We start from the raw sequence: 142,238 nt of genomic DNA on the forward strand, positions 1-142,238 counted from the left end.
CATAGCTTTGACTATGCAGACCTTTGTTGGCAAAGTGATGTCTCTGCTTTTTAATATGCTGTCTAGGTTTGTCATAGCTTTTCCTTCAAGGAGCAAGCATCTTTTAAATTGATGGCTGCAGTCACCGTCCACAGTGATTTTGTCCAAGAAAATAAAATCTGTCACTGTTTCCATTTTTTCCGCATCTATTTGCCATGAAGTAATGTAACTGGATGCTATGATCTTCATTTTATGAAAGTTGTGTTAAGCCAGCTTTTTCAGTCTCCTCTTTCACCTTCATCAAGAGGTTGTTTACTTCTTCTTCACTTTCTGCCATTAGAATGGTATTATCTGCATACCTGAGGTTGTTGATATTTCTCCCGGCAACCTTGATTTCAGCTTGTGATTCTTCCACCCTGGCATTTCACATAGTGTGCTCTGCATAAAACTTAAATAAGCAGGGTGACAATATACAGCCTTGATGTACTCTTTTCACAATTTTGAGCCAGTCCGTTGTTCCATGTCCAGCTCTGATTGCTTCTTCTTGACCTCCATTCAGATGTTTCAGGAGACAGGTAAAGTGGTCTGATATTCCCATCTCTTTAAGAATTCCCCAGTTTGTTGTGATAGACACAGAAAAAAGCTTTAGTGTAGTTAATGAAGTAGAAAGTAGATGTTTTTCTGGAATTATCTCTTTTTCTATGATCCAACGGATGTTGGCAATTTGATCTCTGATGTTTCTACCCTTTCTAAATCCAGCTTGTACACCTGCTGAAGTACTGATGTTTTACATAGGTGAGTTCATGTAATCCTTATAAAAATTATGTAGGAGTTGCTACTGTTTCTAAACACCAGTGCAGAGCCGGAGGCCAAAGGGATGAAGCAACTTGTCCATTTTCACATAACCAGTTAGGGTCTATCTGGGACTTGAACAGGTTTTGGGATGCCAGAGTTCCCCAGGTCTCTGCTGTATGCCATGAGACCTCCTGCAGCTTTATTAGTTTTCCATACTAAATAGACTGTGGACAAAACTGCACCCAGGGGAAAGACAGCTTGAAGGGAAAGTGAGCAGGGTGGAAAGAAAGATCTTCATTGGAACTGGAAGATACACCCAGAAAGTAGGAGGGGAGTGTATTTCACCTTTCCTTTGTTTCTGATGATAGCAAGAAAAGGGAGGCAAACTGCAAAGAAATAAGTTAAGGGCCATTTCAAGGATTCACACACACCAAAAAAGTAGTAACTCAAAAGCCATAAGACTAAACAGTAAGTGTATGTTTAGCATTTTAAGAAACTGCCAAGATGTCTTATTCATTTCTTTATTTTTTGGCCACACTCGGACTTCATTGCTGCTCTCGAGTTTTCTCTTGCTGTGGGCACGGCTCTAGGCTGTGGACCTCAGACTGGTGAGCTCGGCTTGGCGGTTGTGGCTCAGTTGCTCCTGAGCACGTGGACTCTTCCCGGACCAGGGATGGAACCCGCGCCCTCTGCATTGGCAGGCAGTCTTATCCACGGTGCCACCAGGAAAGTCCTAACAAAGACTTTTTAAGAAATTACAACATTTGGGTATCATTTGTATCAGGAAATGTGAGGCATTTTTGTACTAGGTGTGCTAATGGCATGGTAGATACATCATTATATGTTAGCATATCAAGTAGTAATAGGTAAATTTATGTACAATGTGGGATTTTCTTTAAAATAATAAATCAAATAATTGGGGGAGAGGGGGGGAAGTGTGGTTTGAAAAAGAGAGTAGTGCTTCTGTAGAACTCAGTCCAAAGAGAACCATCCTAAAGATAACAGTTTTTAAGCCATTTACATAAGGCATCATCTGGGGGGGGAAATGGACCTCCTGGGAACTCAGTCATAGAGAACAGGCACTCAGGCACTCATGGAAACTCAGTGGCATCAGACACTGCCACTCACCAAGCTGACTCCAACTTCATACCCCTCCTGCCACAGTAGTCACTTTATCTTGAATACTTAGAACTTATATATGCAGAGCATCACAGTATTCATTTTATGAAATATTTATGATTTGCATGGGAAACGATAACTAAATGCATGCTTGTGTCAGGAGGGATCACTTTGCTCATGTGAGCCGTAACCCCAGAACAGATATGCACCAGGTAAAATATCTCACTAGTGTTTAGACCTAATACCTGACTCTCTAAACCTGACTCTGGTAGGGTAGGGCAAACACTCTCTGAAATAACACTTTTCATTTTCCCCGGGTACACAGGAAGAGGACACATGATCCAATGGAGTGGGGAAATGGTAGCAGAGTAAGTGAATTTGTGTTTCTGGGGCTTGCTCAGTCCCCAGGCCTGAGCTTGGTCCTATTTCTCTTTTTATGTTTCCTGTACGTGACCACTCTGCTGGGCAACCTCCTCATCATGGTCACTGTGAGCTGCGAGTCCCGCCTGCAGACCCCCATGTACTTCCTGCTCCGCAACCTCTCCGTCCTGGACATCTGCTTCTCCTCCATCACCGCCCCCAAGGTCCTGGTGGACCTCCTTTCGGAGAGAAAGACCATCTCCTTCCGCGGCTGCCTCACGCAGATGTTTTTCTTCCACCTCCTCGGGGGCGCGGACATCTTCTCCCTCTCGGTGATGGCCTTTGACCGCTACGTGGCCATCTCCAGGCCCCTGCACTACGTGAGCGTCATGAGTCGGGGGCGCTGCGCCGCCCTCGTCGCGGCCTCCTGGGCGGGGGGCTTCGTCCACTCCATCGTGCAGATCTCCCTCCTGCTGCCGCTCCCCTTCTGCGGCCCCAACGTCGTGGACGGTTTCTACTGCGACGTCCCCCAGGTCCTCACACTCGCCTGCGCTGACACCGCTGTCCTTGAGCTCCTGATGATTTCCAACAACGGCCTGGTCACCACCGTGTGGTTCGTCCTGCTTCTTGCGTCCTACGCAGTCATCCTGACCATGCTGAGGTCGCGCTCCGGGGAGGGCCGGGGGAAGGCCGTCTCCACCTGCACCGCCCACATCACGGTGGTCACCCTCCACTTTGTGCCCTGCATCTACGTCTACGCCCGGCCCTTCTCCGCCCTCCCCGCCGATAAGGCCGTCTCTGTGACCTTCACTGTCATCTCCCCTCTGCTGAACCCCCTGATCTACACCCTGAGGAACCAGGAGATGAAGGCGGCCATGCGGAGGCTGAGGGCAAGACTCGGGCCTTCTGTAATGAAGTAGAGTAAGGCTTTCCAACTTCTTCATCAGCAAGGACCCCTCTCATTATTTTTCCCATAGAGTCATATTTATATACTCAAGTATATTGTCAATAAACCAACTGCACGTACTAGGCAACACTTTATTTTGCAATTTAAATTAATAGACTACGGGTAACCCAAGCCTCTGGTGAGCACAGAGCATCAGTGTTACAGGATTAAGTTTTCTGATGTGTTTTTACTCAAAGACTAAAGTGACCATGTGTCAATCATGAAAGCTACATGGCAGATGAAGAGACTGACTGAATCTAATCCCTTTTTCAAAAGTAAATAGAAGAATAAAGATAGAGTGATTTGCTCAAGCTCGTATCTCTAGTTAATTCCCAAGAGAAGTCTTCAGATACTCAGATACTCAGTCATTGCTCTCACCATATGAAGGCAATTTACTTCATTACTGGAGCTGTCCATACCAAACTGCAGTGCTTTTCTAGAAAGGTCTCATGATCAGTGCCCGTGAAATACACGTATATGAATACATATGACCTATCACAGATTAAGGAATTTGTTCTGCTGAGCTAAACTCCATCTGGGCTCCCAACCTAGTGAGCACCTCAAAGGTACACAACTGTTGTACCCCTAGATTCCTATCAGAATGAAGAAGCTTGGGAAGATTTCCCATCATGGCCTCAAGGCATTTACCTTATGCAGAACCAGACATGCCAGATTCACACTCTCATAAGTTTAGACAAAGGCAGGCAGAACCTCAAGGAGCCTACACAAAGAGTAACCCATTCTCCTTATTCAAGGGCTAGTTTTCAGTTGCAAACCTTTCCAGGGCCAAACTCAGATAGGATTTACGTTCTTCCCACTGGAAAGAGAGAGAAAGACAGATAAAACTCTAACCAGATTGTCCATTTTTCAATCTGTTAGTGTTTGTGAAGAGGCAGCATAGGTTAGCATTTTTGTCTGCAAATATGGACTACGTAAAAAGTAAAGCATTGTAGCTGAGAGCTCTAACTTCAGAGTTATACAAACCTGGTTCTAAATCCTACCTCCACCACCCACCAACTGTGTGATCTTGAGTTCGTTTAAGTTTTTTCTTTTTTAGTTACTTATTTTGGCTGCGCTGGGTCTTCACTGCTGTGAAGCAGGCTGTCCCAAGCTGCGGTGAGCAGGGACTACCCTCCAGTTAGTTTACCCTCCAGAGAAGCAGAGCAGGGGCTTCTCTTTTTACAGAGCAAGAGCTCCAGGGTGGTGGGCTTAGTAGTCGTGGCTCACAGGCTTGGTTAGTCGCTCCTCGGAATGTAGGATCTTCCCAGATCAGGGGTCAAGCCCCGTGTCCCCTGTTTTGACAGGCAGATTCTTAACCACTGGACCATCAGGGAAGTCCCTTGAGTTACTTTAACCCTTCACAGGTAACAGTTCACCTATCCAAATGTACTTATACGATCTCCTGGTGATGGCATATATGAAAGACAATCCCTGGCAGATAGTAAATGCGCAGTCAGAGGCAAACGGGTCCATTTTATTTATTTGTTTTTTATATTAGTGTTTGTGCTTCTCTCTTTTCCAAAATGAAAATAACTTTATTTTAAAATTACACTTATTAAAATAAAATAAAATTACACTTATTATATATTTATTACCTAAAATGCAGAAAGCTTAGAAAGCATAAAGCAGATAGTTAAAAATCTCCTACAGCTAACTGCTTTGCCCATATGCAGTAAAAACCACAAATGGGTCCATTTTGATATGATCCTTTTTGCTTTTCCTAACACACATTCTGTCCCCCATCAGCCTGTTACACTCTTCTCCTATATGGCCCATATTCATCATTATTAGGGGGGGGAAAATAGTGTGGAAAACATGGGAATGTACAATAAATTCAAAGCAGCTATCATCTTAAAATTTCTAGCTTTCTGAAACTTCCCTGGTAGTTAAGCCTCCCCAGTAGTTAAGCCTGCATACTCACAATGCAGGGGGCCTGGAGTTCCAGTACTGGTCAGGGAACCACAAGCCACTAAGAGTCTGCATGCCTGCAACTAAAAAACTATCTTGCATGCTGCAATGAAGAGCAAAGATCCTGCACTAAGGCCTAATGCAGCCAAATAAATTAATAATGTTTTTTTTTAATTCTAGCTTTATGTCACTTAAGCATGACAATCAGTCAGTTCAGTCACTCAGTCGTGTCCGACTTTTTGCGACCCCATGAATCGCAGCACGCCAGGCCTCCCTGTCCATCACCAACTCCTGGAGCTTACTCAAACCCATGTCCATCGAGTCAGTGATGCCATCCAGTCATCTCATCCTCTGTCGTCCCCTTCTCCTCCTGCCCCCAGCCCCTCCCAGGATCAGGGTCTTTTCCAATAAGTCAACTCTTCACATGAGGTGGTCTGCCAGGGTCCAGCCTCGGCAGGATCCAGGGGATACCCTCAGGATGAACGGCGTCAGCGAGAGAGAGAGAGAGAAGACACGTGAGACCAGCCTTGACAGGGCCAAGTCTGTGTTTTACTTTTTGACAACAGGTTTTATACCCTTTCTCAGAATGTTTTCAAGGTACAAGATGCTTACTCATGATTACACAGGATCAATATTACATCATTTTGTTTTTTAGGAAAAGCAGAATGTTTTTTTCTTTCTAATTCTATAGTAATTCTTAGCACATGATCTTCTGGCCTTGAGGCTATTAACATTTTATGCAGGTCAGGTGAATGTAAACCTATTTTCCATTTTTATGGTGATCTTAACTGAAAGGTAGCAGTCTCATAGGGCAATAGTACAGAGTAGAATTATATCTTTGTTAATACAAAAATTAATCCTTCTACAAAAGTTATCAGTTGTGTTTATCTAAGAAGTTTACCCCATGCTGACTCTGCGACTTTGGTGAGGCAGCTTCTGCCTAGCATGCCTGGCTGACAATTAACAACCATCTCATTGTTACCACACTAGAGCTAAGTTCTTATTTCTCTAGATCTTTAACTATATTAACAATGGTTTGTATAACACAACCTCAGCACATTAAAAGCAAAAACACAGCAAGCAGATCTCAACCCAATAACCACCTATAGAATAATTTTTCTTGTGTTTTCTAATAGGACTCCTTTACCCCTTAAGAAGGCTCTATGTCTATTAGGGCTTTTATATAATCAGGTTCTTTATGCTATTTTATGACTAGGATATTATAAGCAATCATGCATATTAGTACCAAGGGCATAAATGCATTTGGCTAACAAACTACCAGCAAAGGAGTTTAAATTAAAACACTCCTTTCACCCTGGATAATCTCATAAAATACCACCACCTGGGAAACTTATTGATTAAAGTTCTAAATTGATTCTTATTTGGGAAGAGATTGGGGAAGGCCTTCTGCCTGTGTCACAGAAATTAGGGAGTAGTCTATTGAGGCAGGCATCAGAAAGACAGATATCATCTTTAAGGTGAGCGCCGGGGGCAGCTTTTCGGAATCCCTGAAAACCTGACCCGCTTTGCCTGTCAGGTTTCCTCCCTCATGGCCTTGTCATGGGTGGGATCTCGTGTGTTGGCTCCCGGCAGTGGTCAAAGTATTGGAATTTCAGCTTCAGCATCAGTCCTTCCAATGAACACCCAGGATTGATATCCTTTAGGATGGACTGGTTGGATCTCCTTGCAGTCCAAGGGACTCTCAAGAGTCTTCTCCAAGACTATACTTTCAGGGATCATTTCTATAGTTTGTTACTAGAGAAATTTCTCTGATTGTGTAGAGCACCCGAAACCATGAGGAAGAGATGCAGTGTTCTCTCCTGAGCGTGAAGCCGGTCTTTGGTGTTGCTTTTGCAGCTGCTATTGGCCATTGATGATCGTTCTTCTCTTCCTTTGGAAGAGTAAGAGGGAGGGAACACCATATGAGTGGTAAAAAAAAAAAAAAAAAAGAGTCTTCTCCAACACCACAGTTCAAAAGCATCAATTCTTCAGTGCTCAGATTTCTTCACCGTCCAACTCTCACATCCATACATGACTACTGGAAAAACCGTAGCCTTGATGAGACAGACCTTTGTTGGCAAAGTAATGTCTCTGCTTTTTAATATGCTATCTAGGTTGGTCATGACTTTCCTTCCAAGGAGTAAGCATCTTTTAATTTCATGGCTGCAATCACCATCCGCAGTGATTTAGGAGCCCCAAAAAATAAAGTCTGACACTGCTTCCACTGTTTCCCCATCTATTTCCCATGAAGTGATGGGACCAGATGCCATGATCTTAGTTTTCTGAATGTTGAGCATGACATTCAATGGCACGACAATAGGACTTCCTATTTACATAGCTTGAAGCATTACCCTGAAGCTGATGCAGTATAGCACAAGAAAGCGAAAGAAAACAATGACTCAAAGATAAACTGGCTTTGAGAGTAGAGATAAGGGATCAGACCAAGAAGGCAGACCCTAGCTGATGAAAGAGAGCCCTGTGGGAGTTAGTTAGCCAAAGGATAGTGCGGATTGAGGGGGCCTCCCAGGGGGCTCAGTGCTGAAGAGTCCGCCTGCCAACTGGAGACTCGGGTTCAGTCCCCGGGTGGAGAAGGTCATGGAGCGGAGCGTGGCAACCTGCTGCACTACTCCTACCTGGAACACTCCATGGACAGTGAAGCCTGAGAGGCTGCGTCTGTGGGGCTGCCCAGTTGAGCACACACAGTGAGTCTTAAAGACAGACTTCCTTCACACCCCTCATTGGATCTGGGCTGACCTCATAAGGACCCATGAGCTAACCAGCTCACTTGGTCATTTCCTGCCACCTGATCAATCAGCTCTAACCTTTCACAGTACTAACCCAGCCTGCAAATTCTAAGAATAATCCATACTTGTCGTCACCATTCCTACGGTTCTGCTAACGTTGATCAGGTAGCCCTGGTCTCTAGACTCCTGAAGCTTTTCTTTATGAAACTGCTTATGAAAAATGCATACCACAAAGCACTTTATAGCCCATTTCATGCAAATACATCCTTCCCTTTCCTTCTTATGACTCACTCACATCAGAGTTTTATCACTGCATTGGCACTGGACCTATGGAGTGTGAGTCACTGTATCACAGAAGCATAGTCCCCAGGGGACAGGAACCCAGGAACCCCAGCCACACCACTGTCCCTGACACTTCCTCCAACTGTGTCTAAAACACGATATAACCTGATTCAATAATTCCGGAGAAGGGGAAAGCAATTGCATCTCATTATACCAAGATTTATTGTTTCTCTGGATGACATAGAAGTCACAGGCTGGGCTGCATTTTTCCCATTTAAACCAGTTGTTATTATTGCTTAAGCTCTATTGCTAAGAGCCATAGAAAATTTAACAGACTCTGGTCATATACATGGGCTTCCCTTGTGGCTCAGCTGGTAAAGAATCCGGCTGCAATGGGGGATCCCTGGGTTGGGAAGATCCCCTGGAGAAGGGACAGGCTACCCACTCCAGTATTCTGGCCTGGAGAATTCCATGGACTACAGTCCATGGGGTCGCAAAGAGTCAGACATGACTGAGTGACTTTCACCACCATAGGTCATATACATAGCTTTCAAACTACCCTTTCCTACCTCACTCCTTTTAATCAAGCATTTTAATGATAAACATCTCTGGGTACCCATGAACCCAATGCCATAAAATAATTCTGAAGTAACTAAACTGATGAATATCAAGAACTGTCGCCGTGCTACCTCCCTAGGCTCTAAGTGAGCCATGGACCTCAGAGATGTAGATTAAAACAATCACAGAGGGCTGACATTATGCCACATTAAACAGAAATTGCAGGGAATTCCCTGGTGGTCCAGCGGCTAAGACTGTGCTCCCATTGCAGGGGGGCCCAGGTTCCATCCCTGGTCAGGGAACTAGATCCCATATGCCGCAACTAAGATTTTACATGCTTGCAACTAAATATGCCATGTGCTGCAACCAAAGATCCCACATGCTATAGCTAAAAAAAAAAAAAAAATCCCGAATGCCACAACTATAAAAGATCCTGTGGGCCACAATGAAGACCAAACATCCTCAGTGCTGCAACTAAGATGTGGCGCAACCAAATTAATTAATTTTTGAGAAAAGAAACTGCATCTATAATCTATGCCATACAGTCTCTGAGAGACACCCTGACTGTGGCCACAGAGCTTTGGTTTTTCTATTGTTGCCCTTTTACTTAAGTTTCATTTCGCAGCTGACGGCAAGCAAACCAATTTTGTTGAGGAAGAAAGTTGCGTGATCCATGGTGTGATTTAACAGAACGTTTTCTTCCTAAGCCAAAGAGGGAAGACACTATCTCACATGCTTCCTCTAGAGAAAAGGATATGACCTGGATATTCACCAGTGTCTCTGCAGGAACCTGTGAGATGGGTCAGAGCGGGGATGAGGGAGACAGAGAGAGAGAAAGAGGGCTTGGTGACCCTTTAATGAGTCCCACAAGAACACCACTGAATTGGCCACTTAGCTTCTGCATTCATACCCAACAACGTTCCCACTGCGGATTCCTTGATTAGGCTGTGGCTGGGGAACTAATAGAGGTGGCCAAGGTGCTGCGTGGCAAGACGGAAGAGACAAGATGATGTGATTTCCCGAGGTTGCCATTTCCCACCTGAAGGAAAAACAGCAAAATCACTAGCCTTGAGGTAGGCTGTCCAGGAAACGTAGAATTTCCCCAGAACCAACTTCTAAGATGCAGCTGGAGCATCATAAGAAGATCGATTTTTCCCTTGGAGACTGAGTCAGGCAATTAGTGCTGGGAGATGTGAACTGAAACTGAAAAACTGCTGACTTTTCAGAAATGGTGTAAGTATGTAGAATATTCTTAGTGAAAGCAAACTCTTAATGAAGCCAAGAAAAGTGGTAGCTTTTCACTATTAGGAAAAAGGGAATTGGGGCTTGCAAAATAGAAGGTCAGGTGGCTCCAAGGACATGAAACATTTTTACTTGGTAAGATGTTGAGATTTGAATTGTTTTCAAGCTGGTTGAGAAGGTGCTGATACCCCCGCTCTCTGGAGGCGACAGCCTTGGAAAAACTGCTCTCCAAGACAGCAGTTCCTAATTCAGTATATGCACTCTGGCCAGCTTTGCTTCGCGGCTGGGAATGGAATTTGGAAAGCTTTGAGTAAGGTGTTTTAACAGCTAGCTAATCTGTACTCTTGTGTGCTACTGTATATGAATAATGTTCCTAAAATCTGGAGGGATTCAATCAAGACTAAATGCTTTTCAACACAGGAAAAGAGAAAATTGTGACGGGGGGGGGGTGCGTCTCTGAGATTCAACTCCATGTAGGGAGTGGGGAAGCATGCTTAGTAGGAAACTGAGCTGGCAGGTAACCTGAGTTTGCAGATGCTAAGGTGTCTGATAAGCTTATTTCCAAAGGATGCTCCCCTTGGGGGTGATTTCTAAGAAAACTTCATGATCCTTTTCACCTTTAATCCTTTCATCCTTTACACCTTTGTGTAAAAACACAAAAAATTATATTTCTTTTTTCTTTTTTTGATTGTAGTATAGTTGATTTACAATGTTGTGTTAGTTTCAGGTGTATAGCAAAGTGATTCATTTATATATATATGTATGTATATATATATATATATATATATTCTTTTTCAGATTATTTTCCCTTATAGATTGTTACAAAATATTTAGTTCCCAGTGCTATCCAGTAGCTCCTTGTTGGTTATCTAATTTATATATAGTAATGTGTGTATGTTAATCCCAAACCCTCCCCCCAATTGTATTTCTTTATCCACTACCCCGCTCCTGTGCCTGTGTTTCAATGCAATGTGATAATCTTACAATTTCAAAGCATCCTTCTCACTCTGAACAAAGACAGCATCCTTAGGGACCCACAAGAGTCATGATTTTCAGGAGGAGTTTGTGTTTGAGGTTATGCTACTGGGAACTCATTTCTGCGCCTTGCATTGGAACACTCTGTGACTGAGGGAGGTTCCTGGTGAAGGTACCTCTGAAAAATGCAAAGTCTGCTTATCAAACTCCGCATTTTTTTCCAAGTCACTATGACATCCTCTCATGTAAGTTACTTTCAGTCAAACTTTTCACTCACTGTGTGCCAGTTTCTACCTTCACCACCTTACACCCACTTTCTACTTTCACTTGTTTTGCAAAAGATTTTTTTTTCTCTGCAGGATTTTCTGAGAAGCGCTGATCAACACCAGGAAAAAGTATAGTTGCAGTAGTTAATAGCATCAGTCTTTGGATTAAGACAAATCTTGGTTGGAGACATGGATGGTAGACATGGATCTACCAGCAGTGAGATCTTGACCAAATTACTTAATCTTTCCATTCCTCAGTCTTCTCATCTATAAGACCAGGATAATGATATTTATTTCACATGGATATGACGGGTTTTAGAAGCAATAAAAAGAACATAAATATTCACAAAGAGCAAGAAAAAAATTAGCAAAGCAGAGCTCCATTATTCTGCTAACATTTCTATAATGCTGAAACCTTGAAAGCTGTCTGGACTCCCACCCCATCCCACCCCACCCCACCCCGAGGCCAAATATCCAGATGACTGGGTTTCAAAGTGAGGGTTATAGTTTATTTTCCTTTCTGTAAAGATTTTTTAATATAAATACCTATATTTATGACTGCATACAGAGATAAACTTACCTATGGTTATAAGCAGGTGTGGGATATAATACTCTGATTTTTTTTTAACATATGCCTTAGTTTAAATTGCTGTGTAAAAAAAAGAAAAACTTCACTAGAGGATAAATGGCATTTTACACTTATTCCAAAGTGCTGGGAAGAAAGCTTTGAATCACAGGGTTGGTGGCAAGATGACCTACTCTCGGTCAAGTCCCCGAAAGGGACCTGGCTTGCGGAAGGAAGCAGCATGCGCCTGAAGCTGGTGAGACGGGGTAGCGACTGGCAACTCAGGTTCCTCAACAGCTTATAGTTTGCAAAACAGACATGCAGTCTCACCTACCCCTTAGAAGAACCCTGCTTATGAGGTAGGTCTTAGTCGCCAAGTCGTATCCAACTCTTTGAGACCCCACGGACTGTAGCACGCCAGGCTTCCCAGTCGCTCACCATCTCCCAGAGTTTGCCTAAGTTCATGCCCAACTGTCACCATATTGTAAATCAATTCTAGTGATGTAGGCTGAGAACTGACTCTAATTCACATCCTATGAACCTCACATGTATTTCTCATGAGTTTGGTACTACTATTGAGTAACCTGCCCAAGGTCAAACCAGCTAGGAAGTGGTCAATCCCAAACTGCATAAATGCTCCAGATGATCCACAAAGGTTTATCCAAAATGGGAGTGTAGGATGTGATATTGTCCCAGCAGGCCTCTTGGACAAGGTTTGCAAATATTCTATGTCCAAGTGGGATGCTTTTTCATATATCTCCCTGTGATTTTGTACTGCCTCACTTTTCTTTCTGCTGATTCCACAAGCTGCAACACGCTTCTTGTCTTAACTGTAAATGCCTTCAGGAGAGGATCTTGTTAGAGTCACCATTTCCTCAATGTCATTATGATGACTACTTTTATGTGTCAACTGGACTGGCCGCAGGGATTCAGATTAAACCTGGTTGCTGGTTGTGTCTGAGAGGCTGTTTCAGATGAGATTAGCGTTTGGATTTGGGGACTCAGTAAATCAGATTAGTCACCCGTCCCCCAGTAGATGGATATCCCCCCACCTGTTGAAGACCCCAATAGAACAAAAGAGGTGGAGGAAGGAGAAATGTAACCCCCATTCTTGTTTTTTTTTTTTTTTTTAAGAAAAAAAGATAAAAAGAGAAAAGAAAAAAATTTTCCAGTTTCCATTTTATTATTTATTTTTGGCCACACAGTGCAGCATGTGGGATCTTAGTTCCCTGACCAGGGATCAAACCCATGCCCCTGGCAGTGGAAGTGTGGCGTCTCAGCCATTGGACGGACAGGGAAGTCCTTGGACCCCTTATTTTGGCCTCACAGCTCGAGTTCGGCCATCTCATCATTTTATACCATTGGCTCTTCTAGTCCTCAGGTTGATGAATTAGGACTGAATTCCACTATCAGCTTTCCTGGATCCCCAGCTTGCAGAAGGCAGACTGAGGGACTTCTCAGCCTCCATAGCAGCATGAGCCAATTTTGCATAATAATTCTCTCTTTCACTAAATGTGCATATGTGTATATATGTATGTACATATATACGTATATTCATATGATGGATACAAATATAAATACTGATCTTACTGGTTCTTTTTCTGGAGGACCCTAACACAGCCATGGAAATGGTATATAGAGGAAGGAAAAAAACAAAACAAAACCCAGGTCTCCCACACTGCAGGGGGGAGCCACGAGGGAAGCCCAAGAATACTGGAGTGGGGAGCCAAGCCCTTCTCCAGCGGATCTTCCTAACCCAGGAATCAAACCGGGGCCTCCTGCTTTGCAGGTGGATTCTTTACCAACTGAGCCACCAGGGAAGCCCCATATATGTGATGGATACAGATATAAATACAGATCTTATTGGTTCTGTATTGGGGTTCTAGAGAACCCTAGTACAGCCATGGAAATGGAATATAAAGGAAGGAAAGAAAATAGAAATAGGGAAGAAACACAGGAGCAAGAAGGAAGGGAGAACAGTTGACAGAGAAGCTCTTAATCTTGTCACAGTGGTTTCCTGAGCAGAAAATTTGAAAACCATTCACTTATCACTCCAATATTTGAAAGAAAGATTCTAGAATAAGATGCTGTCGTCAACTAAAATATTTCTATGTTCCAGATAAACCAAAGGCTTTGAGGATGATTTCTCCATTGGTTATGGTAGGTAGTTATTGTGGGGAATATTAGGATTCTTGAGAGCTGAAATTTTCTGTGATCATGATTCTGAACATTTATTCTTATCAATAACATTATTCTTATCACTCTATGTTGTTGACGTAAACAACAAGCACTAATGGCAATGAAATGAAAAAGGGGTTCTTATCTTATTTTTCTGTGTGAATAAAAGGAGAATGCTGCCTGGGGAACTGTGCTCTTTAAAGGATTTTTTTCCTAAGATTTGGAGAAGGAAATGGCAACCCACTCCAGTATTCTTGCCTAGAGAATCCCATGGACAGAGGAGCCTGGTGGGCTACAGCCCATGGATTTGCAAAGTGTCAGACATGACTGAGCAACTAATTTATAAGACTTTCTAAGATTAGAAAAGCAAAAGGGGTGGAGATGGGGGAATACAGGAATTAAAACCAGAATCAGAGAAAGAACTACAGCAGGGTAACTGCATAAGACAAGAATTTGGTAAGACCTAAAGTAGATGGTGGATGTTGGCAATTTGATCTCTGGTTCCTCTGCCTTTTCTAAAACCGGCATGAACATCTGGAAATTCGTGGTTCACGTATTGCTGATGGTTGGCTTGGAGAATTTTGAGCATTACTTTACTAGCGTGTGAGATGAGTGCAACTGTTCGGTAGTTGGAGCATTCTTTGGGATTGGAATGAAAACTGACCTTTTCTAGTCCTGTGGTCACTGCTGAGTTTTGCAAATTTGCTGGCAAATTGAGTGCAGCACTTTCACAGCATCATCTTTCAGGATTTGAAATAGCTCAACTGGAATTCCATCACCTCCACTAGCTTTGTTTGAAGTGATGCTTTCTAAGGCCCATCTGACTTCACATTCGAAGATGTCAGGCTCTAGGTGAGTGATCACACCATTGCGATTATCTGGGTCATGAAGATCTTTTTTGTACAGTTCTTCTGTGTATTCTTGCCACCTCTTCTTAATATCTTCTGCTTCTGTTAGGTCCATACCATCTCTGTCCTTTATCGAACCCATCTTTGCATGAAATGTTCCCTTGGTATCTCTAATTTTCTTGAAGAGATCTCTAGTCTTTCCCATTCTGTTGTTTTCCTCTATTTCTTTGCATTGATCACTGAGGAAGGCTTTCTTATTTCTCCTTGCTATTCTGTGGAACTCTGCATTCAAATGGGAATATCTTTCCTTTTCTCCTTTGCTTTTTGCTTCTCTTCTTTTCACAGCTATTTGTAAGGTCTCCTCAGACAACCATTTTGCCTTTTTGCATTTCTTTTCCATGGGGATGATCTTGATTACTGTCTCCTGTACAGTGTCACAAACCTCCATCCACAGTTCAACAGGCACTCTGTCTATCAGATCTAGTCCCTTAAATCTATTTCTCACTTCCACTGTATGGTCATAAGGGATTTTATTTAGGCCATATCTGAATGGTCTAGTGGTTTTCCCTACTTTCTTCAATTTAAGTCTGAATTTGGCAATAAGTAGTTCATGATCTGAGCCACAGTCAGTTCCCAGTCTTGTTTTTGCTGACTGTATAGAGCTTCTCCATCTTTGACTGCAAAGAATATAATCAATCTGATTTCAGTGTTGACCATCTGGTGATGTCCATGTGTAGAGTCTTCTCTTGTGTTGTTGGAAGAGGGTGTTTGCTATGACCAGTGTGTTCTCTTGGCAAAACTCTATTAGCCTTTGCTAAAACTCTATTAGCCTTTGCCCTGTTTCATTCCATACTCCAAGGCCAAATTTGCCTGTTGCTCCAGGTGTTTTTTGACTTCCTACTTTTGCATTCCTGTCCCCTATAATGTAAAGGACGTCTTTTTTGGGTGTTAGTTCTAAAAGGTCTTGTAGGTCTTCATGAAACCGTTCAACATCAGCTTCTTCAGCATTACTGGTTGGGGTATAGGCTTGGATTACCATGATATTGAATGGTTTGCCTTGGAAACGAACAGAGATCATTCTGTCATTTTTGAGATTGCATCCAAGTACTGCATTTTGGACTCTTTTGTTGAACATGATGGCTATTCCATTTCTTCTAAGGGATTCTACCCACAATAGTAGATATAATGGTCATTTGAGTTAAATTCACCGATTCCAGTCCATTTTAGTTCACTGATTACTAGAATATTGACATTCACTCTTGCCTTCTCCTATTTGACCGCTTCCAATTTGCCTTGATTCATGGACCTAACATTGCAGGTTCCTATGCAATATTGCTCTTTACAGCCTCAGACCTTACTTCTATCGCCAGCAAGTGATGACCCGCTGGATCATCAAAAAAGCAAGAGAGTTCCAGAAAAACATCTATTTCTGCTTTATTGACTATGCCAAAGTCCTTGACTGTGTGGATCACAATAAACTGGAAAATTCTGAAAGAGATGGGAATACCAGACCACCTGATCCACCTCTTGAGAAACCTGTATGCAGGTCAGGAAACAACAGTTAGAACTGGACATGGAACAACAGACTGGTCCCAAATAGGAAAAGGAGTACGTCAAGGCTGTATATTGTCACCCTGCTTATTTAACTTATATGCAGAGCACATCATGAGAAACACTGGGCTGGAAGAAGCACAAGCTGGAATCAAGATTGTCGGGGGAAATATCAATAACCTCAGACATGCAGATGATACCACTCTTATGGCAGAAAGTGAAGAGGAACTAAAAAGCCTCTTGATGAAAGTGAAAGAGGAGAGTGCAAAAGCAGGCTTAAAGCTCAACAATCAGGAAACTAAGATCATGGCATCTGGTCCCATCACTTCATGGGAAATAGATGGGGAGACAGTGGAAGCAGTGTCAGACTTTATTTTTTTGGGCTCCAAAATCACTGCAGATGGTGATTGCAGCCATGAAATTAAAAGCTCCTTACTCCTTGGAAGGAAAGTCATGACCAACCTAGACAGCATATTAAAAAGCAGAGACATTGCTTTGCCAACAAAAGTCCATCTAGTCAAGGCTATGGTTTTTCCAGTCGTCATGTATGGATGCAAGAGTTGGACTGTGAAGAAAGCTGAGCACCAGAAAATTGATGCTTTTGAACTGTGGTGTTGGAGAAGACTCTTGAGAGTCCCTTGGACTGCAAGGAGATCCAACCAGTCCATCCTAAAGGAGATCAGTCTTGGGTGTTCATTGGAAGGACTGATGCTGAAGCTGAAACTCCAATACTTTGGCCACCTCATGTGAAGAGTTGACTCATTGGAAAAGACCCTGATGCTGGGAGGGATTGGGGGCAGGAGGAGAAGGGGACGACAGAAGATGAGATGGCTGGATGGCATCACCGACTCGATGGAGATGAGTTTGAGTAAGCTCAGGGAGTTGGTGATGGACAGGGAGGCTTGGCGTGCTGCGATTCATGGGATCACAAAGAGTCGGACATGACTGAGCAACTTCACCTTCACTTTTACTTTTCAAAGTAGACAACTGAGAGAAAGATAAGATAATTTTCAGGTTCTATTTGATAAAGGCTATAAGTTTATTTGTTATAAGATAACAATTATGAAAATGTTGTTGTTTAGTCACTAAGGCATGTCTGACTCTTTTGAGACCCCATGGACTATATGTAGCTCTCCAGGTTCCTCTGTCCTTGGCATTTCCCAGGCAAAAATACTGGAGCAGGTTGCCATTTCCTTCTCCTGGGAATCATCCCGAGTAGTCAATTAAATTTTCCTTGAAATGAAATTCAGTCATTACACACGAGACTAAAATATTATAAAGTCATTACCATATGTTTATATTTTTTAACATTTTACTGAAGTAAACGTACATACATATAGAAAAAGGTACATAAGCCTGGAGTCTGATGAATTTCCACACAAGCTGAATATATCTTTGCAATAAGTACCCAGATCAAAGAAACAGAACGTTATCAGCACCTCAGAAGTCTGCTTCATGTTCCCTTTTGTACATCTCGGTTTTTTATATGAACAAACTGAGAGTGTGTGTATCTTTTGTGCCTGGATCATTTGGCTCAACATATTTGTGAGATTCGTCTATGTTGTTACATGCAGTGAGATCTTTCCCACTGCTACGTAGCAGTGTGTGAATTTAACAATTTATCTTTTCTACTGTTAGTGGGTATTTATGCCATTCTCCAGTTTGAGGCAATTATAAACAGTGCTATGAATATTCTACGATATGTGTTTCAGTAGACATGTGTCCAAATGTCGTAAGAACGGAATAGATTGTTCTTAAGATGGAGATAGGTAAATAGATGACAGAGAGATACATATAGATCTCTGTCTTAAAATAATAGCTAATAAAGATGTAGGGATCAGTATTAGCAGATATAATCAAACGGCAAAATGGTTATTGTACACCCCACCAGCAGGGTTCCAACTGTCCCATAGCTTCACCATCACTTGTTACTTTTCATGTTTTCTAACTTAGCCATTTTCTGTATGAACAGCAGTTTCTTGCTGTGATTTTAATTTGCATTTCCCTGGTAATTAATGAAGCTGACTCCACTTCTGGATACTCGGTTGTGAATTTTTTTCTAATAAATTTGCATTTATCATTTCAGCCGCGCTGGGCCTTCCTTGCTGCGCAGGCTTCTCTAGTTGCAGGGAGCAGGGGCTCCGCTCTAGCTGTGGCGTGAGGGCTCCTCCTGACGGCGGCTTCTCCTGCCATGGAGCACTGGGCTCTAGGGTGCTCGGGCTCAGTAGTTGCGGCTCCCGGGCTCTGGAGCACAGGCTCGATACTTGGGGCTCACGGGCTGAGCTGCTCTACGGCGAGCCGGCTCTTCCCCGACCGGAGAGAGCAAACCCATCTCTCCTGAACTGGCAGGCAGACTCCTCGCCACGGAGCCACCAGGAAAAGCCCTTCAGTGAAGTTTTGGTTCCTGTCTTTGGCCTTTTCTGCTTTGCTCATCTGTCTCCTTTTACTGATTTGTAGAAGTTGTTTACATACTCTGGATGTCAATCTTTTCTCAGCTATAAGTATTGTAGATGTCTTCTTCCATTTGAGGGTTCTTTTAATCCTCATAGTGATGTCTTTTGAGAACCCAAATTCTTCACGTGTCCTAAAATGTATGCTTACTCTTTATTATTGCAAGTGTCACGTGTTATAGTAAATGTAGAATTGAATAGGTTCACAGAGCTGTCACCTGTGTTTCAGTGGCCACAGTGATAGAACCGACCTGCTCAAACGACTGTCATCAGAAACGTGGGTCATCTTCTCCCTCACGATGGCATCCAGAATTGCAGGCACAGAGCCTGCACAGAAAATAAAGCACTTCCCAGGCCAACATCGAAACCCAAGTGACAGAAAAGACAAGGGTAGATCTCTTAATACATGCTTTAACTGTGCTGTTATTTCTTCCAGAGATATTCCTGAAAAAGAATCTATGAGCCCATGGATCAGGGAAATTACACCAGAGTGAAAGAATTTGTCTTCCTGGGAATCACCCAGTCTCGAGAGCTCAGCTGGGTCTTGTTTGCCTTTTTGTTTCTGGTGTACGTGACAACTCTGCTGGGAAACCTCCTCATCATGGTCACGGTGACCTGGGACTCTCGTCTCCACACCCCCATGTACTTCCTGCTCCGTAACCTGTCAGTTCTTGACATCTGCTTCTCCTCCATCACAGCTCCTAAGGTCCTGGTGGATCTGCTGTCAGAGAGGAAGACCATCTCCTTCAATGGCTGTATCTCTCAGATGTTCTTCTTTCACCTGCTCGGGGGAGCGGATGTCTTTTCCCTCTCTGTGATGGCATTTGACCGCTACGTGGCCATCTCAAGACCCCTCCACTATCTGACCATCATGAGTCGGGGGCGCTGCACCGCCCTCATCGCGGCCTCGTGGGTGGGGGGCTTCGTCCACTCCATCGTGCAGATCTCCCTCCTCCTGCCGCTCCCCTTCTGCGGACCCAACATCCTGGACACTTTCTACTGCGACGTCCCCCAGGTCCTCACACTCGCCTGCACTGACACTGCTGTCCTTGAGCTCCTGATGATTTCCAACAATGGCTTAGTCAGTTGGTTCATATTCTTCTTCCTCCTCATCTCCTACACAGTCATCCTGACGATGCTGAGGTCGCACGCCGGGGAGGGCCGGGGGAAAGCCGTCTCCACCTGCACCGCCCACATCACGGTGGTCACCCTCCACTTTGTGCCCTGCATCTACGTCTACGCCCGGCCCTTCTCCGCCCTCCCCACCGATAAGGCCGTCTCTGTGACCTTCACTGTCATCTCCCCTCTGCTGAACCCCCTGATCTACACCCTGAGGAACCAGGAGATGAAGGCGGCCATGCAGAGACTGAAGAAACAGCTAGGGCATTCAGAAAGGGTTTAGCGTCTGTGAGGACAAGACAATGCCAGAGCTCCAAGATAAACATTAGGGACTTCTCTGGCCGTCTAGTGGCTCAATCCCTGGTCGGGGAACGAAGGTCCTGAAAACTGCTTGGTGTGATCAAATATATATACATACACAGGAGAGGGGTCCATTTGAGCCAGTCCTGAAAACGGACTGTATTCTAGCCTTTAGCCCCGACTAACTGCAAGGGAGTCTGGGGAATGTAACCTAGCTCTGCGCCCAGAAGGAAGAGGAGAGAACAGAAAAATGGTGAGTGCTAGAAATCTCTTTGACATTTATGCCTCATTGCTAAGAAATCACGATCGGATCAGAGTACAAGGACTAGGACATTGTGCTCAGGATTCTCTTAATACATAGACATGTTTGCTGGAAGGAGTACTGGACACTTGGAATGCACAGAGAACCACAGTGAAGGGAAGGAGCCATGAGATAAAGAAACCTAACTTCCCCGACCCAGGGATTGAAGCAGCGTCTCTTGCGTCTCCTGCACTGGCCGGCAGATTCCCGGCCAGCAGCGCCACCTGGGGATGCCTGTTGACGCAAACATTTATTAATACAGAGGCTCCTAAAGAGATGAGCGTCTTTTTCTTATTGTCCTTTCCAATGTTCTGTTCTATTTCCTCCACTCAAGAATGTTCTGAATTATTTTCCAAGATTAGACATTCTTCCTCCGAGCATTAAAGTCCCAGTAAAGACATCTACTTGTCTTCAGTTGGATCCATCTGTAGAATAAACCCTCCTTTACGCCCTGGTTCCATCTTTACTCTGGTACCATTGTTCCCCACATCCTCTATACTTCTCACAAAGAGGTCTTTTTTTTTTTTTTTAAGAGCTATTATAACTATGTTTAATGACTTCAAATATACTCACATTGAGCAAACATGCAGGAATTCTCAACAAACACTTAAAATTTACAATAAGGAACCAAATGGAAATTCCATTACAAAGCTACAAAAGGATCCCCTCTTCCTGAGTTCGAGTGGGATGAGTGACTTGCTCTTAACTACTAGAATTTGATAAAGGGGATTGAATGTGCATGATTAAATACATGTGATTTTGTAACATACAGTTGTTAACATTCACCTTGCAAGACTGTCTGTTTCTTTTTTTTTTTAATTTTTTATTTTATTTTTTTAATTAGTTGGAGGCTAATTACTTCACAACATTTCAGTGGGTTTTGTCATACATTGGTATGAATCAGCCATAGATTTACACGTATTCCCCATCCCGATCCCCCCTCCCACCTCCCTCTCCACCCGATTCAAAGACGTCTTTTTTTCCCCCTACTTCTCTGCTGACTTTACCTTGAGCAAAACTGTTATAACTGGGCAAAATTTTAAATAATCAAAGATCTATACCATCAGAATTTGTGTTCCCAAGCGTGTGTGCATCGCTCAGCCCTGTCCAACTCTTTTCAACCCCATGGACTGCAGCCTGCCAGGCTCCTCTATCCATGGGGATTCTCCAGGCAAGAATACTAGAGTGGGTTGCCATGCCTTCCTCTAGGGGATCTTCCTCAGCCAGGAATCGAACTGGGGTCTCCTGCATTGCAAGCAGATTCTTTACCAGCTGAGCTACCAGGGAAGCCCATTCCCAAGTGTAGGACCCCACAAATGACTGTAACCTAGCTAAAGTTGTTCATGAAACTGACTTGGCCCATTTACAACATTCAAAACAACCTGATAAAACACAGTGAGGAAAAGCAGTTGAATTCAGAACACCATTAAATTTACTTATCTGTCACCATGATATCAAATAATTACTTGAATTAATATACATACATATTTTTTCTCCAAGTAGGGACATTTTCTTAGGGAACAATAGATATTGAACTGATTCTAGTTTATCCCACACACATTCCATATATTTGACCCCTATCATTTGTGATTTTTTTTTTCCTACCCCAGGATCATTGATTTTAAACTTCCACAATATTTTTCATAAGCAAATAAATGTATCTATATACACAAGTGGGCTGATTCGGGAGCGATCCTGTCATTCTGGATGTCTTTGAAAAATTCAAAGAAGTGTCAGGCTGTTTCAGCTTTGTTTCCAAGACGCCAGTGTAGTCAGCACCACAGAAACGATACTGAAGCAACCGTGAGCTTCCAGGCACAAAACCCTACCCTGGACAGGTCTGCAGAGTTCTGCTGTTGTTACTGTTACGTAACTTGTCTTTCGAGTCTGAAAGAGAGCCTTGTCCACATAGCTCTTACTAGGAAATAGACTATCAGTTCAGTACGATGTTAGTGAGTTATTGCTGCGTAACACATCATCTGAAAACTCAGTGACTTAAAACAACACCCATTTCTTCGTCTTTCTTTCTTTATGGCTGTGCTGGGTCTTGGTTTCGGCACATGTGCTTCCTCCAGCTGCAGTGCGCGGGCTGCCCCTCTCTGTGGCAGCTTCTCTTGTGGGGCTCGGACTCCAGAGCACACAGGCTTCAGTGGTTGTGGCAAGCAGGCAGTCGTCGGGGCTTGAGGGCTCCAGAGTGTGGAGCCAGGGGCCCAGCAGCTGTGGCCACAGGCTTGCTTGCTCTGCGGCACGCAGCATCCCCCCCGACCAGGGAGGGAACCCGAGTGCCCTGCATTGGCAGGTGGATTCCCACCCCCGGTACCCAGGGAAGTCCCACACACATTCATTAAGTCACAGTTCGTGTGAGTTGGGAATCCAGGCACAGCTTAGCTACATCTTCTGCATAGAATCTCTCAGTCACGGCATCAGCTGGGAGCTGCAGTCTTATCACAAGTTTCGACCGGGGAAGGTTGGGCTCCCAAGCTCGCTCATATCGTGAGCCATTGGCCTGGGGGCTGCAGTTCCTCCCTGGCTGTGTCTGGAGGTCATCTCCCGGTTCTGATCCTCTCGGGCCTCTCTCACACGGCACCTTCCTTCACCAGAGTGCACAGACAAGAAGAGGAGTGTGTCAGCAAGACAGAAGTCACCGGCTCTTAGAGCCTCATCTGGAAAGGGGCCGGCTATCGTTGTTGCCAACGTCCCTTCATTAGAAGCAAGTTGACTAAGTCCAGTCCACACACAAGGCAAGGGGATGGCACAAGAGCATGAATATTAGAGCAGGAACTGACAAGCTCTCCAAATAAACTAGGAAAAAATGATTGCAAGTGATGAAAGAAACCTAAAAGCAGTTGATTCAGGAAGGGTTGCAAAAGACCACCACCCCCCCCCCCAAAAAAGGGGGGAAAGGGAAGTGTCGGAGGTATTTCAGAAACACTGAGTCCTTGTGACAAGCAGAATAACAGTGCCAGGTACACCAAAAGAAGGATTTAGATTTCCTTTTTTTTTTGGCTGCCGGGGGCCTGCACTGCTGTTCTCGGCCTTTCCCTAGCTGCGGAAAGTCGGGACTACTCTCCAGCTGTGGCGCAAGGACTGCTCTCGGCTGTGGCTTCTGTCACAGAGCATGGACTCCGGGGCTTCAGTACTTGTGGCTCATGGGCGTGGCTCCCCACAGCCTGTGGAATCTTCCCAGACCGGGGATGGAACCCAGACCCCCTGCATTAGTAGCGGATTCTTAACCGCTGGACCACCAAGGAAGTCCTAGTTCTTTAAAAATATTTATTAATGTATTTGGCTGTCCTAGGCCTTGGTTGCAACACTCAGGATCTTTTGTTGTGGCGTGGGAAGAATTAGTTGCTGCATGTGGAATCTAATTCCCTGACCAAGGATTGAACCTGGGCCCCCTGCTTTGGGAGCACAGTCTTAGCCACTGGGCCATCAGGGAAGTGCCGGATGTATTAGTTCTTGACAGCAATGATCAGATCTATTTTAGATATGTTGAGTTGAAGGTGTGCCCTATATCCAAGTGAGACAATCCATGGATATATGTTGAGAGACAAGGTTTCAAAAATGATATTGAAAATAAGAGGAGGGAGAAAATGGAGTTTGGGGACTCATAGGGCCTGGAACAAGGGAGACACTCAGTAAATATTTAGAGATGAATTGTCCCAACCCATCTTTTGTCTGTTTATATGCCTTCTTTGTATGAGAAGTTTGGGGGGAACAAGAAGAAATGCATCTCCAAGTCTCTATGATGCATCTGATTATGTATACTATCAGGACAAGCAGACTACCTGCCTTAAAAAAAGAAAGAAAGAAATGAAAAGAAATAGGCTGACACACACCCTCCAGGGAGTTCTATTCATTTTCGCCGAGTTCCCACCTCTTAAGGAGACAGAATCCTCTGTCTGTCCCCGTGAGCCCTTCAGGTAAAGCTATTTGGGTCCTAATCAGAAGATCTAAGAGGAGTCACTGCCCCCCTGCCCTAGGAGAATTTCAAAACCAAAATGTGCACGTTTGCATACCTTTTCCCGTGCGTGTTCAATTTCTTAATCAGACTCAAGGGAAGGGCATCCCATTAGGAAAGTCTGGCTACGCAAGTTGAACAATCACATCTGGAAGCATGCCCTCCTTCACCGGGGGCTGAGGGACTCAGGGCAGCCGCACCATAGGGCTGGGTGGCAGGACCACGCGGAGGTGATTCTTGGAGCCTGCCCTTTGCCTTTGCAGCAGAAGAGATACTGTGCGGCCAACCCCCAGCGGCATGTCCATCTTAAAGGGGACTGTTCATGAGCATCGATGACTCCTAAGATCAGCGTATGCCACCGGATGGCCAGCACTACTTCTCAGGTAGGAGTTAGAGGTCAGGACCTTTCAGTGGCATTATTTTGGGGGTGCGGGCTTGTGTGTCTGATTGTACATCTGTGTCTGTGTGCCTGTGTGTGGAATCTAAGCACTACCAGCTTGGAAAATCTTCTTGTGGATTTCAGAAATACAATGAATGGTAATAATGCTCCTGAAAGGTAGAGGATGCTGGACATGAAGCTCAAAACTTCAGAGACGCAGTGCAATTAGCCCTTCAGTATTCAGAAGAGTTCTGGAGGAACAGAGAGAGGTCAGCTTGTCAAGAGGGCCCGGGTGACACACACTTGGTGGACAGTTGAGGAGGTGAGGAGTCCCGCAAGCTGGGGGCTCCATGACATTCATTAAGCCTGTTTTGGTTGGGGGATGTCGCTTTTTGGTTGCTACTGTTGTTTTGCATTTTGGCTGAGCCGTTCAGCTCGTGGGATCTTTGGTTCCTGACCAGGGTTCGAACCCAGGCCCCAGCAGTGAAAACACGGAGTCCTAACCACAGGATGGCCAGGGAATTCCCTAGCCTGTTTTACCAGAATGGGTTTCCCTGGCCCTTTTTCTTTTTTTTTTTTTTTTATTCTTTTTAAACTTTATTATTTAGATTAAAACATTCCCTTTAGAAGTTATCATTTTGCTTTTATGAGGGTTTCTTTTATGAGCAGTACATTTATTTTTTTAACTGAAATATAATTACAATGTTGTGTTAGGTGTCCACAGTGCCGCAGAGTGAATCAGCCATATGTATTCATACATCCCCTCCCCACGCCACCCCTCCAGGCGTCACAGAGCACCTAGCTGAGCCCCCTTGCTACCCAGCAGCACCCCCTGCAGCTGTCTGTCTTATGCAGAGTAGTGTACACGTCAATGTCACTCTCTCGATTGGTCCCTGGACCTGTTTCTAAAGCAGTGCTTGGGGTCTTGAACTCGTTCTTGCCAAAAGCAAAAACTAAAGGAAACTTATAAACAATAATTTTCACCTTTCTATTCTTCTTTCCTGTTGCAAACAGACACGCATACACAGAGATGCTCATCTATCTTCCCACCCTCCGGGTTTACTTTCTTAGCTGTGCAAATACCCTGTGGAAGGAGGAGCCGCACTTTCAGCATTTTCAGTTGGATTGGTGACGTGATCACTCTCACCACTCCCTTCTGCACAGAATCTTGGCATCTGGGTTTCAGAGCCCATTCTCCTCACCACTAGGACAAACTTGCCCCTGGCACTTCTTGCCACCACCAATCGGCCATCAGTTAACTATCAAGGCACACTTGAGAGTTATAGGTTAACTGAGATTCAAATGCTGGTAAGCAATAGACAGAATATAATCTTAGACTCATCACAAGATAATTGAGGGCAACACTATTTAAAACAATTGAGAATTAAAGCTCCAAATGTCTAGAGCAGGGGTAGGGGGTCAGGATAAATTGGGATTAACAAATGCACACTGTCATATATTAAAATAGATAAACAAGCATTTACTATATAGCACAGGAAACTATGTTTGATATCTTGCAATAAACTGTAAAGCTATAATGGAAACAAACTTTTTAAAGAATATAGCTATTTACAGATATATATATATATAACTGAATCATGTTGTTGTACACCTGAAACTAACACAATATTATAAGTCAATTATACTTAAACAAAAAAATTTTAATATATATTTATTTTTAAAAAGTTCCAGAGGACTTACCTGGCAGTCCAGTGGTTAAGACTATGCTTCCATGCAAGGGGCACAGACTCTGGAACTAAGCTCCCACATGTCTCATGGTGCAGTCAAAAATATTTTTAATTTTTAAAAAAATGAAAAGGATTTTTTTTTAAAAAGCTGCCAAAGTCTGGAAATCACCTGGATCAATGGATCCATTTAATATTGTGTAATATCAGGCAGACCTTGCCTACTTACAAAGGGACTTGAGGCAGTGTGTGCTCCCATTTCATTCATGAAAAGACTGAATATCCTGGAGTTTAGATGCCTTTAAAGATTCCACTGTTGTTTCATGAAGACCTCAGAGTTCACATCTCCCAAGCTGGTATCTTCTTTCTGAGCCACAATACTTCCCACTATAGTTCAAAATTTTTAAAAATAAATCCTCTGTGCATTGGAGAAGGCAATGGCACCCCACTCCAGTACTCTTGCCTGGAAAATCCCATGGACGGAGGAGCTTGGTGGGCTGCAGTCCATGGGGTCGCACAGAGTCAGACACGACTGAAGCGCCTTAGCAGCAGCAGCATTATCTAAAAAACTAAAAAGCTGCATATGCTCTGATCACTTTATTTTAAATTTTTTTTTAATATTTACTCTGAAAAAAAAAATAACTGGCCCTTTTAAAAACAGAAAACATAACATTTGAAGGGGAGGAAATCTTTGGGGAGTTATTAAGTCACTGGGAGTAAGCCAAGAAAATTAGCTTTGTGTGGCTTGGGCTTCAAAGAAAAGAGAATAGGAGGAAAGTTACCAACATGAAGTTCTGTTCTGATGAGAAAGTGAGACATAAAGTACAGTGGGATCCAGAGATCTGAGTCGTTAACTGAAGCTGAAGCTCCAATACTTTGGCCACCTGATGTGAAGAGTTGACTCATTGGGAAAGACTCTGATGTTGGGAAAGGTTGATGGCTGGAGGGGAATGTGGCAGAAGATGAGGTGGTTGGATGGCATCACTGACTCAATGGACATGAGTTTGAGGAAACTCCGGGAGTTGGTGATGGACAGGGAGGCCTGGCGTGCTGTGATTCATGGGGTCACAAAGAGTCGGACATGACTGAGCGACTGAAGAGCAACAACAGCAGAACAAAGGGATGGCTTCAATGCGGGCACGAAACAGGAAGGAGTAGAAAGAAGTGTCAGAGGTGAACACAGCCTGATGTTCCTGAGAACAGCTGGGCTCCGTGCCTATTTACCCAGAGTGATCAAAGGAGGCGCGAAGGAGGGGGAAAGCTAGGGCTCGGCAGAGTCAAAAAAGTGGGAAATTGCAGCGTTGGTGCAATCAGGCCACTTGTCTGCCAGCTAGCATTTATGTAAGTCACCCCCCTACGCAGACTGGGAGACAGAGGTTCCTTCCTTCATGATGATCACAGTCAAAGAAACGGCTCTTGGTCCTTGAAAGAGACGCTTGTAAGTTGCCAGAGATACACATCACAGTTGCCAGGACTGTGAGAGAGATCGGGGGCCACCTCTGATGTTGGCTGGAACAAACAGTGAATTTTCCAGGCAGCTTTGTGCTTTCCCAGGCAGGCATTTTAAATGAGGACCTGGGGTCATCCTAAGGACACTGTCTTGTGTGTCCAGAGGCCATGCTGCGGTCTGATCATCTCTTTTGCAGGTTTGGACAGAGTCCTTAGGTGCCAAAATTCTGTGGTTCTCGGGGGCACAAGTGAACTTTGGGATGAGGGAGATGTTCTTTATCCTAACTTGGTGATGGTTTCATGGGTGTATGTGTATATCAAAGCTCATCAAACCAAACCTTTAAATGTGTGCAGTTCATTGCAAGTAAGTTATACCTCAACAAAGCTGATTTTAGAAAAAGAAAAAAGGTGCAAAGGATAGTTTTGTTTTGTTGCTAAAATCACAATAGACTGATGCCTGTTAACACCCAAACTAGAATTTATTCTAAATATCTTCTTTAAAACAGGGTGGTAAACAGGAGAACAGCAACAAATTAGGATCAGCAAATGAAGCTCAGCCATAAGTGTTGTAAAAATTGTGTTCCTTGGCAATGTAGAAATGTTCTCAATTGTTTTATCCTTTGCTATATGTGTTGGGGCAGGAGGGTTCAGAGGAATAGATTTTATTTCTTGGAGCAATTTTAAGTTTACAGGAAAATTGGACAGAATGTACAAAGAGCTCCCATCAACTACCTCTCCCCACTACCACCCCAGTGGGCCTATTACTCCCACTGCACACAGCGGGCTCCACTGGGTAAAAACTGACAGACCAGTACGGATACATTATTATTAACTGAAGCCCATGGTTTGCATGAGGGCTCACTCTTTTTGTTAAGAAAACTAAAGGAAATTTTAAGTTTCCTTTCCACGCCATACATGATCATTTACTATGAGGAAAAGAAAGTTGTTTGCAATCACAGTTTTCCATATTCTAGATGTGTTTACAGTACTGATACTTTAGCATTACTTTTAAAAAGGGAGGAAAATAGACACTTATCACATTCTTATTCTTTCCGATAAAAAACAGTTCAAATAGTCCTAACAGCTTAATCATAAAAACAGGTTGTGGCTTTTATCCATAAAAGATAATGGATATTAACTTTTATCCATTAACTCAGTGCTGAGCATTTCAATTTTCCTGCCAATAATAACAGAATAATAAAACATATGTCATGAGTATAGTACTTGCATGATTTTAGTAATGTTTTTTTAAAAGTAGATCTACCCTTCAATGACCTAGTATTGAAGAACTGCAGTACTTCCTAAAAGCATGATTTAAAGGATTTTTAAGCATTTGCTGAAAATTCTTTTAAGTATCACTAACAATGATAGCATGACAATTAGAGTATTCCTAAAGCTCTTTAGAATAACAACTTATAATATTTTAAGCTAACCTGAATCATGAGTGCAAATTTGGCTTCAGTGTAGAACTTTCCCTGGCAGTAGCTGTTTCAAATATTTGACCCAAATCCTTCCACATACTGAAAAGCAAGAATGTTATTAAGTGTGCTTGTGCAAGGTGAAGGTGTTCCATGCACATGAAAAGTCCAGTCACGACCCACTGAAAGCTTGAGATCCTGATCTTAAACACCACTCTTAGTGTTGTACATTCTATGGGTTTACACGATGTCATGTACCCACAATCTGAGCAGCCTACAGAATAGCTCCAGTGCCCTAAAAGTCCCATGTGCGTGTGTGTTAGCCTCTCAGTCGTGTCCGACTCTTTGCGACCCCATGGACTGTACCCCACCAGGCTCCTCTGGCCATGGAATTCTCCAGGCAAGAATACTGGAGTGGGTTTCCATTTCCGTCTCCACAGAGTCTTCCTGACCCAGGGACTGACCCGGGTCTCCTGCGTTGGCCGGCAGATTCTTTACCCTCTGAGCCACCAAGGAAGCCTCAAAAATTCCCTGTGTCTCACCTATTTATCCCTCCCAGCCTCCACACCCAGCCCCCAGCAGCCATTAATATTTTATTATAATTTTGTTATAATCTTTCAATTATGATTTATCATATTGTCATTTCCAGGCTATCATATAGTGGGATCATACAGGAAGTACATTTTCAGATTGGCTTCTTTCACTTAGTACTATGAATAACGTTTCATCCCTGTCTTTTTCTGGCCTGGTACCTCATTTCCTGTGATCACTGAATAATATCCCATTGTAGAGAACATATCTGCTTTTGAGATGTTAGATTAGATAATAGTTGCAATTATTTCAAAGAACCATATTTTATAACAAAAGTATAGAAGTGCATTTTTGTCAGCATTTTCAGCATTTTCAAAACAAAAAAAAAATGTGTAAAAGACTGACCCTGCTAAATGTTAAGTGTATTATACATGGGGGAGATGTGGTCTGTGTCACCTCCGGTTGACTGTATTAAGCAAGTCTCCTCAAGGTCCACAGTCCTGTAACACAAACACGATGAGACTCATTTTTACTGATGATGAACTGAGGCTCAGGGTTACCTGCCAATTAAGTAGCAGCATCTACATTCAAATTCAGGTCTGCTGCATAGAGAGCAGACTTGTGGTTGCCAAGGATGAGGGTTGGGGAGGGGTGAATCGGGAGTTTGGGACTAGTGTATGCAAAACTATTATACACAGAGTGGATAAGCAACCAGGTCCTACTGTAGAGCACACGGAACTATATTCAACAGCCTGTGGTAAACCATGATGAAATGACTAAATATGTGTATTTACTAAATCTGAGTCACTTTGCTGAACAGCAGAAATGTACACACACTGTAAATCAGCCACACTTCAATAAAATAAATTTGAATACACACACACAAATTCAGGTCTACTGAAACTAGCATCTTTTTTTTTTCTTTTGAACTTTTTATTTTGTATCGGGGTATAGCTAATTAAAAACACTGTGATAGTTTCAGGTGAAGAGCAAAAGGACTCAGCCAGACATATGCATGTATCAAGATCCACTCTCCCCCAAAGCCCCTTCCATCCCGGCTGCCACAGAACATTGAGTAGAGTCCCCTGTTGTACAGGGGGTCCTTGTTGGTTACCCATTTTAAATACAGCAGTGTGTGATGCTAACATCTTTGCTCTTTGTGCAAAACTAAAACCTCTACAAATATCGAAGTGATGCACAAATGTAGGTGATGAAAGGGAGGGAGACTGAGGAAGGAAAACCATTGGTCCAGTGGCCAGGGTGGTGAAGTCTTTGCCAAGAGCACTATGAAAAGCAGAGACTGTAGTTGCCAAGTCCTGATCTTGGGCCACAGAAATCAGAAGAAAACAAGAGACCAAAGAGAAGGGAGACTGAAAAGGAAAAGAAGGAGGAGGAGGAGAAGGAAGGAAGGAAAGAAGAAAAAAAGATAGAGAGATGCACTCAATTAAATTGTCTTAGCTGCTGCAAAGCTGTTTGTCCTAAGGAGAAAGTAAAATGTAAACTGTCTTTCTGGCCTTAATTTAGTGCTGATCACTGGTATCATGAAGATTCAGCAAGACTACGCCAAGTAGATTGTCTCCGGTGGAAGAAAATGAAGGAGAAACTATGAGCTTCCATTAGAGCCACAGACTATGTATTATACTGTTCCCTAGTCTCTTCACTTCTCAGAGCATTCAGTGGTTTTTCAAGAATAAAATGACAAGGCCATAAAAATTTTAATAAGAATAATGCATTAATTAAGGTGTTTTAATTAATTTGTTGGTGTTCACTCATTAAGTCATGTCCTACTCTTCACAACCCCATGGACTGCAGCACGCCAGGCTCCCCTGTCCTTCACTGTCTCCTGGAGTTTGCTCAGATCTATGTCCATTGAGTCAGTGATGCTAACAAACTATTTCATGCTCTGATGCCCTCTTCTCTTCCCGCCTTCAATCTTTCCCAGCATCAGGGTCTTTTCCAATGAGCTGGCTCTTCGAATCAGGTGGCCAAACTATTGGCGCTTCAGCTTCAGCATCATTCCTTCCAATGAATATTCAGTGTTGATTCCCTTTGGTTTGATCGCCTTGCAGTTCAAGTGACTATCAAGAGTCTTCCCCAACACCACAGTTTGAAAGCATCAGTTCCTCCTGCTCAGCCTTCTTAATGGTCCAACTCTCACATCTGTACATGACTATTGGAAAAACCATAACTTTGACTATACAGACCTTTGTCGGCAAAGTGATGTCTCTGCTTTTTAATATGCTGTTTAGGTTTGTCATAGCTTTCCTTCCAAGGAGCAAGCGTCTTCTAATTTCATGGCTGCAGTCACTGTCTGCAGTGATTTTGGAGCCCAAGAAAATAAAATCTGTCACTGCTTCCACTTTTTCCCCTTCTATGTGCCATGACTGGAAGACCCCTGGAATGGCAAACCACTCCAGTATTTTTGCCTCAAGAACCCCATGAACAATATGAAAAGGTTTTAATTAATTACATCCTTCGAAAACCCACTCTTGGTTTTGCTCTGAGATAACTCAAAAAACACCATCTACAGGAGTTGGCGTCTTTCCCCAAAAGGAAAACAACTGCAAAAGTAACACCCAAGGCAGCCCAGTCATATAATTCACACTCCTTCGGTTTTTAATGATATCTTTTCTATATTCTATTTTCTGTCTTCTCTCCAGGAAGTTGAGAAAGAAGAAAAAACATGACCCAATGGAGCAGGGAAATCATACCAGGGTGAAAGAATTTATTTTTCAAGGACTGACCCAGTCCCGAGAACTGAGCCGGGTCTTATTTCTTTTCTTATCATTGGTGTACACAGCTACCGTGTTGGGCAACCTCCTCATCATGGTCACTGTGAGCTGCGAGTCCCGCCTGCAGACCCCCATGTACTTCCTGCTCCGCAACCTCTCCGTCCTGGACATCTGCTTCTCCTCCATCACCGCCCCCAAGGTCCTGGTGGACCTCCTTTCGGAGAGAAAGACCATCTCCTTCCGCGGCTGCCTCACGCAGATGTTTTTCTTCCACCTCCTCGGGGGCGCGGACATCTTCTCCCTCTCGGTGATGGCCTTTGACCGCTACGTGGCCATCTCCAGGCCCCTGCACTACGTGAGCGTCATGAGTCGGGGGCGCTGCGCCGCCCTCATCGCGGCCTCCTGGGCGGGGGGCTTCGTCCACTCCATCGTGCAGATCTCCCTCCTGCTGCCGCTCCCCTTCTGCGGCCCCAACGTCGTGGACGGTTTCTACTGCGACGTCCCCCAGGTCCTCACACTCGCCTGCACTGACACCTTTGCCCTTGAGGTCTTAATGATTTCCAACAACGGCTTGATCTCTACCCTGTGGTTCGTCTTCCTCCTTGTGTCCTACGGAGTCATCCTGACCATGCTGAGGTCGCGCTCCGGGGAGGGCCGGGGGAAAGCCGTCTCCACCTGCACCGCCCACATCACGGTGGTCACCCTCCACTTTGTGCCCTGCATCTACGTCTACGCCCGGCCCTTCTCCGCCCTCCCAATGGACAGAGCTGTCTCCATCACCTTCACTGTCATCATTCCTGTCCTGAACCCCCTGATCTACACCCTGAGGAACCAGGAGATGAAGGCAGCCATGAAGAGACTGAAGAGGAGACTTGGACCTTCTGAAAAGGAATAGATACCATGCAGTCTAGAATGGAAGAGTCAGAACTGAAAAGTATTTTCTCACACACAGTAGAAGACCCTTATCAATAGACCATCATGAGGCCAGATGAGGCCATCTTTACCCTATGGCAGAATCTTCTAATAAAGATGGTCTGAAATAATTGTTTCAATAAGGATTTGTCATGGCAAGATTGTCTGCAACTTAAGTCTCAGATCCAAAAGCCATTAGCTCATGATGTTGTTGTTGTTGTTCAGTTGCTAAGTTGTGTCCGGCTCTTTGTCGGACCCCATGGTCTACAGCACACCAGGCTCCCATGTGCTTCACTATCTCCCAGTATCTACTCAAATTCACGTCCATTGAATCAGTGATGTTATCAAGCCATCTCATCCTCTGTCACTACTTCTCCTTTTGCCTTCAATCTTTCCTAGCATCAGGGTCTTTTCCAATGAGTCAGCTCTCCATATCAGGTGCCCAAAGTATTGGAGTTTCAGCTTCAACATCAGTCCTTCCAATGAACACCCAGGACTGATCTCCTTTAGGATGGACTGGTTGGATCTCCTTGCAGTCCAAGGGACTCTCAAGAGTCTTCTCCAACACCACAGCTCAAAAGCATCAATTCTTTGGTGCTCAGCCTTCTTTATAGTCCAACTCTCACATCCTTACATGACTACTGGGAAAACCAAGGCTTTGACCATATGGACCTTTGTCAGCAAAGTGATATCTCTGCTTTTTAATATGCTGTTTAGGTTTGTCATAGCTTTCTTTCCAAGAAGCAAGCATTTTTTAATATCATGGCTGCAGTCACTGTCCGCAGTGATTTTGGAGCCCAAATAAATAAAATCTGTCACTATTTCCACTTTTTCCCCTTCTATTTGCCATGAAGCGATGGGACTTGATGCTGTAATCTTAAAGGAACTCCAAAGTTTATATCACTCAAACACCTCATTTCACAGGTGAGGAAATGAAATCTGAAAGAAAATTACCTCTTAGTTCTTGAGTTGTGGCTGTACCTTCTGCAAGCAACAATTAGTAAAATGATCTTCAGGGACCAGAGTCCTGGTCCTGTAAAATCCAGCCACTCCTCCCTTTGTGGAAAATTTCCATTGCCCATTTTGAGGATATCAGTTCTGTTTTTCTAAGGAAACCTCTGGGTTTCCCTTACAGAAGCTGAGATGGTTCATATTTTATCAAAGTTTTTGTCATTGATAAATAGCTGAGACAAGGCTAGATCTGAGATATCTGACCTCAGCTAAATGCATGTCTGACTACTCCTGTTGCCTCAGGCAGGATTTGATGGCATCTGAAACAAGCTCGTCTATTTATCCTCTATTGTAGTGTTGCGCTTCCCATGTAGCACAATGGTAAAGAATCCGCCTGTCAAGGTAGAAGCTGCAGGAGATGCAGGTTCAACCCCTGGGTCAGGAATATCCCCTGGAGGAGGGAAGCGGGCAGGCCACAACCTTTAAATGAATGACATAGCCCTTGAGGATATGACAAACTGGCTCGAACCGACTAGGTCCAAGATGGCAGATTTGACTTCCAGTGGACCTTGAGCCTCATTATACTCTCATTGTAAATCACTAGCATCTAAATGCCATACCCACAGTCACCATGACAATTCTGAGGCCAGCCATCAAAGACCAATGGTGCTGATCATGGTGCTCAGTTGTGTCTGTTTGCAACCAGTCAGACTGTAGCCCACCAGGCTCCCCTGTCCTTGGGATTATCCCGGCAAGAATACTGGAGTGGGTTGCCATTTCCTCCTCTAGGAGAATTGTCATGGTGCCTGTGGGTATGTCATTTAGATGCTAGTGTATTACAATCCATACATGACTACAGGAAAAACCATAGCTTTGACTAGATGGTGGAGAAGGAAATGGCAACCCACTCCAGTATGAGAATCCCAGGGACAGAGGAACCTGGTGGGCTGCCATCTATGGGCTCACACCAAGTAGGACACAACTGAAGGGACTTAGCATGCATGCATTGACTAGATGGACCTTGGTCCACAAAGTAATGTCTCTACTTTTTAATATGCTGTCTAGGTTGGTCATAGTTTTTCTTCCAAGGAGCAAGTGTCTTTTAATTTCATGGCTGCAGTCACCATCTCCAGTGATTTTGGAGCCCCCCAAAATAAAGTCTGTCACTGTTTCCATTGTTTCCCCATCTATTTGCCATGAAGTGATGGGACCAGATGCCATGATCTTAGTTTTCTGAATGTTGAGTGTTAAGCCAACTTTTTCACTCTCCTCTTTCACTTTCATCAACAGGCTCTTTAGTTCTTCTTTGCTTTCTGCCATAAGGGTAGTGTCATCGGCATATCTGAGGTTATTGCTATTTCTCCTGGCAATCTTGATTCCAGCTTATGCTTCATCCAGCCCAGCATTTCGCATGATGTAGTCTGGATACAAGTTAAATAAGCAGGGTGACAATATACAGCCTTGACGTACTCCTCTCCTGATTTGGAACCAGTTCCCCCCTGTTTCACCATCACTACAAAAGTTAGATACATCTCTGGAACGCCATGGTCATCTTCTGGTGGTTAAGATGCAGAAAGGGCATCTGCAAGCCCATTCTCAGTAGTGTCTCACTAGTGGTTAATTTCAGGTGGTCTACCGGCCCAATCAATGGCCCCAGGTGTCATCTCAGAATGGAAGAGATACAGGACAGAACAACTGCAATGGTTGCACATGCGGGAGATAAGTCCAAGCCCAGGTGTCAGAGGTAACCTGAGAGGCCCAGGTACAGACAAGTGAAACACTTCAGCAAGGTGATGGGGCGACACAAGACAGGAGTTATTGACAAAATTCACATACACTCATATCTGATCCTGGGCTTTTAAAACTCTACATTTCAAAAAAAAATCTACATTTGCTTCTTTGGGGTGACTGTTACTTCCTGACTATAATTAAAATCATTCACCATATTTCTGACTATAGCTTTGAATTTTGTACCTAGCTACCCACATGAAAAAACATCAAGAACAACAACAACAGAAAGTCAAGAACAATTCAAACTTCCTCTTGAACCAAAGAATACTGAATCATAGTCTCCCATAATAAGTATGTTCCTTTATCACCAATAGCTATTTGGTTCCTTGTAAATCAATTTTTATACCAAAAAAAATTCCCTTCCTCATACCTTTTCTCAGCATTTAATCTTTACTTTCTAGAGGCAAACAGTGAATTGAGGATTCCAAATACACACACACACACACACACACACACACACACACACACACACAAATACCCACACATTCACTTTTAAGAAACAACTGATTTTAAACAAAGTGAAAGTATTAGCCTCTCAGTCATCTCCAACTCTTTGCGACCCCATTGGCTGTAGCCCGCCAGGTTCCTGTCCACGGAATTCTCCAAGCAAGAACACTGGAGTGGATAGCCGTTCCCTTCTCCCGGGAATCTTCCCTACCCAAGGATTGAGCCCAGGCCTCCCGCATTGTAAGCAGATTTTTCACCATCTGAGTCACCAGAGAAGCCCAATTAATCGATTACTGGGTCCTAAAAGACGATGGTGCTTTGGAGACATAGTATACATTAAAATCTGTTTTCCCAAGGGAATTCCCTGGCAGGTCAGCAGTTAAGATTCTGTGCTTTCACTGTCAGGGGTGCAGGTTCGGTCCCTGGCTGGGGAACTAAGACCCCCAGCTTTCTATGCAGCCAAGTTCTTTTAAATAAGTAAATAAGTTTGTGCTTTTTAAATATATATATCTATATACTTTTCATGAAAATGTGTTTCTCCTTCAGTGTGATAAGAACATGTTGCTTGACAACAATCTTTTAACATATGAGTTCTAACACAGGGTATTTGTATTTTGACTAAACTGTTCAACATCTCCCACCCTGGGAAGCTGTATTTCTTTCTGTGTTTTGAAGTGGGTGGGGAGCTATATTTCTAAAGAACCTCTTCAATAGGAGCAGAGTCTACAGAGCAAAATGTTTTATAATGTCTTCTCACCACTAGAGGACGACATTCCTTTTCCATAATTCTCCCTTTAGCAAACTAAGAGTTGTTAACTGAGATTTTTATTTCCAGAAATGAGGCCTGAAAACCCATGTAGAAAGGGCGGGGGGGGGGGGGGGGGGGGGGGGGTACACACAACCTAAGAATCAAGAATTGTGTTTTATTCGGTGGACTTACTGAGGACTTAAACCTGGGTCCAGCCTCTCAGGTAGCTCTGAGGGGTTGTTCTGAAGAGGAAAGAGGACCAGGATGTATAGTTTTTTGAAAAGAAAAACAAAAAGTCAAACATCAAAAGATTACTGCTAATTAAAGAGACATCACAAGTTAATGAATTTTGCACCTTTTTTATGTAAGGGAAGATGCAAGAGTTGGGCTTAATGGAATCATTGCTTTGATGTGCACCTTAACTGTCTAGGGCAGTGTGTGACTTGGGCTATCACTTAACTTCTCTGTTCTTTCTCTTCCTCATTTGTAAAATAGGTTAGATAATAGTGACCATTCAAGATTTCTGCTATTATTACTCTACAGACTGATCCACTCCAACACCTACAAATAAGGAAACCCACTAGAGCATGGCCTGTAAGACTGAATACAATGTAATTGCTCATTAAAATGCACAGATTAAAGAATTGGGCTATACCCAAACCATGAAGTGAAAGGATAAGCGAAGGCTTAAGAAGGAACTAGAAAGACTTCTAGGACATTGCTGGGGCGGGGGAGCGGTCCTTATGGCATGCTACCTTTTGTACAATAACCATAAGTCTTTTATGAAGAGGGGCTTCCCAGGCGGTGCTAGTGGTTAAAAAAAAAAAAAAAAAAACACCCGCCTGATGCAGGAGACACAGGCGATGAGGGCAGATTCAGCTCCTGTCTGGAACAAACAGTAAAGGCAGAACGGGGCGGCAGCATTCAGCTTTCTCAGGCAGGCTCTGTAATTGAAAGTCGGGTCATTTTAGGGGTGCAACCTTGAATTCAGTCAGTTCAGTCGTGTCTGCCTCTTCGAGACCCCATAGACTGCAGCACACCAGGCCTCCCTGTCCATCACCAACTCCCGGGGTTTACTCAAACTCATGTCCATCACGTCGGTGATGCCATCCAATCATCTCATCTTCTGTCATCCCCTTTTCCTCCCGCCTTCAATCTTTCTCAGCATCAGGATCTTTTCCAATGAGTCGGTTCTTCACATCAGGTGGCCAAAGTATTGGAGTTTCAGCTTCAGCATCGGTCCTTCCAATGAATATTTAGGACTGATTTTCCTTAGGATTGACTGGTTGGATCTCCTTGCAGTCCAAGGGACTCTCAAGAGTCTTCTCCAACACCACAGTTCACTAAGAGCAATATTAGTGCTACTGTCTCTTCAAGCCGTATAAACCGGCTATTTAAGAGAAGGGCTCAGAGGGGCCGGCTACAATTTGGTCACAGAAATTCTTAGCGAGGGGGAAACAACACTGTCAAAACAGAGGGGCTGGTTTGGATTCTCCAGCACCAGCGTGTTACGGCTCAGTGCTCAGTCTCCGACTCTTTGCGACCCCAGGGGCTACAGCTCGCCGGGCCTCCCTGTCCCTCACTGTCTCCCAGGGTTGCCCAAGTCCACGACCATCAGCACACAATGTTTCAAAAAGTACTGTAAACATAAATAAATGAAGCAGCAGGTCAGCGGACGTGAAGTAATGAACAAACAAGGGAGGGGACCATAGGGATGTCCTTCGCGGCCAAGCAGGTGTGGACGGGGCAAGGCGGAAGACGCGGGTCCGCCCTCCTCAGCCGCCCGCGGACTCCCTCAGAGACCCGGAAACAGAGCCACTGGCGGGAGCGAGCGCGCAGGCGCAGCGGCGCGCGACGCCCGCGGCCCGCTCAAGGACCCGGGGGCCGAACCTCCGGCAGGCGCGACGCGCGCAGGCGCAGCGCCGCGCAACGCCCGCGGCCCCCTCAGGGACTCAGAGGCAGATCCACCGGCGGGCGCTAGCGCGCAGGCGCAGCGACACGCGACGCCCTGAGGCGGGCGGGGTCGCCCGCACGCTCCTAGAAACGCCAAGAAGGGGCAGCCTTGGCTGCCCGTGTGCGCGGGCATCCCGGCGGGAGACTGCGCTTGGGGCGCGGCGTCGAGCCCCGTTGGGAGTCGCAGTCAGCCACTTCCCGGCTTAAAACTCAAGTCGCGGCTGGCACCAAGAAATCTCAACTTAAAATGCCTCTAAAAGAGAGCGATCCCCGCCTCGTGGTTCCACTGGGGCTCGAACCCAGGACCTTCTGCGTGTAAAGCAGACGTGATAACCGCTACACTATGGAACCGCGCGCTGTGAGCCTTTCCCAGGATGGGATACAGAAACCTCGCACAGAGACTTTTCCCTCCGCACATTCAGCGAGATGGAGGGTGGAGGCCGGTGACGGCCCGCGCAGGGAAGCGTTCAGATGGCCCTCAGACCTCCCAGCACAACTCCCATCCACACTTGTCCTCGGCGACACGAGCTCCCCCACTTGTCCGGGACAGAAAGCGGGTCTGGACGCGCCCGCGGCTGCCCCCAGACGCCGCCGCTCCGCCTTGATGTCACTCGCGCGGAGGGGGTCCGAGCACCGGGCTCTGTGGCGCAATGGATAGCGCATTGGACTTCTAGACAGACGGAGACATTCAAAGGTTGTGGGTTCGAGTCCCACCAGAGTCGCTTCCCTTTTGATAAATGAGGAAAGAGCTCGGAGGGAGACAAACACATCACCTACCGCGTCCAGCGACCTTCGCCCACATTGGGAAGAGTCCCGTCCCACTTCGCTGTGATGGCCTCAGGCCTGAGTCCACTGGGAGTCCTGCTACCTGAGTCTTCCCCCATTGCTTTAATGTGGCTCCAGAGTCTCTGCTAACTCGACCTGCGGAGTTAGCGGGTCGTGGTGAAAGCTGCTGAGCGTCCCTTCACCACTCCCATTCCCTTGCTGTTCTTTTACACCAGGAATAAAATTTTTAATTTATTAAAAATTAACAAGGAATAAAATTTTTTATTGTTTTACAATTTAGCAGTAGCTTAATATGCCTCAATTTGCGTAAAAATAGAGCCCCCTTTGACGGGTACCAGAATGGCCGAGTGGTTAAGGCGTTGGACTTAAGATCCAATGGATTTATATCCTCGTGGGTTCGAACCCCACTTCTGGTACAGCGGGTCCTGCTTTTCCAGCCTGAGGCGCGATGACGTTTTAATCTGAGAGTTTGTAGCAGGCCTGGAAAGTGTAGCAATAACTTCAGAATTTACGGTTTGGAAAGTTAAAAAGTACACGTCCGCCTGAAGCTATACTAAGTATAGCGAGCAGGAGAGAAGATACATTGTGCAGTAAAAACGTTCGCTCTTTGAAACAGTCACCATTTAAGTTCATGCTATGTGCCAAATAGCGCTCTAAACGCCGAGGTTGTGGGAATGCGAAGATTAAAAAAATAAACAGAAAATAACATGAACAGCAACAAATATACAAGGTCCTTACCAGCAAGCTTCCAGAGTAGAGTAAGAGAGGGGAGAGATGGTTTATAAACCAGCAAATAAGTAGGAGAATTCCAGATGGTGGTAAGCGCTATGCACAATTAAGTGGGCTGGCACGATACAGTGCCACAGAACTTTTTCAGAACAAACTTGTTCCGTTTGACTGTGGAAATCACTCACCTTGACGTTCATGGTCTCTCCCCTCGCTCCAGCGAACAAAAGCTTCCAAGGACCGGTTCTGCCCCTCCCCCACTGAACGCCGTCCCTGACCTCCGGCCCTCGCGGAGCCACTGCACTCATTCATTCATTCCCCAGTGTTTGAGAGCTTGCGTGGTGCCAGCCACTCACCTAGGCCTTGGAGATGTGCAGAGTTCCTGAACCACAGCAGAAACATTCCGGGAGGAAAGACAGACCCATTCAACGGGGGCTGAAGGTGGTCCTGCCAGTGGTGGGCGCAGCAATGCCGACGGTCTAAGAGTCCTCAGGCCCGGACGCCCTCTGGAAGGCATCAAGCCGGGATCTCTGTGGCAAAGACAGGCAAGATCCCTGACTTTAAGGACTGGGGGGAACTTCCCAAACCAAAGAACTTAGAAAGTAGGAAGACAGTGGCATTTCAGGATGGAGGATGAAGAGATGGAGGGATCGTGCATAGGGGGGAAAAAAAACACTACAGTTTGTTAAATGAGATTGCACACAACTCCAGTTAACTCTCTCTGTGCTAAGCAACCCAGTTCCACACCATCAACACTTGATGTTTCGCCCTCAGAGACTTCGGTTCTCCGTGTTCGGTGCCTGTCCATCTAGTCTGCCTTCAGGAGAACAGCAAATAGATCTTCATGCTCCCCCGAGTTGCATTCAAAGCCGTACTCAGCTTTGAAGCCCGAGCTGTGCTAGAAGCTGAGGTTATGCCAAAACCTCACCAGCTCCTCAGAGGATTGACTTCATCAGACAGGGAACTCCTGCGATGGGGGTGCGGGGAGCTGCTTTTATTTTTCTTGGTTAACTCCATGTCATATGAGTCATAGGGATCCACACCTTCATTTGTGAAAGATGCTTCTAATTTCACTGGTGATTTTTCACTACCAGTGTAGGGCAGCAAATTCACCACCTCAAAATGTGTCTTTGGCATGCGGATTGTCTAAAGCTGAAAACAGTCAAAGTCCAAAAGACTCGGGAAGAAAGTGTGACTTTTGACCTTCTCCCTAACTGCCTGAAGACAGGGGATGGAGGACCTGTTTCAGGCAGAGAGCTACCACCACCATAGGCAGCTAGAGTACTAACAGGTTTGTAGACAGGGAAAAATCTAGCATAGGCTCTGCATTAAAAGTCCCCTCTGTCCCGCCCATGGCCTCTGCATGGCCCAGCCAACATTGGTTTATCAAACATTTGCTTTTCCATCCCCATGTCAGTTGCCTTCTCCCTCTTTGAGGTCCCAAATCACTATCCCTAGCATCCTCTTTTGGCTTGAGCTGAAAATACTTGTGGTGAGGGTTTCAGACGTTTTGGCAAGTTACTGATTTTTCTGGGTCACTTCCATATATACATGTTATTCAACTTTTGTTTGATTTTCTCCTGTTAATATGTCTCATCAATTTAATTCTTAGACCATCCAGAAAAACTAAGAAGGATACAGGGGAAAAGTCCTCCTGGACACCAGGAACCCCCCTCCAAAACCCTGAGGCTCAGAGGGAGACCCAGCCCCTACTGGGAGGGAAGTTTGCTTTTCACTTTTGTCTGCTGGGGTCTGTAGAAAACACAGGATCAGGGACGCTTTGATCTGAAGGACTGCCTATGTGATCTCTGAAGGATAGAATAATCTGATACCTTTTTTATTCTTCATTTATTATTTAAAACAATACATGCTTGTTTTTTTTAGCCAATAATACAGATGTACTTAGAGGAAACACACACTTCAAAGCTGTTCCTCAAAAGGTGGTCATTTTTATTAGATTGTTTTCTATCCTTAAACATCTCATGTATATGCAAAAAACAAATATATAAATATACATATTTAATACATGTATACATATGTTTAATACATATATATACAGATATATACATTTAAAGGATGTATATTTCTGTACACATCCTTTGACTCTTCGACACATATTATGTCATACATATTGTTTGGCACCTTCTGTCATTTTTTTTCAACGGAACATGAATATCTTTCCATACTGGATTACTTTTTAAACTTTGCTCATAGTTCCTGAGGTTACCAGCAGGAGCTGAACTCAGGTTCAGCTGCTCTCACTCAAAAGTCAATGTTCAAGAGACACAAGAACTGGTGGGAAAAGAAAGAAGCTTTATTCAGGAAGCCAGCAACCTAGGAAAATAGAAGGCTGGTGTCCCCCAAACCATCTCCAAGTTTTCAGTTGGAGAGAAAAAGATTTCATAGGAAAAACCAGGAAGTGTCCGGGGTGAGCAGGTGGGGCTTGTGTGCAGAACAGCACAGCCAGCTCTGACAATCATCTCAAAATGAGTAATGCTGTGGTCTGGCTGGACTCCTCTTGTTTTAATCACAGTTAATCTTCAACTCCAGGGTCAGTTGGGTTCCACTTTCTTGAGGCGAGTTTCTGGAAGTATGCAAGCCACAGATTCGGTACTGCTCAAGATGGAGTCATAGTCTGCTCACTGTGCAGTTAGCTTTTTCCTTCTGGTGGTGGTTTTAGCATCTGCAAACCACCTCAGGAATGTGCATCAGATACTATCTGTGTCCTTCAGGGAGGAACTAAAGATTCTGTGACTTACATGGCTGATCTGTTTCCATTGTTACCAGTTCTCTTGGCCCAGGAAGTGGGCGGCAGAGGATGAGATGGTCAGATAGCATCACCACTCAGTGGGCATGAATTTGCGCAAACTCTGGAACATAGTGAAGGACAGGGAAGCCTAGTGTGCTGCAGTCCATGGGGTTGCAAAGAGTTGGACACAACTTAGTGACTGAATAAAAACTGCTGGCCCAACTGCTAGCTTTTGTTACTGTATCTTTACATTTTTCCAATCCTTATGTCTAGAGCTAGCCTTTGGGAGGCCTGGGAGACTAAACCTTTCTACAAACAAGAGACAGGTAGAGCTTGTAGTGAGGAGGGAGGGGTGTATCCCAGGAAGGCCCCCTAGGATCCTGCTTGGTTACACTGATACATTTCTCCATAAAAGAACTGCAATTATTCTTCCCGGACAGAGGAAGTGTCTGAATTCCAGGGAAGGCTAAAACTTTTATGAGGCTCTACTCCCATAGGATTCCTTTCCCTTCCTTTCTCTTTCAAGGGATCTTATCCAACACCTCAATAAATAACATGGCCATGAAGGAGCAGGAGTAAGAAAATAAAAGGGGGTGGGCCTACTAGTGACAATTGCAAAACACGCACACACACAGAACCCACAACTTAAGAGCTATGTTTTATTCAAGGACCTTACTAAAGACTATAGCCAGAGAAGCAGACTCTCAGATAGCTCTGAGGAACTATTCCAAAGAAAGTAAGGCAGGGCCCAGGCTATATAGGAGTTTTTCCTGGAGGGGAAAAACAAACAAACAAACATGTAATTGAACATCAAAAGATTGCTGCTAAACACAGAAAAACAGACACCTCAAGTTAATTATTTTAGTGCTTTTCTAAGTATGGGATGATGCAAGGATTTGGGCTCATTGAAATTATTCCTCTGACATGCATCTTAACTATCGAGGGCCAATATCCTGTTTTTTCTCCATTTTGAATGCCCCTTAGAGCGAGCGCACCAACAGGGAAGCTGCAGTGACTGATGGCTTGATGGCTGCAACATGTCATGACAGGCATGACAGGCAACACGGGTTGCCTCCAGGGTAATAGGACTTCCTAAAAATATAAAATTCAACCTGATCAGAACTTTTCAATGAGAGCTTAGAGGAAAATGTTCAGATTCACTAGCAGAGGTCTTTTCCTTTCTGCCCTTCCCTCTGCTCAGAATTCTCTTCCTGAGCCTTCAGGCCCCCAGTTATCATTGGCAGCTCAGCTGGGCATCATCACCCGCTGGAAGACTAATTAGGATCCTTAACTTCTGGTGTTGACCGGCTTCCCACCACCCAAGCGCTTGACATCTATTTCGAGTCTTCCCGCCTCACTGAGGACGCGCACCGTATCTTGGTGCTGGATAGGTTCTGATGAATAAAGACAGGAAGCCTAATCAGTTATTCATAAGGTTCCACCCACAAGATGCTCTGGGGCTCTTCACGGACCAAGACTGGGTTTAGAAATCCCCAGCTCACCAGGAGACCCGCCCACAGATCCTAAATCAGGAGAATTCCTCCTGAGATGTTCCCTTTAGGATGCAAGGGGTGAGAGTCCTGCTTTGGTCGGAGCAGGGGTTGGCAGGTACTTACTAATATTTTCTTCATAGTCTGTGATGGGATCAGAAAAGACTTCCACCAAGCGCCTGCTGGAACTTGACTTTGCAGTTTCACCATTCACTAAATCAACAAAAAGACTCAGAATTTTAATCCAATAGGAACGGCAACGCGGTCTATTTTCTGTGGATAGACTAAGAGAAGAGGTATTTTTGAGAGCCCGGATAGCTCAGTCGGTAGAGCATCAGACTTTTAATCTGAGGGTCCAGGGTTCAAGTCCCTGTTCGGGCGGCGGTTATTTTAGAATCGTGAAACAAATTGGCATGTGTCCACACCACTCTCTGAGGTGAGGTTGTGCAAAACACACTTGATTCTGTACGGAGTTTACAACCCAAAAGGCAGGCGAGACGGGGGTGGGTTTTGCAGAAAAAGTGAAAGGGGAGGAAAGTGCCAGATAACTTCCTCTCCCAACCTCAGTCTTTTACAGCGTTTGTATGACAGATACTTGGCCTTTGGATATTTTTACCTTAAAACTAATATGTAGTATTAGTTTATATTCAAAACATCAATAAACACATAACCGAGACATTTGCATCCGTGTCGTCAGAGTCACGATGGCAATGCTCCTGCCAGGAAATATGCAAATATTCGCGCTGAGCAGTAACACTTCATGCACTGTTGATGAGAAAACTGAGGTTGCAAAAAATATTTTAGGTAGTGACACGTGCTTATAAATCACCTCTCCAGCAAGGAACCATCCCGACCATTCTTCTAACGCACTGGTGGGACCCTGATTTGCCAGTCCTGCTGTAGAGACAAACGTTTTTGAACACTGTCTTCATGTCTGCTTCCGATAAGGAAAACTTGCAAGCCCAACGCGATTATATTTGGCATCAAACCCAAGACCTTCCACCTGTAGACCTGAGCTGACACATTATAAATGAGAGTCAGGACACATGTTGTGACCCAGCATCCAACAGTGTTTAAGTGGAGTGACTGTGCTACTGGGTCCAGGTCATTCCATGATCTGTGGTTTCTTTAAAGACTTAAGCTCTTAGCATCTTCACCGTGTGTGGTGGCTTGCCTTTGGGAAGTCACTAAGGAAAGAAAAGGACTCCAGACCCACTCAAAAAGCCCTGCCGAAACCCGGGATTGAACCAGGGACCTTTAGATCTTCAGTCTAACGCTCTCCCAACTGAGCTATTTCGGCGAGGTTGGCTACACCTTCAACCCTGTTGAGGAAAATTTTAAAGAAAAATGTTAAAAAGATTCGACTCTCATCTCTGCTTTTTCAGTTGCCAACTTCACCTTCCAAAGTGCGCCGCTTTTAGCTTGGAGCTTTCCAGAGCAGCGAGAAAGAAACCGCATTCCTGTCGCCTGAGGAACATTCACGTCCTGCCGAGTCCCAGGCCGCCTTTTCTCGCCCCTGGGGCTTTCCCGGCCTCTCCCAGGACGCCAACGAGAGGACGAAGAGGCGCCCTCTAGGTGCCCGCCGGGCGCGCAGCGCGTGATTGACGCGGGTCCCTTCAGGCGCCGCCCCCGCCGTCAGGGTGGCAGAACACGGTATCTTTTAACTGAAGTCACTCATCTGCCCTCAAAGCATCCACAACAGAAGCAGGCCTGCCCCGCTCCAAAGCTCCGGGTGAGACCGGAGGGCGGCGGCCACTGCGGGAGCCCCGGCCTGCCCGAGGCGCCGTCCACCTCAGCAGCCGAGGCCGCGCCGCCCGCCGGCGGTTGCCCGGAAACCAGCGGCTTTAGAGCGTCTGCGACGCACCGCGCATCTCGCGGCGCCTCTGCAACCAGAGCGCGCGGGGTCTACCGGGCTGTTCCCCCGAAAGCGACTGGATTCGCAGCGTACACGCGCCACATTTCACTCCCTTTTCTAAAGGAAAGAGGCTAACAAATAGAGGCTCCTACAACTGGTTCTCACTTTTAAAAATCCCGGTTTTAAAAAAAAAAAAAACAGAAGCTGCGCCCGAACAGGGACTTGAACCCTGGACCCTCAGATTAAAAGTCTGATGCTCTACCGACTGAGCTATCCGGGCTCACAGCTGCAAGATGTGTTCTGGTGGGTGAAAGCCGTACCGACGCTGGCGCTGAGGATTGTGGGGGAGACGTTCCAGGCGTTCCCGCTTCCTCCTGCGAGCGTTCCAATTCCAGTCCGCAGATCCTGCGGCGGGGCGCGGGCCAAGTGGGGAGGACGGAAGGAAGGGGAATAGGTGGCTCTCTGGCAGCCGAAGGCAGGTTTCTCCAGTGAAATAGAAGAGGTGCGCCTTTCTGTAGCGATCCCCTGGCAAACGTGCCTCCTGAGACCTGCACAACCCTGAGGCGGGAGAAGCCAGCCCTCAGGGCCCCCACCCCGCGCGGCGCCCTCACCCCGAAGTGCGCGGGGGCGGCGGCCTCGTTCAGCGCGCGAGGCGGGGTGCGGCCGATTCCTCGTCCGAGAAGCGCCACGCGGCACTTTCCCGTCCCCGTTCTGGGCCCACGAGACGGATTAGCTGAGGGCGACGCTCTGGGCTCCGGCCTGAAGCCGTGGAGCGCCCCCGCCCAGGGCTCCGGGAGCCGCGCGACCCCGCGTCCCTCCGAACACGCCCTGTTTCGGCGCCACAGACCCCTTCGTGCCCTTTCGGTCCTGTGGGCCTCGTCACGCCGCGCCCTGGGGAGGCACTGGGTGACCCGAATGCTTGGTGCTCCCTGCCCTGCGTTGTGGCTCCACTATAGAGCTGGGAGCAGACCTTTCAGTTCAGTTCAGTTCAGTCGCTCAGTCGTGTCTGACTCTCTGCGACCGCATGGACTGCAGCACGCCAGGCCTCCCTGTCCCAAACTCCTGTCCATCGAGTAGATGATGCCATCCGACCATCTCATCCTCTGTTGTCCCTTTCTCCTCCCACCTTCAATCTTTCCCAGCATCAGGTCTTTTCCAATGAGTCAGTTCTTCGCATCAGGTGGCCAAAGTTTTGGACTTTCAGCTTCAGCATCAGTCCTTCCAATGAGTATTCAGGACTGATTTCCTTTAGGATGGACTGGTTGGATCTCCCTGCAATCCTCAAGAGTCTTCTCCAACACCACAGTTCAAAAGCATCAATTCTTCAGTGCTCAGCTTTCTTTATAGTTCACCTCTCACATCCATGCATGGGTACTGGAAAAACCATAGCTTTGATTGGAGGGACCTTTGTTGGCAAAGGAATGTCTCTGCTTTCTAATATGCTGTCTAGGGACCTTTGGGGCGGTGTAATTAATGCTTTAATACAGGAAGATGGAAGTGCTCAGATAACACAGAGTAATGCATAGAAGGCAAGGAGAGAAGGACCTGCCAGCGGGGGTGTGGGGAGAATTAGAACTGTACCTTGAAAGGCGAGTAGAAGTGTGCCAGGCTTTCAAGCTTGGTGATGCAAGCAAGTGACACCTGTCTTCCCTGGGCCTCTTGCTTCTATCTAAATACTTTTGGAAGAGATTCTTCAGACTAGAAACTGGGAAGAGTTTGCCTTTTTAAGGCAAAGGCCCAACATTTCCTAGGAATATAATGCCCACCCTCATGGTCCTGAGGTGGTTGACGTTGTTCAGAGCACTTTTTCCTCAGGAGCGATAATAACTATCTCACCCTTCCATCTTACCTGTGTGTAACACTTTAAAGCCTGCCATCCTGGTGGATAGATCGAGACTTATTATTTTATCGGGGCTTCCCTGGTGGCTCAGATGGTAAAGAATCTGCCTGCAATGCAGGAGACCCAGATTCAATCCCTGGGTTGAGAATTTCCCCTGGAGAAAGGAATGGCAACCCACTCCAGTATTCTTGCCTGGAAAATCCATGGACAGAGGAGCCTGGCAGGTTACAGTCCATGGGGTCACAAAGAGTCACACAGGACTGAGAGACTATTATTTCATTGGCTCAGGGGATTGTGGGGGCTGGCAAGTTTAAAATCTACTGGGTTGGCCAACAAGCTGGAAATTCAGGTAAGAGTTGATTTTGCAGTCTCTAGGCCAACTTCAGCAGGGCAACCAATGGTAGGCTTGGGCAAGTTTTCAATGTTAGTCTTGAGGAGAGTTCTTTCTCCATTAGGAAACCCCAATCTTTGTTCTTAAACCTTCAGATAATTGGATGAGGCATACCCACTTTATGGAGGGTAATCCACTGCTTTATTCAGAGTCTACTGACTTAAATATTAATTACATCTAAAGAATACCTTCAAAAAAAAAAAAAAAAGAATACCTTCACAGCACCATCTTACCAGATGTATTTATGCATTTATGTACCAGAGCTAGCTATATTGACACATCAAGTCCACCATCACACATGCTGACATAAATCATGCAAAGCTTGGTCTGCCTGACATTTATCCACTGTTTTTTCCCTTTCTTTTGATCATCATTGACTTTTTCAGAGGCCCTTATCAAAATGCATCCTTCCACCAAAAGCACAAAGATTTGGGGGATGAAGCTCCTCCTCAGCGGCTCTCTGGGCACAGGTTAACAGAAAGGGGAGAGCAAATCATAGGTCCTCCATGCTGACTTTCATCACATCTTGAGTTTTTAGAATGTGAGATATAGGCCTTCTGCCTCTCTCCCTGTGTCCCAGCCTGGGAGCTGGCAAAAAAACGGAGCCTTGCCTGAGAGTGGATGGTCCATGGGGCTTCCCAGGTGCCTTAGTGGCAGAGAACCTCCAGCCAGTGAATGAGAAGTAAGAGACCCCCTTTCGATCCCTGGGTCAGGAAGATTCCCCTGGAGGAGGGCATGGCTACCCAGTGTTCTTGCCTGGAGAATCGCATGGATAGAGGAGCCTGGTGGGCTACAGTCTGTAGGGTTGCAAAGAGTCGCACATGACTGAAGCGACTAACACTTTTACTTGTGTGTGCCACTGCACTGCCTTGAATGAAGTGGCTCATTATCTCAACAAATTTTTCGATGTTTTCTGTTTGTTTTCAAGATTCACTCCAGAGCTTTCAAATCTCCCTTTCCTTGACGCCCCCATCCCAGACCAATGTCGGCAGCACTAGAAACCTGGAACCAGGTAAGATGGCTGATTCCTGGGGTGTTCCGTGGTGATCCCCCCCTGAGGTCTTGTCTGGTGGTGACGAGAACAAATCAGCTGATGTCTTTTGAAATCTGCAAGTTGTTAAGAACAAGAAACTACCAGTCTCTTCTGAAATCCAGTTCCTCCTGATGAGAGTTTCTGAGTGCCTTTACCGGGCGTTCGGGGTGGGGGTGGCGGTGAGGGTGGGAGGGCGCATCCAATTCAGAGCGGTGTGGGTATGTGATGGACAACAGTGGTTTGCGATTAGCAAATAAAAATATAGTTATGTTTGAATTTCAGGAAAATAACAAGTATGTAATTATTATGTCCAGTGCAATCTTTAGGACATGATTATACTAAAAATAGTCATTGTTTCTCTGAAATTTAAATTCAGTTGGGCGCCCTGTATTTGATTTGGTAACCCTAGTAATGGCAACCCACTCCAGTTCTCTTGCCTAGAAAATTCCATGGATAGAGAAGCCTGGTGGGCTACAGTCCATGGGGTTGCAGAGTTGGACACGACTGAGGGACTTCACTTTCACTTTAGTGTAGACATAAACCAAAAAGGAATTCCAACCTCTCACCCCACTTCACCCGGCCTCTGCCACCATCACCGAAAACTGTCCTTGTGTAGTCAAACTAAGCTGCAGTTGAGGATCTCTTTGGCAGAGATGGGGCGGGGCTGTGGCCAACCCCGAAGGCAGCCCCCCACCCCGCACGTGGCGGCTCCCTGCCTGCAACACCACCCCCCCCCCCACGCAGAGCCGGGAGCCACAGGCCCGCAAACACGCGGGGAAGATTGGAACCCACAGCTCGCGGCGTGTGGTCCGAACCAGGAAGGCGGGATGAACTAGAAAGGGAATGAAGTGGAAGAGCCTGGTGCTTATTATACAGAGTGAAGTAAGTCAGGAAGAGAAAAAATAAATGTATGTTAACGCGTGTGTGTGGACCCTAGAAAGGTGGTACTGAAGAACCGATTTGCAGGGTAGCCGTGGAGACGCAGACAGAGGGAACAGAGGAGTGGACACGGTGGGGGAGGAGAGGGAGGGACGAAGTGAAAGAGTAACGTTGAAAAATATACATTATCACATGTGCAACAGAGAGCCAGTGGGAACTGGCTGGCGAGGCAGGGAGCTCAAATCCGTGCTGTGACGCCTGGAGGGGTGAGTGGGGTGCGGGTGGGGGGGGGGGGTTCAAGAGGGAGGGGCATGTCTGCCTACGGCTGACTGCAGAAGCGAACACACTATTGTAACGCAATTATCCTCTAATTAAAAACAAAATTTTTTTAAAAAGCGAAGAGCTCGTGGTGCTTGGGGAGAGCTGGTTACTCACGGACTAAAGGGCAGGGAAGGGACACTGACTTGATATTGACCAGCTTAAAAGCAAAGGTCGAAAAAAAAAAAGAAAAAAAAAAGAAAAGGCATAGGGACCAGGGCTTCCTGTCCATCCAAGGGCAAATGAGGTCCCCCTCACTGGAGGGATACAAGGATGCAAACATAGGGTATTCGTGGAACATCCGTTGGTGGGGACGCCTAAAACCACACTGCCGAAACCCGGGATTGAACCAGGGACCTTTAGATCTTCAGTCTAACGCTCTCCCAACTGAGATATTTCAGCAACTTGTAAAAAGTGGCTTCCTCATATCTGTAATGAAATATCTGCTTCCTTGTAGCAAAAGAAGGATTTGGATATATGTTTAGCAAGAGGTAGGCAAGGCCTCTCTTTATAAGCTAAAAGTAATAATTTTACTTTTCTCTTTTTCTAACTACCTTGCTATTTGTTTTTCTCATGTAAAAATAAATCATGGACTTTTTTTTCATGTTAGCTATGTAGACCTATTTCATTCTTTTTAATGCTTACACAGCATTGGTTGTGTGGATATAACACAATCTACTTAATCAAATTCTTAATGATGGACATTTTAATTTTTTCCCTCAGTTTTCATTATTAAAAACAATACTGTAATGATTATTCTTTTGAATTTGTTTTTCTTGTGAGAAGGCAGATTTCACAAAACCAAAAGTTATGAACATTTGGAATTTTTCAGATATTGTCAAAGTGGCCTCAAGACTTGTATGGAAGAAAACAGTCAGGAAGGCCATTTGTAAAGATTTCCAATGTAAGTTTTCAATATAACCTACCGATGAAATATTATACACAGGGTCATGGTATCTGTATGTTAAAAGCATTGATTTGCTAAACCTAAATATTTAAAGTGTACTTCAATTTTGTTGAGGCTGTATATTGTCACCCTGCTTATTTAACTTATATGAATAGTACATCGTGTGAAATGCTGGGCTGGATGAATCACAAGCTGGAACCAAGATTGTCAGGAGAAATAACAACCTCAGATATGCAGATGATTCCACCTTTATGGCAGAAAATGAAGAGAAACTAAAGATCCTCTTGCTGAGAGTGAAAAAGCTGGCTTAAAACTGTCTTCAAAAACTAAAATCATGGCATCTGGTCCCATCACTTCACAGCAAATAAATGAGGTAAAAGTGAAAACAGTGACAGATTTTATTTTCTTGGGTTCCAAAAATCACTGCAGATGATGATTGCAGCAATGAAATTAGAAGTCACTTGCTCCTTGGAAGAAAAGTTATGATAAACCTAGACAGAGTACTAAAAAGCAGAGACATCACTTTGCCGACAAAGGTCCTTGTAGTCAAACTGTGGTTTTTCCAGCATCATGTATGGATGTGAGAGTTGGACCATAAAGAAAGCTGAGCACCAAAGAATTGATGCTTTCTAATTGTGGTGCTGGAGAAGACCCTTGAGAGTCCGTTGGACTGCTAGGAGATCAAACCAGTCCATCTTAAAGGAAATCAACCCTGAATTTTCACTGGAAGGACTGATGCTGAAGCTGAAACTCCAATACTTTGGCCACCTGATGCAAAGAGCCGACTCTTTGGAAAAGACTCTGCTGGGAAAGATTGAGGACAGAAGGACAAGGGGGTGCAGAGGATGAGATGGGTAGATAACATCAGTGACTCAATGGACATGAGTTTGAGCAAACTCCTGGGAGATAAGTGATGGACAGGGAAGCCTAGCGTGCTGCAGTCCATGGGGTCGGAAAGAGTCAGACATGATTTAGCAACTGAACAACAAAACCTCAATTTTTGTAATCTCATCTTGGCATTTAAAAATTTTGAAACATATAGACATTGTCAAAAAGTGGAATTGACTCAGACCTTTCTCAAACTCTGAGAAGCAAGCTGTAGTTTAATAATATCCCCTAATATGCTGATTTATCCCACCTTCTCCCATTTCTTAATTTTTGACCCTTCGAATTCATATATTATATATATATAACTGCACTAGGCCAAGCTCTAACCTCTAACTGAGTAAGAATCTCTGTAGATGGGGCTCAGAATTATATATATATATATATATATATATATATTTTTTTTTTTTTTTTTTTTTTAAACTTGCAGGTGATTTCAATGTGCAGCCTCTCAGCATCTCATTCCTCAGTTTTCACAAAAATGTAGCCATTACATTTGGCCCTATGACTTTAATGTTTATTGGGATATGGTTGATTTACAATGTTGTGTTAGCTTCAGGGGCACAGCAAAATGAATCTGGGCCCATGTTTTAAATTGCTTCCTTAACCTCTCCACAGGCTCCTCCAACTCAGAATGCCCAAAGTGAACCCATCTTTCCCTCTAGACCTTCCATCTACGTTTCCAGAGCCAGAAAAATACAGATTCCTTCCTCCTTCCCTCTGCTCTCCACCAATAGTCATGCTCAAGTGCTCTTCATTCCTGTTCAACATGACTGGAATTCCTGCACCTCTCATTCTCACAGTTTCTCCAGCCTCTTGATTGACTACCTATCACTCATTTTCCACACTGGAACTCACCATCCTGCTTACAGATCTTTCTTTGGCTCTCTCACTGAAAACAGAAACCAAGACTTCTTTAAAGTATATAAAGACGTGCGTGACTTGGGATTCACCTCTCTCCATCACCGAATCAGTGTCCTCTCATTGATCCTAAACTCTAGCCATTCATGTAGCCGTCCAAACTCAGGATGCTTTCCTTGATTTTGGTCCTTGATTTTTGGTCCATGCAGCATTTTATACTTTGCTCTTCCTCTAACTTGGAACTCTCATCTCAGATACATTCTTCTAGTTGTGGAAGGCTTCCGTGACGTCTTTATCCCTGCCTCCCTACTCCCTATAGGCGTGTTGCCACTCTACAGTGCCATTTATCAACCTAGATTGTAATTGTCCATTTATCTGAGCTCGCTATCCCTAATGTATATTATGTAACAAGTTGGAAGTCAGTGTTTAATGAATGAAGACATACCTAGCCATATCTATCTCAGGGCCTACTGGTTTTTCAGTGTGTGTTAGTCACTCAGTTGTGCCCAACTCTTTGAGACCCCATGGACTGTAGCCCACCAGGTTCCTCTGTCCATGGAATTTTCCAGGCAAAGATGCTACAGAAGGTTGCCATTCCCTTCTCCAGGGGATTTCCCGACCCAGGGATTGAACCTGTGTCTCTTGTGCTGCAGGCAGATTCTGTACTGTCTGAGCCAACAGGGAAGCCCAAACATCTGGTTCTTTACTAACGTCTAATATCCCTCTACCAAACTCAGGCGTGACTTCTGCAAGGCTATTTATAGAAGAATCTGAGCTCTCTAGTTCTCACCTTTAAGGAAGCTGCATCTGATCAGCTTGTTAGCTTCCCCTGGGGAATCAAGGTGAACCCCAAGAGGAGCACTTTACCTGAAAAGACGGTAGGGAGGAAAGCCTGAGGAGAATGTAACCACCATCTATTTTATGAACTTTGGAACAGAAAACCATGGAAGGCTTCGGGAATGCTTCCCACAGGGCAGAGCACATTACTGGGCAAAAGCTTTATAAACCTTTTTAATTTTTTTTAATAAACCTTTAGAAGCAAACTCTTAAGTTTTTAGAACAATGTTAAGAGTTTCACAAGATGTATACCTTATAGTAAATACGTTCTAATGATTTTTCTATACTTCCTTTTAGGACTATAAGTTGATTTTCATTTGTCTTGCTGAAAGTAGAGCAGATCCTTGAAATGCAGAGGTTTAATGTTTTTGTGGGACTTCAGAGGTCCCTGTGGAGAAGGAAATGGCAACCCACTCCGGTATGCTTGCCTGGGATAATCCCACGGACAGAGGACCCTGGCGGGCTACAGTCCGTGGGATCACAGAGTCGGACAGGACTGAGTGACTGGGCAGAGTTCCCTGGCAGATGCAATAATGTATCATTTTGCTGAGTCATATGTAATTTTGAATCATGAGGAAGGTAGACTCCTGGGGATCTCTGTCCCAGCCCATCATGTCACAGCAGCCCCTTAAAGAACTGAAGGAAGGATGTTGAAGGATGGAGCTAGACAGCGTCATACTGAGTGAAGTAAGAAAGAGAAGGAGAAATATTATATGACATCCCTTACATGTAGAATCTAAAAAGGATACAAATGAACTTACAAAACATAGAGACTGACAGACTTAGCAAATGAACTTATGGTTGTGTGGGGAGCAGTGTGGGGAGGGCCAGTGAGGGAGTCTGGGGTGGGCATGCACACACTGCTGTATTTCATTTAAAATGGATAACCAACAGGACCTGTTGGTCAGCACATGGAACTCTGTTGACTGTTATGTGGCAGTCTGCGGGGGAAGAATGGACACACGCATGTGCATGGCTGAGTCCCCCCACTGTTCACAATCAGCTACACCCAACACAAAATAATACGTTAAAGAAATAAAGAAGAATGTTTAAATGTTTTGGGTACATTAGACTGCCCCTACTGGAGGAAATTACACACCACCTGCTATTCAAGATTGCAGGATGCAGCTCTCACAAATGTCAGGGGTCTACTACCATGTTATGGCTGTCAGAAAAACCACTGCTGACACTTCACACCAAGCCCAGTAACGGGAATCGGGCAAATGACTCTACCAGATAAGTGGCCTTCCCGGGAACCAGGCTCGAAAAAATAAACCCTGACAATGCAGCTGATTTTGTGGGCATGAGAGCTGTGAGATGTAAAGGTGTCAGGAGGCCGAACTTCAAGAATGCTCCTTCCTTCAGGTAGGACTCCCCACAAGGTATTATCCACATTAAGAAGCTTCTGGAAAGAGAGATACCCATTTCTTCACGATGTATAGTCCAGGAGGAGGAAATGACTTAGCTACCCGCTGCCTTCCAACCCAGTGGCTCACAGAACACAAGGTTGTAAAGGTCGCAAACTCCAGGGTTAAACAAACCCAGCTTGGAATTCCAGTGGTGTGACTAACCAATCAACTACGTGACCTTGAGTAAATTAGTTTATTTTCTGAGTGTCTTTCTTCATATTCAGCATGACAACTGTAACATGAACATCTTAAAAATTGTTGAAGTGGAAGCCAGGCAACGTTGAGCGCTTCGATCTCAGGACCCTGGACAAAGAAACACACGCTCAGCGGACAGGGGCTGCCCCCTCAGGCCAGGAATTGGCATTGCCCTCCTCGGAGGCCTCCAAGCCGCTTCCACAGCTTTGCCCACCTTCTCCCCTCCTTGAACTTTGCAGAGAAAAACTAAACTAGCATTTTCAGTGTCCTCATGTCTTTCCAAGATCTTCCAATCACCTCTCAGTTCCTTATGTTCAAAACACAGAATTTGAATCCCTGCGTGGATCAGCTAAGATCCTGAGAATTTAAACAGGCAGGTGAAATTAAGTTCAGTCAAACATCTGGAAATCCATGCCCAGTTTTTCTCACAGTTTCTCATGAAGATCAAGTTCCCCAACTCCCAAAAAACAAATCACAGTGGGGCCAGTTCTCCACCTCTTCCTGCTGCCTCCTACTCAGTAGAAGTGAATCAGACAAACAATCTGACTCTTTAAAAATTAATTTAGTAGTTTTCTTGGAAAAAAAATTCAATAAGGCAAAAAAACTGAAAATATATATAGTTTTGTTTTGCTTCCGTGTGACTTTATTTCACCTGAAGGACTGGAAGCCTCTTCCTTGAGCAGGAATCTGAGGATCAGGCTGGAGACATAGTGCAGATGGAGGAGGCAGGGGGTGGGGGGACAGAGCAGGGAGTTCAGTCTCCGGGGGAATCCCACCGGCCGAAGCACCCACCCCAGGAGCGGGTCACTGCTTCCATGGGGCTCCCTGAAGGTGGCAGCCCTGCCGTAACCCCTCCCTCGTGCTGGGAAGCGAGTCCCCCAAGGCAGCTCCCCACGGCCACCAGGCAGGGCGGGCCTGGTTCCCCGGCAGAAATCCAGTTTCCCTGCGGGGACGGCTTCCCCTGGAATGATTCCCCGCAAGGACCCACGCTGGCTGAGGCTCGGCAGTTAAGGAACAGAAACAGAGAACACCAACGAAGAGCAGACAAGGAAGGCACCTCGATTTGTGATCCTCAACCACGGGTGGGCGGCACGGGGTCGGATTTCCGACCAGAGACAACTGAAACAAAACAAAGACGGGAAAAAAAAAGGAAATCTGGGCCAGACAGGAGCGGTTCTCTTATCAGCCCACGAGGCGGGGCTTGCAGCCCCGGTTCCCAGGAAGGAGGATCAGCTATGCGGCGCTGCGCTTGGGCAGAGGCAGGCTGCAGCCGCAAACGCCCCTCCTGCCCGACTACCCACACTCTCCTGGGTGGAGGAGGACAGAACGCTGGGCAAGGGGGCAGGGCTTCGTCCTCCAGAGTCGGGTGAGGAGAGCGGAGCTGAGACAGCAGTGGGCGCCCAGGATGCGACCCGCAGACACAGACCCTGCTGGGTGATCGTGGGACGTGTCCGCCCAAGGGGGCTCCCATCCGCACTAGTGTGTCCGAGAGTCCCTGGGGGACAAGTGAGATCAGAGAGCAAGATTCTTAACGGGAGGGAGGGAAATCAAACAGAAAATTCGGACTTTTCTCTACATATATATAATATACAGGTATTTAACACATTATTCCAGAAGTGGCTTCAGTCCGTGGGTTCTGAGAGATGGTGAAAACTCACTCGGAATAAACGCCTTCTCTCAGATTCTGAAGTGTGGCAGAATGGGGCAGGTAATGCTTTGTTCCTCGAGGCACAAACCTGAGCGGGTATGTGCCCAGAGATGGAGAGAGAGCGAGAAGAAGGCAGGAGAGGGGAGGAGAAGGCGGCGGGGACGGTGGGGTGAGCGGGCGGGAGAGCGCGCGGCCAGCCGTGTCCACGCGGCCTCGCGCTCCGGGTTCTCCGAAGCACTCTGCCTGAGCGAGTCCGTAAAGTCCCTCGTGAGGACAAGGCAACCCTCCTGCGACGCCCGAGCGGCCTCGGCGGCCGTCAGCGAAGGTGGAGAACAGCAGCAGGGTGTGCTAACGAGCGAAGACACTGCCAAGCATGACCTCTGCGCGTCCCGGTCCTGCAGACGAGCCCCTCGCGGGCGCCTCATGCGGCCCGGCCATCTCCTGGGCTGTGCCTCGGCTCCACCACGGCGCTCACGATGCTCCGTGGCCAAGTCTGAACGGGTTTCTTTTTCGAGGGACCCTCTAGGATCAGCTCGCGCGGCACAAGGCCGGGCGCCCTGCAGCAGTGTGCTCCGCGGGCCTGGCTGAGCGGCAGCTCCGGGGCGGGGGTGAGGGCCAGCATCTCAGGGGGTGGGTGGGGCCCCCGACTCCGGAGAAGTTGGGGGCGCCTCCCCGACAAGCACGCGGGGTCCAGAATGTTGATTTCAGGGTCAATCAGCTAAGGCAACCAGCCAATCACCACCAACCGGGTCTGCTTCTGGTGACTGATTCGGAACAAGAAGTGATTGGTTAAGACAGACGAGCTCGAGCAGGCGGCGCCGGCAGCAGTCCGCGGGCTCCTCCTCCTCGGCGGCTCCTTCAGAAGATGTCAGGGCACGAGTCCCAGTCCTGCCGCTCCTTGCACTCCCAGTAGCCGCCGCGGTAGATGTGCGTCAACTCCCGGGTCACCGGGTCCTTCCTGCGCTCGAACCACAGCGCCTTGTAGGGGTCGTGGGCCGTGCCTGTCGGGCAAGAGGCGGGGAGGCAGGATCAGGGCCATGGGCCGCGGGCACCTCCCTCAACCGGGGCGCGGACACGGGGGTGCATCCCTCAACCAGGGCGCGGACACGGGGGGCCTGTCCCTCAACCAGGGCGCGGACATGCGGGCGTGTCCCTCATCGGGGCGCGGACACGGGGGCGCATCCCTCAACCAGGGCGTGGACACGGGGGGCCTGTCCCTCAACCGGGGCGCGGATACGCGGCAGAGGCGCCCTTACCGTCCTCCGTGGCCCTCATGGCCTCGGCCTCGCGCTTCTTCCTCGCAAGCCGCTGCTTCTCCTCCAGGCGCTGCTTCTCCGCGTTCGCCTCGTCCCAGCGCCCGTTCTCCATCAGCCTCTGGTCGGGCCGCAGCCGGCTGTCCGTGGGCGCGGTGCCGGCCTCCCAGGCGTTGAGGGTCAGAGCCAGCTCGGAGAAGTAGTACATGTTCTCCGCGTTCTTCCTGCAGGGCAGGGCCCAGAGCCCCGTGAGCCAGAGTCCAGCTGAGCTCGCGCCAGGGATACAGCCCCCAGGTGCCCACAGAGCCTGTGGGTGCGCCTAAGAGACCTGGCGGACCGTCCCCTCCCAGGACACCGCCCCCCCACCTCAGGGCCCCCACCTGGATGGTTTCCTGGGTGTGGGATATGCTCAGTTGAAATTAGGAAGACTGAAACATTCTACTAAATAAAACTTCAAATTTGTTTCCTTTTACTTTTTGCTACTTTCTGGGATAACCTTGGCTATCACTAGGACTGAACATATTAAATGACTACAGCAGACAAAAGGTCTCCACCTTAATTATTTCCAAAGTCCTGGACATTGTCTCAGGGACCATCATATTGCCATGAGCCTTTAGGCCACAGGTGGTAGGGAGCTTTCTCCCTTGGCTCTTTCTGAACAGTTTTGCTCTAAATTACAGAAAAATATTCTTCTGAATCACAACCCGAAGGACTGCTCTGGTGTGTGCATGCTCAGTCATCGGGTCTGACTGTGACCGCATGGACTGCAGTCTGCCAGGCTCTTCTGTCCATGGGATTTCCCAGGCAAGAAAATACTGGAGTGGGTTGCCATTTCCTTGTCCACCAAAGGACCTTTAGGAGATACCAAATCATTTTTGGGCAGGTGTGGTCTGAGTCATTTGAACTCTCCTGGGACAAGGCCTGCAACAACCCCACCCCACAGGGCCGCCTTTCGGTCCTCTGCCAGTGCTGGTCCGCGCAGACTTAAGCGGGAGGGCAGGGGAGGGACGCCGCCATGGCGATACTCACGGTAGAGGGTTCCGCTTCCAGAGCAGCACCCTGCTCTCCTCCGTGTCGTGGCTGCGCTGCCGGGCGTCACCCCCGTTCTCCCCGGGGACCGGCTGTGCTTTGAAGCAGTCCATTTTCTCATCCCATGTGCCCAGCAGCACGAAGTGAACTCTGCCCGATGGGTCGGTCACCTCCCCCGTCACCTAGGGGTGGAGAGCAGGCTCGGGAGCACGGCGGCACCGGGGACGCGCCCCAGAGCCTGGCCCTGGGGCAGGCTGCTTGCACCCCGCTGCAGACTATGGGAGCCGCTGGACTTACTCTGTGGGAGTGTGCTTGAACTGCTCAAAGGGCCAGCCTCATGAATGGGGGCTTCGTTACCATTTTGTGGTACAGGGCTTTTTTTCCTAACGATGTACACAAGAAAAGGGTCTGACCGTACTCGGGATTATGTTGTGTTCTTCTCCCCAGAAATCAGAGAGACCACAGACGAACCTGTTCACTCTCCCAACACAACTCCCGGCACAGTTCCGCTGCGGCGGTAACAGAAGCCTCGCTCAGACTTCACAGGGGTCGCGCCACCCGTGCCTTCTTCCCGCAGTCCTCTCCTCAGTCCTGCCGCAGCGGTTCCCGTTTTCAGTCTCTCCTGGTTCTGTTTGTCTGTCTGTTTGCCACACTCACTCAGTTTGCAGGATCCTAGTTCCCCGACCAGGGATCGAACCTGGGCCCACAGCAGTGAAAGCACCCTCAGCACTGGGCCAACTCTACTATCTCGCTGCTCTTGACTTTCACTTTCTAACTTACTGTCTTTTGCTGAGGTTCTCCTTTACCTCTCCTTTTTTTGAATGCACACACATCCATCTATGCCAGCCTCAAAGGAAGAGACTTTCTGCAGGACATACACTAGGTGAAAAACACTTTAATCCCAACTTCTTACCTTTCTCGCGACGTCCCGAGAGAAGTAGCTATAAGGAACAAATTTAAGATTGCACTTGTCCCCTGTCTTGTGATTCACGATGTCAATCTCACCAGACTATGAAAAGAAAAGAACCATGGACTGTTTTATTAAGACTGAATGACCTGGATATATGCTAAGCCCCACGCCTCGTAATTCTTTTCTTTTCAGTCTTATGTTCTTGCACTCCTACACTTAAGATTCATGTCTCAGTCATTCTTGAGATGCTCTAAAATGCTTTTATCATCTTGGTATTCCTGGTTGGAATCAAGGCCAAATGACCTTTTTTTTTTAAAAAACTGTGTGTCGCGTTAGGTGGCATAATTCAGCCTTTGGCATGCACGTTGACATTCACATTATAATTTACCTTCCCGAACTGATCCTCCACTCGTACCCTTCATGAACTCCATGTTTAAATCAAAGGGTTCTACCCCCAGCTTCAAGACTACACGTGGTGGGCCTTTCTGTATTTTATTCATTTCACTCTCTCCTCCTTTCCATCTTGTGAGTCCCAATCCACTCGTGAAGACTCAGCTTCATTCCCACACCTACTGTGAAGCCTCTCCCACTGTTCGGACAATATTCTCCTTTTGCCTAAATTTACTGCAACCATTGTCTTAAGAGCAAATTGACAATGAATTAGATATTATCTTAGCACACCTCTTATGCGGGTCGTTTTGCCAAATACTTTTCATCCTACACATATTTGTCGTAAGTCTCCAATGATAAAATAACTCTTGAGGGACAACACCCCATCTGACTTGGAACCCCAAAAACCCCAGGCTCCACCCGGCAATGCATGCTTGATGCGCAAGGAGAGGACAGAGGGTGGGAGCCGTGCTCATCACTTTCTTGGAGCCCTCCTGGTGCCTGACACAGTCCTAGGAGAGCAGTCACCCACGAATGTGGGAACCTGGTCATTTACAGACAACAGTCTGTGGTACGAAAAGTCGGCAGTTTGGGAGTGTGGTTACTGCCTGAGAGGAATTGCCTCGGTGAAACTGAGAAACCAGGAACGGCAGTTGGGGTCCAGGTCACAAATCCTGAACACTGCAAAGATGGACGAAAGGATTCTTGTGAACTCCAGAAGCGCTGAGAGGTCCTTTGCTCACCTGATCAATCCACAATTTGCCCACGATGATGTTGTGCACTGTTGTGGTCACTTTCTTCCAAGTGTAGTGGTGCCCAGTTGCATGGAAAATACAGTGGATGCTACCTAGAAGCAGAGAGTGGTACACATATTAAGCTGAACGTTAGAAAAACAGCACCATGCTGGCTGCGGCCCTCATCTCAAGGGGAGGGGACAGAAACTCAGGCCAGGGTCCTCCCGGGCCTGCTTCCCTGCGTCTCTCCACCGGCAGGTCCTGACTTTATAGCTCTCACCAGATAGTCTTGGTGAACACCAAACCAAAGTCAGGGGTTTGAATGGGAGATTCAAAATAATTTAAAAAATCTCAGAAGACATATATAGTTTTTTCAAAAATTTTTTTTTTCGATGTGGACCTTTTTTCCCCAAGTCTTTATTGAATGCATTACAACACTGCTTCTGTTTTATGGATCTCTGGCTCTGAGGCACAGGGGAGGTCCCTGAGCAGGGACTGAACCCAAACAGCCTAAACTGGAAGGTGAAGTCTTAACCACTGGACCGCCAAGGACATCCCAAGACACACATTACATAGTATAGTTCCTTCCGGGTCACAGTCCGGGAGCACTGATGAAAGGAGCAGTGCTTGTGGCTCAGGGATGTCCTCCTTGTGCAGAAGGCCGCAGCGGGCACGCCCTCGGGCAGCGATGCTGACGGCAGCAGTGGCAGTCGCGCAGTCTGTGTGCTTGCACCAGACGCTGCATCCCCCCCACCCCCGCCCCGAACTGGCCGCCCAAGTGTCTTCAGAAACATCTCCTCTGCCCATGGCAGCCCACAGTCCTGCCTTCCCTCTGCCACCGCAGTGACGGCCCCAGCAGCGCTGGCCTGGACCCCTTCTTGGCCTCCCAGCTTCCACACTGGTCCTCCTGAAGTCTCTAGGCAAAATGATCTGTCTAAACATACCACGTCAACTTTCCACGCCAGAGAATCCCTCACTTTCTCCCACTGCAGTGAGAGAAAGATTCAACTCCTTTCCACAGAATACAAGACCCTCAAGAGCTTCCCCAGAGCCCCAAAACCAGCCGCGGTGGCCTTACTGCTGCTCACGCATGCTATGCTTGCTCGGGGCCCTCAACTCTGGGCTCTCTCTGCCTGGAACACACTCCCCCAGATCGTCTCCTGGTTTTTGGTTCCCTGTATCCTCAGGTCTCAGGTCAGATGTAACCTTCTCAGAGAATCTCCCGACTCCCCCAGCCAGGGAGACGCCATGCCCTGCCTCCTCCACCACTACCCCCAGCCCCCACTCACTCTAGTTTCTTCATGGGACTACCACTATCTAAAATTATTTATTTACTTTTTGTCTATTTAAGAAAAGAATGCAAACTAAATGAGGACAAAGTGGCTTTTGTTCACCATCGTACACCTACCTAGGATAGTTGCCAGCAGATAGTGGGCACTCAAATCCCTGCTGATACCTTAGCTGGCAGGCATCGTTAACCCCTATATCTGCTTCCTACTGCTGCTGGAACCAACTGCAACAAACTCCGCAGCTTAAAATAACACAGCTTACTCTTTTACAGTTCTGAAGGCAGAATCTAAAATCCAGGTGTCAAAGGAGGCAAGAATAAACAAAGGGTCAAAGACAGCCTCTGCAATAAGTGGTGCTGGGAGAACTGGATAGCAACGTGCAAAAGAATGAAATTAGAACACTTCCTAACACCACACACAGAGATAAACCCAAAATGGATTAAAGACCTAAATTTAAGACCAGAAACTAAAACTCTTAGAGGAAAACAAAGTCAGAACCACTCGATGACAAATCACAGCAAGATCCTCTATGACCCACCTCCTAGAGTAATGGAAATAATACCAGAAAAACAAACAACCCAATCAAAAAGTGGGGAAAAGACCTAAACAGACATTTCTCCAAAGAAGACATACAGATGGCAAACAAACACATGAAAAGATGCTCAACATCACTCATTATCAGAGAAATGCAAATCAAAATTACAATGAGATAACACCTCACACCGGTCAGAATGGCCATCATCAAGAAGTCTACAAACAATAAATGCTGGAGAGGGTGGGGGGAAAAGGGAACGAACGCTCTTGCATTGTTGGTAGGAATGTAAACATTGGTAGGATACAGCCACTATGGAGAACAGTGTGGAGATTCCTTAAAAAACTAGGAATAACACCACCATGTGACCCAGCAATCCCACTCCTAGGCATATACCCCAAGGACACCAAAACTGAAAAAGACACATGTATGTCAATCCTCATTGCAGCACTACCTACAGGAGCTAGGCATGGCTCTGACGGTTAAGAGTCTGCCTGCAATGCTAGAGACCTGGGTTCGATCCCTGGGTTGGGGAAATCCCCTGGAGAAGGAAATGGCAATGCACTCCAGTATTCTCTTGTTGAGTTAATGTTTAGTTAATTCAGTCGTGCCCGACTCTTTGCGACCCCGTGGACTGCAGCCCACCAGGCTCCTCTGTCCATGAGATTTTCCTAGCAAGGATACTGGAGTGGGTTGCCATTTCCTTCTCCAGGGGGTCTTCCCAACCCAGGGAAGTATTCTTACCTAGAGCCTATTACACAGGGTGAAGTAAGTCAGAAAGAGAAAAACAAATCTCATACACTAATGTACATATATGGAATCTAGAAAGATGGTGCTGATGAAATTATTTGCAGGGCAGCAATGGAGACACAAGAGAACAGACTTCTGGACACGATGGGGCGGAGGGGGGGGGCATCTGCAGAGAGCAGCAGGGAAACACACATCCCTGTATGCAGAACAGATGGAAACGAGAATCTGCTGTAGGACTCCGGGGACTCAGCCGGCTCCGTCACCCTCCAGGGCTGAGATGGGGAGGAGACGGGAGGGAGGCTCCAGAGGGAGGGGATATGTGTGTACATGCGGCTGATTCCTGGTGATGTCTGGCGGAAACCAACACAATTCTGTAAAGCAATTATCCTTCAATTAAAAATAAATAAATTTAAAATTAAAAAAAAAAAAAAACAACCAGGTGCCGGCAGGGGCGTGTCCTTATGACGTCTCTAGGGGAGAATCTATCCTCGTGTTTCTTCCAGCTGCCAGAGGCCACCTGCACTCTTTGGTTTCCAAGGATCACTCACATCTCTTGCTTCTGTTGTCACTGACTGAACCTCCAGCCTCTCTCTAATAAACACCCTGTGATTATATCAGGCCCAGAGAAAAATCCGGACCATCTCCCCATCTCCAGGTGGTGATAACAGTTGGAGCACTTGAAGAAATAATGGCCAAAAATTCCCCAAGTTTGATGAAAAATACTCATCTACACATCCAAGAAGTCCACTGAGTGCCAAGCAGGATCAACTCAAAGAGCAAGACATACAAACCTTCCACAATCAAATTAGAAAGACAGCGTCAAAGAGAATCGGAAAAGCCCAAAAGGAACAGAGGAGTAACCGCATCACAGGCAAGCGATCCGCAGAGACCATGGGGGCAGAGGCAGTGGGAACACATAGTCAAGGGGCTAAAAGACAAAGACCGTCAAGCCCAGAAGTCCATGTCCAGCAAAACTGTTCTTCACAGACAAAGGAGAACTCAAGACATTCCCAGAAAAACAAAACCTGAAAGAATTCATCATTAGCAGATCTCACCTTCAAGAAATACTCAAGGAAGTCCTTCAGGCTGAAATGAAAAGACACTAGACACTGACTTAAATCACCTTAAGAAATGAAGAGACCAGTAAGTGCTCAGTCGCGTATGCCTCTTTGCAACCCCATGGACTGTCGCCCACCAGGCTCCTCTGTCCATGGAATTCTCCAGGCCAGAACACTGAAGTGTGTAGTCATTCCCTTCTCCAGGGGATCTTCTGGACCCAGGGATCGAATTTGGGTCTGCCGCATTACAGGCAGATTCTTTATCATCTGAGCCACCATTAAAAGACAATTATGTTATAAAACGTCGATGGAATTACAATGTAGAAAAATGGTTTGTATGACAATAAAAGCACAAAGGAGGGAGAAGGTAATGGATCCATACAAGGGCAAAGTTTTTATATATTATAGAAATTCAGTTGTATTAATCTGAACTAGATTATTAGAAGGTTTTAATACCCAGGGTAACCACAACAAAAATATCTTTAAAGATCACAGTAAAAGAAATAAGGGAATTAAAATGGTAAGCTAGAAAAATACCTATTTAATATAAAGAAAGAACTAATGGACAGAGGAACAAAAAAGACATAAGATGTACAGAAACAAGATACCAAAATGGCAGATGTAAACCCTAACTAATCAATCAGTAATTATAATAAATATAGATGGATTAATCACTCTAAGCAAAAAGCAGAAACTGGAAAAATGGATAAAATGCATAAGGAGGAATTTTGACCACAGTGCTACTAGAGCAAACTCAAGGCACACAGAGGCCGGCAGTCACCGCACAGACCAGCGAGCTGAGTGTGGTTTCATTCAGCCTCAGACGGTGACTCTTCTCAGGTTTGAGAACTCCAACTATGAAAGAATAGTCTTATTTAAATGCATCTCTTTAAACTGCAAGTTGCCACTCAATTCCAAAGTGAGTGGATGAATAAACTCGTATCTATCCTCTCTACAGTCTTCATAATTTTACAAACATCAATTACATTGCTTTCCTAGAAGCATTCTTTTTTCCAGATTGCAAGAATTCTAACCTTTTCAAAGTCTATTTTACAAAAAGACTCAGACTTCTATCTGCCTCACTTATAACCCTGTCTGTACCTCTTTCACCAGTGACATCCATCAGCTTAACGATTTACCCTCTGAGAGGTGAACATCCCTGAATATGTGAAAATTAAATTGCATGACTCTCCTTCCAAGTCACGGACGCAAAAGTATTAAATACAACCATCCCCAGGGCTAACATCTGGAAATCCCTCTTTATATCTCTGTATTCAGATTCCTGTCACGTCAATTCTTTGTTCAATTTCCCTACAAAGGCAGAGATCTCTGCTTTGTCCACTTATATTTTCCCAAACATCTTAGAACTACATCTAGTATGTGGTAGATACACTCAATATCGAATCCTTAAAAAACCACAGGAATGGAATCCAAACAATTTTTGAACTCTTTAAAAATTGGATCTACCACTTTTATCCTGTTACTATAGTTATTTGCCCCTTAAAGAATTTGAGATTAGTCAAATTACAGAGAAAATGTTCAGCAGATCATTGGTAATTTGGGTCTACTACTCTTTTTAAAATGCATACCCTCTCAGAATTAAATACATATAATCCACCCCTTTAGTGATCCTCAGGGTGCTCTGAAACTCTTCTGCATGGATGAAGTTACACGCAACATAACCACTGACACTCAGGTTTGCAGATTAGGAGTGAACATCTCAAGTGTTTACTACTCTCAACCTAACACACTTCTGAAACTATTCGCTTCAAAGACAGTTAAGCAATTAGAACCTTTTTACAGGTTCTCAGGAAAAGATCAAGACTGAAATCACTTAGTCTCCTTTTCACCTTGGGGTCTCTTGCATATTAATCATGAAGCAATAAAGTTAACACTTCAGTTTCACTTCCGACATCCTTGGATTTTTTTCTAATGTCTGGTTTGCACTGTACCTGTTACACTGTGTGTTTTCTGAGGGAAAGCGGGTGCAGTAGAGCAGAAGGCTGTCCTGCAACAACCCAGCCCTGCAGCTCTGCCTCCTGAAAGATGAAAACCCGGAAAGCGAAAGGCACACAGAGCTCAGGCGCCTACTGTCAGCCGTCTCCAGGCGACTTGGCCTCTCGATCTGCTCTGGGTTTCTTTTCCTGCAGACCAGCATTCACTCTTCGACACATACAGGGTCAAACGTGGCTGCTCTTGCTGAACTTGCAAAGAGCATCAAGAGCCTGCTACACTTTTTGAATAACTGCTTTTCACCTGAAGCACAGACATGCTAACACGGCATACTAGGATTCCTATTCCCAGGCTGGATCCTTTAGGTCTTGGTGCAAAATTAACGTGTAATCCAGTAAGATCTTTTTTTTAAAGTTTCACATTACCTGGAGCTTACCCCTTACATAAGGGATACCTAACCCCTCTGATGGAGGGAGGGGGAGGGGCTGCCAGGAAACCTAACCTTGCAGCCACAGGAGTTCTGGTCTGTGGCGAGAAACTGCCTGCTAGGGAAGGAGGGGCAACACCACCAGTTTAAAGACAGAACTTTAAAGAGCACGCTGAGATGCATATCCTAAAATAGTACTTAAAAGTAAAAGGAAGGGTCAAAGTGTTAGTTGCTCAGTCCTGTCCAACTCTCTGCAACCCAATGGACTCCTCAGTCCATGGGATCCTCCATGCAAGAACACTGGAGTGGGCTGCCACTCTTCTCCAGCAGATCTTTAGAGCAGGGATCAAACCTGTTTCCCCTGCACTGCAGGCAGTTTCTTTACCATCTGAGCCACCAGGGAAGCCCCCCAAAATAAAGATGCGTCAGATGTAAGCTAAGAAGACAAAGAACCTGTGACTGAGTGGGTCCCTAAACAGTCTCTCAGCCCTCATTCACCCCACGGCTGAGAAGTTATGTGACCTGCAGAGCTGGCTCCCAGGTTCAGTACCCGAACCAGGCCTCCAGGCTCCCGGCTCCAGAACCAGCAACCTCCTCTGTCCTGCCAGGACAGCCTTCCTTCCTGGAGCACCCCCACCCAGGTGCTGGCCTTACCGAGAGGCATAATGGAGAGGTATTTGCCGCGAAACTTGCTGGTGATCTTGATCTCCTGCCGCAGCGTCCAGCCGTTTCTGGACTCGGCATGGTGTGCAGCCGCAGGGGGGTGGTGGCTCACCTGGAAGAGACCGGGAGCTCCAATGAAAAGGCAGGAGGGGAGGAGACGCCGCCCAGTCACACCCCGGGTTCCCGCTGGAGGGCGCAGGCCCACAGCCCTAGGTGAGCATCAGGGCCTCCATGGCTGACGTCCAGGAGAGGAAGGCAGTCTGGGGTGGCAGCGTCTGGAATGTCTGCAAATGCTAACGCCCAGGGTGGGGAGCAACCCCCGAATCCCCTCTTCCTCAAGCAGGAAGCGTGCCACAGTCCTGAGGCTCCTTCACCTGCTCACAGAGGGATCGGTAGCCATTCTCCTCTAACCGGTCCAGCTCAAAGGTCTCCCCAAGGAGTGGGTTGAATGGCTTGCTGGTACGGAAGACAGTAGTGGAGTAGGAGGACACGGTGAAAGCTGCAACATAACAGAGCTGTTCTAGAGAGTTCTCACACTTGGCAGCCCGGTCTAACAGCTCATGGTATTCCAGGTCTTCAGTGAGGCGCTGAAGCATGGATAAGGGCTCGTTAAAGTTCACCTGTCAGGAAAAGAGCAGATGTAAACGCCTTGCGCACACAGCCACACCAGACCATTTCTTCTTTTTTTTTATCCCCACAGGTGGAGACACACACTGAGATGTCAAGACATCTCAGATAAAGCGGATCCTTGGGAAAAGAAGCCTGTGCTCAGCGGAGACGCTCTAAGCTCTGACCCCAACAACAGCCCGTTCTCGGCGGTGAGCTGCTCGCGTCTGGGACTGCGGAAACCTCCGCCTGCACTGATTTGCTAACTGAAAGGTGAGATGGGAACCACGCCTCTTCTGCTCAGCACTGCATATCCACGCCGCCTGTCACCAAACAGGCATCGAATGAGTGAACCAAAGGGGAATGGATGTGGCACCAGGACACCCAGAGAGGAGGCTGGGCGTGGAACCCTTCTGAGGGGGAGAGGAAGGCTAGCAGAGTCCAGGAGGGGGCAGTCCTGACGGGGAGCATGCTGCAGGGGCCAGCTTCCCTCCACACTGGGCCACCACTGGTCTCAGTCCAGGGCCCCATCAGGCCAGGGTGCTGCCTCCTTCTCTGAGGCTGCAGAGCTGTGTTTCTGGCCCGGGAGTGTTCGCGCCAGGGGCAGAGAGAGGGCTCCTGTCTTCAAGTTTAGAGCCAACCTGAGGGCACTCGACTACAGGATGAAGCGAGCGTGTGTCTGTGTGTGCCTCTCTTGGGGAGAAGGTACCCACTCAGGCCGCAAATTAACAGGTGCCAGGCCCTGTACAACCCACCGGGGGCAGAGAAGTCAAAAGAAGAGACTGTTCTCCCTCACCCCCAAAGACTCAGCTTCTAAGTTGACTATTTGGAACGTATGATGACTTTACTATTTAAAAACTTATTATCAAAAGAGGTTAGGTTCCCAGTTGTTCCGAGGTTGGCGCTGTTTAATCAGCAGCCCAGCTAAACAAGCCTGAATACCGGCAGCTGAGTTCTGAGTCCAGAGAAGAGAAGAAGGAAGAAAGAACCACCCTTGGGACTGAATGAGGCTGACCGAAAGCAACATTTTGGTTACTGAAACATGCAAAAACAACACTTTTCTTTCCTAGAGTCCTATCTTTTTTCCTGTCTTTTTCTGCATTTTTATCCAACTTCCTGCCAGTCAATCTCTATGAGTCACATATTACCCTAATATTTACTGTCTTCCCAATTACGAAATATCTTGTAATTTCTGCTATAACACTTTGGAGAAACAAAGTTAAAAGGAAAAAAAAATCTACTTGAAATACCATCACCCAAAGATAACCATCCTTAGTAGTTTCCATATTTTTTCTATGCATTTATGTATTTTTAAAAAGGGCCTGTTTTTTCTGAGAAATAAGCCAAGCATTTCCCTGTGAAAATTTCCCAATGGGGAAGGATGATCTACCACGCCTCAACTAAAACAGTCTTCAAGTAGCGGACTCCACCACCACCTGTCCATGGAGAGAAGAGCTATATGATGAGGAAAATGCACATGGAGGGGAAATGGATGGACAGAACGCAAATCCTCCAGGTCTTTCACAGCGGGCACTTATTAACTATGCAGACAACACTTCTCAGGAGCTGAGCTGCATCCACCAGGCAGTAACAGTTCGATACGTTTCGGGGAAAGTGGGGCGTGGATGCGCTCCGCTGGCGGCCACGGACAGATCAGCCTGCCGGCAGGTCATCACTACTCATCACACTACATGGCCCTGCCCCCAAGAGCTGTGCCAGGACCCACAGCGTCTCCAAGAGTGGGCAGGCTTTTCCTACTCGTCATTTTTACCACTCAGAGGGCTCACCAGGGACAGAGAAATCTGAGACTTCAAAGTGGAAGGGAGCAGGCATTAGTGACATGGCTGACGGAGCGCGGAGCAGCGTGAGAGACAGCCTGGAGATGAGCAGCAGCAGGAAGCCGCCAGCGTCAGGAGGCTGCAGGGACCGAGGGCCACGTGGGGTCACTGCACACAGAGGCCACAGGCCCAGGCAGGAGCTGAGGGCTTTGGGTCCATCTGGCAGGAGTGCGGCCCAGGACGCAGCTGCGGGGAGCACCCCAGGGCGGCTCCCTCCTCCCGCCCACTCCAGATGCCTTCTGGGGCCTCGCCTGGGGCCCCAGCACAGCCCGCAGACAGACAGAGAAGAAGCTGCCTGGGGGCTCAGCCTCCTGTGAGCCAGCACAGGCGGGCAATGGGTGAGGGCCGGGCTGCGGCAGCGTCAGCAGGAACCGAAGGGGACAGGGGTCATGGGGGCAGAGACGCTCCTCTGAGCAGGAACTGAATTTCCACGGCAATGACTGGCCTTTCAAGCCCCCTTTCCTACCACTTTCTTAGGGCGCTGGGCCAAAAGAGTGGGGCTTCTTTTTCAGACCCCCTGCCCCACCCCTTGAACCAATCATTTTATGTTTCTCTCCTGTGCCTACTCACAGCCCCTTCCGGTCTGGAGAGGAGTCTTTTTCTACCAAAATCCTATGCGCTCATATACGAACCTATTTATTTTCCAAGACTCACATTTGCTGAACGATATATATCTGCCAGGCCCTGGCTACACACCAAAGGTATGAAGACTAGTAAAATGGTCTGCGCAGAACGCCATCCACGGGAGGCAGAACCGCTCACTCTCCGTAGGCCCCAAGCGGCCGGGAGCCTCTGTCTCCAGACGGCACATGGGCAGAATCTGCAGCCCCCCTACCCCTCTCTCCCCCTCATCCACAGGCAGCAGGATCCCCAGGCATCATACTGGCCACGGCACCAAAAACAGAAGTCGTGATCCCTAGCAAGCTGAGGCCATGCAACTGAGTTCTGAGTACATAAAGAGACTGAAGGGGATGGTTCATGCACTTTTCAGGAAGCACCCAGAAAAGGCAGGCGTGCCCTCTCCTCGCTCCCCGAGGGCCTGGGCTGTAGCAGCCCCCCAGCACCCAGGAACCGAGGCCACGAGGCAGGACCACAGGCCGGGGGAGCCTGGTCACGGCAGCGGAGGTGTTGACCAGAACCTGACCACCTGCTGCTGGACTCCAGCGTGATGGTGACTGAAGCTCGTATTTGTGGGCCAGCTTTTTCTGTGAAAGGCCAGACTGTAACTATTTGGGCTTTGAGGACCATATGGCCTCTGTTACACCTACTCAGCACTGCTGTTCTAGGAGGAGGGCAGCCATGGACAATCGGTACGTGAAGGAGCGTTTACTGCATTCCAATAAAACCTCAAGGACACTGACATCTAAACTTCATATAGTTTTCACATCACAAAATACTAGCCTCTTTTTGACATTTTCCAACCATTTATAACTATGAAAGCGGCGCTCGGCTCGTGAGCTGTACAGAGAGCAGTCAGCGTTGGCTCCAAGGCCACAGTCTGCTGACCCTGGGTCTAAACTGACGTGTTCTGAGCTCTGTAAATTGAACCTGTGCCTAACTGATACACCCCCAGCAGCTTGGCTGCCAGTAATCACTCAGGGGATGAAAGAGAAGGTGAAACCCACCGCCCAGAAATAAACAGGGGCACTTGCTGGGACACAGGGATGAGACGGATCGCCCTGACGGGATGCCTGGATGAAGGGGGCTGGAAGACGGCTCTGCAGTCGGCTCCTGAAGAAAAGGCACGAGCCAGGGTAGAAGTGGAGTGGCAAGGGCGGGTGGGAGCTGAGGGAAGTGTGGGCAGAGACAGCAGTGTGTGCAGACGCCGAGGAGCTGGGGCGGACCTGAGGTGGCTCCTGGGGGCACAATGCCTGTGCAGAGGGCACACCTCCTGGGGGGCCGGGGCAAGCCCTGGGGGAGCTGGACTCCACTCAGAGCAGGGAGCAGCGAGCAAGGGATTCCCAGGGGAGCGGTGACAGGACCACGCGTGCAATCCTAAACCGGCCCCTTCTAAAGCAGCCTGGACAGACGCGAGGTGGGCCTGATGGGAGGCAGGGAAACGCCACCATCCCCAGGACACGGGCCCCAGCGTCCCGCCTGGAATGAGCTGCTCTGCTCTGCGCTCCCCAAGCCTCTGTGAGAGCGGCATTTCCTACCAGACGATCACTGAAAGGAAGGTCCGCTACCCATCTTCGTGCCTGTCTCTTGAACTACATGGTTCGTGAGAACAGAAACGATACTGAATTTATCTCTGCACGGCCCCAGTACATCTGGCCTAAGAAACTGCTCATAAATCACTGCTTCTGAACAACGCATCTGATTCTCACTGATCTGGAAGCATACCAGAAACCTAGCCCAAATGAAAGCCCCTGGTTCTAGATGATGGATTCTAGTCTGTGATTGTACGGATAACACCTGTCACACCACAGGCGGCCATGGCGGGGGTGGGGTGGGGGCCTGAGGGGCCCCCGGGCAGCAGCCCCGGTGGGCCAGACCCTCACCGGCATGGGGATCTTGGAGAGCTCTTTGCCAATGCAGTTCTTCATGATGCTCCACAGGTTCAGGCTGTAGTTCGGCTTGTATGGTATCCGCGTCCGCTTCTCCTTTTTGGTCTCCTCCAGCTGGTGCTTGTACTGAGCACAAACACAAAGCCATTCAGGGACCCGCAAAGAACAGACAATCCAGTATTCTTAAGCCTCCCTTCCCCCATGCTAAAAAAAAAAAAATCAGAATCTCCTGTTCCGCTTTAGTACTTTACAAGCACATCCCTGGAACACACTCGGTCCACCCCTGCTGATCACCCCAGGTGAGCGTTACCTGCTCATCAAGGCTGATGTCGCTGCTGGCTCCGCTGATGTTGCTACCGGTGCGTCTACACGGGTGGGAAACGGATGAGGATGAGACTAACGAGCAGAACTAGACAGTGGTCCTCGCCACGTCTTTACAAAGCAGAACGCTAAGGACACTGCACCAACTTATTCACGAGTGACCGAGAGACGCCACTGAGAATAGCGCGTAGGAATAAACGTCTCTGGAGAAGCTGTTCATGTAAAGACAGACACTCTCCCAGGCACTTAGGGCAAAGAGTCCAGGCCTTGGGAACAACTAGGATGTTCCCACGGAAACATTTCCAGCCTTTCAATGGCCAGGCAGGGGGGAGGGCAGTCAAGCCTAACTCACTTGTGGCCCAAGTTCTCGGGCACGGTGATGATCTCAGGGGCGTCAAAAAACTCATTCTCGTCATCCTCGTCACTCAGGTCGCCTTTGCCAGAGCAGCACTGATCTGCCAGGAGGGTACAAGCCGCGTTTGTTCACTTTGCTACATTTATCAAACCCGGCACGGCAGGCCTTCCAAACACAAACCACACACAGGAACAGGCAGAAAGCAGCGAGAGAGGCAGGAGACAAGGAGGGCTGAATTCCGTCTCGGGTGAGGCACTGACTGCAGAGACCCGGGGCTCCACCGGCAGCCGCACGAGCCCCCCACCGAGCCACCGAGCCCCCCACCTTTGCTGGCGCCGGCGCCGGGCGCGCCTGCGGGCAGCACCGTGGCCCCCCGGAAGGCCCTCTCCAGGTGGTTGTGCTGCTTCGCCAGCTGCTCCAGGGTCTCCTCCAGGCGGATGCGCTGGTCCCTCTCGTACTGCAGGGACTTCTGCCACTTCTTACTGTGGGTTTGGGCCAGCACGAGGAAATCTCTGCAGGCCTGTATGGAGATAGAGCGGACATGGGTCCCCTCACCTCGACCACTCAGAGACCCCCCAGGCCTCTGGAAGCCCACCGAGTAATCTCACTCTGGGGACCCGAGCCAGTGAAGTACAGTGAAAGGCCTTCGCTGTCACGGCACAGCGTCAGGGACAGCCAGCTCCGTGACACAACCAAGGTCAACCCCAGAAAAACAGAGAACCCCGAGTGCGGTTGTCACAGTTAGTATTTTCCTGGTCATGAGGACCACACGGATGCCAGCTGAGCAGCAAACCTAGACCAAGGTTTGTGGCAGCCACGGGGGCTGCTGACAGGGAGGGGAGAGAGCCTGGGGCGCCGCGTGTGGCTTCTGACCCATTCCCAACCACACTCCAGCTGCCGACAGCAGAGGAACGCAACGCCAACGGTGGCCGAGTCTGCACCACGTCAGACCAGACACGGGAAACATCCTTGGCCTCTATCTCGGTCACTAAGAGAACGACCGACCTCAAAAGCCAACGCCTATCTGAGGGGTCAGAGAAGAGACAGAACACAAACCCGACCTGCTCAGTCCCGCCCCAGGCTCCGCGTGGGTCAGACCCAGGCCTGACGGCTGGCTGCGGACACACAGGGCCCCGCCCCCGCCCCAGAGCCCCGCCGCGCCCTTCTCAGACACACAGATTTCCGCAGCGCTGTTCCCTTGGCCCAGAATGCCCTCCACCCCCTTCCTCTACTTGGCCAAGTGCTCCTCATTCTTTGAGATCTGTGGCAACTGTTACTTCTCTGGGACACTCCCCGCCCCCACCCCCAAAGGAGCCAGGCTCTCCTCTGCACATGTTTCTCTTTCTCAGCATCCACAGCAGGAGCGTGACTTTCTCTCCAGATGGATCATGAGTGACTTGAAGATACCGTTCATAGCTTATTCACATACTTATCTCCAGCTCCTAACTTGGCTGCTTTGTACACAGTGGGAGTCCATAAAGTTTACTTAATAAATAAATGGAGGAAGAAAGCAATGGAAGCTTAAAAGTCTAGACAATGTTAAAGAGAAACTAAAAGGTAAATAGAGTATCTGCTCCCATGGTTTCAACCCTGACCTATGGACTACGGCCTGTGGAGTCAGGAATTCCGGCTCTGTGCTCGGGGAGCCGCAGATCAGACTACCCAACTGCCTACCCAACAGCTCAAAGTAACCTCAAACTCAGCGTCCCCCTGCCGAACTCGCCACTCTCCCTTTCCACTCACATCTCCACCCAAGGACAGTGGCAGGCTCTCCACCTGCCCAAACGGAGAAGGAAGGCGCTTCCTGGATTCTGAGCCTTCCTCCCTCCCCATGTCCAACGATCAGAACGTACGGACTGTTCTTTGACATTGCTGCCATCTTTATACTTCTTTCCAAACTCTGTACTCCAGGCGGCACAGAGAGCATACCCTGGGTCATCACAGCTCCATCCCACTGTCTAACTGGACTTTTAGCAAGTTATTGAACCGAGAGGCTCCTCACCGTCCTCATCTGTGAAACAAGCATGACAACCGCAGCGCTCTCACAGCGTTGCTTAACGGGAACAGGTAAAGCTCTCAGAAAGACCCGGCTCCGAGTCATCACTCAACAATGCGTTTGCAACTACAGTTACACCTGCACCAAAGTCGGTCTTGTCCCCTCCTAACCGACTCCCCCCAAGCCCATGTAGGATCTGCACGCACAGCATGCCTGCCACCTGAGCGCTTCTCCAGCCTTCTCTCAGCTCCTTCCTCCACCGGAGTGGCTCCCAGATCCTGCGGGACAGAGATGCGCGCCCCCACCACACCTGGACAGGCTCCTGCCCCACATCCCCTGAGACCAGTGACAACTCGGTCAGCAAGAGGCGACGGCATGCCAGGCACTGTGCCCATCTCTCAACACCCATGAGCTCATGAAAGCCTTTCCGCATCCCAAGAGCAGAACCATCGCCACTTACAGAAAAGGAACTGGGGTCACAGGGGAAGAAGGCGCCCCAGACTACAGAGACGGTTACCTGGGGCCACTGGATTCCACGGCCCCGAATCAGGGGTGCCTTTTTTTTCACAGGAAGACCCTCTCAGGTCTTCCAGAATTTAGTTGAGGTGTTACCTTCTCAAATCCTCCCAGTCTGAGCTGGACCCCCAAGGATTACAGCACAGCAGCCTGTGCCCCTGTCTCTCGGGGCGCTCAGCACACTCCATAATCATCTGTTCACCTCTCGGCCCCTAAATGGAGAGTCATCTCCCTGAGGGCAGGGACCACAGCCATATCCCCTAGCACTGTGCCTAGAACACAGAAGGTGCTCAATAGGTGTTCACTGAATTAGTAAATGGATACACTAACACAGTCTCAAATTCACTCCCCTGCTTAGCGACTCACTCTGGTAGCAAGAAAAGCTGTATCCTAAGCAAGCAGGCAGCTGAGCGAAACTCACGCACTCTTCCTTTGCATTGACACTGCCTGTTTTGAGATGTGATGTGCTACACAGCACTTTTCAGGCCTTGCCACTATCCCCTGGGAAACAACACATGGATTAAAAAAATGCCTTTCCAGCAATAACTGGCTACAAAAGGGGCAGAGGCCGTGCACGCTGGAGAAGAGAGTGAGAGCAGACACAAGCTCCGGACGCCTAGAGCTCGGGAACAAAGACAAGCATGTCTTTGAGGGAAAAGTCCAAAATAAAGTTTCAGTTTTGTGAGACATTTTTAAAGGAAGAGGTGTTTTATGTAGCAAATATTTATCATAGTAGAAAAAAAAACTGTCATGGGAGCAGACTTGGATAAAAGGTAACAGACAATTGTTTCCTGAGCCGTTCTATTTCATACATATATTTATGTACTATTGATTAAATGACCTGTATGATTTATGAGTTTTCCTGATCAGAGGAGGACGAGAAAAACAGGCGCCAAGAAGTGGATGAGTCTGGAAAGAGCAGAGGACCAGCTGCCAGAGACACCGGCGCCCGCGCTGGGGTGCGAAGCGCCACTGACGCTGCCGAGACACTGATCCGCCCCCAAGCCCTCAGTGGACAGAGTGACTTCCCTGCCCGCCTGTGTGTGAGTGGGAGCGTGGAGGAGCGCTCGGAGCCTCATAACAGGGCGCAAAAATAAAAGTCACCACAACTTTCTACTAAGGGGTTTTACATGCAGGAAAGTAAAATGTCCCTTGGTCAAAGGAAAAGACTTTTTATTTCTGAGAGCTGCACGAACTAAACTAGTTCTAAACAGAATCCTCCTTATCACTTCTTCAATAAGGGGAAAAATCTGACCCTACTGAAGGTAGTGTGAAAGTTGTTTAATTGTGTCCAGGTCTTTCTGACCGCATGGACTGAGTCCATGGAGTTCCCCTGGCCAGAACACTGGAGTGGGTTGCCATGCCCTCCTCCAGATCTTCCCAACCCAGGGATCGAACCCAGATCTCCCGCATTGCAAGCAGATTCTTTACCAGCTGAGCCACAAGGGAAGCCGGAGAATACTGGAGTGGGAAGCCTTTCCCTTCTCCAGGGGATCTTCCCCACCCAGGAATCAACGCAGGGTCTCCTACACTGCAGGCGGATCCTTTACCAACTGAGCTATCGGGAAGCGTTACGTTCCTGCCATTTAATTAGACAGGAAAACAAAGCACCACCTGTGTAAGCCCTTTCTCACAGAGCTGGCTTCTCACGGGCCTTGAGAAGCATGCTTCTTGTGCTCCTACCTGGAAGGTGACTAATATCACCTGCCGGGTGCGGGCTGGTCTCCAGCAGGGAAACGCGGCAGTTTATAAACCGCACTCACTCCGCACCCGGCACCCGGCCCACATCGCCAGTGCAAGTGCACTTTGGGCTTACTGGGAGCCCTGCCTCCAGGCGGCTGACGGGCCCCACAGACCCACGAGTCACACGAGCCACGAGCCGCAGGGGGCAGAAGCACTGGCCCCTTCTTTTGAAAAGCAAAGTGCCCAAGGTTGAGTCTGTCGTCTTATCATCCAGAAGTATGTTGAAGTGTTAGTCGCTCAGTCATGTCTGACAATTTCCAATCCCATGGGCTGTAGCCTGCCAGGCTCCTCTGTCCACGGGATTCTCCAGGCAAGAATACTGGAGTGGGTTGCTATTTCCTTCTCCAGGGATCTTCCCGACCCAGGGATCAAACCCGTGTCTCCTGCATTGCAGGCATTCTTTACCGTCTGAGCCACCAGGGAAGCTCCATCACCTAGAGCTCTCTCAAAGAGCTCTATCACCTCTCAAAGCCTAAAGGTGAGACTCACCCGGATTCCAAGGTTTTCAGTACTACTTGACCCAGCCCCCCATTTACCACACTGCAGGCCAGCACACACTAGCAAAGCAGGGGTCAGACTCCAACGGAAATCTCAAAGAACTGAAAGGTGGAAAGGACCCATGAAGATCTTTCAGTCCCAACACATAGAGTTAAGAAAAATAGATAAGGAGAGAGGGAGGGAGGCAGGAAGAGACAGAAAGAAAGAATGAAAGAAAAAGAGAGAGAAAGAAAGAGTCGCAACCCTGAAGGTGAAGGACTCAGCGTCGCCATCAGAGGCCCTGCTGGGGCAGAAGCCAGGCTGGGCAGCGCCCTCCTGATCACTCGAGCAGGGCAGCGTGGAGGGTCATTCTATTCCTGCACCCTATTCAGTTTCACGCAACAGACACTGCAACTCAAATCCCTTGAACAGGGAGGCAGGACCTATGGTTTACGCCTTGCCAATCACAGCCTTTCCCACCACGCGGGAGGGGCGTGGCCCTTTTCCAGCACGCGGCGGGAGTGGCCTTTCCCGCGGGGCGCTCACGTTGATCATGGCGTTGGACGTGATCCTGAAGAGCGTGGCGCGCTCGTTGACCTGCTTGATCTTCTCGCTGCTCTCGGCCGGCAGCCGCAGGGCCTCCAGCTCGCTGAGCGAGCGCTGCAGCGCCGTGCCGTGCTTGGCGATCAGGTCATTGCAGGTGCTCAGGTCCTCCACCTTGCTGGACAGGGTCCGCAGGGTGTTCTGCAGCTCTGTCTTGTCGGTCTGGGAGACGGACTCTTCGTCTCCTGACTCATCTGTGGGGCGAGAAGGGGAGCGGTAAACTCCGGACCCAGGGCGGAGAGCCGGAACGCTCCCGCCACGCTGCGAGCGGACCCGCGCCCTCAGCCTGCGCAGTGACCGGCCGGATTCCCCGCCGCCAGGCGATCCCCCGCACCAGTCCTCGGCCCGCTGCGGCAGATGCCTGGGGCAGACCACAGTGGGCACTTCTCCTGCTGGTGCTTTTCTGATTTTATTGAGACGTAACTGGTGTGTGATGCTGCTGTAAGTTTCAGGTGTACACACGCACGTCTTGCATCTATCAGGAAATGACTAAAGTAACCAACTTCCGTCACCTCACACAGACACAAAAGGAAGGCATTTCCCTGTGATGAGACTTTCAGGATCTGCTCTCTTGGCAACTTTCAAACACACCACACAGCAGAGCTCACCACAGTCACATGCTGTCCACGACATCCCTAGTACTTACTTGCCTTCTAACTAGAGGCCTGCATCTTTGGGCCACCCTCATCCAATCCCCTCACAGCCCACTCAGGGTTCTTCCTAAAGGTGCAGAGCCTCCGGTCCCACCCCTAGAAAAGCTTTGATCTCGCTGGTGTGAGCCAAGGTCCAGGAACCTGCATTTCAAATAAGCTGTCTAGGTAAGTCTGATGCACACTAAAGTCTGTGAACAGGTGACCGAGAGGTTAGGGTGGAGAAACTAAATGGCTCTTACGGTTGGGAATGAATTATTGAGCCTTTAACCCTAGCGTGAGGGTCCCAAAACAGTCAATCTGACTATGAGTGACAATCCACAATCATCTGTTGGGTGGTCAGCAGGCCCCTGTATGTCCTGCAGCCCAGCCCTCTGTAAACCACTCTCACATCATCAAAAGACACATAATTCCTCTTTCCTACGGGAGAACTCAGGAACTTCACGATGAATTCATCTGACACTGAAGTCACCGCTGCACTGGAAGCCATGCAAGGCCTGCTGTTAAATGCCTCCTGAATAACAAGGCACGGAGGGGCTGTGCCTGCCTCTCGCTGGCAGTATTGTCCTTAACGCTGTGTAACTGCAAAGTTCTTTTCTAGCCATGTCACTTCCTTTGGGGGAGCTAAAATCAGCACTAAAATAAAACAAAAGAAACACAGAAAGACCTGCCCTATCTATATCTGCTAGATAAAGGGGCAGGGCCGGAGTCAGAATATACCTGTGACCCAGAGAATTATAAAGCAGGAAACTTCCCTTTCATTGCTTAAGAGACATTAAACACAGCATGGGGAACCACAAGAGATAAGAAGAACAAGAGATGAACAGAAGTCAGCAGGTGAGCACTGCGGTCAGCTCTAAGCGAACAAGCTCAGTATGATTAAACTACCATTTTCCTTTAAGAAAAATCAAAACATAAGCAGGCTGTGCTTTTTAGTGAGACTATGGTAGCAAAATTAAGATTTTTCACAGAAAATATCACAAGTAATTTTTTCCCATGTATCTCAGGCATGAAACAGCTCTGGTCGCCAACCCAGGCGTCAGGCAGAGATGAGGGGTGGCTGGAGCCCCTCTGCCCCTACTGCCATGAGAGCAACCCCTCCTTCAGGGGTCTCTGCCCACTGCCAGGGGGTTCACATATCATGCTTTTGGCAGTCTATGGAGATTGCTGGTTTCAATTCAACTAAACAAACAGTTAAGTAAGAAGATGTCAGGAGAAAAGGAAACAGTAAGGACAGATCCAACCTGTGAGCTTATCAGTTTGGATCTGATTTATCAATAAAATCAATAAAACTGATTTATAAAATCATCTTTTCTCAAGATTTTAAGGCAGTCGGTGGGCATTAGAAGCCAAAAGGTAACTGCCATGCTTCTAAGACAAGAGTTTCCCAATCTCAACCGTTCTGACATTTGGGGCCAGCCGCCTCTGGTGGGGGCAGGCGAGGGGCTGTCCTGAACGCTGGTGGGAGCTCCAGCCCTGGCCTCTGCTCCCGCGTATCAGGAGCACCACCCCCCTCAGTGGCAATAAGAGGTCTCCAGACATCACCAGACGTCCCCTGAGGGGCTGAACTGCCGAGCTGAAAGCCAGCCCTCCAGGAGAGATTCAGCCAGCAGAGAGCTGGTAATTAGATGACAGTGGGGGCAAAGGAGGTCTGCGCGACAGGGGCTCGCCCCACCTGACTCAGCCAGCATCTTCACCGCCTTGGCCTTGGCCAGCTCCAGGGCCGTGACCCAGCGCTGCCGCTCCACCTCCGAGCTCGCCTTCAGGTGGTAGGTCTGCGCGCCCCCATTGGAGATGATGAAATTGCAGGAGTCCTCCACCGTGATGTTGGCCGTGGCGAGGTTGATGGTGCCGCGGCACGTGTGCCTCATCTCCGCCTTCGACCTGCAAGAGGCAGACAGCTGAGCGGGCGCGCGCCTTTCCTCAGCACATCCTACTTCACAGACGCATGCGCGCCTTCCCTCGGCACATCCTACGTCACAGCTCCGTCTTTCAAAAGTACCGCAGTCTTAGGAATCAGCAAGTTCCAATATTCTCCTCGCATGGCTCCCTCCCATTAAAAAGCCAATCAGCAGGGACTTCCCTTCTGACCTGTAAGTGTTCTGAGTCGGAGTTTACTGCTCCGCTCTTCCCCTCACCCTGAGCTTTGGAAAAACAGGCTTCACTGAAGGCGAACTACAGAGAGCATTAACCCAGCAATTTTAAGTGTACAATTTAGTGAGCTTGGACAAATGTAAACAACTGTGCAACCACCTTCACAATCAAGACGGAGAGCACTTCCATCCCCCCAGAGTCCCCTCAGGCCCCTTTACAGTCAGGAGTTACCTTTCATTTAGCAAGATACAATTATCAAAGGGTGCTTTATAAACTCAAGCAACCAAATTCTGTATAATAATCTTATTCTCTAAGAGAAAGAGGGAGTTCTCTGGCAGGCCAACAGTTAAGACACTGTTCCCAGGGCAGGGGGAACAGGTTACCTCCCACATGCCACGTGGTGTGGTCAAAAAAAAAAAAAAAAAAAGTTAAAAGATTAGCTCCATTTTATAAATATTGAACAATCCACTCCCCCAATCCACTCAGCCCCAGTGAGAACTGTCATACCACTCTTAAAACCATATTGCAGACGTGTAAGGCACACTTAGATGTTTACAGTATCAAATATTGTGTGTGTGCTCAGCCTCTGAGTGGTGTCTGACTCTCTGCGACCACATGGGCTGTAGCCCGCCAGGCTCCTCTGTCCACGGTATGATCCCCCAGGTAAGAGTACTGGAGTGGGTTGCCATTCCCTTCTTCAGAGGATCGAACCCAACCCAGGGATAGAACTGTGTCTCCCACACTGGCAGGCATATTCTTTACCATTGAGCCACCAGGGAAGCCATAAAATACAGCTTAAATGATATGAAAGAGAAGTCACTAGGTCTCTGTGGGAGTGAAGAAAGAATATTCATTAAAGGAGCACGGGGTGGTATAATCTTTCAGGAATATATTCTTTCCTAAGGTCCACTGACCTCTATTGGTGGGAACTCCTAAGCCACCCTATTAATAGCTAGGAGAAATTCAGCAAATCTCTTCTCAGAGGACCGGGTGTAAAAATTTCTCCGTTGCTACTGACTGACAGTTCTATTAATAGGCTAACTTTTAAACCTTAGAGCCCTGCTTGGTGACAACAAGCTACAAGAGACTTGGCATAAAACAGAGCCGCCAGCGCAGCCGAGGGTACAGGGCGAACTGCGCTCATTTCCCCGCCACCGGTGGACCTGCCCAGGGGACCTGCATGTTGAGACTGCAGTTTTCCCTGACCGACTTGGAACAGAAAGAGGTCAAAGTCCTTTGCCAACTGCCAGCGTGCAAAGCAGGGCCGTCTCTCTTTCACGAGTGCCAAGTGGCCCAACACACCTAGCACATCCCAAATTCCTGCATGCCGGAAATGACGACATTCTCTCCATCTCTAGAAACCAAGATTGGGGTAGGTTTGAGAAAGTCTGTTTACTGTGCTTAGGATGACGGCTTGGCTACTGTTCGGTTTGTCACATGAAACTGGTTTTTCTTCCTCAGATGCACAGCCGAGAAGCATGGGATTGCCGGGGGGAGGGCGGGGGTCTCAATAAACCAGGCCATTTTCCACCTCCGGCACCTGCCACGCTGTAACGTGACTCCTGCTTTCTACTCCTCCTCCCCTCCCCCGCCCAGCGCTTCAGTTACATTATGAATAATGCAGGCTGAATTCCCGGCTCACCCTCACTTTCTACTCCAAAGGTGCGACTCGGACCTTCTGCCACATTCCTCACAAAGCGCTGATCTTTTCCACAGGCCGCTTCCTAGGAATCTCCTCTGCTCAGGTCATGTCCATGAACTAAAAAAGTTTCCCGAATCATACAGTCTATAGCTTTTAAAAATACCAGAGGACTCTGGAAGTTTGCGCAGGCTTGACTCTGGAGCTCTTGGCTCAAGCAGATACACCTCTGCTTATAAATGATTAGTGCAGAAGTATTTCAAAAGAACTGCTTTTCAGGGTGGAAGAGAAGTTCTTCAGGCACCACAGTATTAGGTGGTGTTTTCTGATTAGTAAGTTCTTCCTGGAAAAGGCCAGCCAAAACAGTAGCTCCATCTCTAGAAGCTAGCCAAGAAAACTAATTCTATGGGCTTGTCATGATGTGTCTGGGAGAGCTGGGATTCTACATATGGTTTTAAGTAACAGGACAGCTGTGTAACTTTGTATATAATGAAGAACAGGATAGGTAAAAAGGCGGCCTGCCAAAGCCTATTAGGACAGTTCATCAGAGGATGGGTTTAGGAAACACTTGGTTAAAAAGAAACCATATTTTCTAAAAGGCATATACAGGAGATGGTTTTGGAGGCATGAAAAGCAGAAGGCAAGACGACAGTAGCTCCATCTCTAGAAGCTAGCCAAGAAAACTAATTCTATGGGCTTGTCATGATGTGTCTGGGAGAGCTGGGATTCTACCTATGGTTTTAAGTAACAGGACAGCTGTGTAACTTTGTATATAATGAAGAACAGGATAGGTAAAAAGGCGGCCTGCCAAAGCCTATTAGGACAGTTCATCAGAGGATGGGTTTAGGAAGCACTTGGTTAAAAAGAAACCGTATTTTGTAAAAGGCATATACAGGAGATGGTTTTGGAGGCATGAAAAGCAGAAGGCAAGACGACTTGGCTAAATGAACCCTAAGAACATGGGGATCCAAAGAACCAGTTTGGAAGAATACCAACTGGTTGATAGAAAGTAGTTAAATGTGATTTTGAGGGTACCATGTAGACTTGATAATTCTGAACGCTGTTCCTTGGTTGGTTTGTGGGTGGAACTGTCTTGGCTGGCAAGGACAGGCCCGGGGGCATATTTCCCAATACACAGTTTGCTATGTTTGGGAAGGCGTTCTAGCTGTGGTCAGACAGGTACCACTAGCTCTTGTAGGAGAGAAATTAAAAGTGGTCACAAGTACTTAAGAGATAACAACATATACATTATTACTGTCCAACCAAGATCAATATTGACCAAGACAGGTACTGATTAAAGACTAAACTGGGCTGGAAAGTAGATCTGATTAAAAACTTGAATGAGGAAAAATGACCACACACTAAGGCTTTCAGCTTATACACAACTATTAAAAAATGGGGAATCAGTGTTAATACTGACTTATAAGCCAAGCTAGGGTATGAATCAGTTAACATTAGAATGATGGTCAGTGTAACAGGAAAACATGAACTTGAGCAGGGGAAAAACTTTGGAACAAACAAAAACTTTAGATTTGTGATTTAACCTTAAACTGAGAGTCCCGGACAAATAATTTAAAAGGATTAAAATGAAAATTAATTCTGAATAATTCAAATGATACACATAAACGTTCACAATTAATGTCACTTAAGCAGTGAGGATGCACTGAGGCATTTTCTACCATGTTAGAGACCAGGTAAAAAATGTGCTCCTACTTCAACAACCTCCAACTCCCATCTTCAGTTCCCCTTCAAAATTCTTTAAGAGTCAAGACAGTGAAATTGAAGGAAAAGAGATTCCTTCACCCAAACTGTCCCAGTGGCAAAGCGACTCCTGGCAGAAGGCAAGAAATATAGCCTTAACACTACTCTTTCGGGTCTCAAATAGAATGGTCTTGCCAAAAGCATGTTATGTTATGGCAAGACTGTGAGTCACCAGAAACGTGTATTAAACGTCCCAACACAAGCGCTGCTAAAACAGGAGTCAAACAAAAGACATGGACTCTACTTTTGAGGAAACTTGAACCGAACTAACCGGCTGGCCCCCAGCAATCCTGGCTGGAACACTTAACGATCTTCCTTGGGAGGGCGCGGGAGCTGACAAAACTACCAGAAACCCTGGAGGGCGCGTCTCCATTGTGGACTGTGCAAAGGCGAGAGTTGAGGCGAATCTTGAGGAGATTTGGACTGGGGACAGACCCCGAGGCCACCCTGTGCGTGGCGTCCTCGTGCCTGAACGTGGAAGGAGCAACGGCGGGAACGTCAAGGGCCGCTGATAACCCTGAATTCTGGAGCCGGGGCACAGACAACCAAGCCTCGGGACTCTGACAGCAAGTTCCCGGGGAGCGGTGCCCGGGTTCTGCCCCCGTAAGCACCGACACCGGCGCCCTCCCTGCGGACTCCTCACTACACTGAGGCGCTGCTGAGGACACAACGCAAGAGGAGACGCGAAGCTCCCGGAGCGACTGGCGGGGCCGGGGGCCGGGGGATGCCGAGGGCGGGGCATGCGGGCGGCGCCGTACGTCCCGGCGCGCCCACTCTCGCGAGGGTGGGCTTGTGTCGCGGGCGGCGGGGGGGACGCGCCCCGGAAGCAGTTACCTGTAGTAGCTGAGGAGCCCGTTGCTCAGCACGAACCACCGCCGCTGGTAGCCTTTGATGTAATTGGTCCATTTGAAGAGCCAGCCCTCGCGAGCCGAGCCCGAGCCCGAGCCCCCGGCGCCCGAGCCGCCAGAGCCCCCCGCCGGCGGCGGGGGAGCCGGGCCCGCCGCCGCCACTGCCCCGGCCCCAGGGCTCGGGCCGCCCGCCGCCACCGTGACCGCCGCGCCCGGCACGAGCCCGGAGCCCGGCCCGGAGTCTCCGCGGCCGCCGGCGCCTCCACCTCCCACCCCGGGGGGACCGGCGCCGCCGCCGCCCGGGGCCGCCATGGTGGCCGGGCCCGGGCCCAGCGCTCCTCTGAGCTCCGTCGCCGCCATGAGCCGCCGCCGCCCGCTGATACACGACCGGAACCGCCTACGATTGCCGCCGTCGCCGCCCGGAGGGCCCCACTCGGCGAGCGCCTCAGCCGCCGCCGCGCAGCGTCCCCGCCCCGCCAGGCCGGCCGCGGGGAGGAAGAAAGTCGATTGGTGCCGCTGAGTGTCACTTGCGGAGGGCCCCTAGGACATTGGCATTTCTCTGGGGCCTGTCATGCCGCAGCGCCCAGTGAGCGTCCGAGGAGGGACGCTTCCGCCAGGCCCGGCGATGATTGGTGCAGGTGAAGGCCAATCAGACTCAGGTCAAGCTCATTGGCGCTTTCCCGAAGTCTCCGGCCCTCAGGGAGGACTCGAGAATGCAGACCGCCCAGCCTGTGTGGCTGTCGAATGGCCAATATTTCTGCCACTCATTCAGTTTGTGCATTCGTCACCGCCACGTCACCTCCTCCCATCAGTCGTCTCCGCGGCCCTCTTCCGCCCTGACGGATTGGTGGTTGATATCAGCTGCTCAACTTTACTACCATTCACTGAACGAGTTGAGGGAGAAGGGGCGGAGTCTACGCTTCATATCTTCACTCTCATTTATTATTGGTCGGAGTGGATGTCACTCACAAGTCCGCGAAGAGCCGGGGCGGTGGTTGGAGATGATTGGCTCCTGGAATTGTCTGTGAACGCTGGAGCGTGACACTTCTGGCCAATGAAAGAGACCAATTGAGAGGGGGCGGGGCAGGCCGGGGCAGCCAATAAAACCCGGGAAGAGCAATTCGGGGGCGTGCCCGCCTGCTTCCGCCTTTGGGGAAGTTTGCGAGTCGGGAAAGACCTTAGGTTTCTCTAACGCGTGTTTTGATGCTGGGTGTCAGTGTTGGAGTAGCTCTTTCTGAGTTAAGATCGCCAGTTTGTTGGGAAGAGTGTTTCTGCGTAGTCGGCCTTTGCCTGAGTTTTTCCCTGCGAGTTGGAGGCCCGACCTCCTGGGGACCCCAGAAATGGCTTCCCAATGTCCTACAGAATCTACCATCCTAACTCCCTTTCCTGGTTTGCTCATCATAGTACCACACACCTTATCTCTTGATTCTAGACTGTCATATGCTTCTCCTGATTTTGTCCCACGAGTTGCTGACCCAGCTGTGAGCGTACTTGCGAGGACCTGACTTTATTTGTACTTGGGACCCATGTCTCTAACAGTCCTAAAGGCCTTTGTTGGTTTTAGCATCATAAGCGCACGTGTGTATGCTTAACTTTGCACGGAATATTTTAGATACACTGATTTTTTTCACACATCTGTGAAAGAACTTAAGTAACTCATTTAACGTTTAGATGTCGTGAACTATTGTTAACAAATGGAGTTTTCGGGAACCTGGCATCTCTTACATTTTGCTAATTTTGCTGGACAATAGAAATACTGCTGGCTGGAAAACAAATCGCTTTTTCTTGGCAATGTGCTTCATAATATCAGGAAAATAAAGAAAAATATCCTTTTTTAGAAAACGTTTTTCAGAGAAGAGACATTTATCGAATTCTGGAGATAAAATGCACTTTGAAAATCTGCAGTTAGATGTAGGTTAGAGGATTGTTTTAACTCAACTAAAGTGAACTCCTTTATGCTTGAGTCATACCTTTAGTGGCCCTCTGACTGGGAAAGTTACTTAAGCATTCCCAGCCTCAGTTTTCATTTCTGTTAAAAAGGAATAAAACCTTATAGGGATATTGTTCTGATTAAATGCATAGATGAACATGTTTGATAAACTAAACAGCTAGAAAATGTAAGTTGTATTGCCGAATACATCCATCTGTTTAGTTGCCAACCACAAAGGAGAAACACATACTTTTACACTGAGGACAATCTGGCTCTCCCCACCTTAACCCAGTTAACCAACTGGGTTATCATTAACCCTGGGACAGCCAACATTTTTTATGAGGTCCCTTGTCTGCTGCTTTAAAAAATGCTTGTTCCTTGGAAGAAAAACTATGACCAACCTAGACAGCATATTAAAAAGTAGGGACATTACTATGCCAAAAAAGATCCATCTAGTCAAATCTATGGTTTTTCCAGTAGTCACATATGGATGTGAGAGTTGGACAGTAAAGAAAGCTGAGTGCCGAAGAATCGATGCTTTTGAACTGTGGTGTTGGAGAAGGCTCTTGAGAGTCCCTTGGACTGCAAAAAGATCCAATCAGTCCATCCTAAAGGAAATCAGTCCTGAGTGTTCATTGGAAGTACTGATGTTGAAGCTGAAACTCCAATACTTTGGCCACCTGATGTGAAAAACTGACTCATTGGAAAAGCCCCTGATGCTGGGAAAGATTGAGGGGAGGAGGAGAAGGGGATGACAGAGGATGAGATGGTTGGATGGCATCACCAACTCGATGGACATGAGTTTGAGTAAACTCTAGGAGTTGGTGATGGACAGGGAGGCCTGGTGTGCTGTAGTCCATGGAGTCGCAATGAGTCAGACACGACTGAGTGACTAAATTGAACTGAACTTGTGTGCTGCAGCATGAAGTATACAGCTCCACTTAATTAAGTTTTCTTGATCCTGAGTCCAGTCAAGCCTTTAGATTTATCCTTCAATTTACAGAGGCTGGAGGAACCAGTTAAACAAAACCCCCCAAGGAGACAATTGAATAAATCAAGAATGTGAGACAGTCTATAAGACAACTGGTTTTACAGAAGATAAGATAGAAAGATTAAGGAAAAGTGATATAGTAACAGAGTCACGTGATGATTGTTGTAAATTAAAAAAAAAAAAAAGAATGTTTTTAAAAAAGACCTCCCCAACAAATGCTTGACTTTATTTTGATTATGAAACAAAACAAAAACAAAAAACTATTCTTGTAGACATCGGAGGATAACGGGAAATTTGAAAATGGACTGGTATTAGATGATGTTACGCAGTTATTGCACTTGTTCAATGTAATACTGTATAATGGCTATGAATGAAAGTATCTTTAGACTCTGGAGAAATGTCACCCTCTTCAATAAATGGTTTTGGGGAACATGGATAAACTACCTGCTAAAGAATCAAACTGGACTACTACTACAAACTCACACCATATTACCAAAGAAGTTCAAAATGGATCAAAGACTTGAATGTAGGGCCTGAAACCATAAAACTTCTAAAAGGAAGCTTAGGCAGTACGCTCTCTGACATAAGTCTTAGCAATATTTTGGAAGGTACGTCTCCTCAGGCAAGGGAAAAAAAATATAAGCGAATGGGGCCTACTTGAATTTAAAAGCTTTTGTACAGCAAAGAAAACTGTCAACAAAATGAAAAGAGCTTACTGAATGGGAGAAGATATTTGCAAGCTATATTTGATAAGATATTAATATCTAAAATATACATAAGACTCCTACAACTCAACTTCAAAAAACCAAACAACCCAATTTAAAAATGGGCAGAGGCTCTGAATAGACATTTTTCCAAAAAGACTTATAGATGGGCACTGGACATGTAAAAAGATGCTCAATATCAGGGAAAGGCAAATCAAAACCACAGTGTTTTATCACCTCACACTGTCAGAATGGCTATTATTTAAAAAAATATTTAACAAGTAACGAGTGTTGGCAGAGGTGTGGAGAAAAGGGACCCCTTGTGCACTGTTGGTGGGAATGTGAGTTGGTACGGCCACAACGGAAAACAATACGGAGGTTCCTCAAAAACTAGAAGTGGAACAGCCCCATTCGATCCGGCAGTCTCACTTCTGGATATTTATCTGAAGAAAATGAAAATACTAATTCAAAAAAGATATCTGCAGCCTCATGTTCACTGCAGCATTGCTTACGATAGCCAAGACATGGCAACAGCCTAGGGATCCACTGAGAGATGAATGGATAAAGAAAATGTAGAATATTACTAAACCATAAAAAGGATGGGGTTTTGCAACATGGATGGACCCTGAGGGTGTTCTGCTTACTGAAGTAAATGGAGAAAGACATGAAAGAGAGTATGTTATCACTTGTGGAATCTAAAAAAATGAACAAACATATAACTAAACATAAACAGAGTGGCAGATACAAAAAACAAACAGGTGGTCCTCAGAGGGGAGGCAGGTGGGGGAAGGAGAGGAATTAACCGGGAAGTTAAGAGGTTCACGCTTCCAGTTGCAAAAGTATGAAATGTAGACTGTGGGGAATAGAGTCATTATGTAATAACTTTGTATTGTGACAGATGGTAACTAGACGTTCTGTGGCGAACACTTTGAAATCTATGTAAGTATCAAATCTCTATCTCGTGTAACAGGAACTAGCAGTGTTGTAGGTCGATTATACTTGAAGAACAAATTCATAGAAAAGGAGATCACATTTGTGATAGGGGCCGGCGGCGGCAGGGGGCCGAGAGGAGTAGGGTGAAGGTAGCCAATGGTTACTGGCATTCAGTTACAAGACAAATAAGTCCTAGAAACTGTAGTGTACAACATGATAAGTGTAATTACTACTGCTCTACCTTATGTATAAAAGTTAGAGGAACTCCTAAGAGTGCTCATCACAGGAAAAAAGAATCGTTCTATTTCTTATGTATCTACGAGATGACAGATATGAACTAAACTTGTAGTCATCATGAAATGATGTTGTTGAATCATTGTGCTGGACACCTTAAACTTACACAGTGCTGTATATTAATTAGATCTCAATAAAACTGAACGAAAAGAAACAGATTTTGGAGAAGTATTAGGAATCTGTAAATTTCTTCTGAAATGGTCAGAACAGGAAAGAAAGAAAGCCCCCCCTCCCAAAGTAATACAGACTTTGATATGCACGCACACACATTTACATGTGTGTATCTATGTATCTGACACGACTGAAGCAGCTTATCATAGCACATCTATGTACCTGTACATGATAAAAGCAGCCTGTTAGCACTGTTCAGTCACCGAGTCCTGTCCGAGACCCCTGTGCTGAGACCCCGTGGACTGCAGCACACCAGGCTCCTCAGTCCTCCACTGTTTCCCAGAGTTTGCCTAGACTCACTCCAGTGAGTCAGTAATGCTGTCTAACCGTCTCGTCCTCTGCTCCCTCCTTCTCCTTTGGCCTTCAGTCTTTCCCAGCATCGGGATCTTTTCCTCTTCGCATCAGGTGGGCCAAAGTATTGGGAGTTTCAGCTTCAGCATCAGTCCTTCCAATGAATATTTAGGGTTGGTTTCCTTTATAAAGGCAAGTAGACAGAGGCTGGGCTTCCCCAGTGGGCCAGCAGTAAAGAATCCGCCTGCAATGCAGGAGCCCCAGGAGAAGCGGGTTCGATCCCCTGGAGGAGGGCACAGGAACCCACTGCAGTATGCTTGCCTGGGAAGTCCCAGGCACAGAGGAGTCTGGCAGGCTACAGTCCATAGGGCCGCAAAGAGTCGGACACAACTCGCACGCACGCAGACACGTTAATGGTTGAATGCTGGTGAGAAGTACACAGGTATTGTACTATTATTCCTATTTCTGTCGTATATCTGAAAACATTTCCTTAAAGGTTTTAAAAGGCTGACTTGAGTTAATGTTGTTGCCCACCGACGCTTCCAGCCACCCACACTTCTTTGCCTGCTAAGTGAGGCCTTTGAGCAGCTGGTGTCCCTTCCTTTCTAGCCGCTCCACCTCTCTTGCCCTGATGCCCTCCGCGCTCCAGTTGCGTTGATCCCTGCGTCTGCACCGCCTTCTCTCTCCTTTCCCTCCCTCCACAGAGTCTGCTCTGAGCTCTCTGCTCAGAAGAGCACCGCTTCCTTGGGACTCGGGATGTCCTGTGATGCTCGCTGTCTTGCTCTGTAGCTAGCTGTGTTCCTACCACGTCACCCCTCCTCGGGGTAAGATCCCCCAGTGTGTGATCTGTATTTCTTTCATCTCTGGTTCCCTCATGACAGCCTGTTACCGAGTGGGTGAGAGGTCTGGCTGCTTGCCGAACAAAAGCCAATAAATAGGCCAGGCTGGTGGAAAGGGAAGTTTGCTTTATTTCAGATGCCAGCAACTGGGGGTGCGGGGAGGGTGGTGGACAGCTGTCCAGAGGCTGACTCCCCATCCCCTGACCCTACAAGCCGTGAGTGAGAGCTTTATAGACAGAGTAGGGGGGTGGGCGTGCTACGTGCAGAAACAGCACAGTCAGCTCGAACAGTCAGCTTCAGATTGCTTATTGGTGGTCTGACCAGCATCATCTTTGTTGTTTTAGGTACAGTTAATCATTAGTTCCAGTCCATTTATTCCTATACTTTTTGAGGCCAGTTCTCGGAATTGTGGCCGCTCATGTCCTGGGTACAGTCCCGTCATTAGTGTAGTTAACTTCTCCACCTGGTGTTTCAGTGTCAACAAGACAGCTCACAGGATGTGGCTCTGAATATGATCTGTAGCCCTTGAGAAAGAACTAAAGTCCTTGACTTTGCTTAATGACTGCATTGTTATTCTTGAGTCTCCTTTGACTGTTTCCCTTTGTTTTCACATCTTTCACTTCTCTGATTAAACATATTCTTTGACTAAGGTTTTCCACAGACAAAAGGCATGGTGGAGGGGAGGCAAGGACCGTAGAATCCTGCTCTGTCTCAAGCCCAGCATGTTTACTTATTTCACAAATATGAATTGAGCATCTCCCATATGATCCCCAGGCTTTTTCAAGTGTTGGAGGCACAGTAATGAATGTATGGATACGCTGTAGTTCCTCATGGAATGTAAAGGACAGGCAGATATTAAACCAGAAGCATACAAATGAGTATATACAGTATCTGCATGGGCTTCCCAGGTGCGGCAGTGGTCAAGAATCTGCCTGCCAATGCAGGAGATACAAGAGATGGGGACTACATCCCTGGGTCAAGAAGATCCCCTGGAGGAGGAAATGGCAAGCCGCTCCAGTATTCCTGGCCTGGAAAATTCCATGGACAGAGCAACCTGGCAGGCTACAGTCCATGGGGTGGCAAAGAGTCGGCCGTGACTGCGTGCACACACACACACTTGCACAGAGAAAATATGGACGGTTGCAATATACCTGAAGTAACCCGGAGGACCACCAGGGCGCCTTGAAAGAACAGCAGGTGCAACCTGTTCCAAACAGGGTAAACCCTCTTTAAGCACCTGGGGGCTGGAGAGGAATTAGAAAGAGAAATGAAAGGATGGGGATAGTCTTTCTTGTGTGAAGAAAGAAAAGAGAGGCAGTACCTGAGGCAGAGGGGTTAGAGGCGGAGAAGGCGGATGTGAAAGGCCTCCAGGGCCTTCTGAGGAGCATGGGTTTTATTTCAGGAACAATGGGAAGCAATTACAAGTTCGTAGCATGTGGGCGTGCTGGGTCACTTCAGTCGTGTCTGACTCTTGGCCACCCCATGGACTGTAGCCCTTCAGGCCCCTCTGTCCATGGGATTCTCCAATCTAGAGTACTGGAGTGGGGTGCCATGCCCTCCTCTAGGGGATCTTCCTGACCCAGGGATGGAACCCATGTCTCTTATGATTCCTGCATTGGCAGGCGGGTTCTAGACCGCCTAGGAAGCCCCGGGGTTAGGATAGTGACCCTGTTTTTAAATTTTTTTTGCCTCACCGCATTGTTTGCAGGGTCTTAGTTCCCTGGGAGTGACAGCCCTGAGACTTAACCACTGGGCCACCAGGGAAATCCCTGGGGTTCACTCTTGGTGTTGTACATTCTGTGAGTCTTACAAGTGTGTGCTGACGTGTGTCCACAATTAGAGTATCATACAGAATAGTTTTGGGACTTTACTGGCGACCCAGTGGGTAACACTCCGTGCTTTCAAGGCAGGGGGCACAGGCTTTACCCCGGGCGGGGGAACTAAGAGCCCACATGCCTTGGGGCACAGCCGAGACAGACAGACAAACCTGCATCTTCATACAGAACAGTTTCCCTGATCTCAAAATCCTCCATGCGTATCCATCCCTCCGTCCTTCCCCTGGTGACCAGTGATCGTTTTCCTGTCTCCATGGTTTTGCTTTTTCTCAGAATGTCATAGAGTTGGAGCCACATAATATGTAGCCTTTTCAGATTGGCTTCTTTCACTTAGTCATATCCATTTACGGTTCTTCCATGTCTTTTCATGGCTTGATGCTTCGTTGCTGTTGCTTAGTTGCTAAGCCGTGTCCGACTCTTTGCAACCCTATGGAGTGCAGCACGCCAGGCTCCTCTGTCCTCCACTGCCTCCCAGAGTTTGCTCAAACTCATGTCCATTGAGTAGGTGATGCTGTCTAACCATCTCATCCTCTGTCACCCCCTTTTCCTTTTGCCCTCAATCTTTCCTGTCATCATAGTCTTTTCCAGTGAGTTTCCTGTTTGCACCAAGTGGCCAAAGTATTGGAGCTTCCGCTTCAGCATTAGTCCTTCCATTGAATATTCAAGGTTGATTTCCTTGGAAATCAACTGGCTTCACTGACTGATTTGACTGGTTTAGGATTGACTGGTTTGATCTTCTTGCAGTCCAGACTCCCAAGAGTCTTCTTCAGCACCACAATTGGAAAGCATCAATTCTTCAGCCTTCTTTACGGTCCACCTCTCACATCCGTACATGACTACTGGAAAAATCATAGCTTTGACTAGACAGACTTTGTCAGCAAAGTGATGTCTCTGTTTTTTTAATATGCTGTCTAGGTTTGTCATAGCTTTCCTTCCAAGGAGCAAGCATCTTCATATTCATGGCTTCAGTCACTGTCCACAATGATTTTGGGGCCCAAGAAAAAAAAATCTGCCACTGATTCCAATTTTCCCCCTTCTATTTGCCATAAAGTGATGGGACTGGATGCCATGATCTTAGTTTTTTAAATATTGAGCTTTAAGCCAGCTTTTTCACTGTCTTTCACCCTCATCAAGAGGCTCTTTAGTTCCTCTTTGCTTTCTGCCATTAGAGTGGTATCATCTGCATATCTCTGGTTACTGACATTTCTCCTAGCAATCTTGATTCCAGCTTGGGATTCATCCAGCTGGGCATTTTGTGTGATATACTTTTCATAGAATTTAAATAAGCAGAGTGACAATATATAGCCTTGTCATGATCCTTTCCAAAGTTTGAACCAGTCAGTTGTTCCATGTCTGGTTTGTTTCTTCTTGACCCGAGTACAAGTTTTTCAGGATACAAGTAAAGTGGTCTGGTATTCTCCTCTCTTTAAGAATTTTCCACAGTTTGTTACAATCCACACAGCCAAAGGCTTTAGCATAGTCAATGAAGCAGAAGTAGATGTTTTTCTGGAGTTCCCTTGCTTTTCCCATGATCCAATGAATGTTGCAGTTTAATCTCTAGTTCCTCTGCCTGTTCTAAACCCAACTTGAATATCTGGAAGTTCTTGATTCAAGTACTGATGAAGCTTAGCATGAAGGATTTTAAACATAACCTTACTAGCACATGAAATGAGCACAACTGTATGGTAGTTGGAACATTCTCTGCGTTGCCTTTATTTGGGATTGGAATGAAAACAGAACTTTTCCTGTCTTGTGGATCCTGCAGCGTTTTGCTCATGGCTTGATGGTGGCTTAGTCCCTAAGTTGTGACCACCTCTTGTGGCCTCATGGACTGTTGCCTGCCAGGTTCCTCTGTCCATGGGATTTCCCAGCTAGAATGCTGGAATGGGTTGCCATTTCCTTCTCCAGGGAATCTTCCTGACCCAGGAATCAAACCTGGGTCTCCTGCATTACAGGCAGATTCTTTACTGACTGAGCCACCAGGGAAGCCCATCATGGCTTGATAGATGATCTCTTTTCAGCACTGACTGGTATTCCGTTGCCTGGATGGGCCACAGTTGATCTATTCACCTACTGAAGAACAGCTTGGTTGCTTCCAAGTTTTGCAATTGTGAGTAAAGCTCCTATAAACATTATTGTGCATGCTTTTGTGTGGATGTAGCTTTAAACGTATTTAGGTAACTTTCATGCTTTTTTTTTTTTCTATCATTCTCCACATTGTCACTGGCTTGCTCTCCCAAGTTTTGCCAAATAATAGTTTCATCATGCAGATCTGATCGATGTGATCAGTCCAGGTATTTGGTTTCCCAGTCTTGCCTTCATTATAATCAATACAAAAAATTTTTACCGGAAAAAAGTAATTTGTGATTTCAAAGGACAACAGTGTGTCCCCAACCAAATGAAGCAGAAATTCAAGTTTAAGTCAGGTTCGCCTCATAAGTTAATTGAGGAGTGCTCCCAGGGACAACACCCATGAGGGGTGAAGGAAACAGGATCAGAGGGAGAAGTTGAACTGAGAGGCACTCACAGCAGAAGCCTCAGCTCCGGGGAAATCTGAACTTGGGTTGGTCTACTGCAGGTGTGCTGTCTTGAGACAAGACAGCTGGGTGCTTATTCCACAGAGGTGGCCAGTCGTGCACGCTGGGCATGTGGAAGTAGCCAGAACTACATCCCAGCCCTTTGGTCTTCCTCTTGCATTCAAGTTTGTGCAGCAGGATGATGAAATTTACTGAAACTAGGAAGGCGCAGAAGTGAGGACAGATTCTTCAGCCGGGTCTCCGGGGAGGTTATTCACTCTCTGCTTGTAGTTTACAAGGGAACTGGGTGTGACCAGAGAGCAAAGACCACATTCTCTGTGTATCTTACAGACGATCACACAGGGATTGATTGTAAATTTTTAAAAGGGAAGCTGCATACTAGCTGGGAAAATTCACATCCCTAACCTCTTAGAAGGGGGCACTATTGACTGATAGACACTACAGTAAGTCCCCGACATACGAGTGAGTTCTGAGAGTGCTTTTGTAAATCCAATTTGTAAGTCCAACACAGTTAGTCTAGGTACTCAACTAATACAGTCTCTGTAGTACTGCGCTGTAATAGGTTTATAATACTTTTCATACAAGTAATTCATAAAAAACAAAGACAAAAAATAAACATTTTTAATCTTGCAGTACAGTACCTTAGAAGTACAGTGAGTGAGTGGGAGTTCGCTCAGTCGTGTCTGACTCTTTGCGACCCCATGCACTGTAGCCCACCAGGCTCCTCCATCCATGGGATTCTCCAGGCAAGAGGACTGGAGTAGGTTGCGATTTCCTTCTCCAGTACAGTAGTACAGTAAGCAACAGTGGCACACGGAGGCTGGCATCGAGCGAACAGGCGGGAAGAGTCACTGACGGAGGAGGGGGAGGAGGGGGAGACGGCAGAGCTGCAGGGTGGGCAGCGGTAGGAGACGGGGGGGGGGGGGGGGGGGGGTGGCGAGCGGCAAGCGTGTTCACGCCTGACCCTGACGGCACGGGTCCTGGTTCCCTGCTGGATTCAGTTCCTTATCTACCCTCTTGAGAAAAACGATCCAGGGCTCTGTGGGTCTCTCTTTCCCGTCTTAGATGACACGGCAGCGCTGGATTGCAATCTGAACGGCTGCAGCAGCCTTCGTGCACTGTTCTACATCTGGGTCCTGGGCCCGAGAAACTAACACCGTGGCTCAAACAAAGGCAATCCCCTGGCCATTTCCTGTCCTGAATCTCCTGGGTTCTTCATTCTTCCTCCTGTCTCTCTCCATTCCTCCCCTGGGCACATTCACGGCTTTGAAAGTTCACAACTTAAAGGTTCCTATGTAGGGGCCTTACTGTGTTCATTAACACAAGTCTATCTTTGCAGCACAACGTAACTCATCCAAGTGGGACCCCACACACACCTTCCTAGGGGGTATGACGAACCTAGAAATACTGGAACTTCCTACAAAGTACAAACAGATTAGTACTTTGCGAGGGAGTATCAACTTTTACTGTGAAGCACTTTTACAAATGTAATTTCAATTATTCTTTGTCGCTGTTCCAGTTGTTTTACCACCCCATCTACAGTTTAAAAACTTGAGAATCAAACAAGCAAAATATCTTATAAAAGCAAAGCCAGCATTCAAACATAGATACAAAAAGTTCTTCAGCCTTGGCAGGCTTCATATAACCGATGCCTGGAAATCTTTTTTTCTCTTAATGACAGAAACTATTCAAAGAATTAAATCGGGTGTCATAAACACAACGAACTGATGTTTGGCTTAAATGTAACAGAACTACTGTGATACCTTTATCTTTAAAAAGTATCACTAGCTGGCCCCATCCCTGTTTCTCCCAGGGGCTATACTAACCTTTTCACCAACCTCTTTAGGCTACACAGAGCCTTGGGTTTCACACCAGCTAATCATGCACTGTACTTCAGAGAAAATGGAGGCTGTGTGTGAAGAACGCCTTCAAATTTGTAATAATTTTTTTTAAAGATCATTCAAAAAATGTTTTTCCCCAGTAGCACTTAATGAACTCTCATGTTGAATGACTGAAAAAAAAAATCCTTTGTAATGATTCGGATTAGATTTATTTGCAAGTACAAGTGGAGGCACTTCAGTCATGTCCAACTCTTTGCGGCCCCATGGACTGTAGCCCACCAGGCTGCTCTGTCCATGGGATTCTCAAGGCAAGGATAGTGGAGTGGGTTTGCATCTCCTCCTCCAGGGGATCTTCCTGGCCCAGGGATTGAACCTGAGTCTCCTGCACCTTCCCACATTGCAGGTGATATTTACTACTGAGTCACTGGGGACAGAGGCCCACTTTATGTCGGTTTAAACACATAAGAGTTTATTCTCACATCTAAAGACATTTAAAAAATAATAATAAAAGGAATTCAGAGGGAGGCAGCTCAGGGTTCGTACGGTAGCTCACTGAACTCTTCTCAGACAAAGCCTCCTTCTTTCTGCTCCACTGTGCGTTGTTGCTGTCATTGAGATTCCCTTTTGCCCCAAGGTGGCTGCTGGAGCTCCAGGCATTGTAACTGCATTCTAGGCAGCAAGAAGAGGAAGGAAAGGAGGACAAATAGGCATTTTCTTTCTTTTAAGGAGCACTTTTGGAAGTTCCATACAAGGTGTCTGCTTCTCTGTTAGACGGAGAAAAGTTGGAAAATGACTGTGAATGTAATTCAGGTTTTCTTTTTCTGCTGCTCACTCACTACAATGTTGGACAAGTCATGTCCATGCTCTCTCTCCCTTTTCTTCCTTCCTTTAAATACAAACCAAAACATAATCATTATAAAAGATATAAGGGTTCAGAAATGCAAATATAGAAAATGAAAATTCTTCCTAACCACACCTTCTAGAAATGACCATTGTTAATAGCTGGATATATATTCTTCTACTATCCTGTGGGTTTTTAAAAATTAAAAAAAAAGTTAATGATAAATGTTTGATACCTACTAGTTTGCCAGGACTGTCATAACAAAGTGCCAAAGACAGGGTGGCTTAAATGATGAAAATGTGTTTTGTCACAATTCTGGGGCTGAGACGTCTGAAATCAAGGTGTGAGCAGCACCGGTTTCTTCCGACGTCTGGCCGTGGAGACGGCCGTCTTCTCCTGGAGTCTTCACAGGCCCTGCGCCTGTGTCCCCATCACCGCTTCTGGTAAGGACGCTGCTCACAGTGGGCTAGAACTCACCCTAATGACTTCATCTTATTTATTTACTTATGACTTAATTTTAACCTTTGTTCTTGTTCTTTTGAACTTTCTATTCTGTATTGGTGTATAGCTGATTAACGATGTGAGTTTTAGGTGAACAGCGACAGGGCTCAGCCACACATATCCATGGACCCGTCCTCGCCCAAACCCCCCTCCCATCCAGGCTGGCACAGAGCATTGAGCAGAGTCCCCTGTGGCATACAGCAGGTCCTGCTGGTTATGCAAATACAGCCGCACGTACATGTCCAAGCCAAGCTCCCTAACTGTGCCTTCATGCCTGTCCAGGGCACTGTCCCCAAATACAGCTCAGGCTGGGCTGGGGCCTTGGGGCTGCACCGCGAGCCTTGCTGTTGCTGCCGGAGTAGAGCTGGTTTGCAATGTCGTTTCGTTTCCGCTCCGCAGCGAGCCTGAGGCGGTGATGCGTGCACACGCACACATCCATATATACACTTATAGCCTCTTCAGATTCTGTCCCCCTATGGATCAGTACAAGATACTGAACATAGTTCCCTGGGTTTTTAAATCTATTTTATACAGTAGTGTGCATCTGTTATTCCCAAATTCCTCATTTCTCCCTCCCCACCCCCTACGGAGCAAAATGACTTTTTAAAAAGAGTTTTGTACTTTTCCTTAAAAACTCTGCCAAGCTTTTCCTTACAAACTCTGTGAAGGCTTCCTGCTGCAATGTGAGTAAAGCCCTTCAAGGCAGTGTGGTCACTCCATTCCAGCAACATTAACCTGCCACGGTCCCGGGAGCGCCCCACCCATTCTCGTCTCGGGCAGAGGTCACCTGTTCATCCTGCTTGGGATGCTCCTCCCAGCCCTTCTCAGTCTTCATGTGCCCGCTTCAATGTCACCTCCTCCTCAAGGCCTGTCTATAGTACAGATCCCCCCAGAGCAGAGCCTTTGTCACCTCTGTGCCTAGAGTAATGCTGGACATTCATGAGTGCTTGTCTGGCTTACTGTATCAAATTGTTTCCAACCTATAGGGGTTGTTGTGATGAGTGACAGTGTCATTTGGAATGGGCCTTGAACACACACAGATGAGTTCATGCCATTAAGGTCTGTCCTCTCAGTTTTGAAGATCTGAACAATCCCTTCAAGCTGTTTCTTTGTGGCCCAACTATTTTATGTAAAGATGTTAGTTGGAGGCTTGCTTGGCGTGGCCTGTGTGCTGGGAACTGGGGCACAGTTGGGAATGAGGCAGCTGCTCCATTTGTGGAGTTCCCATATTAATGCAGTGAGCTGAAGAGTGAACTGACTACCTGGGACTGAATATATCCAATATAAAAATGTATTTCCAAAAAAAATAAATAAAAAAAAAATAACAATGCATTTCCAAATATTGAGATGGAAGTGTGGGAGCAAATCTTTTTAAAAATCTCTTCAAAATGCTTAAACCAAAGGACCACACAGATGCCTGACAGCTGCCTTTCTGAAATTCTGATCCTTATATATTGTAATGGACCTCAATAGCTAAAACCTGAATCACATTTTTGACACTACTGAGAGGGAATTATTTAATCTGCCTACTGGAAATGAAGGCATTAAAACCCAATCAGAAGAGTTTGCAGATGTGTCCTTAAATGCGTGCAGCTTCTCAGTTGCTGCTACATGAAACATGTACCCAGAAGCAGGAGCCTTCTTGTGGACACGATGCTGGACATGGAGCTTGAGACTTCCGGTTTAAATCTTAAACGGGAGCACTCACTAGCTGGATGGTCTTGCTAATCTCGTTTGGGTACTGTGCAATCATAGCTGCCCATTCTAGTATTTTAAAAGATAATAGAGAAGACTTGAATTAGAAAATCAATGTCAGTGCTCTCTGTACACTATAAACAACAGCTATAGAGACACGGACAGCATATTAAAAAGCACACATCACTTTCCCGACAAAGGTCTGTACAGTCAAAGCTATGGTTTTTCCAGTAGTCATGTGTGGATGTGAGAGTTGGACCACAAAGAAGGCTGAGCGCTGAAGAACTGATGCTTTTGAACTGTGGTGTTCGAGAAGACTCTTGAGAGTCCCTTGGACTGCAAGATCAAAGCAGTCAGTCCAAAAGGAAATCAACCCTCAAAGACTGATGCTGAAGCTGAAGCTGAAGCTCCAATAACTTCGGCCACCTGATGCGAAGAGCTGACTCATTGGAAAAGACCCTGATGTTACAGAAGATTAACAGCAGGAGAAGGGGACAATAGAGGATGAGATGGTTGGATGGCACCACTGACTCAATGGACCTGAGTTTGAGCAAGCTCTAGGAGGTGGTAAAGGACAGGGAAGCCTGGCATGCTGCAGTTCATGGGGTCACAGAGTCAGCCATGACTGAGCAACTGAACGGCAATTGTTGGGTTACCTTTGTTCACTGCTGGATGAACGATAATAACTTAGCAAAAACTATGAGGATGGAATCTATTAACAGGGGAGCAGTTAAATTATGGCATGCAGTGGAACACCATACAATCATTAAAATAAAAAGGGGTATCTCTCTATATCGACATACAAGCATAGAGAAACCACCTGGAGGACAACACATCAAACTGTCAGCCAGGGTTTTTCTGGGGTTGGTGGTGGAATCCTTTAGAGTGGTACTAGATCATAAGCGATTTAAGAGATACTCTACTCACAGCAGGGAAAGTGCACACATCACTGACTACCTAGTCCCTGTCGAGATGTTTCCGAGGTCTCAGGCCTGATTTTGTCTAACAGTTACCTTGGAGAATGAACTTGGCTGAACCGCAGAGCTTAGAGTGTCACGTGAGTAAACAAGCTCCTTGGAACAGTCTTACATGCCACATTCACAAAATAAAAGGCAAAGCTGAGGTTGTTAGGTGACCAGCAATCTATCCACTACAGTGCCTCTGCTTCAAGAAGGTTAATGGTCAAAACCCTGCTACCTGTGGTCTTAAGACACTGGACTTGTTGCCTGAAAACCCACATTTTATTTTCTTAAGGATCACAGTGCCCACATGCTTAAACATAGTTGGGGGAGGAGAAGTGTAAGATGCCTCCCACTACTTCCCCACGTGGACTTTTCACACAAAGGACTTCACTGCTCTCCACAGGGAGACGGTGGAGGGCAGTCGGTGGTCTGCGTCAAACTCGGAAGGTCATCGTGGCCTTTCTGAGACAGACAGGGCAGCTCTGGTGAAAGCCAGCTGACTGATTCTCACGCCGCAACGGACCTGAGCAGATTTTCTGTGTGGATGGAGCTGAGATCCATCCACTTTGATTCAGCAGTCAGTGAGGAAAAAAAAAATGCAATTTCTGTAAATATAGAAACTCACTGGGAGATACGGCTTGGACTTAAAGTGGTTCTTTGATTCCTCAACTGTTTAACACTGGAATTTTAAGTGTTTAACAATGGAATACCTGACCACACCTCACAGGATAACTGCCTTGCTTTCACATTTTTTTCAGCACATTCACCTTTCAAAGTCAAATACACTGGCTCTGAAATCAAGCACAACGAGATCAGACATTCTTGTCCTACTAGCACTTCTCACTAGAAGGTAGGGGGCTATGATTTTAAGCAGTTTTTTGAGAATAACCCCCTTTTGGTTCTAATAGCAATACATGCTCACTGAAGACAGTCTGTACGATGGAGACGAGGAACAATCACCTGCACACAAAATCCTCCACAACCCTCCCCTTAAAGGCAACCACCGCGCTCCAATCACCCCGGATTGTATTCCTTTTTCCATTCCCCCTGCCCCCGTAAAGTCAAATACATGTATAGAACTTACTTATACTCAACATTATCCGCCTAAGTGTTTTCTAATGTAACTGAGCTCTTCAAACATAGTCTTTCTTCTCAGAATATAAGCAATGCTTGCTCTCTATGGGAGATCTGGAGAAAACAAAGCAGGAGGAAGCTCCCCACGGTCCCGCCACCGAGAGAGGCGCGTCTTTGGGGGAGCACCTGCAGAGCACCGCCCTCGCTCAGCCCAGCTCTCTGTGACCCCGTGGATTGCAGCCCGCCAGGCTCCTCTGTCCATGGGCTTCCCCAGGCAGAATACTGGAGTGGGGTGCCATGCCCTCCTCCAGGGAATCTTCCCGACCCGGGGATTCAATCTGTGTCTCCTGCATCCACTGAGCCACCTGGGAAGCATATCCTCCCCATTTCTTCCCTATCACATATACATTTTCATAAAAGAACTGCACTCCAAGCATATATACTTTCTGCTTTCCCCCCACACGAGACCATAAACACTTTTCATGGTTAAATATTATACCTGTCCATGACCCAGAGATTATCACTTAGCCACTAGTGAGCATTTAGGTTATTTCTAATATTCCTATTATAAATGATGCTGTGGTTAAGTTTGAAATAGCTAACATGAATTTGCTACAAAGAACCAATTTTTTCTTACCTCTTTTGAGAAGATATAAATGATAGCTAAGGAAATACCAACCATGAGGGCAGCTCAGGGTCAAACTGAGCTTTGTGAAGTTTCTTAAATAAACTCTCAGCTGCCCAGAGGAGAAGCAGGTGAACTGTGGTCTATCCACTGAATTTTCTAATTCTGCTTTGCAGTTAAAGGGGGGGGGGGGGCAGTGACTGTTGAAAGCATCCTAGGTTTTCTTTTTAAAAATATGCATTTATTTGTGGCACACAGGATTGGACCAGGGATTGAACCCGCTTCCCCTGCACTGGGATTGCAGTTTCAGCCACTGAACCCTCAGGGGAGGCCCTAGGTTTTTAAGGAAAGTTATCACATAAACATAAGGTCTTTATCTGTCTCCCTTATGATAAAATAAGAGATAAAAACATCAGGTGATACCATCCTTGCCAATCCCCAGCACCAAGAGGTTTGCTGATCTATCTAAATATGCTAGAAACACGTTAAAAAGCATGTTCAGAAGTAACAAGCAGAAATGTAGACACATATTTCTTTTCAAGTATACAATTTGTTTTTATTTACAATACCCTATAAAAATGTAAATTTAGAAACTTTTTAATTAATTAAAACCAAACAAAAAAGATAAAAGCACAGAATAGAAGAGATAATCATCAAGCCTTCACTTGATCGGGTGTGAAGGGAAGGCAGGGGGTGAGGGCAATGGGACGGGGCGCAAGGGGCACAGCGGGGAGACAACACGACAGCCGGTTGGTGCAGAGGGCCTCACTGCTGTACATTCATGTGCAAAACTCACCCTCGCATTAAATACCGTAACCTGCCCCCTCCCCCACTACACTCGGAAAGGTGAGAGCAGCAAGGTGCGCTCAGGACAGTCGGGTGAGACCCATCAGCTGCAGTCTTCCTAGGGCTGGCATCACCAGGGACCTGGGCCCTCATCGGGGGAGGGGGTGCGGAGCGGGAGAGGGTGGTGACCGGGCGCAGGCCGCCCCGCCCGGGCGAGACCAAGCGGCAAGGGCAGCGCTTCCGCCTGCGGCGCGGCGGGCAGCGGCCTCGGGAGGTGCGGCGGCTCCCCGCAGGACACCGAGCGGAGGCAGGGAAGGGGGTCAGAGCATGGCTTACTGCAGCGGCCTCAGGAAGACGAGCAAGGGTGGTGCAGCTGCGCGGGGCAAGCGGGCTCCAGTCGGCGTCTCCCGCGAGCCTCCGCGCACCTGAAGGCACGGGCCCAAGTACCCGCGGCGGGGGCCGGACGAAGGCTGACCGCGTGCGTCCCCACCGCGGTGGCCAGGACCGAAGGAAACCCGAGCGGGGAGGAGACGAGGGCGGCTCAGCTGAGAGCCGGGCACCGGCCAGCCAGGAGCTCTGAGTTTACTACGCGTGCTGCATACCCTACACTTTATTAGAACAAGTAGAACCCATCAAATTAATCACAAGATGGATGAGGAGCAGATTAAAAACACATCAGCTGGTTTGTGGTTAGAGAAGGGATCGTGTGTCAACTAAATTTCTCAGCCTAAACTCGTTCTTTAAGGACCCTTTGGAGACCACATAAACGTACAAATCCGGGGTGTGTGTGCGCGCATATATATATATATTTCTACTTCATCAGCTTTCCTACAGTCATATTAATAAGGGGCGAGGAGGGAAGGAATCCTGTGGCAGGCTACGACCTACTCTGAGCTGGAGCAGTGGTGGGGGGATGAAGGGAGAGGTTATGTTTGTGTCTCGAGGGCAAAGAAAAGGCAGAATGGAGAAGAATCTAGTCAAGTGGGACATGCAGGACTGTCACACAGAAGGTAAGGAAACCAGCACAAGGATGAACCCAGCCACATTTCACAGAGCAGTGGGGAGTACCTGGCATTCAGAGACAACCCCTGTGAGTGGGGCTCGGTCCCACCAGACGCTCTGGGGAGTGAGCTACCTTCCCTCCCTCGTTAAAAACCACACTCCACTGGTGACGGCAGCTGGGCGGGAGGCAGCCAGAGGCCAGGACACGCGTGGAGCCTTTACCGTATCCCCTGAACTAGCCTGCGGCACAAAGAGAGAGAGGAGACCCGTGTGAACGAGTTCAGAGAGCAGTCGCCTGCCCCAGAACCCCAGCCCGGCGTGACCTCTCCTGGACCCCAGCTCTCATCTCACTGGGAGGCTCTGCTGCGGCCACAGCGCTTTCATCCAGCAGACATTCGAGTATTTCACAGAAGTCTTTAATCTCCTCCACCGGATTCATGACATCCTATGCCCCTCTCACCCCCAGCCTCCTCAACGTAATTTCTAAAGTGCCAACTTCAGTGAGATGTGGAATTGTCCTGTTTCCAACTTACTGCAGTTTTGACTCCAGCAAGTTCAGTTTCTGTCGGTCAACATAACGAGAAAAGAGGGATACTAGGTTTGTGGGTATAGAGACTGGCTTGGCCAGGCCAGTCTGGGGAATCCGCAAAAGTTCTCGGGTTGCCACGAACATCACCTCCGTCCTGACAGGGAAAACCGATAATAATAATAATGTAAGAAAAGGAATACAAAAGAGGACCTGAAAGAACTACAAAGAAGAAACACGGCCCAGACTGACCATGGGTTGCTTTGCGCCGATTCTGAAGCGGGCTCTGAGCTCTGTAGGTCTTCCCCGCGGCTCAGGACGACGAGGAGCAGTGACAGGCCAAACTGTGAGGAGACAGAGGGCGTCAGACACCACTGCGCCGGCGCCGCACCACAGCCAGGCCAGGCGGTCGAGGGGAGGCGCTGAAGGCAGGCCCCCGCGCCGTGCTGCTCTGAGCCACTCAGAGCCCAGAGGCGGCCCCTCCTGACCCAGCAGCTCAGGCCCTCTCAAGGGCAACAGGAGCCCCTGGCTCCCCCATCCCACCCTCTGACTACAAGCGAACTCTTCCCAAGATAAGGGGGGGGGGGGGGGGGGGGGCGGTTAGCTTTTCTCCCAGAAGTAGAAGGGAAAGTCACATGAAGACAAATTTTGAAACAGAAAATTAAAGTTTATAGAACAAACAAAAAAATACAAATAAAAAATAGAGTTTGAATTAAGAAAACAGGTGTTAAAGCCCTGTGAGAAAATATACAAAGAAAGGGAAATGGAATGATCAGGCTGTGAAGAAAACATTTCCTTAAAAAATGACATACATATCTGGAAATATAAAGGCTTAGAGGATGTTAATGAGAGTTTAAAAGATAAAAAGAGAGAGGGGATAAACAGATTCATCCACCATATCTAGGACTGTTAAAATTTAGCAACATGCTGTAGAGAGATACATAAATATTTATTTTACTCTGTGGGCAGTAACAGCAGAAATCATGGACTCTAAAGGGGCACAAACATGAACAAGACCGAGGTTAAACGCGTGAATCATGGCTATAATCAACCATGAGAAGAAGCTGGGCAGATTCTGGGATTCCATCCCCCTCTCTCTGAGTTCACCTCACCGAGGATAACCTCACCTTTCCACAAAGTTCCCTTCATGTCACTGTCAGAAAAACAACAGGTTACATAATCTCCTCTGACTTCAGGCTTTTTGACTGCCTTTATCAAAATTAAAGCTAAGAGACCAAATAACGTGGAAGGCACATAACCTGGGGGCCCCGGTCTTACGCCCCAAGGCACCGTCACCCTCTCAGTCTCTGAGGTGCTCACGGCCCTTCGAGCCAGGCTCTCCAGGTTTGCAGGTGCCAGAAGAAAACCCTTGGGTCTCCTTTTCCCTTCACTGTACCGGATGGTCCCCAGTGAGCGCCTCTGTGCACCCAGCATTAAACTGCATCATTCACGGCTGCCTGCTCATCTAAGCAATGCTGACATCACCTCCACTTTACAGATCAGGAAACCAGGGCTCAGCAAAGCGAAATGATCTGTTCATGGTCACAAACCTAGGACGCGGTCGACGAGGAGTGGAAACCTGTTCTAAAAGCTCACGCTCTTCTGTATTTACGCTTCCCCTGGGAGTCTCTGGACCTTTAATCTGATATAAAGGAAATAGGAACTGGGATGTCTCATGGCAGAGACCACTAATTACCTACATAATCCACTTTCCTCCTGCTAGATCTGACTTCACCCGTGGTGACAATGGGGTGAACTCAGAGGTTGTTCCAGCTTTCCCTGCACTTGGGTGTGGCACGTGACGGAGAGCTGGCCGTTGAGATTAAGTTGACGTTGGTGGTTACAGCTCCGGGAAGAGGTCCCAGTGAGAAGGCCAGCTCCCCCACACCCTCAGCCCTCTAAACCCACTCTCCTGATGCAGAGCGGGGCCCTGCACCCACACCCACCATGGACTCGAGAGGACGCAAGCACGGCAGCCGCTGCTGGGACAGCACAGCGGGGGCCGGAGGAGTCTGCACCCCGACAGAAGCAGGTTTTCTCCATGTGAGGTACAGAGCACCCTGTCCTGTGAAAATCACTACATCTCCAGCTTCTGTCACCACGAGCTAAATGGAACTCCCGGCTGAAGGTTACAGTTCCAACCCCTCACCCTCTTCTTCCCCCCACCCCGCCGATGGCCACAGCGCTTACTTTCAGCCGTAACTCAGACTGCAACGGCTTGCAGGGCTCAGGGCTCACCTTGTTCTGGAGCACAGCACAGAGGTGCGGGTTGGACGGAGCTGGGGCCGCTGCGCTCTGAGGTAGGTTCATCAGCTGCTGCAGAAGGCTGGTGACAGTCACTGGTGGAAGATGGTAGAGGAGGAGAGAGAAGGGACTCAATAGGCATGGCAGCACCTACGGAAAACAGAACGGACAGGCTGCCACAGTCTGCTACTGTACTTCAGCCTCACCGGCGAGTGGGCAGGGACGGGGGGAAGCTCACTGCCCCAGGCAAGCTGCAACAGAGGAGCCTGACAAGCAGCAGATGCTGTCAGCATCTCAGCAGCGGATTCCATGGGAACTGCTGAGGATTTTCCCACTCGCACAGAACAGCGTTACCTGTGTGAACCAAGGGTGCAAAATCACTTCTCAAACACATAGCAAGATACATGATAAAACATCGGTATTCATTCTGCAAATACTCAGATGCTCACAACATACCAGGCACTGTGGGCTAAAAACATGGTAAACAGCACACACCCTCAGGGCTCTAAACAGAGAAGCTGTGAGTAAACGGGCGACTTTAATACACCACGAGAGGCACTCTAGCACAGGTAAATTCTGAGAGTTAGAGACTTACTGAGAAGTATTTTCAGACTTAACTGTATCTTGATTTATCTTTATAAAAGCTCAATGAGGAAATGGAGAATGATCAACCAATGTTTATAGATCAGAGAAGCAAGTGATCAGAAACTCAAGACTTTGATTACAAAGCTAGTAGCTAGAACCAGAATTCAAGGCTGTTGGATACCAGCCTGCTAGTTCACTCATTCTGCTTTGCCATAAGGCCCAGACTGGGAAATTAAAATACAGAGCTACTGGTGTAACTAGGTTATGACGCTTGAAAGGAAATCGAGGGTGCTTCCAGCACTCAATGACCAAAGCATAAAAAATGATGGCTGGTTCTACTTTAAGTAGCATTCAAGGATAGAGAAGACTCCTTATCATGATCAACTATTCTAAATAAACAGCTTTAAAAATTAAAGCATTCTTGCGTGCGTACTAAGTCACTTCAGTTGTGTCCAACTCTGTGCGACCTATGGACTGTAGTCTGCCAGGCCCCCTGTCTGTGGGCGTCTCCAGGCAGGAATCCTGGAGTGGGCTGCCATCCTCGCCTCTAGGGGATCTTTCCGACCCAGGGACTGCACCCATGTCTCTTCCATCTCCTGCACTGGCAGGTGAGGTCTTTACCACAAGTTCCACCTGGCAAGCCCGAAGCGTTTTTAAACATACACAAAAGTACAAACAACAGTACAGTGAAGTCCACGTACCCACAACCCAACTTCAACAACAATTCAATCAATAACAGGCTGCCAACCTCATTAAATCTATGTTCTTCCCATATCACGTCACCTTTTTCATAAACAGCAATACTTCAATTCTCTCACAGTACTACCGTAACCGTGGAAGTTTAACTCCTTAATTATCATCTAATATCCATCTCCAAACTCAAATTCATCCGACTGTCTCAAAAATGTCTAGGAGCTGATTTGTTCTAATGATGATTCAAATCAGACCCACACGTTGCATGTGGCTTTAAGGCTTTTAGAATCTGTTAACAGGTCCTCCGTCACTTGCCCATCTCCTTTTCTCCAGCCATTTATTTGAAGAAATTGGGTCATTTGTCCCATAGTTTGAATCTGGCTAATGGCACCTCTGTGGTGTCACTTAACAATGACCCGATCTTCAGTCTTTCCCCCATAAAAACTGGTAATTAGGATCAGAGGTTTGACTGAACTCCAGTTCAGCAGAGGGGGCAGGGTAGTGCGCGGCAAGGACACCCCATGGAGGCCGAGAGCTCCCTGCTCGGGGTCAGTCACGCTGCTCCCCTCCCTGGGGCTGACGGTCATCTGTGGGTTCAGGTGTGGCCAGCCTGCCCTGACCAAAGAAGTGAGAAAAGCCCCATTAATCTCTAACCTCACGCTTTCAGCTCCAGGAATGGCTGCTGCCCAGATGGACTGTCTTCTCCATTAGGAGCTATAAAACAGTAATTTTCTTGTTTCTTTGGAATTAGCGGAAATTCTTCCATAAAGAAGAACTTCCTAATATCAACACTCTAGTCACCTTGACATTTGGCTGTAATGTGGCAGGGAAGTGTAATTATTATTTTCAGTAAATTATTATTTTCAGAATAATGAGTTGATGGCCGAGCAATCTCTCAAAGTGTTTAGTACATTTTTTTCATATCATTATGAACTCATTAAACATATCTGATCTACATCAATCCACTGGTATTAATTTTTGTTTCTGACACAAATTATCCCATTGTGACCGAAAGGAGGTTCCTTCAAGTTGGTCTGTGCATCTTTTACACAGAACCACAGTAATCTTTCTTGGTTTCTGACACGATACTCCATAATTATCTTGTACGTTTTATGCCTCAGACCTGGAACCTGCTATTACTTCAAACAAACAGTATTTAGAAATGTGGTCTATTACTCTTTAACACATACAGGTAAAGTCTTAGCCTCTATATTCAACCAAGTTTTCCTCACTAGCAGGTAAGCTCCACTACAGCAGGCCTCTCGGGGTTCCTAACTCCTCGCACCAAGAACTAGGCGCTAAACTTATAGGTCCTAATCAGTGCCTGGTACACAGAAGTGCTTAGTAAGTATTTGCTGAGTGAAGAAATTCTTTCAATTCTATTATTTCAGAAAGAATAATCTTCACGTCTTTTGGGTTCACTCTCAAATTCTATTATTCTGAATCTCATACTTAATAATACTAGCCCTTTGCGCTAACTGTATCAATTTCTTGCTTTGAACTACTATTTCGAATTTTGCTCATCTTTCAAGCACTGTGATAGGAATAAGCAGAGGGCAATTCTTACAAACTTAATAGTCATATTTCAAATTCTAGCCCATGGCTTCCCTAGTGGCTCAGCAGTAAAGAATCTGCCTGCCAATTTAGGAGACATGGGTTTGATCCCTGGTATGGGAGGATCCCACATGCCTCGGAGTAACTATGCCAGTGTACCCCAACTACTAAAGCCCACACACCCGAGAGCCTGTGCTCCGCAACCAGAGAAGTCCAAGCACCGTAACCAGAGCGGCCCTGCTTGCCGCCACTCGAGAAATGCCCACGCAGCGACAAAGACCCAGCACAGTCAAAAATAAATAAAATTTAAAACACTACTACTAATAATAAAGAAAATAAAACCCACAAATTCTAGCCCAGTTTAAACTGCTTAAAAGCACTGGCCCAATTCCTGTGGGACACCATTCAAGTAAGCCTACAGGTCAGTGTTAAGCCACTAATAACAGCCCATGAATGATTACTTTATATCCAGCAAGGTAACCAAGATCATAAACTGCAAATACTGAGCAGTCAGACCCAGCTGGGGCCCTGATCTTCTCTCCGTAAATACCGATTCAGCAAGTCAGGTAAGGCCGAACTATTTGCTTCCAAAGCAGTTCTGATACAGATCACAGCTTAACAGCTGTGTCAGATAAGATGGAATTACTGCTTTCCTCACGTTTAGGAACATGGTCTGTTGGATAAAGAAGTGGCATTAGAATTACAAAGGAGTAAAGTTTTTGCTTTAAATACTCAAATCATTAAGCCAAAGATTAGGTAAAAGAACACAAAAGGGAAAAGGGGGAAAATAAGAAGTCTGGCTTCTAGAAATCTTATCCACTGTGAAGACCCAAAGGAAAGAGGACCCCCACGTGGCAGGTCACCTCATCCTGGGCGTCCTTCTTGATGAGGAAAGGGAGGTTCCTGGCTGTTGTCATGAGAATGTCAGCTGCTTGCTCTGTGGAGAGGAAAGGCAGAATCCGGGCCACCATTCTCTTCCCCTTTCGGATACACATGATCTGTACAAAGTGGTCATCACTTGGCCTGCGGGGGACAACTTAGGTCAGCAAGAACAATGTAAAAACCCACTTTCCGCTCTCACATGTTACTGGATGAACACACTGCATTTATTTTCGCTCTGCAATGATCTGTACTACAAAACAGTGAGAATTACTTTACCAACTCTCAACCAAATAATAAAAGGTAAATTCTTCGAGTTTCATGAATACTGAAAATCATTTCAACACTTGTACATTAAAAAAACTAATCAAACTATAGGCAGTGATTTCCTTTATTAACTTTCAAGTAACTACACAAATGACATAGTTAAAACAGCAAAATCTGAAAATATATATAAAAAATAATAATATTCATAATCTCAGAGATAATTTACTAGTGTTATCATTTTGAAGACATTTCTGTTCTGTATATTTCTATCTTTCACTTTTTAAAAAGGGGGGAACCCATATAATTTATATGGCTTGTTACTTGACTTTTTTTACTCAACAACTTATGAACACTTTTCCATGGCAATAAATAACACTTTACACAGATTTTACTGGCTGCATAATAGTCCAATCTACAGAGAAACCCAGATTTATTGACCAAGCTCCCTGTCAGTCCAACCCTGAAAAGATGTGCTAAAAAGAAGGTCCTTTTCAAAAAGTTTTGTTTTGCGTATGTCCTGGCTTAAAAGAATCATCAATTCTCTTGAACGGGCAAAGACAAAGGGAGCGTCCTCTTGCATTCATCAAATAAATATTGTGATTTATAGAACATTTACCATTGGCAAGATTGTATTCCAGATACTGGGTGGGAGAGAGATGACAGAAAGACAGAGAAATTACACTAAGGAGCTTAGTCTCCACTGGAAGACTGATTGGCTTCCATAGCAAATAAGAACTGTACGGTAATCCCAAGAAAGTATGAATGTTTACACTTTCCATCTTAGTGGGAAAGAAAATACATAGATTACACGGTTGAACATTAGTAAGCATAAACTAGATACAATCTGTAAGCTCAACAAAAGAAACTAAATAATGTTTCCCACTGTCTCCAGCATCCAGAACTGTTCCTAATAGATATTGAAGAGGTACTTGCTAAATAAATGGATTCGAGATACATAGATTTCTTTTCCCCCCTGCTCAAAAGGATTCTAAAATGTTTTATATGGGGTGGCATTTGAGTTGGGCCAAAAGGAAAGACTCTGAGCTTACTGCAATGGTAAGGAAGGGTAAGGGCAGAATGTATAAAGCTCAAAGGAATCTAGCGAGACTAATGTTTTAACCAAAGGACACAATTCTTACCTCTCCTGTCCAGGCAATTTCCCCCTTAAGTTGTCATACATGCAACAAATTTTGTGCTTTCTTTCATCCATCAGGGCAGGTCGCTCTTCTTCCACACTTAGGAGGTAACGCCTTTCGTAATCCTCCACGTCAAGCAGTAAACTGTAGGTCTGAGAGAGACACAGCAGGCCTCAGCAACTCGGAGCACCAGGTAAACAACCTCGCAGCTTAGGACTACCAGGTAACAACACAAGAGTGAGAGCCCACAGAAATAAGAATCAAGAGGGAAAAAACCTGCTCTTTTAAACCCAGAGAAACATAGTGAAACAACTTAAAAAAAAAAAAAATTCCTTCAGGTATCATTCCCTGTCCCTTCTTGACCACTTTCCAAACTTTCCAGCAGCAGCAGCAGCATTAGTAATGTAAATGACGGGAACCACGGTGCCCAGTGACGCCCTCTGTCTGTAAAAGCGGTAACAGCTAGCTTGACTACAGGATCCCAGGCCCTGTCCAAGCACTGTGCAAATACTCACTCACCGGATACTCACCACAGCCCAGTGAGAAACAGACTCTTACCACTTTCATTTTTAAAGATAAAGAAACCAAGGACAGCACAGAAAAGTTAAATAACCTGCCTCAAGTCACAGACTTGGTGAGAAATGACTAAGACATGATTTGGAGCCTGTTCTCAGAGTCTGTGCTCTTAACTCCTATACTCATGCCCCCAAACATGGTGTTTTATGCTTCAACACTAACTGCCTACTACTGATTTTCCTTAGAACCCAGGACAGTGCCCAGCACTCAGGGAATGGTCAATAAATATACATGAACTGACTGAACAATCAATTCACAGGCAGAACAGTGTAATTTTTCTTTTCGTTTTCTTAGAAAGATGCCCTGCCCTAAAACACTGAGCCGTTAACTGAACAAGCTTGGACAACACCCCAGGACTTCTAACTGTAACTGCAGTGCCTTCTCCATGAGGCCATAGATGAGGTAAACCACATTCCTTTCCAGCATGCCCTATACACAACAGGCACTTTACATAGACATGTACATTAATTAAAATCACAGGACACTAACCGATTGCTTACTTTCCCACGTGCTGCGTACACATATATCTCACAGTTTGCTTAACTGAAACTAACTACAGCAACTTTAGCAATGCTAAAACTTACTTTCTCAATTATGAAAAGGGTTTTTCGTCTTTTGTCCCGAACCTGTTTTTCTTTTGTCTCCTAAAAAAAGACAAGACTTTTTAATATGAACTCTCATGTTAAGAAAAATTTACTGCTGGTAAATTCTATAGGTAATTCTATTTGTCACAGTACTGTGAGGATTAATAACCAAACAAAAGTAACGTGGAGAAAGGTCACAGAGTTGACTGAATAAACCCACATATAAACTATTAACTAAATTCATAGCTAAGCAAAAGGTATTGGAGAATGCAATGGAAAATGAAGATATCATAGGAAAATCTTAAACACATAGAAAATGATAGTTTTAAAAATTGGAATAAACAGCTAATGCTGTTTGTAGCCAGGGTTACCTAGTTCAAAGGCTCCTGCCACCCCAGGTCCTGCCTGGCTGCCTTAGAATTTCAACCCAGGGACCCTTGAAGAAGCAGTGCTGACCCAGACTTCCTTAAACACACAGTTCTGTGGCTACTTACATCATCCTCACTCCGAGATGTCACAACAGCATCAATCATTTTTCGGGGATTATTCACACTAGAGACAGTGAGCTTTCCCAAAGAGCCCTCAAACTGCACTGCAAGGACAAAAAATTGCCAACAAGTAAAAACCCAGCAACGCAGGCAGACAGCATTCAAAGATCATTGCAGTCTCTCTTTTCTGGCCCCACTGCGTGGCCAGTTGTTGTTCAGTCACTGAGTCGTCTCTGACTCTTTATGACCCCATGGACTGCAGCCCACCAGGCTCCTCTGTCCGTGTGATTTCCCAGGCAAGAACACCGAAGCAGGCTGCCATTTCCTTCTCCAGCGGATCTTCCTGACCCAGGGAATGAGCCTGCGTCTCCTCTGTCCCTTGCACTGGTAGGTGGTTCTCTACTACTGAGCCTCCAGGGAAGCCCCACTGTGTTGAATGTGGGGATTTTATTTCCCCTGACCAGGGATGGAACTCAAGCCCCCTGCAGTGGAAGCACAGAGTCGTAACCACTAGACTGCCAGGGAGGTCCTATGTTCTCTAGTCTTTACTCAGGACCTAAAAATTTACTACAAAAATCAATGTATTATCTAAGGCAATCTCTTATCAAAATCTATCCTTTCCCAGTTTTTTTTTTTTTGGTTGTAATAATAAAAAGTCTGAAATATCTTCCCCTTATCTATTTTATGGATACTAGAAATTACAACATTTTAAGAAGTCATGGAATCTCAAGCAGAAATGGACTTAAAAGGTCATCTGTCAAACTATTCACTCCATGTTGAATAAGGCGGACCTCCCCACCTGTCAAGGAAGACGGCACCTTGCACATCAGTCTCAAACATCTCCGTCCCGTCATCTGCACAGGTGCTGCTGTTCTGTCAGCAGCACAGCGCATCTCTCCGCTGTGGGTGTGGGGACAGGGACCTCACCTGGCTTGTAGGTGTGCTCCAGCTTGGCCACCTGAGGCGTGATGAGCTTGGTACGCTCCTTTTTCGGGCCATCACCTTGCACTTCTTCAGCAGCTGACAGTTTCTCCAGTTTTTCAAAGTAATTCTACCACGTGAGAAGATGATTTCAGTTGCACCAAGCACAGAATACGACTGCTCTTTACCATGAAACAACTTATACCAGTGGCAGCAATACTACTCGTACTCTGTGAACGTATTCGTTTTTAACTTTTGTTAGATTGCCAAGAATTTACTTTATCAAAAAATCCCAGCCTTCCAAATTAGCATCAATGAAAACATCATTAGACTGCCAAAATTCTTAATTTAAGAACCACAGTACTGATGCCAAAAAGATTTGAAAATACTGGTTTAAGAGTCTCTACAGTTTAGAAATAAAAGGCATATATGCAAACCTTTCAGTGAATATTGTGATTCTTCGGCTTGAAAACCGGGAAAAATTTCTTACTCACTTGAAGACTAACTCAGAAGAAAATTCTACCAATATTTAAATGGGTACCTTCACCAGGGTAAGCGACTAAACTTATCTTTCAAATGGCACAGAGGACATACCTGGTAATAAAAATCATCCAGGTAGGGATCAGTGCTTTGCAGTTGCATCATCTGGATTTTAGAGACCCAATCTTTTTCTCGCTGCAGCATGAGGTTGGCATACGGATCCTTTCGGATATGATCCTGATGACTGCTCCGGTGACCCCCTCTGTCTCCTGCACCGTTGAGATTCCGATGCTGACTGGAAAAGAAATACAGGCCACATGCACTCCAAGTGGATACATGAATTACGTCTTGTAACAATACTACAGTAAAACAGGCCAACTAAAAAAAAAAAAAAAGATTCCCCTTGGCTTTTATTAAAAGAGGAGCGAAAAAGAATAGAATCTTAACAGAATTTGAGAGGAAAGAGCTATGCAATACATAATCAGAGGACTAGCCTATGATCTGAGTGCCTTACCGTTAGCTAAGCACTTTCACCTATGGACTTGTGTATAAGCCCCACAATAACCCTATGAGGTTTGTAGGTTTATTTTCCCCACTTAAGACAATAAACTGAGCTCAGAAGAGATCAGGTAACTTGCCCAAAGCAGTACTCCTGGCAGCAGTGAGAGGTCTGAGCACAGGTCAGCCTGACTCCATGTCTACATACTTTTCACAATGTGTCGAAAATTATGATATACTTTAAACAGAAAAGTCCAGCAAACATTATTCAAAAATCCACTTATTCACAATCTGGACTTAATGAAAAAATTATTGGGTCAAATTTGCTTCAGATTTTTAAAAAGTAATATTAAAGTAATACAGTGCTATGTTTACAGTTGAAGGCCCACCTATAGCCCTTGAGATCACAGTTTCCAGCTTCCCTTCCTTCCTGTCGGAACCACTATCCTGACTTTGATACATATCCTTCATGAAATATTTTTGTACTTTTATTACTTGTACATCTACCTTTAAATATCATACAGTAGTATTCCATTTTACATAAATGGTATTAGGCATAAAATTCTGCTCCTTGATTCTTATTCAATATTATGTGTTTCATACTTGTCCACACTGATAATATACCCAGGTATATTCTGAGAAGTAAAACTGCTAGGATTCAATGTATCCACATTATCAACCTTACTGTTTATTGCCAAATTCTCTCTCCAAAGGCTATATATACTCCATTTCTGCTAACAACGACAGTGCTGAGACACTTCATGTTTTGCTGAGGATATAAAATGGTTATCTAATTTCAATCTGCACTCTTCTGATTGTAAGTGAGCCTAAAAATCTTTTCGTTTTCATGAGCCATGTAGGTTTCCTCTGTTGAAAAATGCACACTTGTGTTTGAGGCACACTTGTGTTTTTACAATCTCATTAAAAATGTTTGTAAACACCCTTATTCAGTGATAACTGCCGTACAAAGAGCTGCACAGTTCCATGTGCACAAACTGTTACGTCTGGACGCACGCAAACACTTGTGACGCCATCAGCGTACCCCAGGCACTAGACATACACACCCACTCCTCGGGTCTCTCTGTTCTTCTTCCCTTTTTGGGGGTGAGGGGGTAAGATACTTAACATGAGATCTACCCTTTAAATTCTGAAATGCACAATACTATAATGTCAACTGCAGGCCTGAGAAGTTTCCTATTTTAACAATCAAATGTATTCTCAATCTTTTCCTTTATGGTTTGTATTTTTTGTGTCTTAAAGGCCCATACTAGTTTTTTACCTCTGCAAAAAATATTCTGTAATTTTTTTTTTGAAAGAAAAAGGAAATTATACACAAAGAACCATAAAAGGGAAGGCTGAGAAAATTTCAAAGTTATGTTTAATTCTCTTATGTATAAGAATGATGATAAATGATGATAAAGCTCCAGGAAAGCAAGGGTTTGGTATGTCTTGTTCTTTCAATCCCCCAAACTGACCACAGTAGCTGGTACACAGCTGGGGCCACATATATAAATATACATTTGAATGAGGATTAAACAGAGGCAAAAAGAAAGTGACTGTTAGCTTTACATAAAACCCAAACATAATGCTAGAGACTATACTTCAAGACCACCTCTGAGCCGAGATGGTAAACAAAATGCAGTTAAAAGTATGGGAAGAACTTGGTAAGGAGTGAGTATAATATGTTGACCACCCCCCACCCCAGATCTGCATTTCAAAATTTTGTTAACTTGGAAATAAGTTGATAAGCTCTAGTCATTCAAAGCTTGTGCATTAAAAACATAAAACAGCACATATGATCTGACTTAGCCAGTTGAAATAAGCTGAATATTGATTAAATTTACTTAAAAAGCAAGCTGAATCGGTCAAGAACGAAACCTAAATGAAGAAGCCACAAGAGGAGGCACAGTGCTCACCTTCTGCTCTGCTGCTGCCTCTGGTGCAGGAGCCGGCGGTGCTGTGGGTGAAGGTGGGTTGTGTCTGGTCTAAACACTGGGGCCTGCGATCTAAGGAAAAAGGCAAAGATGATCAGTTCTGTCCTTCTGATGACCTGAAGTTTTAAAGAATGTGGTCAACACTGGATCACTTCACACAGGTTCACCCAAGGGAATGCTGGTGTCTACTCCAAGATCTTTCAGAAGGAAGATATAGCTGTATTTTTATGTATTCCACAAAAGACAATTCTCAACTCCTAAGAAGACAATCATAAAATCTGAGTAAACCAGCAGTAAGCTAGTTTAATTCTCTTTGCTCCTAACTGTTAGAGAAGTCTCTATCTAAATTTAATGTACTCAAATTCACATTTGGAAATGACACTGAAAATATACATGTGATGGTTAATATGTCAACTTGTCTAAGATACCCAATTGTTTGGACAGTCACTCATCTAGATATTGCTGTGATGGTATTTTGTAGATGCTATTAACATTTACAATTAGCTAACTTTAAGAAATAGAGAGATGGCCCTAGACAATGTGGGTGGGCCTTGCCAATCAGTTGAAGGCCCTAAAAGGAAAACCAGTTTCCTAGAGAAGGAATTTTGCCTCAAGACTGGAACATGGGAAGGCCTGACTGAGTTTCCAGCCTGCTCACCTGCCCTACAAATTCAGACCTCAGGTTGCAACCACAAGTCCTAACATTCTGTCCAGCCTGCTGGCCTGCCCTACGGATTTTGGACTTCCTAACCCCACAATCATGTAAGCCAATGCCTTAGAGTAAATCTTTTCTTTATTTATGTATACCCTATTGGTTTTGCTTCTTAGGAGAACCCTGAGACAACGTGATATATAAAAAACACAATTTCACTGAAGAAGGAACTTAAACCTCTCTTATCGTAAAATCACAGTGGAAGCAAGTAGCTAAGCACTTTGATTAGCTGACAACTCAGCATCCATATCTCTGTTCCTCTTTTTTTTTTTTGGCTGCACGATCTCAGTTCCCCTGACTGAACCTGGGCCATGGCAGTGAAAGCATGGAGTCCTAACCACGGGACCGTCAGGGACTTCCCTCTCTGCTGCTTAGTGTAAGACCATTCTTGTTAAGTGAGAAGCACTTTGTGCATGTATGTGTGTGTGTGTCAAATGGATACATAAGACATAAGAAACTTTAGAAGAAATGAAAAAGGTGACTAATGTGCAAATGTAAGCAGGAAGCATCTTGTTGTTGTTTAGTTGTTCAGTTGTGTCCCACTCTTTGTAACCCCAAGGACTGTAGCTCATCAGGCTCCTCTGTCCATGGGACTTCCCAGGCAAGAATCCTGGAGGGGTTGCCATTTCCTTCTCCAGGGGATCCTACCGACCCAGGGATGGAACCCACCTCTCCAGCACTAGCAGGCAGTTCTTTATCACTGAGCCATCTGGCAAGCCCAGGAAGCACGTGCCTCGAGGGAAATGTGATTCATATGAAACCTTGGAGACCTTCAAACATTTCTGTGTTTGGCAACTTGAGGATCAAATAACATCTCAAAATACATCATTTGAAAATAGCAAAGAGACTTCTACCTTCTACCACTAAACGTCAACGATCAAGACGCTCAGTGGACAAGGGACAGCGGCACTTTCTGTATACCTTAGGTTTTGCAGGTGGGGTCCTGGACCGGGGGGGTGCTGCTGCGGAGGTGGCGGTGTAGCGGGGGGTGGGGCGCTGAAGAAGGCGCGGAAGCCTGGCGCCGGGGGGAGCATCTGCCCGACTCGCCCTTGCAACAGCTTGGGATTCATGGCAGCAAGTGGGCTGCCCACGAATCCAGGGACCCGTGCAAACTGGCTGGGAGACATCCGTCCAGGCTGTAGCTGCAAGAAGAACAAGATCTTGGATTTAGTTGACAGGCAGGTCCCCTTACTTTCATCCATAGAATAGTGAATACTGCTTCCATCAGTAACTTTGCTTGAGAAAGTAATGGGGGGAAGAAAGAAGAGGCAGTAGGAATTGACTAGTAGCAAAAAAAAAAGGGGGAGATGTGAGCTAGTGAACCTTAGGAGGGTAAGGCGAGCTCTTGACAGGCTGAGCTAATCCTAGGCTTACCTGCGCTCCTCCAAGAAGCTGTGCTCTCTGGAGGGGGCTGAGGACAGGAGGGACACTAGGGGGGAAAGGGTGGCCCAGCAGGGAGGAGTTCTAAAAAAAAAAAAGGAAAAGAAAACATTAGAGTCATACCATAAAAACAGGGAAATAACAGGGGACCTCAACAGAAATGCAGAATAGACGTGGACAGAAAAACTCTCAAAGGGTGGAGCTGAGCTGTCCACTGAAGGAATGTAAGAGAGAGTAATGCTAGAAGTCACCAAGCACTAGGATTATGTAACGTGAAAAAGAAAGCAGTAGAATGAAGGACTGTAAAAGCACGAAACCAGATCATATCAAGTTTAGATCTTTAAAGATACGAAATGAGATGAGGTAAGAAATAGCTGAACACGATGAACCATATCTCCTGACCTGGGAACTCTAAGATCCAGAAATTCAAGTATGGAGATTATGAAAAACATGTATCATTTAGGAGGTATCGCTACACCAGGCACTGATCAGAAAATACACACTGCACGTCTTCACTAGGTTGCAGAGTGACATACCGGGACACTGCAGAGCTGGTTTGGAGACATCCTCTCACCATAGGGAGCAGGATACCGTGGTGGCACTGGGGGCCGAACATGGACAGGCTTTGGACAAAGAATCTACGAGGACAAACATACATACAACTACACTCAGTGAAGTCAGTTTTTCCTCCACCTATACTCCCTCCCCTCGAGCACTGGCAGAGACACAGAACTCAATGCAAAGCCCTACTTCTAAGCAAACTGCTATGGCTCTGGTCCACATGTAGAACCTTCAGTCACTTCCTCTCACAAATATCAAGCAACGTGCCACTTTTTAACTGAGGAAGATTTAGCTAATTCTCCAGTTATCCCCACCCTTCCATGCTATCTGAGGGAGGTACCAGCAGATATTCTGACTTGCAAATTCTCTCCAAGAGGATATGTTTTGGTAGCAGTGAGGGAGATGGAATGATAAGAAAGCTGGAGGATTAACTAAGTCCTATTCTGAAGCCCCTGTGATATGGCCGCCATGCTCAGCTCTTTCGTGTCCACTGTGACTCCACCATTTCAGAGGATATTGAGCCTAACTAGGCCATACCAGTACCACCCTCCCCCCATACCTTCCACATTGGCCTTCCTTTCCAGCTGCTGGTTTCAGGTGGAGGGAAGTCTATGGAACAGGACTGCACAGGCTCTAGGGAAAGCAGGGATATCTTAAAGGTAAAAAGGGATGTGGACAATGCTCTGTGTTCCCATTCCCCCCAGCTTTCAGCCACCTCTCTGCCAAGGTTGTGGGCAGCCAGCAAAACACTTTAAAAAGGATATTTACACTAAATGTGGTTAACTACCCTTTTTCTCCCCCAATTAAAAGGCAGCAGCAACAGGAGCAGCACCAGCAAAGGGCATTGGGGAATGTGTCTCTTATTTGTGCTAACTTCTCCTCTAATTGGCTATTTTTCTTTCTAATCTAATGCCTACCCCACACTTCCACCCTCCTCCCAGTAGCACATTTCCCAAAGAATTGTGCCCAGATTCCCAGTATCCTGGGCTGAGTGCCTGTTGATGAGAGGTACCTGCTGGTTGAAGCTGGGCACAGCCATCTGCTTAGGTGGGGTGCCTATGGGGACAGCTTTAACAGGAGGACTCCCAATGACAGGCGAGGTGGACCGCCTTGGTAATGCACGCTCGGAAAGGTCCCGATCGTCTTCTGGGCCCTGGGGGGGCCTCTGAGGCAAGGCATATTCTAACACAGACACTGTAGGCATTTCCTATTTGAGGAAGTAGTGTTAAAAAAATTAGCTAGCTCGAAATCTCTTAATCACCTTTCCAGATGCCCAATACCTTGAGAAATTATTTTTAAAATTTCTATTTAGTTTCATTTCACATCCAGTAAAATTTACCCTCTGTGGCATATAGAAGTAAATTCTGATAAATGTACCGAGTCCTGGACCTACCACCAAAATCAAGACACAGAAGTTTTATCACTCCCCAAACTTCCTCAGTACCACCCCTTTGTAGTCTAAATCTCCCATTACCCTCAACCACTGCAAACATCAATCTGTTCTGTCCTGACAGTTGTGCCTAAAAATGACTGTGTGTGTGTTCAGTCGCTTGGTTGTGTCCGACTCTCTGCGGCCCTGTGGACTGTAGCCCGTCAGGTTCCTCTGTCCATGTATTCCAGGCAGGAATACTGCAGTGAGCTGCCATTTCCTACTCCAGGGCATCTTCCTGGCCCAGGGGTAGAACCCATGTCTCTTCCAGCTCCTGCACTGCAGGCAGATTCTTTATCACTAGCGTCACCTGGGAAGCCCCTAAAATGACTGTAATTGAAATTGAGATCATAAGCTGCCAAAATTTTCAAGTTCCAACGGCTCCCTTTCAACCATTTCCAAGGAAAGCACAACCAAGTGCGCATTACCATGGAGTCTGAGGCTCAGCTGTGGCTGCTGGACGGTGAGATCAACACGAGGCCAGCAGGGAGCACACATCTATACATCGCCCCAGCAAGGCGGGGGGTGGGGGGGGAGGGGGGCAACAACAGGAGCCAGGCTGCGGACGCTAGGAATTTTATATAATGAAAAACGTCTAGTACCTGAGCAAGCAGGGGTCCTCGGATTCGCCTCAGAACTTCAGATCCATCCCAGATGCTGGAATTCAGACTTCCTGGTTGGGGCTAGCAAGAAAGGAAAACACACACATAGTGTGGAATAGTGCAGACTCTCTGGGCAACTTATCAGTCTGTGCTGAACAAAGCTCCCAAAGAGCTGCAACTGTTGAAGATAAAGAAATTATAGCATTCTGTGAAAGAGAAAGTGAAGTCACTCAGTCGTGTCCGACTCTGCGATCCCATGGACTGTAGCCTGCCAGGCTCCTCCATCCATGGGATTCTCCAGGCAAGAATACTGGAGTAGGCTGCCATTTCCTTCTCCAGGGGATCTTCCCGACCCAGGGATCAAACCCGGGTCTCCTGCACTGCAGGCAGATACTTTACCATCTGAGCCACCAAGGGAGCCACCAAGGGAGCATTCTAGAAAATACCTTATATCCCAATGTCATCTCCTGAATTGCTATCATAAGGAATAATATCACCAAATTTCTATGGCACGTGTAATTCTCTCAGTATAATAAATGAAATCAAATAGCAGTCAGTTCAGTTCAGTTCAGTCACTCAGTCGTGTCTGACTCTTTGCGACCCCATGAATCGCAGCACACCAGGCCTCCCTGTCCATCACCAGCTCCCGGGTCTACTCAAATTCATGCCCATCGAGTTGGTGATGCCATCCAGCCATCTCATCCTCTGTCGTCCCCTTCTCCTCCTGCCCCCAATCCCTCCCAGCATCAGGGTCTTTTCCAATGAGTCATCTCTTTGCATGAGGTGGCCAAAGTACTGGAGTTTCAGCTTCAGCATCACTCCTTCCAATGAACACCCAGAAATAGCAATAGCAAAGCCCAATACTCTGCTTCAATTACTAGTCTGCTCCAGCTCACAGCCACTTACTTGCAACACTGGCCTGGTCTGTACCGCCCTCATGATAGCTGGGTCTTCGAGTTCATTTTCAATCACCATCTTACTGAGCCTTTCTGCCAGATTTTCCTCATGGTCACCCAACAAGTCCATCTCATCCCTTTCCCCATTGCCGGTTTGTTCATTAACTGCTGCAGGCAGCTTCTCTTCCAGTTCAGCCAGGCGCTCATGTGCTTCCTGCCAATCATCATCTACGAGGAAATCAGAAAAAGAAACAGAGTTCATACTGGAATAAAAAGTTTCATGAAATTCTTCTATTAACCAAATAAACAATTCCAACTCCAGAAGACAGGTGGGAAGTTAAATTTCCACCTAGACACATGAAATAAGGTTTAAATTAACGGGGTGCATTTGAAGTGGGCTTCTCACTATTGAGAACAAACACCCTATCAGGAATAAAATTCAAACGTTTTGAGTAATAGATTAATACATTAGCAATGGCATCTAGATTATATTCTGAAACTGATTTCTAAATTGGTGATATATACGTATACTACACCTGTGGGTTTGAGATTCTATGACATTTTAGGCAAAAACTCATGCTAGCATACAACTTTCTCTTAGATAACTGTCACCTTCTTTACAAGCTTTTAAATCCATTCATTTCATCCAGTTAGTGTGTTTTGAGCATCTATTATGTGACAAACACTGTTCTAGGTGCATGGCATACATCGCCATAAGAAACAGACAAGGAAAGTGACATTTGGGCAAAAATTCAAGAGTTAAGAAGTTAGCCATGTGGATATCTAGGGGAAGAGTGTCTCAGGCAGAGGACAGTCAGTATAGAAGACTTAGGATGGGAGACTGACAATTTTCAGAAGCAGCAAGGACTGTGTTTGGACTGAACAAACAAGGGTGAAGAGTAGAAGAAAAATGAGGTCGGCGTGGATCAGAAGGAACTCTCGAAGGTCCTTTAGAGCTGCTCTGAAATGGGGCCCCTGGAGGTCAGGATGTGGCTGGACTTGCTGAAAGAATCAATCTGACTGATGTGCTGAGAACAGATTTGGAGAGAAGAGGGTCACACTACGGAAAGCATGGAGGTCTGTTAGGAGGCTACTCCAAGTACGCCCAGGGTAAAGGTGAGGGTCGGCCCTCTTCTTTAACTGTCTCCATTTCTGTACACTACTATAGAGTCTGTATCACTGATACTAGGTTATTTTCTCATTGTTTATGGTGACAGAGCATCATTTCGCAGATGAAAATCTTCAGAAGCCTTTATCAGCTTCTCCAGAACTAGACCTCACCTCCATCACTTCTCTCATTCCAGGCTCCTTAACCACATCACTCATCATTCCCTTCTACCTCCATCATAAAAGCACTACTATTTTGCTTTTAGCATTCAAATTCAGATACCTTTCTTTCCCTCCTCACTGACGCTTTCTCTAAATAATCTTTTCATTTTAATTCTTACCATCGCCTCATCTAACCCACCAAAACCCCATGTATTCTCTTGCATAAGTTATGTATTTTTATTCTTATTTTAGTTTCGTATGTTATGCAAAATCCAACATAGAGAGACAATAGGTAATTCTCTTTATAACTAACATTACAACACAGAATTCTGAGAACCGTCCTTAATGACAATCCTCCCCATTTAATTTTTCTATATATCTCATTTAAAGAAAGGAAAAGGACTGCAAACAACATGCAAAGAAAAAAAAAGTGTCTTGTATATACTCAGGGTGTAATAAATGATAGTTACTTCAAAAAAAGATTCAGACTTTCATATGCAACTTGTTAAAAGTATCTCTCCTTTTTTCCTGTTTACAATACATGTTTGCTAAAAAAAATTTAAATATTATACAAATATGTAACTTCGTGAAACTTCCCCACAATTCTTCAGTAATGTTAAATTTTTAAAAGTAGAAACATGTAACTACTGATAAAAACAAGGTTAAGTGGGATTTCCAAATTTATAATCTGATACGATCAGAACCACTATGTAGTCTTGGAGCACTGTGGTAGATTTGAATGTACTATGTACAGTAAGGGAAAAATATAGTTTAGATGAAAATTTATAGTACTAAATCACCAGTTATTAAAAAAAAGAATAGCATAATCAAAAATCAATTGTGACATTAATATTTTGTGCCATCTTTGCTAAAGAAGAGTAAGCTAAGCATGCTCTGAAGGACCACCTGCTTTTTCCAACCTCACTGACTCAACAATGCCAAAAAAGGGGGAAAAAAAAAGAGATAGTCTATAATCCCAAATTATGGGATTTTTAAAAAACATTTATTACCCAAATTTAAGAAACTGATTTGTTAATGGATTAATTCTAATGTAGAAGAGTTTCCATTCACTTCTCATAATCTTATTTACTAACTTTACTATATGTAAAGTTATAATCTACTTGTCCTTAGTAATTAATTTAAAAAACACTGATTAGTAGCCATATTCTGTAAGAAAGGCTCTGTTGTGAATTGTTACTTTTTCAAACATGTAAGTAAAGAAATCTATGCCACAGAACACCATCGTTGTCATTTTAGGTATTTCTTGTTTTGTGAAGCAATGTCAGAGAACACACATGTCCTTGGTGTAAAAGGACACTTCACTCTGTATCTTCTTCGAATGACTGAAAAAGAGAGTTACTTACACATGCCCTTGTTTGTTTGACCTCAACCCACGCTCATCAAAACGACAAAGGGTAGGGGAAAAAAATAACAAGAGAAATGAAGTGAAAGATATACCTATTTTCCTTCAACTAATTAACCTATACTCTGGGACTTCCCTGGTGGTCCAATGGCTAAGACTCTGTGCTCCCAATGCAGACAGCCCTGGTTCAACCCCCGGTCAGGGAACTAGATCCCACATGCCACAATGAAGATTCTCATGTGACAAAACTAAGACTCAGTACAGCCAAATAAACACAAATGTTTAAAAAAATTAACCTGTACCCAGATGTGAGTTACTAAAACCCTGTCTGCTTTTATAAACACGTACTTGTTGTGGTAGTTCCCTTCAAATTTGTCTCAGGGATATATCTGAATAAAAACAAAATAAGAAACAGAGTTAATTTTAGAGCAATCTCAGTCTCTAAAGATTTCAGCAGCTATCAGTAAAAAGGAGGAAGAAAGAATGAGGATCCTTCCACGTGGAGTCAGAAGATTTCCAAGGATTCCCCAAAGACTGTTAAAACATAACTTGTAGTTTACACTGATTGTATTTATAGTTACTTAACCTCTCTGGCACTTTCCTTCTTCATTGGCTAAAATGACGATGATAATAGTACCTACTTCATAAGGTTGCTATGAGGATTAATAATATATGTAAAACATTTAGAATGGTCCCGAGCATATAATAAGCACCTTGGAAGTGTAAGCTTTCATTTTTAGAGAATGAGTTGAGGTTACTGTGGCCCATTTATTGCTCAAAGATGATGCAAATGTTTTTTTCCATGCAAAGACACTGACTAGTTTCTTACAGAAAGGTGACATCAGAGCATTTGTAGCCAGTGACTTAAAATAACTACTGTATTAACAGGTACTACTCAAGATACTCACTCCTTGAGTTAAAAACCATCAAGTCAAAATATATATCACAGGTCTAACATTCTACCTTCTTGTTTAAATTCTCTACCCACCTATGGAAATATATTAAACAAGTCACAGGTAGATTTAGAAAGAACTTTTCTTTTTATAAATCTGTATACTATTTACATTGAGGTGTCAGGAGGAACTAAGATTTTAACCTTACAATTGTCTCAATGTTAAGGGCTCACATTTGAAAATCTTTTCTCCACTACAGACTCTGTAGACCAAGAAGTCCTTAATCATCCTTGTGCCTCAGGGTACAAAAATGGGCTACCCACATGCTATTTCACTGCTCTTACTTTTTACTACCTGTTCTTTTACTGTGTAACCCTAGGGGCTTTTTCAATGTGTGTGCATTTTTCGCTTTTCCATCCCATAAAATACAATTCTGCATACTTTAAAATACTTTTAAGGCAATACTTTCCTTATCTTGGAAGAAACACAGAAATTCAGGAAAAAAACTGTCAAGCACTCTGGAGGGCAGGGAGAAGGCAAGACCATTTCTCTCCTGTCCAGGTTCAAAACTGAGGACATTTACTATATCTCACCTTAATATACTTCATTTTAATACAGACTAATTTGCTACAAAATGGTAACATTCAGTACAATATTTTAAGAGAGAAAGAGTTCCAGAAGCAAGCACACACTTGTTTGTAGCTTTATCGTATTCTTTAGGTTTTCACCTAAAGTTTCAAATATAATCTGCAATTCCCATCAGTTCCCTGCTTTTGTCATTCTCTGTTCTTCCTCCCCTTCCCTGTGATCTCCATGGAGAAAGAACAGCATCTTAGATCATGTCATCCTCTTGGATGAGCTCACCCCTTAAATTACGGCTGTAATCCAAAAGGTCTTCAGTTCCCTGTTGTAATGAGCCTTGCTTCTACCTTAAATACTTCTCTTGCTGCTCCCAAAAGCAGCAGTTTTAGCTCTCCAGTGAATTCTGTAAACCCTGACTGAACAGAGAATATTTTTTCATTTTTGCCAGTTCACTCAACTCGGTCTAAGCTTAAACAAACTTAAGCCATTTTGGTCACTGCAAAACCAGTAGCCAATATGATATTTTTAAAGACCTCTTGTTTGTTTTTAATGTTCAACATTTTGGGGTTACCCCATACTGATAAGTTTCCTCTTCTTCTTCCTTATTACTTAAGTTTCAATATTTGTTGCTTAGACAGAGTTCAAAGAAACTCCATATATTCACACATCCCAGGGTAAATGTGGTCATTGTTGTTTTTCAACACCATCAGTCAAAGCAAAGGATAGTTGCATCTCTCTCTCTTTTTTGGCCTCGCACATGCTGGATCTTAGTTCTCCAACCAGAAATGGACCCAGGGCCCTTGGCAGTGAGAGTTCAGTCCTAAGCACTGGACCACCAGGGAATTCCCTTACCTATTCATCTTTTAAGTACAGTTTAACTTATAAGAATGCTTGTTCTAGAATCTCAATTTTCAAACTTTATCATATAAACTTGCCCCCTAAATTTCTCATCTCAGTAATTATAACTGTGACCTCTACTTTAGTTTGGCTGTTTAATTTTTTAACCTCTTCCAACTCCCGAAATATTTTCTATCTCCAGGGATGAGAAAATCTCATCTGTGCACAGCACTTTTCTAACTTATGAAGACTTTCTATCACCGAAATTCTTGGAATCAAAAACTCTATTTTATTGAATATACTACAGTACAACAGCAGGATCATGCTATATACTATTGATCAACTAAATTTTAAAACATAACATATCTGAATCTGAGTTTTCTTCTAGTCCACTAGTTTTCCTTAAGTTATATGTTCCAGAAAAAATATTTCCTTCTTCTAAGATTATTTTAAGCCTTTATAAAATGTGCACTTCTTTAATCACTTGATTTTCTCATAGTGTCAACTGAGGGCCACAGATCATAAAACTGGAAGGGACAGGGCTTAGAGAAACACCTGGTTATGTAAGTGAGGCAAACAGAAGCCGAGAGGAGCAGGGTAGATGCTCGGCGTGAAGAACAGAAGTCTGCCAACTCTGTGAATGAGGATACTCCTGCTAAGACAAAAGTATCAATGCTGATAAAAGACAGCATTTGAAAAGAGCAGGAGACCAAGACATTATAAAAGAAAGCTGTCACTTACCAACTGCACCTGACCCAAATGTATCATCATTGAATTGATCAATCTCTTCGTCCTCCTCTCCCAGGCCCTGAAATGCATCTTCATCTTCATCCAGAGGACAATCCTCCAAAGACTAAAAAAAAAAAAAAGAGAGAAAAGATTAGCTATTCAGGAAGTTCACAACTTCATTTTCAAAATGTTCTAAAAATGTTCTTCTTACCTTACCAATCAACACAATAGCTTCATTATGACTTTCTGTACAGATGGCATTTTTTCTATCCCCCAATTTCCCTGACATTGGAAGATTCAGTACCTTTTCTTTCAACTTCTCTTTCTTATTTATTTAACCTCTTCCCCCAAACTTCCATTTCTCTATTTATCAAGGCTCTAATAATAGCATTTCCTCATGCAACCAAGAAATTAGGCCTGCAACTTCCTTTCCATCACTGGTTACAATGACAACTGAAAATGAACACTTGCCCAAGTTATTATTTTTCACTTAAATTCTCATCTTCCCCATGTTCATGTCATATTCTCAACTACGAATCCCTTTTAAAGCTTTCTCTTCATTTTCCTTCACCCATTTTGTTTTTCTATAGGCTCAAACTTTGTAGAGAAAGCTAAGTTTTCAATCACAGTGAACTCTTGAAAAACTGTGATGTGACCAGTTCGAGCTCTGTCTCTACTCCTCCAAGTGATGCCAACCTGGACAAGCCACACCCCTTCTGATTAATTCATTCAATACTTCCTGAGCACCTACTGTGTCTCAGGCTGTGTTAGACTTTAAACCACAATCTCTTTTAAGTGGTAATGCAGGGACAATACCATCTCCTTCAGAGGTGTTGTGAGGCTCAAAGAAGGCAAAGTTTTAGACAAACGCTGGATATTGCTAAACAATGCTAGATATCACCATAACAACCTAAGTGTGTTCTAAACATTCCCTTCCCTCGCCCTTCATTTCACTTCTCAACTGATTAATTTTCCAAGTTTTCTTGGTAACTTTGCCTACTGCATCTCATCACTTCTCTCCATATTTACATAAAGCCAGTTTGATCTTGAGCCATTCCTATCAAATAGCAGGTCTATGTGTCCACAGTTTTCAAAGACTAGGGTCGAAACTCCACACTCTCTCTGCAGTCACATTTCTGATATATCTTGACTGACCACCTCTCAGCAAGGCTGTTCCCAAATGAAAAGTTAGGTTCAAGGGCCAGTCTACCCATCTTAAGTACTCCCAAACTCAACACGAAACAAGCAGGCGACTGCCTCCACATCAGAAGCAACTTCTCGAAGCACTCGCAAATCACGAAAGTCTACCGAACCTAATCACTGCTTCTCAAATTGGAGAGGCTCTTTGGGATTACCTAAACCAACCCTGTCAGTTCTACAAATCCCAGAAACCCTGTCCAAGGATCAGAAGTCGCTAGAGGTCACACGGCGAGTTAGCCTCAGGGCCAAGACTCTCGACAGGTCCCGCATTCCCGGGACCTTCCCCCAACCCAAGTCTCCGTCCACTCTCCCCCAAGGAACTTCTGCGGGACACGCCCCTCCCCAACCCCCAGTCCTCTTCAGTCAATAGTCCTCGGCCCCAGTCAGAAGGCAAGTCCGGGCCCCGGGGACCTGACGGTCGCCCGTTTGTGAGAGGGAGACGCTTCCGTGTCCAGGGCGGGAAACGCGTCTCTGGCCTTTCCCGAGTGACTCCTCCACAGGAATCACCGGCTGCGGGAGCAAAGCTCTCCCCTCGGCGCTCCTCCGGGGCGGGGGTCTGTGAGGTCACGGTACTTCACGGGCCCGCCCCACCCCAACACAGAGGTCAGCTCTCTCCGACGGCCGCCGACAGGGCTGTCCCGCCCCCCCGAAGCTGGCTCACCACCCGCGGCTGAAACCCGCGACCCCAGAACCGACGCCCTCCAAGGGGTCCCCCGGGTCCCCCCGGCCACCCCCTCCCCCCAAGAGCGCGGGACCGACGCGCGTGAGAGACAGACAGAAAGAGAGCTGGGCTTGTGCGGGAGCAAGGGAGGGGTCACTTCCGGTCGCGGCGGCTCACCTCGTAGCGGAACATTCTTGGGGAGGGGGGGGAGGGAGCGGGGAGGGGAATGGGAGAGGGAGGGAAGAGGCGCCGACTCTCCGGGCTCCTCCGCGCGCGGGTCCTCCACCGGCTCGCGACCCCTGGCCGCCGCCGTACGCCAGAGCGTGCGTGGGGACGTGCGCAGGCGCGCCTCGGAGCGGGCGGCCGCCCCGCTCGGCGCCCGGCTGCGGCGGCTGCGCGGGGACAGATTTGGCGTCCCGCTTCCTAGTCTCAGCGGCGGGAAGGAGGTCCCGCGGCGAGAGACTGCGCACGCGCCGCCCGTCGGGGGCTTCCTCGCGGTCTGGGCTTGTAGCTCCGCCCCCCCTCCCCAGCCCCCCCCCCTCCCCCCCCCCCTCCCCCGGCTCCTCTGTGCTCGGCCGGCGCTCAGGTTCCAGTCACGAGTTTTCCGTCACTGACTGGGCGGAGAAAAGCCTTGTGATTGTCACAGGACAGGGCTTTGAAGAGTCCCAGGCTTAAGTTAGCCTGGGCTGGAAGAAATGGAGATTCCTAGACTGTCTTTACGACGTCCAATACCGTCTTCGAGTTGCTCGGCGTTCCTCACGACTGACCGTTTGCGTCGAATGCGGGGGAGGGGCGGGGGGAGACGTTCAGGTCTTCGGAAGGGGCTGCGTTCGTCGCCACTTTCAGCGGCACGTTACCCGCTGAGCCGACAGCAGATCAGGGCTGTGATTTATGTGTGTCTAAGTGGTGAGGGCGTTAAAAAAAAAAAAAAAAAAAGCCGAAGACTAGTTTAGGGAGGTTCCACCCGAGAGGTATTTTTAGGCCCCAGGCGCGCGGAGTGGGAGAGCGGAGAAGGGCAACTCAGCCGTGGGCAGCACGGTCTTCGAGGCTGAGGGTGCCGCTGGGAGACACCAGCTCCTGAGAGGATCAAGCCCGGGAAGGCGTTTGCCCGGGGCGCCGTGCTTCCGGAAGCCTGATGGGGAGATTTACCTCTGCTAGCGCGGCCCGCCCTGCCCTTTCGGCCCCAGGACTCTCCTCGAGGATTAAACTCGCACCACGAAGAATTAATTCGAAGAATTAAGGAGGGCATTTCGCAACTCCTTTCTCCTGGTGTCTCAGAGTGTAGCCTCGCCTTAGGAGTGGCATAAATTCCTTACGTGGTAGTATGACCAGCTTAATCAGAGTCGGAGGAGTGGAAATTGTGAATTTGGAACAGGAAGTTCTGGGTGGGAGGCAATGCTTTGTCACTGGCTATTAGGTTTGGAGCAAGTTACCTAAACGTGTCTGAGGCTTAATTTCTCTGTAAAGTGGATTTAATAATACCTGCTTCACAGAGTAGTGGTTCAATGGCACGATGATTCTAATACTACTACTCTTGATTGCGGTTTGTGAGATAGTGATACTGCTAATCGCTACGTTGTGTCGCTCTTTGCGACCCCATGGACTGTAGCCTGTCAGGCTCCTCTGTGCCTGGAATTCTCCAGGCAGGACCACTGCGGTGGGTTGCTATTCCCTTTGGATCTTCCTGACCCAGGCATCGAACCTGGGCCTTCTGGATTGGCAGGCAGATTCTTTACTTTCTGAACTTGTGAGATGGGTACTATTATTTTCTGTATACATGTGGAACTTGAGGATTAGAGATGTTAAATAATTTATCCTAAACCACTTCCCTTGTAGCTCAGCCGGCATAGAATCTGCCTGCAGTGCAGGAGACCCAGGTTCAATCCCTGGGTTAGGAAGATCCCCTGGAGAAGGAAATGGCAACTCACTCCAGTATCCTTCCCTGGAAAATCTCACGGACACAGGAGCCTGGTGGGCTGCAGTCCATGGGGTTCCAAAGAGGAGTCGGCATGACTTAGAGACTAACACCAAACCACCCATAGCAATGGCAACCAGGTCTCTGATTCCAAAAATCCAATCTGTTAATCACTGTGACGGTTTTACAAAAGTGAGTGTTTACATGGGCCAGACCTAAAGCTTGAAATGGAGCAGATTAAGTATAAGATGAAATTAGAATCCAAGCATTCATACATTACACAATTTCATATGCTAGGTACCAGCAAGTCTTAACAATGATCAAAGAATTGGTGCCATGTAAACCCGTGCATACCCCACTCCAGTACTCTTGCCTGGAAAATCCCATGGTCGGAGGAGCCTGGTAGGCTGTAGTCCGTGGGGTCGCGAAGAGTCAGACATGACTGAGCGACTTCACTTTCACTTTTCACGTTTATGCATCGGAAAAGGAAATGGCAACCCACTCCAGTGTTCTTGCCTGGAGAATCCCAGGGATGGGGTCGCACAGAGTCGGACAGGACTGAAGTGACTTAGCAGCAGCAGCAGTAGCAAACCCATGCATGCATGCCCAATCGTGTCTGACTCTGTGCAACCCCATGGACTGTAGCCCACGAGGCTCCTCTGTCCATGGGATTTTCCAGGCAAAAATACTGGAGTGGGTTGCCGTTTCCTCCTCCAGGGGATCTTCCAGTCCCAGGGATCAAACTCAAGTCTCTTGAGTCTTCTGCACTGGCAGGAGGATTCTTTATCACTGCACTACCTGGGAAGCCTGGCAAATTGTGACACACAGTCAAATCTGGCCAGCTGCCTGTTTTTGTCAGTAAAGTTTTGTTGGAATGCAGCCATCCTTATTTATTTACATATTGTTTTTGGTTGCTTTAGGGAACCAAGGGAGAGTTGCATACTTAAAATGGAGGCCATTTGGCTAACAAAGCCTGAAATATTTACTATCTGGCCTGTACAGAAAGAGTTTGCTGATTCCTGATGTTGTGGATCCTGTTTTCTGATGATTATGTTAGAAATCGGAAATTAAAAAAACAAACTCCACGCCTCTAATTAATGAACTACTTGAGAAAACATAATGGGAAGTAGGACACATTTAAAACTAAGCTATAAACTTATTAACATAGACTTTTAGGATACAGCTAAAGCAGTTTGTATAGAAAATAGGATAATCTCAAAGAATAAGGAAAAAAATTATAAAGAGCAGAAGTGAAAGAAACAGAAAGCAAGGTATCATAGAGACCATCAATAAATTTACCTGCTTTTCTCTCTGTGAGGCCTGTCTTTAATGGAGGTTCAGGAGAATCCCTTTAGGTAAATAGTGTATTTTTTAAACTACATAACAGGCCCATTCTTTTCTTTTTAAAAATATTTATTTGGATGTGCAGTGTATTAGTTGCTGCATCTGGGATCTAATTCCCTGACCAGAGATTGAACCCAGGTCCCCTGTCTTGGGAGCACAGAATCTTATCCACTAGACCACCAGAGAAGTTCCAACAACCCCATTCTTAAGATGGAGAAGGTACAAATTATTTTCACAGGTAATTCTGGAGAAATATGATATGAGGTCTCTGGAAAGTGTCCCTTGAATGGATGGAATAAAAGTCTCTCCTTCATGCCAGATGTATTGAAAAAGGCTTTTGACGTCAGAGAGAGGACATCAGTTAGTGAAAGCCACCATGCTTTAGCATTGTCTGTTCTTTTTCAGAAGTTGTAAATAACCCACTGTGGTATTTACAGAATCTAGACATCCTCTTTTTTTTTTTTTTTTTTAAGATGGTGGTAAAAGAACATAAAATGTACTTTCTTGTGAGACTAGTTTCAGATGTTGTATTCATTTTCATTAAGTAATGTACAGCTCTACAATAGTGGTTCCCAGCCTCAGCATGAGGGCTTATTAAAACAGGCTGCTGGGCCCCATCCCCAGAGTTTCTGACTTTGTAGTTATGAAGTGGGACCTAAGGGTTACATTTATACAGTTCCCAAGTGATGCTGATGCTGTTGGTTCTGGGACAACACTTTGAGAACCACTGCTTTAAGTCATTACCCTTGAGTGCTTGCAGAGGGTTATAGAGAGGGAGAAAAAGAGTGGCAGGCTGCGCAGAGGGTCATTTCTCACATAGTCAACAAAGTTGTGATGGACATCCTAGAAAGTTATGGGAACCCTTGGTGCAGCAGACCTTAGACAAAAAGATTAGCAATATAATGAAAATAAAAATGTATAAGAAAAAACTTGTGGTAGATTAAAAGAACCTGCAGATTCTTTGACTGTTCTGTCATCAAGAGGTGGGTTCCTTGAATCTGGACTGTGATGGCTTTGACCAAGGGAGAGGTGGGGGGAGGCGAGCTGTGTCAGCTCTGTGTCTAGTCTCTAAGAAGGTTGACACTGTGGGTCCACCTTAGATGCCTATTTACCTTGCTGAAGAGATCACAGGGGAAGGCTCTGAGACTCCATGGAGAGGAAGAGGGGTCCAGCTGCACCCAAATCACCAGCCACACTAGACTGATGAATGAAGCTGTCTGGGACTCTCCAGACCAACTCAACTACCAGCTGAATATCATCGAGTGACCCCCATCCAACCCCACGTGGAGTAGAAGAATCACTCAAAGCCTTTCCCAAATACCTGACCTATGAAACTGTGGTGATAGAATAAAATGGTGGTTTTAAAACACAAAATTCTGGAGTGGTTTATTACTACTAGTAGGTACCTGAGACATCTCTCTAGAAAAGTTACACAGAACTTGAAAATAAGGAAAAGGGTTACTATGTGCCCTTTTTGTGTCCTAACAAGAACATTGTCTAATGAGCCTGCTTAAGGGTAACTTGAAGTTCTAGGGCGGGTAGTTCTATTTGACTTAGTACTGACTGTTAGTGAGGTGCCAAAGTTGGTACAAGTTAGATGTTTTTTTTTTTTTTTTTTTTCGTAGCCCCGTTAAAAAACGAGGCCTCAAAAAATTGGGTAAAGACTCAGAATTGTTCCTCTCCACGGAAATCTTTAGTAAAAGGCGAAAGATTTATACGATCTGAAGAGAAACCAGAGTATTAGTTAGATGTTATTTTGTAGAAGATTGCTAAATTGCAAATTATTTTTGTCCACTTGAGATGACTTCATTTTGATAGAAAAGGTAATCCCAAAGGGGACCATTTAACTGCCTCCCCAGATATTAACTGGTATGATATTTAACATTTGAGTCTTATTCAGCATTCTTTTCTCCACTCAGTTTGGTACATGTTTTCTTGTATTTCTTTTAAACCAGCCTCACCATCTTGCTGGTTTTCTCATTAATGAGATAAATACATGGCCCATACTCATACTGGTTCACAGACTGGTCCCCATACACAGAGGATGAGGAGAGACTGGAAAGGGTCATGCCAGGTTGGTAGGTGGTAGGAAGCACCTACAAAGCAAGAGGACTTACATACTGAGTCTGTCTGGGGCAGTCAGAAGATGAATAGCTCACCACACTCACCTTCCAGAATCTTAAAAGATTATGTAGAGCCCTGAACAGAGTCCAGTCATGCATACCATCCAGGTGGTCTCAACATCACCTTACTCTCTTGTCCTTGAAATAGCTCCCACCATGGAAAGGTGGACAGAACATACCTTCTGAGTACAGTGGAGGGGGTGTGGCACATCCAGTATCCAGGGTCCAGTTCCGGGGTCAGCATGTGATCATGTCCTCTTGGTGATGACCTCCAACAGCTTGTGATACATTTGACAGTTTATTATGTAAAGAGCTGAGAATCTGTTATGTACTGTCTCGATCATGGCCTGGTTGGTTTATTAGGTCTGAGTTAAGTGTTGCATGGTAGTGTATTAGCTTACTCTCACTGCTGTAACAACTTACCACAAACTTAATGGGTTAAAGCAGCACTAATTTATTCTCTTGCAGTTCTGGAGGTCAGAGTCTAAAATGGGTTGTAGTACTGTGTTCTTGCTTCCAGACATGACTAGGAGAGAATCTGTTTTCTTACTTTTTTTAGTTTCTAGAGGTTGGCTGCATCCCTTGGCTTACAGCCTCATCCTCCATTTTCAAAGCAAGGAGCATAGCATCTCCCAGACTCCATCTGTCTGTCTCCTTCTGTTGTCACATTTTTCTCTCCCTTCCTTCTTCCTCCCTCTTATAAAGTAATCTGTGATAACAGTGGGGAGGGACTGCATATTGATAATCCAGGGTAGTCTCTTCATCTCAGGATCCTTAATCTCATCTGCAAAAATCCCTTTTACTGTATAAAGTAACATACAGGTTCTGGGGGTTAGGACTCTGGGGACCATTTGGGAGACGTTTTCAGCCTACCCCACATGGTATGTGTGAACCATTGTGGGGTATCCAAAATGATTTTTGGTGGTATAATGAGGAAACATTTTAACATTTAAGTGTTGGTTCTGTAAACTATTTAAAGATGGAAAGAAAGATTTCACTAGGTGGAACTATGAAGGGCGTTGAAAGGAGAATCAAGAATGAGTAGGGGAACAGGATCTCAGAAGGGGCAGCTTGGTGCTGACAAGGCCTTGGCAGTAAGAACAGGCTGCAGGGACATCTCTCCTGTGTGAGTCTGTGAGTGGCGGGCTCTCAGAGGTGAGGAAACCTGGTGGTCTGCTGGGGTAGACCATGGCACTAGCGGATAAGACAGCAGAAAGCCAGTTTTGCTGCATATGTGTCTATTACGGAACTGCTGAGAGAAGGGGGCGCTTACAGTGCTGTTGCTCTTGTTATTTCCTGTTGACTCAGTACTGCAGAGCAGAGGTGGGGCGCTGAGAACGAGTCCCCTCATCATTCACACCAGTGGTCCCCAACCTTTTTGGCACCAGGGACAAGTTTTGTGGAAGATAGTTTTTCCACAGACTGGTGGAGAGGGGGAGAGTTTGGGGATTTTTCAAATGCATTACTTATTGTGCACTCTATTATTCTTACATTGTGATATCATTATACAACTCACCGTCACTTGCCACTCGCTGATAGGGTTTTGATATGAGTCTGCAAGCAACTGGTTTATGGTGGTCCCTGTGAGTCAAGCCTCTCTGGAAACAATCCATATTTGCAGCTGCTCCCCAGCACTAGTATCCCTGTCTCAGCTCCACCTCAGATGATGAGGCGATGCATTCTCATTAGACCTGTTGGGAGGCAGAGCTCGGTGGTAACAGCTCTGGGGAGCAGCTGTAAACACAGATGAAGCTTCAGCTTCCTCTCTGGATGCTGGTCATTTCCTGCTGTCCGGCCCAGCTGGGAACCCCTGATTTACACAACTCAGGAAAGGAATGATTTTTTTTTTTGGCTGCTTGGTCTGCAGGATCTTAGTTCCCTGACCAGGGATTGAACCCGTGTCCTCAGCAGCAGCACTGAGTCATAACCACTGAACAGCCAGGGAATTCCCAGAAACTGTTTCTTATTCAGCATTTCATTCTCTTCGCAACACCTGCTTCAGCACCTAACTATAATTGTTCAAACATTTCTGAGTTCTTCTTTTTACTTATAAACCAACATATAGAAAAGAGATGGTTCACACACTTCACACACTATACCTTGTAGGTCCAGGTGCTCTTCAAGTACCCTGTAGTATCACCTCCTCACCTTGATTTCCTGTGGTTTCTGCAGAATCATCAGAACTGGGCTGGATGGCAGCATCCCATTCAAAATATATATTTGCCCATTTCACTGGCAATAGCTAATGCTAAAGAAATGGGGATGGGCAGGGTCAGGAGAAAGGGAGTAAATCCCATGAAAGCTTAATCAGCTCCTACACTTAACTTCCTGTCCAATACCTTGGCTTTCCTATGCCCGAGCTTAGTGGTACCATGTTTCTGGCATTACACTCCCATACTTCCCCACACCTAAATGAGGGAGGCTGGGCTTCCCTGGCTCAGCAGTAGAGTTCACCTGCCAATGCAGGGGACGTGGGGTTGATCCCTGGGTTGAGAAGGTCCCCTGGAGTAGGAAGTGGCAACCCGCTTCAGTACTCTTGCCTGGAGAATCCCACGGACAGAGGAGCCTGGCAGGCTACAGTCTGTGGAGTTGCAAAGAGTGTGACAGGACTTAGTGACTAAACAATAGCAACAAATGAGGAAAGATAGGTTAGCGTCTAGTTTCTGGCCTTTTCCTGGGGCACTTGGGAGAAGCAGAGAGAGATTCAGACTATTTCATGAGCCTGTTGTTACTGGAGGGACCTTGGCTGGATCTCTTTTTTGGGGCCAAATTCACAAAAGGAAGAGAAGCTTGTTCAACAAAGTCTGAAAATCTGCAAGCATTGCATGAATACTACTGAAAGCCTGGCAGTGTTCCACAATCATACAGAAGCCCAATGAAATTATAAGGGTGCTTAAGCACTCAGGCACACTTGTTTCCCTCGCTTGTTAGCTGACAGGAACACAGTTTGATTAGGAAGATGTCTGCACTGTGGTTTGCTTTAGTTTCTTCCCTATTGAGTAAGATAGATTATCATAGAAAACACAAGATGCGTAGTATGAGACACAGGACATTTAGGATTTGGTAGTGAATTTGGGATTATATAACGTGCATAGCAAACCACGCTGGATTTAGTGGGTTAAAACAACAATAACGATTGACTTGGCTAATGAATCTGCAGTTTGTCTGGGACCATCTCTGCTCCAGGTAGCATCAGTTGGTACTGCTTGAAGGCTGGGGGTGACTCAGTGGTTGGTTCCTGGAATCATCTGACATTTCACTGACTATCTGGCATTTGATGCTACCAGTCAGCTGGGGGCCCAGTGGGGTTTTCAGCCAGAGCACTTACTTG

At 46.4% G+C, this 142,238-nt stretch overlaps 5 protein-coding genes and 9 non-coding genes across 17 annotated transcripts; 7 read left to right on the plus strand and 7 right to left on the minus strand.

Moving 5' to 3' along the window:
- The first annotated feature begins 2,237 nt into the window (after positions 1 to 2,237).
- Positions 2,238 to 3,173, plus strand: LOC133056818 (olfactory receptor 4D11-like). Its single transcript, XM_061142600.1, has one exon. The coding sequence runs from the start codon at positions 2,238 to 2,240 to the stop codon at positions 3,171 to 3,173; it is 936 nt and encodes a 311-aa protein (XP_060998583.1).
- A 3,651-nt stretch (positions 3,174 to 6,824) lies between these two features.
- On the plus strand, positions 6,825 to 7,038 carry LOC133065020 (small nucleolar RNA U3). Its single transcript, XR_009694809.1, has one exon. It is a non-coding gene; the product is annotated as a small nucleolar RNA U3 (small nucleolar RNA).
- A 12,194-nt stretch (positions 7,039 to 19,232) lies between these two features.
- Positions 19,233 to 20,168, plus strand: LOC133056823 (olfactory receptor 4D9). The gene has a single exon (XM_061142613.1). The coding sequence runs from the start codon at positions 19,233 to 19,235 to the stop codon at positions 20,166 to 20,168; it is 936 nt and encodes a 311-aa protein (XP_060998596.1).
- Positions 20,169 to 32,600: 12,432 nt separating this feature from the next.
- On the plus strand, positions 32,601 to 33,536 carry LOC133056829 (olfactory receptor 4D9-like). The gene has a single exon (XM_061142626.1). It carries the CDS (start codon positions 32,601 to 32,603, stop codon positions 33,534 to 33,536), a length of 936 nt encoding a protein of 311 aa, XP_060998609.1.
- Positions 33,537 to 39,721: 6,185 nt separating this feature from the next.
- TRNAV-UAC (transfer RNA valine (anticodon UAC)) lies at positions 39,722 to 39,794 on the minus strand. The gene has a single exon. It is a non-coding gene; the product is annotated as a tRNA-Val (tRNA).
- A 285-nt stretch (positions 39,795 to 40,079) lies between these two features.
- Positions 40,080 to 40,165, plus strand: TRNAR-UCU (transfer RNA arginine (anticodon UCU)). Its single transcript is given in 2 exon segments — positions 40,080 to 40,116; positions 40,130 to 40,165. It is a non-coding gene; the product is annotated as a tRNA-Arg (tRNA).
- A 397-nt stretch (positions 40,166 to 40,562) lies between these two features.
- Positions 40,563 to 40,645, plus strand: TRNAL-UAA (transfer RNA leucine (anticodon UAA)). The gene has a single exon. It is a non-coding gene; the product is annotated as a tRNA-Leu (tRNA).
- A 4,857-nt stretch (positions 40,646 to 45,502) lies between these two features.
- Positions 45,503 to 45,575, plus strand: TRNAK-UUU (transfer RNA lysine (anticodon UUU)). The gene has a single exon. It is a non-coding gene; the product is annotated as a tRNA-Lys (tRNA).
- Positions 45,576 to 46,421: 846 nt separating this feature from the next.
- Positions 46,422 to 46,494, minus strand: TRNAF-GAA (transfer RNA phenylalanine (anticodon GAA)). Its single transcript has one exon. It is a non-coding gene; the product is annotated as a tRNA-Phe (tRNA).
- A 762-nt stretch (positions 46,495 to 47,256) lies between these two features.
- TRNAK-UUU (transfer RNA lysine (anticodon UUU)) lies at positions 47,257 to 47,329 on the minus strand. Its single transcript has one exon. It is a non-coding gene; the product is annotated as a tRNA-Lys (tRNA).
- Positions 47,330 to 51,839: 4,510 nt separating this feature from the next.
- Positions 51,840 to 51,912, minus strand: TRNAF-GAA (transfer RNA phenylalanine (anticodon GAA)). The gene has a single exon. It is a non-coding gene; the product is annotated as a tRNA-Phe (tRNA).
- A 4,671-nt stretch (positions 51,913 to 56,583) lies between these two features.
- Positions 56,584 to 87,569, minus strand: OSBP (oxysterol binding protein). The gene is made up of 14 exons (XM_061154288.1): positions 87,181 to 87,569; positions 82,528 to 82,736; positions 80,146 to 80,396; positions 75,192 to 75,387; positions 74,865 to 74,967; positions 74,502 to 74,556; positions 74,186 to 74,317; positions 69,615 to 69,860; positions 69,232 to 69,352; positions 62,578 to 62,681; positions 61,448 to 61,543; positions 60,535 to 60,716; positions 59,509 to 59,729; positions 56,584 to 59,253 (listed from the first exon to the last, which is right to left on the minus strand). The coding sequence occupies exons 1-14, from the start codon at positions 87,552 to 87,554 to the stop codon at positions 59,111 to 59,113; spliced, it is 2,433 nt and encodes an 810-aa protein (XP_061010271.1). The 5' UTR covers positions 87,555 to 87,569; the 3' UTR covers positions 56,584 to 59,110.
- An 18,219-nt stretch (positions 87,570 to 105,788) lies between these two features.
- Positions 105,789 to 133,832, minus strand: PATL1 (PAT1 homolog 1, processing body mRNA decay factor). 4 transcript variants are annotated; one of them, XM_061154320.1, is made up of 20 exons: positions 133,703 to 133,719; positions 131,677 to 131,788; positions 128,972 to 129,012; positions 126,002 to 126,219; positions 125,096 to 125,176; positions 124,077 to 124,271; positions 123,040 to 123,141; positions 122,498 to 122,587; positions 122,045 to 122,265; positions 120,394 to 120,483; positions 118,094 to 118,274; positions 117,506 to 117,629; positions 116,585 to 116,682; positions 116,091 to 116,150; positions 114,934 to 115,082; positions 113,512 to 113,671; positions 109,811 to 109,966; positions 107,825 to 107,916; positions 107,580 to 107,729; positions 105,789 to 107,286 (listed from the first exon to the last, which is right to left on the minus strand). In XM_061154320.1, exons 4-20 carry the CDS (start codon positions 126,119 to 126,121, stop codon positions 107,265 to 107,267), a joined length of 2,091 nt encoding a protein of 696 aa, XP_061010303.1. In that variant the 5' UTR covers positions 126,122 to 126,219; positions 128,972 to 129,012; positions 131,677 to 131,788; positions 133,703 to 133,719; the 3' UTR covers positions 105,789 to 107,264. The 4 variants fall into 4 exon arrangements, with proteins under 4 accessions (XP_061010303.1, XP_061010293.1, XP_061010284.1 ...); XM_061154310.1 differs by lacking the exon at positions 128,972 to 129,012 and having other exon boundaries at positions 133,703 to 133,832; XM_061154301.1 differs by lacking the exons at positions 128,972 to 129,012; positions 133,703 to 133,719 and adding an exon at positions 131,876 to 133,168.
- Positions 133,833 to 138,407: 4,575 nt separating this feature from the next.
- On the minus strand, positions 138,408 to 138,525 carry LOC133065047 (U5 spliceosomal RNA). Its single transcript, XR_009694818.1, has one exon. It is a non-coding gene; the product is annotated as a U5 spliceosomal RNA (small nuclear RNA).
- Between the last annotated feature and the right edge of the window lie 3,713 nt (positions 138,526 to 142,238).

The sequence above is a fragment of the Dama dama genome, chromosome 1 (assembly GCF_033118175.1).
Source record: "Dama dama isolate Ldn47 chromosome 1, ASM3311817v1, whole genome shotgun sequence".
Lineage (NCBI taxonomy): Eukaryota > Metazoa > Chordata > Mammalia > Artiodactyla > Cervidae > Dama > Dama dama.

Bases quoted from the DNA above. Each gene is read 5' to 3' on its own strand.
- OSBP (XM_061154288.1), bottom strand. From the start codon at position 87,554: ATGGCGGCGACGGAGCTCAGAGGAGCGCTGGGCCCGGGCCCGGCCACC. The intron at 74,968-75,191 runs GTGGGGGGCTCG...CCCTCCTGGCAG, and splicing joins CGGCGCCGGCGCCAGCAAAG to ATCAGTGCTGCTCTGGCAAA. The intron at 61,544-62,577 runs GTGAGCAAAGGA...TTCTTTTCATAG, and splicing joins GCAAATTGTGGATTGATCAG to TCTGGTGAGATTGACATCGT.
- LOC133056823 (XM_061142613.1), top strand. From the start codon at position 19,233: ATGGATCAGGGAAATTACACCAGAGTGAAAGAATTTGTCTTCCTGGGA.
- LOC133056829 (XM_061142626.1), top strand. From the start codon at position 32,601: ATGGAGCAGGGAAATCATACCAGGGTGAAAGAATTTATTTTTCAAGGA.
- LOC133056818 (XM_061142600.1), top strand. From the start codon at position 2,238: ATGGAGTGGGGAAATGGTAGCAGAGTAAGTGAATTTGTGTTTCTGGGG.
- PATL1 (XM_061154301.1), bottom strand. From the start codon at position 131,953: ATGTCAGGGAAATTGGGGGATAGAAAAAATGCCATCTGTACAGAAAGT. The intron at 124,272-125,095 runs GTACTAGACGTT...TTCCTCAAATAG, and splicing joins GAGGACCCCTGCTTGCTCAG to GAAATGCCTACAGTGTCTGT. The intron at 107,917-109,810 runs GTGAGCCCTGAG...GTCTCCTCACAG, and splicing joins GTGCTGTGCTCCAGAACAAG to TTTGGCCTGTCACTGCTCCT.